This window comes from Rana temporaria, chromosome 12 (genome assembly GCF_905171775.1).
Source record: "Rana temporaria chromosome 12, aRanTem1.1, whole genome shotgun sequence".
Taxonomy (NCBI): Eukaryota; Metazoa; Chordata; class Amphibia; order Anura; family Ranidae; genus Rana; species Rana temporaria.
The window spans coordinates 25,120,349-25,264,527 of record NC_053500.1 but is presented as its reverse complement, the minus strand read 5'-3'; the positions used below and the strand labels follow the sequence as shown (position 1 = coordinate 25,264,527).

At 45.0% G+C, this 144,179-nt stretch overlaps 1 protein-coding gene across 1 annotated transcript; it reads right to left on the bottom strand.

Moving 5' to 3' along the window:
* Positions 1-49,586: 49,586 nt before the first annotated feature.
* Positions 49,587-139,388, bottom strand: LOC120918631 (thyrotropin-releasing hormone receptor-like). The gene is made up of 3 exons (XM_040330317.1): positions 139,214-139,388; positions 135,804-136,693; positions 49,587-52,784 (listed from the first exon to the last, which is right to left on the bottom strand). Exons 2-3 carry the CDS (start codon positions 136,605-136,607, stop codon positions 52,374-52,376), a joined length of 1,215 nt encoding a protein of 404 aa, XP_040186251.1. The 5' UTR covers positions 136,608-136,693; positions 139,214-139,388; the 3' UTR covers positions 49,587-52,373.
* Between the last annotated feature and the right edge of the window lie 4,791 nt (positions 139,389-144,179).

Genomic DNA, 144,179 nt, shown 5'->3' with positions numbered 1-144,179 from the left:
AAAAAAGGACATCAGATACACACTACGCTAGGAGGAAAAGGACTAATATGTTTTAACCACCACTTACAAGCCTTCATAGACCCCTCACATTTTTGTAAATATTTTATTATATCTTTTCATGTGACAACACTAAAGAAATGACACGTTGCTACAATGTAAAGTAGTGAGTGTACAGCTTGTATAGCAGTGTAAATTTGCTGTCCCCTCAAAATAACTCAACACACAGCCATTAATGTCTAAACCACTGGCAACAAAAGTGAGTACACCCCTAAGTGAAAATGAGCAAATTGGGCCCAATTAGTAATTTTCCCTCCCGGTGTCATGTGTTAAATTTAGTGTTATTGCTCTCACACATCAAATTGGTCTGCATGGCTGTCGTCCCAGAAGGAAGCCTCTTCTAAAGATGATACTCAAGAAAGGCCGCTAACAGTTTGCTGAAGACAAGCAAAATAAGGACATGGATTACGTCAAGCGTGTGTGGCGGCAACCAGGTGAGGAGTCCAAAGACAAGTGTGTCTTGCCTACAGTCAAGCATGGTGGTTGGAGTGTCATGGTCTGGGGCTTCATGAGTGCTCCCGGCACTGGGGAGCTACAGATCATTGAGGGAACCATGAATGCCAACATGTACTGTGACATACTGAAGCAGAGCATTATCCCCTACCTTCAGAGACTGGGCCGCAGGATAGTATTCCAACATAACAACCCCAAACACACCTCCAAGACGACCACTGCCTTGCTAAAGAATCTGAGGGTAAAGGTGATGGACTGGCCAATCATGTCTCCAGACCTAAACCCTATTGATCATCTGTGGGGCATCCTCAAACGGAAGGTTTGAGGAGCGCAAGGTCTCTAACATCCACCAGATCTGTGATGTCGTCATGGAGGAGTGGAAGAGGACTCCAGTTGCTACCTGTAAAGCTCTGGTGAACTCCATGCCCAAGAGGGTTAAGGCAGTGCTGGAAAATAATGGTGGCCCACAAAATATTGAAACTTTGGGCCCAATTTGGACATTTTCACTTAGGGGTGTACTCACTTTTGTTGCCAACGGTTTAGACATTAATGGCTGTGTGTTGAGTTATTTTGAGGGGACATCAAATTGACACTGTTACACAAGCTGTACACTCACTACTTTACATTGTAGCAAAGTGTAATTTCTTCGGTGTTGTCACTTGAAAAGATAGAATAAAATACTTAGAAAAATGTACTCACTTTTGTGTAATACTGTATCTGTTAAAAAATGGCTGCTCCCATATACATATATAAATATATTTACAATTTTTTTTTTTATATATATTTATAAACATGGGAAAAATTGTTTGCATTAAAAAAATTAACATAACATTACTGGAAAATAAAAATTCAGTTTCAGTTGCATCCTAATTATTTTAAGTGTTGACACTAGAGGCTAGACATGATTTTATTTTTAATGATCACGATTTAAGCTAAAATGATATCTCCTTTTATCATAATAAAATAAAAATATCTTAAGTAATCGAGGATGAGTACTTTAAACCGCATTTATTCCAGCACTTTCACGTCTTTATAAATTTACAAGAAACTCAGAAAACATCAAGCGAGAAAAAATGAAAAAAAAAAAAAAACAGTCTTTATTTTCTCAATTTATCCTTTCCTTGCATATCATTATCATAAAAGGATGTTTACTTCTTATCAAGAGAGTGAAAAGGTTACAAATCACATTTTTTATTCATCCCTAAGGGCTCTAATCCGCCATCCTAAATATCTCTCTCCTCAGTAACATCAGAATTATCTCCCTCGGGATCAAACTTTCCCCAGTTAAAAATAACAGAACATGAGAAAGGTTTTTTGCTTTTATAGTTCAGCAGGCTGGGCTGGTGGTGGGATCCAGTCCATCTAACGGGTCCTCCTACAGCAGTGATGTCACTACTGGTTGAAAGTGATGATGTCACCACAGTTGTGCTTTGGGAGCTAATGAATACAGTATAAGTATTGCTTGTTAGCATGCTTACAGACATATTGTTTCGTATTAATAGCCATGGTCCTGGTCAATGAAATTTGTCATCTATTAACCACTTAAGACCCGGACCAAAATGCAGCTAAAGGACCCGGACAGTTTTTGCGATTCGGCACTGCGACGCTTTAACTGACAATTGCGCGGTCGTGCGACGTGGCTCCCAAACAAAATTGACGTCCTTTTTTTCCCACAAATAGAGCTTTATTTTGGTGGTGTTTGATCACCTCTGCGGTTTTAATTTTTTGCGCTATAAACAAAAATAGAGCGACAATTTTGAAAAAAAAACAATATTTTTTACTTTTTGCTATAATAAATATCCCCCAAAAATATATAAAACATTATTTTTTTTCCTCAGTTTAGGCCGATACATATTCTTCTACCTATTTTTGGTAAAAAAAATCACAATTAACGTTTATCGGTTGGTTTGCGCAAAATTTATAGCGTTTACAAAAAAGTCGATAGTTTTATTGCATTTTTATTAATTTTTTTTTTTTTGCTACTAATGGCGGCGATCAGTGATTTTTTTCATGACTGCGACATTATGGCGGACACTTCGGACAATTTTGACACATTTTTGGGACCATTGGCATTTTCACAGCAAAAAATGCATTTAAAATGCATTGTTTACTGTGAAAATGACAGTTGCAGTTTGGGAGTTAACCACAGGGGGCGCTGAAAGGGTTATGTATGACCTCATCTGTGTTTCTAACTGTAGGGGGGTGTGGATGTAGGTGTGTTGTCATCGATTGTGTGTCCCTATATTAGGGAACACACGATCGATGACAGCGCCACAGTGAAGAACGGGGAAGCTGTGTTTACACACAGCTCTCCCCGTTCTTCAGCTCCGGGGACCGATCACGGGACTCCAGCGGCGATCGGGTCCCCGAGTCCCGCGGCCGTGGTCACCGAGCTTAGGACCGGGTCGCGGGAGCGCGTGCGACCCCACGGCTGGCCCAGAGCTGGGACAAGGTCATCTAGAGCCCAGGGCGAACATGCCAAATTGCGCCCCCCTGCCCAAGATGTACAAGCATTATGTGTCAGAAAAAATTCCCCCCCCCAAAAAAAAAATTAAAAATAAAAAAAATCCCCCTTCCTAGCACAAATTATCTACCACTCAAATTTTCCCTCCAAGTACAAATCCTCTCCCCCCCAATTCAAATCCCCATCCCAGCGCAAACTTCCCTCACCCTATCCATCATCCTAGCATACATTTCCCCTCCTAGCACAAATAATGCACCCATACATCCCTACTAACACAAATCCCCCTCCCCCCAAGAAATGTCCTCTCCTAGCACAAATCCCCCTCTCCCCTACCATATTAACTTTTATAACACAACTCCCCCAAATCCCTCCTCCTAGCACAAATCCTCTTCCCCCATCCCTCCTCTAAACACAAATCATCACTCCTAGCGCACCTACCCAAATTTTTTCTCCTAGAACAATTCTTACCTCCTGTCACCCCCAAATTCCCATTCTCAACACAAAAACCCTCCCCTACAATCTCCTTGTGTTGCCCCTGTACCTCACATGACACCACAGTGCCCAGGGCAGCTTCTCCTCCTGCCCACCCCTTGTCCCGGCCCTTCATTGGCCAATAGGGACGGCAAAATTATGTTGATTTTAGGGTCTTTTAAGAGCTTTAAATTAGAGGATTTTTTTTTAATTTGTGTTCTAAGTTTTTTTTAGCTTTTTTTATGTTTTTTTTTTATAGACAAAATTAAATAACAAAGTCAAATAGCAAAACATTTTAAGAGATAATGCTCAATTTTGTTGCCCTGGGGTGTATTTTATGGAATTAAGATTTTTTGTTCTAATATATAACATTATATCCTCTTTATTCTTTGAGGTGGAGGAGGTATATAAGAGGGTTGGATTACCATCTTTGTTTTCGTGGATTCAGAGGGGTTATATAAGAGGATAGAGTTTGGTGAATAGTCCAGCCCGAGCGAAAATTGTCCGGAACATTGCTTGTTCGCCCGTTCGGCAAACACAGGAATTTGCAGGGCGTTCGGTGGCTGTGTGCCCCACCAAACGCCCTAAATACACTGCGTGCTGCACAGTGCATTCTGAGCCCTGATTGGCAAAGCTTTGCCCAATCAGGGCACAGTGAGTAGCTGGTTGTTACAGAGCGGGCCAGGAAGCTGGCCACGGGATCCTTAAATCCAATGAGTCATCAGCTGTCAATGGGCCCTTTGAGTTTGGTATGGAATGGGGGGGAGGGGGCCACGCTGTTTTTCTTTACATTTTTCTATCCCCACAATGGTATTGTATTGCTGGCAATTTAAATGTTATTTCATGCATTTTTTTTTCTTTATAAACTTCATTTTTGCTGAAAAAAATGCTACAGATGTGCCACTTTACAGGCAGACTAAGTAGACCCCCAGGCACTATTTTTAATGGAAGTTTTTATTTTTATTGTTGCACTTTAGGCATCATTAAATACCTTTTTTTATGGCCAATTACTTGCATATACGCCTTCAAAATGGGGACTTTCTTTTTTTTTTTTCATGTTTGGGTACCATAGACTTTAATAGGGTTCTCCGTTCGGGTCAGAACATTTTCTCTGTTCAGGAGTTCTGGTGCGAACCGAACAGGGGGGTGTTCGGCCCATTTATAAAGATGGACTGCATTAAAATGAATTGGGCGAAAGGACACAACATTGAGGACACTTTTGGAAGGCTTTCTTGCTTCCTCAGCATAGAGCCTGTAATATCACCCCCTCTCCTACAGTTACCATCATTCAACCCACTTCCCGTGAGCCTAGGCTATCTTGGAAAAACCTTTTGGGCAGCCTAGGCTAACTCTGCTAGGTCACTCAATGGAGCTCCTATGCTATGAGTTGAGTGCAGAAGTAAGGACCCCCTACCACCGCTGCCAAGAGTGGAGAGGAGAAAAAACCTGTCAGATTAATGGAGTTGCCAGAAAACTGCAAGATTAAAGTGTTTGTTAACCCAGTGCTTGTGCTGTATAATTTGGACCCCTGTAACACCTAAAAAACCTGGCTGATCCTGCCAGTCTCTCTCCTACCCTATGCAAACAGACCACAATATTCTTGGCTGCTGAGCCCCTGACATTGTGGTCTAATTGCATGCCTCCATCAGCCGCAGCCTGCTATTCTTGTCTGTCTACTCTGTGCTCCCCCACCCCCTCTCAGCATGACACCTAGTGATAATGCCACCCCATCCCCCTCGTGCTACAGATATAACATACACTTTAGTATCATATCCATTCTGTATGCTGATAGAGTGCCCGGCAGTCTCTGTGTTTTATTTAAAAAAAACTCCTTCACCGTAACTAACGGTGGCTCCCGGCGATCGCGTGACTGGCTGTGTCTTCTCTCTCCTCTCACTTTCTGAATAAAGACAATAAAGCTTCCCCCCTAGAGTGGATGGGAAAGTGTAATACTAATCTTGTCAGGTTTATGGTCAAAGGAAATATGGTGGCCCTCCTGCAGACTGTGTTGGAGAGGCTCCTCCAAACATCTGACTGACAGCAAGTGTAATGTGCATTGTGTATTTGGGGAACTGGTGCCGAACTGTCTGGTGGAACTGGTGGACACTGATCTGAGTCACCTAGGCTTGTCTAGGTGACTAGTTGTTAATTAGCTTACTGTTTAATTAGATTACTGTTTATGTTTATGTTGGCTGTTCCTTAGATGTGCTAATGATATTACTGTTTACAGTTTGAATTGTTTAAGATAATGTGATCAAGCTCTTACCTGATTTTGTGTGGTATATATTCTGTGTGAGTTTACAATAAAGTCAGTTCCAGTTTGCACTCAAGCTAATGTCATCTAGTTCTTGGGTGCAACACTCAGCTATAATACCAGGTTTCTGGTTTCAGAGTGGAGGAAGTTGTATCTTGGCAAAAGCACCCAAGCGGGGTACTAGGCTGTCTGTCACATTCCTGTCAGATGAACAGAACTGCCATAAAACTGCAAGATTAAAGTTTAAACAATTACATTTGTTGATAAATTAGCTGTGGTGGGAGCCCTGGGAGGGTGGGGGTGTTTATTTTTTTTAACATGGAGCTCCTCACTATTTCCTCACATGGTTTCTAGTGTTGCCAACCTTGCCTGTACTGGAATGGGCACAATTTTGCTAGTTTATAGTATATATTTAAAATGTGTAAGTTTAAAATATATTTTTTTAAACAAAATTGTCTCAAGACCATTAAAATTTTCAATGTCGAGGTGGCAGTGTGCGCAATATGATGGATTGAATCGCTTCAACATAAAAAAGTGTGGGTATAACATTCAAAGCTTCCCCGGTTTTCATATACAGAGTTCTGTCCCTGTACTTATCTATCCCTGCCATTACAAATGTTTCCTCCAACCTTATGTGACTGTCAGCTTCCACTGTCACAGCGAGACAAACTATTACTCTCAAGTGGAACGTCAACTAGGGAAGAGGTTATCTCTTCTCCACATGTCCTGGCCCCTGACAGGTAAAGGCTAATCAGAGCTCAGCAGGCCCCCGAGGTGAATCTTTACTCTTCAGGTTAGTGTCTTCTAAGTAAGAGCTTCTCCCCACAGGCCTCAGACACTGGAATGTGGTCTACGGCGGTTCTACGAGCCTTTTGTAACTGTAAATAATTAACTGTCACACGGCTGGCCTCGGGCCCGGCACAAGGAGGCTTGTTATATCCGTAAAGCCAGTGTGAGCTCTCTTAAATCTTGCAATCACCCTAGAACAGATGCATTGTCTATAGGACTCGACTGGCCTGAGATAATGAGAAATGGCTTCAATGTGTTGGAAGGGTCGCGTTTCTTAATTTCACCAGTGGGTTCTATAGATGAGATAAGTTATATGAATATATATATTATATAGATGAGATAAGAGTATGCACTGCCTATGACGCAAACAAAGTTGTTATGGAAAAATTCTCCAGTTATGGCTGGCCTTATACCATCACCTACTCATAGTGGAAATAGCAGTTATAAATAATTTGCAGTGATTTGTTTTCCAGTCTTAAAAAAGACATCTAAACAAAGGGTGTGTGTAGAGATATTAAAGGAGACTTTTGGACTTTATTTTTTTAGCCTGCATAATACTTGTAAAAGGAACTTTCATTTCATGGTAATAGTTTTTTTTAACGTCACTTTTACTGTATTACATCCTGCATGTCCACCACTTCACATGCAGGTTTAAGCCATCCCTCTAGGATGCAACTTAAAGGAATTGTGTATTTTGTTAAAGGTTTCTCTTTAAGCTGCAATAAAATATTTTTAAAAGAAAACATTTGCATTAATATTTGCCACCCATGACAGTGCCCAGCTACCCATGTCTTCTTTTTACCAATAGCTTGGAAAATTGTCTTTGAAAAAAGAGACAGCAAGCCAATTCATTTATTAAAGGGGATCCTTCTAAGCTCCGGTTTTTCTCTTCACATTGGTTTCGCTTGAGTTTTCTGTTCACGTAAAAAAAACTTAAAGCTCTCTTCATTTATTCTTGCCAACGTCTGTTAATACTATTTGGAATTTCATCGAACTCAGCAAAGAGCTTTATCTCAGAGATGTCTATATTGTGAAAAAAGTAAGTTATCTGACGTGATCAGTGGAGCGTGATGGCAACAAATAAGAAAACAGAGCATCGTATAGATTGTAGAGAAACCTATTAGTGTTCCTATAAGGCTTGTCTTGTAAAACAGAGACACAAAATGTAGTCTTCTATCATTCCATTACTGCTCCACCAATAAATGACAGCAATGAGAAAAGTGTTAACGTGCCTTCAGACTACCTAGGCTATGCACGTACATCTGACCATCATCAGGAACCGCTATTATCAGGTGGGACTACAAACCCATAATTCACTTTGGGTGAACATTCCTGTTTACATGAAAAGAGAGGGAATAGGAGAGGAAATTAGTAGTTCTTATCTCATGGGAATATAATGGGAATTGAGTCTTCTAGCTTACCCAATAAACTCTTACTAGCGATGGTGGCCGGCTTTTGGAGCTGGTGACCTCCTGTAAATTTAGGATGGTGCTCTGATCTAAACAGATGAAATGGGTCTGGGTCTGTGCAACTGCAAAGAATGCAGCCACACTGACACTGCATCTTCCAGCATGTATAAATCTTTGTTGTACTTTAAAGCACACGGCCCCACCAGGACCTTACTCCATGACCATGGTCTGTGCAGAAATGTAGAATACAGCAAAACCTTGGTTTGAGAGCGTTTTGCAAGACAAGCAAAATATTGAAATAAATTTTGACTTGATATACAAGCGATGTCTTGATATACGAGAAGCACCATGTCACAACTGAGTATAAAAGAGAAGAGAGGCTACCCTAAGTGTAGCAATATTGTTACATTTAATGAAGGTACAACATATTGCTACACTAAGGCCTCGTACACACGACCGAACATGTCCGCTGAAACTGGTCCGGCAGACCAGTTTCAGCGGACATGTTCGGTCGTGTGTACGGCCGACCGGACAATTTTCCGGCGGATCGGACAGGTTTCCAGTGGACAAATGTTTCTTAGCATGCTAAGAAACATGTCCGCTGGAAGCCTGTCCGTCGGACATGTTCGGTCGTACACCTCGCAGTACACCTCCAGTGAGTGGCAATGTAGACAGACAGATGACTGTGTAGGTAACCGCTGAAGAAGTCCCCGCCCATAGAGGACGTAACGCGTATGGAAGGAGCGTCGTGACGTCACCCGCGACTATCACTTTGCTCAATATACACGCTGTATACATCGGTACCGATCATGGTGCCTTCATTGTGAGTGTTTTTTATCTTTTATTACGATTAAATCGTTTATCCAAATGGAGAGCACTATGTTATGGCATTTGTTTATTACATGACCTGGGATGACCTATCGGTTTCTCTGTGACGTCTCTACTACTGCTGGATTTTCTGATATTCACACATAAAGCGCATTTGACCCTCCATAATCAAAAGGTCCAGGTGGTGAGGTGAGAGGCCATTTCATGTGGTGGTGGATGTGTGTCTAGCACGTGTGAAGTTACCTACACAGTCATCTGTCTGTCTACATTGGCACTCACTGGAGGTGTACTGCGATTTTATGGACTTTCTAATCATCTTTTATTATTTTATTTGAGCGCTGCACCAGCTGTATTTTTTTGTATTAATAATGGTGAATTTTGATTGTTACAATTGTTATTGTCTTCACAAATATTTTCATCTGTCCAACATGTTGCTCTCTATTCATAGTTTACATCAGCTCAATGCTACATTTAGTTCTGTTTTTCCTTTGATTTTCCTGAATAGTAAAACGTACAATGGCATCATTCGACAGAAGACAACAATCACATTATATGCTTGAATTAGTGTTTACAAGGACTTGGCAGGTTCTCATGGTCAAACATTGGGTTTTGTGTTTTGTGTGTGCGGAAAGTGTTTTCTGAAGGCTTTGAGTCTATTTGTATTGGCTCTCTAAAGATACTTAAAACTCATCTATTGTATGGCGGTACGACTGAGCCTGTGGCAGAATATGGAACCATGCCGTGATAAAGGAAGCCTTATTACACTAGGTTTCGTATCGAGCTGACCTGTTTCTTCAAAGGCAGAAAAAAATGCACAAATCGAACAAAGAAAATAATGCGAATTCCTCCTCCACAGGTACCATCTCTGGAAACAAGCTTAATTTAAATCAAACATAGACAAATGTTTTAGAGAAAGACAAAAAAATCTTTGTTTGTTAAAGCTCAAATCCAGACAAAACCATTTTTTTTATGTTTTCGATAGACTGCGCAAAGGTTAGAGCCTCTGTCACCCTAAAGCCTCGTACACACGATCGGACTTTCATCGGACAAATTTTTGTCCGAAGGGGCGTTGGCCATGAACTTGTTCTGCATACAGACGGCAGAACATTTTCAGCCAACATACACCAAACTACGTTGTTTTCAGCTTTTTACCCTTTAGTGAGATGCTTCCAGTAGGTCGGAAATCATTTCTAAAAAGATGCAGACCCAGCATTTTTTCTCAATAGAGCCTTGCATGTGCAGCAGCTGATTAATAATTGTGAAACAGTTCACATTAGACTCACTTTTCACATGGATACAAACAAACACACACACAGGGATTTCTTCAGAATAACATCTGATGCACGCACTTTGACCATGCGGTCTCTAAAAAGAGAGGCGAAGGACTAATGGGGCTGGTTGAGCGGGCTAGATCCTCTCACTCCCTTATAGGGAGTCCCTCTGCCCCGTTGGGCTTCAAAGCAGAGCAGGTAGGGCGGGCTATGTGGGAGGACCCCCTCACACACCCGCCATTGCCACCCGGGGCATGGAGAAAGGTGGCAGATTGCCTCTGGGGGAGTCCTGCCTACTCCCAACTCCTGCAGTCCGGCTCCTCTCTCGAGTACACACACAAAATACACTTAAAAAAAAAAATAACATCAGATAGGAATCTGCAACAAAGTTTGTTAAAATCTTTGCAATATACATAGATCACCCAGAGGGAAATGTTTTTTTTCTCAACAAAAAAATTACTCTTTAAATCGGAGCTCCACCCAAAGGGGGAGCTCTGTTTTTCTGTCCCCTGATATGGAGTTGGTGAAGTTGGTAGAATTGTGGTGTAGGTTTGGCAAAAGTGCTGTATGGATTTGGTGCACTAAATGTCTTGCTCTTAGTGGCTCAGTTTCTGCTGGAAGTGTAAAAGTGGGACATCGGCCCCCTCACTGACTCCCAGGAGGTGGCAAAAGCAAGCATTTTTTCTTATAGACTTGTAGCTCTGAAGCCATTAATGTATGCCATTGTCATTAGGTATTCTCCTCAGGCCTCGTACACACGACGGGACTGTCCGATGAAAATGGTCCGCCGGACCGTTTTCATCGGACATGTCCGCTGGGAGAATTTGGTCTGAAGGCTGTACACACCATCAGACCAAATTACGCGCGGACAGAATACGCGGTGACGACGCGGCGATGTGACGGCGACGATGACGCGGCGACGTGCGCGAACCCGGAAGTTCAATGCTTCCACGCATGAGTCGAATCACTTTGACGCGATGCGCGGGTTCTCGGGCCAGCGGACATGTCCGATGAGTCGTACTGACCATCGGACATGTCCGGCGGACAGGCTTCCAGCGGACATGTTTCTTAGCATGCTAAGAAACATTTGTCCGCTGGAAACCTGTCCGGTCGGCCGGAAAATTGTCCGGTCGGCCCTACACACGACCGAACATGTCTGCTGAAACTGGTCCGACGGACCAGTTTCAGCAGACATGTTCGGTCGTGTGTACGAGGCCTCATAGATTCGTAGCTCTGGATCCATTGATGTATACCATCTTCAATAGGCATTTCTCCTTTAACTTAAACTTAACTCCTTAACTTGTAGCTCCAGAGCCATCGATGTATGCCATTGACGGTAGGTATTTCTCCCTACAGACTTGTGGTTCCAGAGCCATTAATATATGACATTTTCAATAGGTATTTCTCCTTACAGACTTGTAGATCCAGAGCCATTGATGTATGCTATATTCATTAGGTATTTCTCCTTATGACTCCAGAACCATTGATGTATGCTTTTGTCAATAGGAATATCTATTTATTACCTTGTAGCTTCGGAGCCATTGAAGTATGTTATTGTCATTAGGTATTCTCCTCATAGACTTGTAGCTGTAGAGTCATTGACATTTACCATTTCAGTAGGTATTTTTCCTTTGTACTCATTATGTACTTGTATGAGGAGTTTGAGATGCTGAGAGTGGCCTTTTGCACAATTCCAGTCCAAGCAACCCTTAAGGTCAAGACAGTAAGGCCCAGAGCGAGAGAAAATTAAATGAAAGATAGTGCAGGGCCGGCATGACAGTGTGAGAAGGGGAAGGAACTATGGGGTTAAAGATTGTAGGTGGAGAATGGGGGAGAGGTGGATTGGTTGGAGCAACAGGATGAGGAGGGGTTTGAGGTAGTTAGTTAAGGGATAGCTGGGGTCTCCTAGACAGCAGAGAAGGGACAGGTGACAAGCAGGCAGTTTCCCACCCACCCTCCCTGTGTTTTGTTTGTTTGGTTTGCTTTATCTCTTTGCAGGTGCAATATGAGCAAAGGACGTCATGGCAGCTGACCATGTGGCGGTGGTTGGTCCTTTGACTGTGGAAGAAAATGCGGTTGAGATGGAAGTGTGGAGGGCTCATCGGTGGTATGTGCCCCTCCGGGGTATTCCAATTACTAAGGTTAGCTGGAATACGATAATGGTTGTACTGCGGGTGTGGGTTGTCTCCAGGCAGCGATGTTAGCAAAATCTTGGTCAAGCATCCAGGCCAAGTTCGGTAACACAGGTAGAAAGCAGACATAAACAGGCAGGGGTAATCCAGAAGAGGGTCAGATGGAAGCAGGATCAATAACAAGCAGTCATTCAGATTCAGTATCAAGGATAACAGAGGTACAAGCTGAAATAACATCCCGCAATGATGCCATGTAAGACCCAGGTTTAAATTGGCCACTAGACACCAGTATTGCCAGTACCAAAAACATGTGCATGTTTATGAGCATGAGCCTTCAGTTGACACAAACTCTCAGACAACTGATGTGATCTTCCTGACATCCCTATAGACTTGTAGCTCTACATCCATTGATGTATGCCATTTGCAATAGGTATTTCTCCTTATGGACTTGTAGCTTCCATGCCATTGATGTATGCCATTTGCAATAGGTATTTCTCCTTATGGACCTGTAGCTTCCAGGGCATTGATGTATGCCATGTGCAATAGGTATTTCTCCTTAGGGACCTGTAGCTTCAAGGGCATTGATGTATGCCATTTGCAATAGGTATTTCTCCTTATGGACTTGTAGCTCTACATCCATTGATGTATGCCATTTGCAATAGGTATTTCTCCTTATGGACCTGTAGCTTCCAGGCCATTGATGTATGCCATTTGCAATAGGTATTTCTCCTTAGGGACCTGTAGCTTCCAGGGCATTGGTGTATGCCATTTGCAATAGGTATTTCTCCTTATGGACTTGTAGCTCTACAGCCATTGATGTATGCCATTTGCAATAGGTAATTCTCCTTATGGACCTGTAGCTTCCAGGCCATTGATGTATGCCATTTTCAGTAAGTATTTCTTCTTTTAGACTTGTAGCTCTGGAGCCATTGATATATACTATTTTCAATACATGTTAGTATTTTTAAGTGGGGGCCTCTGCTCTATTATATTGAATAAATAACTAAAGTCACGGTGTTATCCGTATTTGTAGTTGCCTTTTTAAAGGGCTCTTGTAGACGGGTGATGTTTTTTGCACTTGAAAGTAGTGCTTTTTAATTGCATGCATTTAAACTCTAAATTCAACAAAAGCTGCATCAGACCTGTAATAAAAACCCATTTCAATTGGATTGGCTGCAAGCAAGGAACACAACACAAAGTGCAGCCTCCAATCTGTCATTCTCACTAGGGAACCTGCAGACTTGCGTTTGGTACATGCTATATGCCTTTATGGTGCTTTTAGTTTACAAACACCACTTTTTTACTAGACTGTTATCTTGCTATATATTTTTCAGATATTTATTATATGAACCTTTCCTACTGTTATGTTGCACTTTCTTAGATTAAACCCATTGCCCTCTTCATGTGATTGCATATCAATAGCATGTGAGTTATTGCTCACTCAGCGAGCTCTTCCTTTAGAGGAAGTCCCTGAGAAAACAATCGATAACTGCTTGAACTGGTAACACAAAGTATTAATAAGCATTTATTGCAGTAGAGCATGAAGATCCATTATTCTGTTACCTAGAAGGCATCGTTCTTCTCTGCTGAGAGGACACATCTAATTTTACACATTGGGGTAAAAGAGTATGTTGTTGAAGCTAGTGCTGCTAATCTATTCTTCTCATCATGGATTTTCTGTCTGGAGCATTTGACAGGCATCATGAGCACACTTCAAGCGTCCCATTGTGACACCAGTGCATTCACGGTGTATAGGCAAGGGTAACAAATGGAGTGTGTACTAGAGTGTATCTGGTCATGACATTATACTGTAGTGCAGCTCTGTATTCATTAATAGAACTTTAAATTATTTTTAAGGCATGTGGTGTAAGTACCTGAATTTGACTTGTGTAGCACCCCTAGGCAGTGTTGGAGAACTCCAGGTAGTTTGATGGAATCGTATATCATCTCAGGATGGAATTCTTGACTCTTTGCAGGGTAGAAAGAATGGGCACTGTTTACTTTGAGAGGTTAGGGCACGCAATACCTGAAAAGCAATCAAAAATGCAGAAGAAGGGTCTTGAAGCCAGAAGCAGCACTTTGCGATCTTCAGACTGCATAGCAGATTTAAGGCACACATATCCCCTTGGATGAGCCACAAGTCTTGCATTGTCCTCTAGAAGCAGCTTCTACCCAGCTCACCAGGGCACTCTTCAGCAGTAAATGTTCACCCTGGTGCTCCAAGCTAGAACTCCCAAGCTTCTCTTTTGTCAAAGGCCCTGCCAGACCGCAGGCCTGGTGGGCAATGACCCCAAACTAACAGCTCTTCTCCTGGCAGCAGCCCCAACTACCCTGGAGACTAGATGACCTTTATTATACGTCTAGCTTTGTCATTCTCCACAATAGGGTGCCCACGTGTCCCGGATTGCCAGGGACTGTCCCGCAATTGACATGTCTGTCCTGGGTCTCGGGCACCTTCATTCTGGGACAATACAGTGTCTCGGAATGAAATAGAGGACACAGTCACCCCCTACTAACTAGTAACTACATTTCCAGAACTGGTTGCTAGGGCCAGCGCCGCCTGGAGTCTTGCAACCAGTGACAATTTACTCTCAGACAGAGAGGCCGGGAGCGAGGCTTTCGCCTAGTGTAGCGCTGCTGTCCCCACCCACCTCGGCACCTCTTCCTTCTCCGGTACCCAGCCGCAAGCAGCAGGGACTGGTGTGACCTTCACTCTGCAGATAGCGACTCCACTCCTTTCCTTCAATGCACAGGGCTCATGCAGAGGGAGTGACAGCAGCACTGCATCTGGCGGTAGGTTATGGGTGGCAAGCGGCGCTGCATCTGATGGCAAGTGGCACATTCAGCTGACAAATAACCCGCCGCCAAATTCCCCATCAACCCTGAGTCTACATTTCTCCCCGCCCCCCCTTATCTTTTTTTGGGGAAGGTGAGGGGGGGCCGGTGTCCCTGAATGGCAGTTTGGAAATGTGGTCACCCTACTCCACTATGGCTGTCCTGGGTTTTCTTTGGAGTGGTGGTCCAAGGCTGAAGATTAGTCTCTTGGATAGTGAGCGAGTTGACAAATTGTCAGCTACCACAGAGGGCTGTACTTGGAATTGTCGGTACAATACACAGATCAGACAACACAAGTTGTAATTTCCAATGACAATAAGCTTGAATGGTACTAACGGCAACACAGCTTACTAGCTCATTTGGTCCTAATGAGAATTATCTTTGGAACAGAAATGTTCCCAGAAACTGAGCGGTGGCCTGAGCAATTACCACATGAAGCAACACGAGTGTGCAAGCTCCAGCTCCAGCTCAAAATGCTGACAAAGTATGCAAAATAGTTGACTTCCTCTTTAAAGTGTTGAGATTACATGGGCAATATTTTCTATCATACCACCCCCACTTCTTTTAGCCGTTGAAGGTGTTGGATTGCAGGATCAAGTTCTATTCTAGCCATGGGAACAGGCCAGGAGAACGTGGCTTTGCTCCAATCTACAAGTGAATTGTCAAATGGCACTCCATGCAATTGCCATCTCTGTAAAAGTCCAAAGGCTTACAGGTTGTGGTATTCCATTCCTCAATGGATAGGTGATGTATGAGACTTCCTTATAGTAGCGGGTGGGTTGATTTTCGAACTGGCAAAATCTCAACATAAAAATTCCCAAGATGAATAAGTAGCTAGTGTCATATTTAAAGTGGGCCTATGTTTAAATGTTAAGATAGAGCTTTGGTAAAGTAGTCCTAAAGCCCAAAGGTTGTTTTACCTTAAAGCATTCTAGCTGACAGGGCAGCTTATGAGCAAGCCCGCATAAGTGCCCCAAAGAAAGCGAAAAGGAGAAGCAGGAATTCCAGCGGGAGTCCCCAGAAGAGGAGAATCAGGACAAAACCATTGCACAGAGCAGGTAAATGTCAGAAACCATGAATTAGACCGAGACAGAAGTACACTTAAATCACACTTGTTTAATAATAATAATAATAATGATAAAAGATAAACAGAGTAAGCGTAGTCAAAACATAGCCAGAGTTCAGGAACCGGATCTTATAGTCAGCCAAGCCAAATGTCAGAGAGCCAGAGATATACATAGAAGTAGAGTTAAATCACACTTGTTTAATAGTAACAATAAAAGATAAACAGAGTAAGCGCAGTCAAAACATAGCCAGAGTTCAGGAACCGGATCGGATAGTCAGCCAAGCCAAATGTCAGAGAGCCAGAGATATACACAGTAGAACAGCAAGCAGGATCAGGAGCCAGAAGGGATGTCAGCCAAGCAAAGTCTTTAACAGTAACGCAGGAGAAAGTCTCTGTGATGTTGACCAAGGCGAAGGCAGAGAGCAAAGGAGCTGGAAGGCTTAAGTAGGCAGGACTGATGAGCCGGATCATCAACAGGTGAGACACTGTGGAGACATAAGAGCTGGCAATTAGCCGACAGCTAGCTGAGCCCAGCCATGACAGTAAGTATGACATGTTTGTTAACCTTTCATTTTTGAATACAATAACATTCCACTTTAATTGCCTTGTTGGGAAAATATATAAAGAGCATCAAAAGAGCTTAAATGGTTACCTTTATACTTTTTTCCCTCCTACTCCTCCTCAGGTCTTCTCCTCTTTCTTCAGGAATTTAACGGTTTCTTAAGTTTTGTCTTCTGTTTCTATTTTCTTGGTCTTCTAATCGATATAATATCATCCTCTGGTTTTGTTGTGTTAATTTAACTTGCTCTTTTAATTTACTTAAATCCTAAACATGTTTTTCCGTTATCTCTTCCGTCACTTCGACCCTAGTCAGGAGGTGTCCCAGGTCGGTTCTAAGGGTGTTAATTTCTGCCTCGATCGCATTTTCCAGCCTCATCAACCTCATCAGGTTACCTTTATACTGTATATTGCTATTTAAATATGGTGCTCCAGGTATCCTTTAGGGCTGGTCACAGTTTTGAAGGCCTAAACACTTGACCATGCAATATCTGCTTAAGGAAAGGATCGCAGATCTGATAAACGGCCCCTTGCCAAAGCAGAATGAATTAAAGCCCAACCTCACTCATGTGATGGACCCTTTGGAAGTCCAATGGGCAAAGCCCACTGACCTAGAAGCAGAAATGGCACTGAAGACTAGACAGCCCCACACTACTAAGCAGAATAAAGAAGACATGGTTACCAGCGTGTCATCTGGCCACCTGGAGGTGAGCTTTAAATAATAAAAGGTTAGTCCATCCAAATCATTTTTTTCCCATGCTGGAGAGTAAAAACCCTCTTGTGAAAAAAAAAGAACGATGTACCCTTTAATAAATGACACGTGCAGTAACATGATCTAGCGGATTCTTTTGCATATAAACTTATACATTTTTAATATAACCAGTTGTTTCTTTTCTCTTACACACTAGTACATATTCTCACCGCCAGGTTGGAGATGAAAACAAAATCTCTGTATTGAGAATTTTGGGCTTCGGGGCAGGATGTTCCCGGAGCTGCAGATGTTGTCAGAGCTCTGTGTTCTGCTCCATTAATTCAAACGCTGTATCTCCCAGCAAAGGATTTATACAGGTCCTGTGCCAGAATACAGGCTTAGCCCTTAACCCTTTCCTGCCAGTGACACATCCTCTTCCTAGCCTACTATATGGGACATCTGAAGCTAGAATCTGTGTGTGTGTGGGGACATGTGTTTGAAATTGTGTTTTAGTTAAAAAAAAAAGAAGAGGAAAAAATATGCTCTGGCAATACCTTTTAGGACCCCCCACAGATAGCTTGTATTTGCCCCATAGGTTGCAATTGTCATCAATAGACCTTGTAAGGGACTCATAGGTTTGCGCATCCTATTGTATTAGGGTGTGCGCCCCAAAGCTCAAACACACACGTGTGTGTGTATGTATATGGCCATGGAACATTGCTCCCCCTGCCGTCACAATGGAAGAGAAGTGTGTAAGCTCTTTTATTATGGCAGAGCTGGTAAAATGGAGATCTTTCCCATCTCCCCGTTACTACACAGAGCGATAATGCTAATGCACACTAGGTGATTAGGGTGTGCCCAGGCACACCCAGCGCACCCTGTGAGCAAGCCTATGAAGGGACTATATACATAATTTTAGTCATGAAAACTGTATCATTAGCAGTAATCAACATGGATTCATGAAGAATCGTTCTTGCCAAACCAATCTATTAACCTTCTATGAGGAGGTGAGTTGCCATCTAGATCAGGAATTCTCAAACTACGGCCCTCCAGCTGTTGTAGAACTACACATCCCATGAGGCATTGTAACACACTGACATTCACAGACATGACTTGGCATAATGGGAATTTTAGTTCCTGAACAACTGGAGGGCCGTAGTTTGAAGACCCGTGATCTAGATAAAGGAAGGTCAGTAGACGTGGTGTATCTGGACTTTGCAAAAGCATTTGACACAGTTCACCATCAGTGTTTACTGTACAAAATAAGGTCCGCCGGCATAGACCATATAGGTGAGTACATGGATTGAAGACTAGCTACAAGGGCGAGTTCAGTGTGGTGATAAATGGGGAGGACTCGGACTGGTCAGGGGTGGGTAGTGGGGTCCCCCCGGGGTTCTGTGCTGGGACCAATCCTGTTTAATTTGTGCATCAATGACCTGGAGGATGGGGTAATAAACAGTTCAATCTCTGTATTTGCAGACAATACTAAGCCAAGCGGGTCAATAACTTCTCCGTAGGATGTGGAAACCTTGCAAAAGAACAGAACAAATTAATGGGGTGGGAAACTTTATGGCAAATGAGGTTTAATGTAGAAAAATGTAAAATAATGCATGACTGCTGAGGCGCAATTAGCCCAGGTACAATTAACGGTAACCTACATGTATAGAAAAAACCTTCCCCCTTGTCCCCTTACCCTATTAAATAAACACACTTACAACCATTAGGTTGAAAAGGGCAAGGCCACAGCTTTATTAAAAAACCAAACATAACACATGAACACTTTTCAACCAGTGCCAGTCACAGTTGTACTGTGAGCACACAATTCCAAAGGCGGGGGGAGGGGCCTGTCCTTACCATAGGTGCTGGACAGGCCGCCTACTTCCGATTCCCATCAAGGACATGGCCCATTACAGCCATTCTACACTGGCAAGGTCAAGAAACCACAGCAAGCTGTGACATACCATCGAAAAAACACGTTTGTCCGCGCAATTGTCAGTTAAAGCGACGCAGTGCCGTATCGCAAAAAATGGCCTGGTCAGGAAAGGGGTAAATCCTTTCCGGGGCTGAAGTGGTTAACAAACTTTGTTGCAGATTCCTACCTATTGCAATTATGAAGAAATCCCTGTTTGGTTGTCTGTGCCCATGAGTGAATGTGAATGGGAGGGACTTTATAATTAGCAATCAGCTGCTGCAGTTGCAGGGTTCTAATGAGAAAAGTGTCAGGGTCTGCTCCCTTTAGATGTGATATCCCTTCTTGTTGCAGGGGATGCCTGAAACCTGACTTGTATCTTAGTGTAGAATTCTGGGAAAATCAGTGAGCCAATCACACAAGCAGGATATGACATTTCTGGGGATGTTCTGTACACCATCTGTGTACCGAATGCCTTCAGATTGCCATATTGCATAAATTTTTACAGAAAATTAGATTACAGATAGGGACTGAAAAGAAAAAGTCATTTTAAGGAACATTCAATTACAATATATGTCGCAATTGTATATGCTATGTTCATTTTTTTTTATGTGCTATTTTTTCTGTGAAAGTGGAGTTACACTTTAAGCCAAAACCATTTTTTACCTTTAGTATCACTTTAAGTTGGACAGTTTGGGGCAGATCCACGTACATCGGCGCATTGCGTATCTAAGATACACTACGCCGCTGTAACTTACATTTTTTTGGTTTGAATCCTCAACAAATTCGCGCCGTAAGTTACGGTGGCGTAGTGTATCTATTGCGGCGTAGGGGCGCGGAATTCAAATGGAAGTGATGGGGGCGTGTTTTATGTAAATACATTGTGACCCGACGTAAACAACGTTTTTTTTAACTGCGCATGCGCCGTCCGTGGGGGTATCCCAGTGCGCATGCTCGAAATTAACCATAGACAAGCCAATGCTTACGACGGTGACGTCATTCTACGCAAATCCCTATTCGTGAACGACTTACGCAAACGACGTAAAAAATTAAAAATTGTACGCAGGAACGACGGCCATACTTAACATTGAGGACGCCTCAGAACAACAGCTTTAACTATACGCCGGAAAAAGCCGAACGCAAACGACGTAAAAAAATGCGCCGGGCCGACGTACGTTCGTGGATCACCGTAACTAGCTAATTTGCATACTCGACGCGGATTTCGACGTGAACGCCACCTAGCGGCCGCCGAAAGATTGCAGCTTAGATCCGATGGCGTACGAAAACGTACGCCTGTCGGATCGATCCCAGATGCCGTCGTATCTTGTTTTGTGGATACAAAACAAAGATACGACACAGGAAATTTAAAATTACGCCGGCGTATCAGTAGATACGCCGGCGTAATCCTTTTGTGGATCTGCTCCTTTGTGTACATAGTAGGAGATATAACAGGTCCCTGGCGGTAAATTAAGTCCAAGTTCTTAATCTTCAGGAGAAGCAGTTCACGCCAAGTTTACTCCTGGCATATAACAGGGAGCACATCACTCGTTCCGCTCGCCATTGATTCCTCGCATTGCAGGATAAAACCAGCTTTGTAAGGTCACAAATGTCCGTTTCCAAGAAGTGCGTGGTGAAGGTTTCCTATGCTGTAAATTCTGCTGAGACGGCTTTCTGGTGCACAATAAAGCGCCAAGCTCTTTCGACTCATCGGATAAAAACATATGATGTCTGACATTTGCACAGAGCGAGGAGGGATCAACAGCGGATAAAACGGAGGAATCGCCTGGGAGGGCGAAGAAAAACAGAACATTACAACTACTGCTCTGTTATCCACTCAAAAGAGGAACGTTTTTCTTTTTCTTTTTTTACCTTTTTGTCAGGTTGTTATTGCTGGCTGCAAAGATTTTCTTTCACTTCCTGTTGATTTACTAATACAGGAAGTCAACTTTTTAAGACCCGGACCATTATGCAGGTTAAGGACCTTGCCCCTTTTTCCGATTCGGCACTGCGCCGCTTTAACTGACAATTGCGCGGTCGTGCGACGTGGCTCCCAAACAAAATTGGCGTCCTTTTTTTCCCCACAAATAGAGATTTATTTTAGTGGTATTTGATCACCTCTGCAGTTTTTATTTTATTTGCGCTATAAGCAAAAATAGAGCGACAATTTTGAAAAAAATGCAATATTTTTTACTTTTTGCTATAATAAATATCCCCAAAAAATATATAATTTTTTTTTCCTCAGTTTAGGCCGATACGTATTCTTCTACATATTTTTGGTAAAAAAAAATCGCAATAAGCGTTTATCGATTGGTTTGCGCAATATTTGTAGCGTTTACAAAATAGGAGATAGTTTTATGGCATTTTTATTAATATTTTTTTTTTTTACTACTAATGGCGGCGATCAGCGATTTTTTTCTTGACTGCGACATTATGGCGGACACTTCGGACAATTTTGACACATTTTTGGGACCATTGTCATTTTCACAGCGAAAATTGCTATAAAAATGCACTGATTACTGTGAAAATTACAATTGCAGTTTAGGAGTTAACTACTAGGGGGCGCTAAGGGGTTAAGTGTGACCTCATATGTGTTTCTAACTCAAGGGGGGCGGGGCTGGACGTGTGACGTCAGTGATCGTCTTTCCCTATATCAGGGAACAGACGATCAGTGACATTGCCACAATGAAGAACAGGGAAGGTGTGTTTACACACACCTCTCCCCGTTCTTCAGCTCCTGTGACCGATCACGGGACACCGGCGGCGATCGAGTCCGCGGGTCCCGCGGGCGCAGTCACGGAGCTTCGGACCGGGTCGTGAGCGCGCCGCCGGCGGTGCGTTCGCGACCCCGCGGCTGGGCTCTTAAAGAGGACATACAGGTACGTGCTTGTGCCCAGCCGTGCCCTTCTGCCGACGTATATCGGCGTTAAGGGGTCCATAAGTGGTTAAGGGGGCGTGGCAGGGGGTGTGTGTCCTATGCCGAAATACTTTTGCTAATAGGTGTCACTCGTTCCCATCTCAAAAAGTGTGTTCAGTTTAAGATTTGACAATATAACCTGGAACCTGATTGGTTACTATGCACAGTTGCACAGATTTTGTGTGCTCCAGTTTTAGTAAATCTCCCTCATAGTCAGGGGCGGACTGGCAACTCATGGGGCCCCCGGGCAATAGAAGATTATGGGGCCCCTGGGCTTACAGATGGCCACCACGCCAGGAGGCAGTGCAGAGGCGGGGCAGCTAAAATCTCGTGATTTTCACATCAAAAGCATGTTGGTTTCGGACATATCAGGGACAGATCTAAAAAAACATAGATTTTTACATACTGTCCCTGGTTTTACTGAGCCTGGTAACCCTGATGGGGCCCCCTAGTGGTATGGGGCCCTCGGGCAGTGCAACTAACACTGCACATCACCCTGAACACATCATCCCCACTGTGAAACATGGTGGTGGCAGCTTCATGTTGTGGGGATGCCTTTCTTCAGCAGGGACAGGGAAGCTGGTCAGAGTTGATGGGAAGATGGATGGAGTAAAATACAGGGAAATCTTAGAAGAAAACCTGTTGGAGTGTGAAAAAGACGAGACCTGGGCGGAGGTTCACCTTCCAGCAGGACAACGACCCTAAACATACAGCCAGAGATACAATGGAATGGTTTAGGTCAAAGCATATTCATGTGTAATGCCTCGTACATACGATCGGTTTTCCCGACGGGAAAACTGCCATGTTTGCTTTTGGTCGGGAAAACCGGCCATGTGTATGCTCCTGTCAGGTCACCTGTGGCCAGGTGACAAATGCACCCGATGGAGACAGGGGTGCACCGCAAGGTAGTGAACCCAATAGCAGACTGCTGCGGATGGACAGGAAACGTGAACCCAAGATTCCCCAGGGCGCAGAGTTTAAGGTCCAGCAGGTGTTCACCAGAGCCTCTAGTGGTGAGGATGGCCTTCGCTGCAACTGAACCCAGGTCGCGGCCCCTGGGTTCCCCCAGGTCACGCTGCGTAGGGAGAGAGGGGAAACAGTCACTGAGGACACAAGGGATGGTGATGGGTAAGCCGAGGTCGGGGCAACAGGCAGACAAGGGTAACAAGGGACAGGCCAAAAGGTCAGGGTCAAAGGCAAACAGGAGTAGTCAGAGACGAGCCAAAATCGGTACACAGAAAGGTAAACGTAGCACACGGCAGACAGGAACAAGCTAACAAACAAAGTTGAACAGCAAAGCAGACCTGCAGTGGCGTGGTTAATATAGAGTTCATGGGATGGCCTGGGGTGGGGCCATGCAGTAAGGAGAGATGATAAAGCCAGCCAGATAAGGGAGTCTGGCCTCTAATGAACACATGGAGGAGAAGGTAAGCTGCCAGACATACTACATATCCATGACAGCTCCATAGCAGTTTTCCCGACAGAAAAACTGCGAGCAAAAAAATTAGAACTTGTTCTCCTTTTCCCACGTTTTTTTGCTCTGCAGTTTTCCTATGGGAAATTACACCTGCCCGGTTTTCCAGACCAAAGCTGTCGGGAAAATCGGCTGTGTGTACACAGAGAAAAGTTAGGGCTTTTCTACTGTCAACCCTAGTTATGCATGGAGCCCGTCGCACATTGAATTATTGAATTGTGGTCCCAGGATATATTTAATAAGGTATTCCCAGTGAATACCTTCACCTTCACCTGAACAAGAGGATGTGACCTGTATGAATACATTAATAATCAGAGGGATCAAAATGTATGCGAGCGTAATGTAAATAATGGGCCCATTCATCAAACCCCTCATTGGGGTATTTAATATGGTAATACAATTCATTTTCTGTTAAGGATCATTGATCGTTTGTGCAAGGAAGTGAAATCTTGATGGAGTGCACCAAGCAGAACTGAGGAGCTATAAAAATAAATGGACATTCATGTGTATTATGTGAATTAGTATACTGGGGGGGTCTGGGGTCTATTGAAAACTCCAGTTTGCAACAAAGTAGAGACCTATACACTGTGGCCCGGATTCAGATACAATTGCATATCTATCGGCGGGCGTAACGTATCTCAGATACGTTACGCTGCCGTAGCTTAGGGCGCAAGTTCCGTATTCAGAAAGAACTTGCACCCTAAGTTAAGGCGGCGTAGCATATGTGGTCCGGCGTAAGCCCACGGAATTCAAATTCTCCATGCAGTGGGCGTGTTGTATGGCAATGAAGGCTGACCCCACGTAAATGACGTTTTTGGCTAACTGCGCATGCGCCGTCTGTGAACGTATCCCAGTGCGCAGTCCAAATTAACCCGCAAAAAGCCAATGCTTTAGACGTGAACGTAAATTACACCCAGCCCTATTCGCAAACGACTTACGCAAACGACGTAATCGACGGAAAATTCGACGCTGGCCCGACGTCCATACTTAACATAGGATACCCCTCATATAGCAGGGGTAACTTTACGCCGGAAAAAGCCTAACGTAAACAACGTAAACAAATGCGCCGGGCGGACGTACGTTTCTGAATCGGCGTATCTACCTAATTTGCATATTTCTTGCGTAAATCTACGGAAGCGCCACCTAGCGGCCAGCGTAAATATGCAGCCTAAGATACGACGGTGTAAGACACTTACGCCGGTCGGATCTTAGGGAAATCTATGCGTAACTGATTCTACGAATCAGGCGCATAGATACAACCCCGCACACTCTGAGTTACGACGGCGTATCCGGAGATACGCCGTCGTAACTCCTATCTGAATCCGGGCCTGTGATTTGGTCTCCACTGACAAATCTATACCTGCACATGCATACCTCCTGCTATGTATTAATTACAACAAATCAATACATTTATTTTGGAAATACAGCTACTATGAGTACCAGAATGTTTTATTATTATTATTATTATTAGTTTCCTGTAGCCTCCCAGTGCAGCAGTGATCAGACTGCAAGAGGGAGGTGCAACACCCTGAGCATGGCTCTATTTCTTTGCACAGTGCTGTCAGTCTATGAACATTTACACAAAAGCAGAGTATGGGAATGACCTTGTAAGCATGCTTCTGCTCCTTTATTATCCAACCAGCAAGCCAGCGGTGGGTGCTTGACTTGTGCTGCAAAATTTAACTGGACAAAGCTGTGCTATCTGGCATGTCTATGGGATCACAATCCTAGCTGAACTGAATATCAAGATGTTTAGCATATAAGATAGTTTGTATACAAATACAGTGTAAAAGAAATTAAATCAGCGCAAAAACTACAAACCCTATTGCAGCAGCTGGACACCAGGGTCACTAATCACAAAATCCCTTAGGTAAAAAAAAAGCAGATGGTGCAGCGCTAAATGATGAAATATATGTATACAAAAAAGTCCATTGAAAATGTGGTACACCTCCAGTGAGTGCTCAAATGATGACAGACAGGGTGAGATCACAAGTGCTTGACACAAATCCACCACCACACGAAATGGCCTCTCACCTAATCAAGTGGACCCTTGGATTATGGAAGGTCACAAGCGCTTTTCTTATGGATGATAACTTTTCCAGGAACATACAGATGCCAAAAGTGCAACGTGCCAGGTAATCTCAGGTCATGAAATATACAAAATACAAGGCATAGTGCTCTCCGTTTGGACCGATGTTTAATGAAAATAAAATAGATTCAAACTCACAAGGCAGGCACCACGATCGGTGCCGATGTAAACAGCGTTATAAGGCATGAAGCATACAGCAAACAGCTTGATGGCCACGGGTGACGTCACGACGCTCCTTCCGTACGCGTTAAGTCTCAGCGGAAGAAGTCCCCGCCTACTTGGGATGTAACGCGTACGGAAGGAGCGTTGTGACGTCACCCGCGGCCATCAAGCTGTTTGCTGTATGCCATCTGCATTTATTTATATAAGTACAGTGCCTTAAGTATTCATACCCCTTGACATTTTCAACATTTTGTCATGTTACAATCAAAAACGTAAATGTATTTTTTTGTGATTTTATGTGTTAGACCAGGGGTCCTCAAACTACGGCCCGCGGGCCACATGCGGCCCGCGGGGGACTTTAAACCGGCCCGCCCGTCCCTGACAGGCAATGCCGACCGGTTACACAGCAATCCCGCTGTGTCACGGAGATCTCCGTGACACAGCGTTAACAGTTCCGGCGCGCTGTGTTAAATGTCCCGCCCTCCTCCTCCTCCTAGAAGACTAGCTTGTGTGATAGAGCCAGCGTGCTGTCTGTCACACAAGCTAGTCTAGGAGGAGGAGGAGGGCGGGACATTTAACACAGCGTGCCAGAACAGTGGGGGAGCATCGTGACAGCCAGACTGACACAGCACAAAACAGTAAGGAGGCTGTGAGGTGCTTACAATGGGGGGGGGGGGGCTGGCTTATTTTTAATGATAATGATGATGATGATGATGGGGGGGGGGGGGTAGGGTGACCACATTTCCAAACTGCCATTCAGGGACACCCCCCCCCCCCCCCAAAAAAAAATACGTTTTTTTACATATTTTTTTGCCAGTTTTGGGGGCAGGGGCGTATCATGAAATCAGCGGGCCCGTGACAGGGGACTGGGTGACAGGGGACTGGGTGACAGAGGGCTGGGTGACAGAGGACTGGGTGACAGAGGACTGGGTGACAGAGGACTGGGTGACAGAGGACTGGGTGACAGGGGACAGGGTGACAGGGGACAGGGTGACAGGGGACAGGGTGACAGGGGACAGGGGAATGGGTGACAGGGGAATGGGTGACAGGGGAATGGGTGACAGGGGACAGGGTGACGGAGGGCTGGGTGACGGAGAGCTGGGTGACGGAGAGCTGGGTGACAGCCAGGGACTGGGTGACAGAGGGACTGGGTGACAGAGGGACTGGGTGACAGAGGGACTGGGTGACAGAGTGACTGGGTGACAGAGGGACAGAGTGACTGGGTGACAGAGTGACTGGGTGACGGAGAGCTGAGTGACAGAGTGACTGGGTGACAGAGTGACTGGGTGACAGAGGAGCTGGGTGACAGAGGGACTGGGTGACAGAGGGACTGGGTGACAGAGGGACTGGGTGACAGAGTGACTGGGTGACAGAGGAGCTGGGTGACAGAGTGACTGGGTGACAGAGTGACTGGGTGACAGAGTGACTGGGTGACAGAGTGACTGGGTGACAGAGTGACTGGGTGACAGAGGAGCTGGGTGACGGAGAGCTGGGTGACGGAGAGCTGGGTGACGGAGAGCTGGGTGACAGAGGGACAGGGTGACAGAGGGACAGGGTGACAGAGGGACTGGGTGACAGAGGGACTGGGTGACAGAGTGACTGGGTGACAGAGTGACTGGGTGACAGAGTGACTGGGTGACAGAGTGACTGGGTGACGGAGTGACTGGGTGACGGAGAGCTGGGTGACGGAGAGCTGGGTGACAGCCAGGGACTGGGTGACAGAGGGACTGGGTGACAGAGTGACTGGGTGACAGTGACTGGGTGACAGAGGGACTGGGTGACAGAGGGACTGGGTGACAGAGGAGCTGGGTGACAGAGGAGCTGGGTGACGGAGAGCTGGGTGACGGAGAGCTGGGTGACGGAGAGCTGGGTGACGGAGAGCTGGGTGACGGAGAGCTGGGTGACGGAGAGCTGGGTGACAGAGTGACTGGGTGACAGAGGACTGGGTGACAGAGGACTGGGTGACAGGGGACTGGGTGACAGGGGACAGGGTGACAGGGGACAGGGTGACAGGGGACAGGGTGACAGGGGACAGGGGAATGGGTGACAGGGGAATGGGTGACAGGGGAATGGGTGACAGGGGAATGGGTGACAGGGGAATGGGTGACGGAGAGCTGGGTGACGGAGAGCTGGGTGACAGCCAGGGACTGGGTGACAGAGGGACTGGGTGACAGAGGGACTGGGTGACAGAGGGACTGGGTGACAGAGGGACAGAGTGACTGGGTGACTGGGTGACAGAGTGACTGGGTGACGGAGAGCTGAGTGACAGAGTGACTGGGTGACAGAGTGACTGGGTGACAGAGGAGCTGGGTGACAGAGGGACTGGGTGACAGAGGGACTGGGTGACAGAGGGACTGGGTGACAGAGGGACTGGGTGACAGAGTGACTGGGTGACAGAGGAGCTGGGTGACAGAGTGACTGGGTGACAGAGGAGCTGGGTGACAGAGTGACTGGGTGACAGAGTGACTGGGTGACAGAGGGACTGGGTGACAGAGGGACTGGGTGACAGAGTGACTGGGTGACAGAGTGACTGGGTGACAGAGGAGCTGGGTGACGGAGAGCTGGGTGACGGAGAGCTGGGTGACAGCCAGGGACTGGGTGACAGAGGGACTGGGTGACAGAGGGACTGGGTGACAGAGGGACTGGGTGACAGAGGGACTGGGTGACAGAGTGACTGGGTGACAGAGGGACTGGGTGACAGAGGGACTGGGTGACAGAGGGACTGGGTGACAGAGTGACTGGGTGACAGAGAGCTGGGTGACAGCCAGGGACTGGGTGACAGAGGGACTGGGTGACAGAGTGACTGGGTGACAGAGTGACTGGGTGACAGAGTGACTGGGTGACAGAGGGACTGGGTGACAGAGGGACTGGGTGACAGAGGAGCTGGGTGACGGAGAGCTGGGTGACGGAGAGCTGGGTGACGGAGAGCTGGGTGACGGAGAGCTGGGTGACAGAGTGACTGGGTGACAGAGTGACTGGGTGACAGAGTGACTGGGTGACAGAGGAGCTGGGTGACGGAGAGCTGGGTGACAGAGGGACAGGGTGACAGAGGGACTGGGTGACAGAGGGACTGGGTGACAGAGGGACTGGGTGACAGAGTGACTGGGTGACAGAGTGACTGGGTGACAGAGAGCTGGGTGACGGAGAGCTGGGTGACAGCCAGGGACTGGGTGACAGAGGGACTGGGTGACAGAGGGACTGGGTGACAGAGTGACTGGGTGACAGAGGGACTGGGTGACAGAGGGACTGGGTGACAGAGTCACTGGGTGACAGAGGGACTGGGTGACAGAGGGACTGGGTGACAGAGTGACTGGGTGACAGAGGGACTGGGTGACAGAGGGACTGGGTGACAGAGGAGCTGGGTGACGGAGAGCTGGGTGACGGAGAGCTGGGTGACGGAGAGCTGGGTGACGGAGAGCTGGGTGACGGAGAGCTGGGTGACGGAGAGCTGGGTGACAGAGTGACTGGGTGACAGAGTGACTGGGTGACAGAGTGACTGGGTGACAGAGGAGCTGGGTGACGGAGAGCTGGGTGACAGAGGGACAGGGTGACAGAGGGACTGGGTGACAGAGGGACTGGGTGACAGAGGGACTGGGTGACAGAGTGACTGGGTGACAGAGTGACTGGGTGACAGAGAGCTGGGTGACGGAGAGCTGGGTGACAGCCAGGGACTGGGTGACAGAGGGACTGGGTGACAGAGGGACTGGGTGACTGGGTGACTGGGTGACAGAGGGACTGGGTGACAGAGGGACTGGGTGACAGAGTCACTGGGTGACAGAGGGACTGGGTGACAGAGGGACTGGGTGACAGAGTGACTGGGTGACAGGGGACAGGGTGACAGGGGACAGGGTGACAGGGGACAGGGGAATGGGTGACAGGGGAATGGGTGACAGGGGAATGGGTGACAGGGGAATGGGGGACAGGGTGACGGAGGGCTGGGTGACGGAGAGCTGGGTGACGGAGAGCTGGGTGACAGCCAGGGACTGGGTGACAGAGGGACTGGGTGACAGAGGGACTGGGTGACAGAGGGACTGGGTGACAGAGGGACAGAGTGACTGGGTGACAGAGGGACAGAGTGACTGGGTGACAGAGTGACTGGGTGACAGAGTGACTGGGTGACTGGGTGACAGAGTGACTGGGTGACAGAGAGCTGGGTGACGGAGAGCTGGGTGACAGCCAGGGACTGGGTGACAGAGGGACTGGGTGACAGAGGGACTGGGTGACAGAGTGACTGGGTGACAGAGGGACTGGGTGACAGAGGGACTGGGTGACAGAGTGACTGGGTGACAGAGGGACTGGGTGACAGAGGGACTGGGTGACAGAGTGACTGGGTGACAGGGGACAGGGTGACAGGGGACAGGGTGACAGGGGACAGGGGAATGGGTGACAGGGGAATGGGTGACAGGGGAATGGGTGACAGGGGAATGGGTGACAGGGGACAGGGTGACGGAGGGCTGGGTGACGGAGAGCTGGGTGACGGAGAGCTGGGTGACAGCCAGGGACTGGGTGACAGAGGGACTGGGTGACAGAGGGACTGGGTGACAGAGGGACTGGGTGACAGAGGGACAGAGTGACTGGGTGACAGAGGGACAGAGTGACTGGGTGACAGAGTGACTGGGTGACAGAGTGACTGGGTGACTGGGTGACAGAGTGACTGGGTGACAGAGGAGCTGGGTGACAGAGGGACTGGGTGACAGAGTGACTGGGTGACAGAGTGACTGGGTGACAGAGTGACTGGGTGACAGAGTGACTGGGTGACAGAGGAGCTGGGTGACAGAGTGACTGGGTGACAGAGGAGCTGGGTGACGGAGAGCTGGGTGACGGAGAGCTGGGTGACGGAGAGCTGGGTGACAGCCAGGGACTGGATGACAGCCAGGGACTGGGTGACAGAGGGACTGGGTGACAGAGGGACTGGGTGACAGAGTGACTGGGTGACAGAGGGACTGGGTGACAGAGGGACTGGGTGACAGAGGGACTGGGTGACAGAGGGACTGGGTGACAGAGTGACTGGGTGACAGAGGGACTGGGTGACAGAGGGACTGGGTGACAGAGGGACTGGGTGACAGAGGGACTGGGTGACAGAGTGACTGGGTGACAGAGTGACTGGGTGACAGAGTGACTGGGTGACAGAGGGACTGGGTGACAGAGGAGCTGGGTGACAGAGGAGCTGGGTGACGGAGAGCTGGGTGACGGAGAGCTGGGTGACGGAGAGCTGGGTGACAGAGTGACTGGGTGACAGAGTGACTGGGTGACAGAGGAGCTGGGTGACGGAGAGCTGGGTGACGGAGAGCTGGGTGACAGAGGGACAGGGTGACAGAGGGACTGGGTGACAGAGGGACTGGGTGACAGAGGGACTGGGTGACAGAGTGACTGGGTGACAGAGTGACTGGGTGACAGAGAGCTGGGTGACGGAGAGCTGGGTGACAGAGGGACTGGGTGACAGAGGGACTGGGTGACAGAGGGACTGGGTGACAGAGGGACTGGGTGACAGAGGGACTGGGTGACAGAGGAGCTGGGTGACAGAGGAGCTGGGTGACGGAGAGCTGGGTGACGGAGAGCTGGGTGACGGAGAGCTGGGTGACAGAGTGACTGGGTGACAGAGTGACTGGGTGACAGAGGAGCTGGGTGACGGAGAGCTGGGTGACGGAGAGCTGGGTGACAGAGGGACTGGGTGACAGAGGGACTGGGTGACAGAGGAGCTGGGTGACAGAGGAGCTGGGTGACGGAGAGCTGGGTGACAGAGTGACTGGGTGACAGAGGGACTGGGTGACAGAGGGACTGGGTGACAGAGGGACTGGGTGACAGAGGAGCTGGGTGACGGAGAGCTGGGTGACGGAGAGCTGGGTGACGGAGAGCTGGGTGACAGAGGGACAGGGTGACAGAGGGACTGGGTGACAGAGGGACTGGGTGACAGAGTGACTGGGTGACAGAGTGACTGGGTGACAGAGTGACTGGGTGACAGAGAGCTGGGTGACGGAGAGCTGGGTGACAGAGGGACTGGGTGACAGAGGGACTGGGTGACAGAGGGACTGGGTGACAGAGGGACTGGGTGACAGAGTGACTGGGTGACAGAGGGACTGGGTGACAGAGGGACTGGGTGACAGAGGGACTGGGTGACAGAGGACTGGGTAGAGAGAGATTATACAGTCCAGATTACAATTTGCAGGGGCAGCAAAGGTGACAGAGAAAGGGGGGTGCACCATGCAACCCCCCCTCCCCCCTCTCTCACTGTCACCTCTGCTGCCCCTGCAAATTGTAATCTGGACTGTATAATATCTCCCCCCATTGCATGGTCAACCCCCCCCTCCCCTGCACCTACCTTTTCTGCCCCTGCTCCAAGGATGGCCGGCGCCGCGGCGCAGCGGAAGTCGGGACTCGCGGGAGGTCGGGACTCAGGACGGGCGGCGGCAACCGAGGCCTGGAGGGGAGGAGGTCTTGGTCTGTGCCGCTAACGGTGAGTGACTCACTGCCTGTTACGCTGCTGCTCTCTCTGCAGCAAGAACCGCGGCTGGCCGCTGGAGGAGGAGGAGGTGGGGGTGGAGTCGGAGCCGCAGAGAGAGCGGGACACTGCGGTGACGTCACTGGTTGCTACAAGCCAAGCGGGGCTTCCCTAGCAACCAGTGATTTAGAATCATTTAATTACAGCTGCAGCAGCGGCAGTGAGTGTGGCAGGCAGTTGATTCCGGGACTCTCCATTGTCCCGGTTTGAAGGCTCCCGGGACACGGGACAAAAGTGTATATTACGGGACGATCCCGGGCAAACCGGGACACGTGGTCACCCTAGGGGGGGGTGACTTGCGATTGTGAGGGGAGCTAAAGTTAATTTTTAATAACGATGATGATGATGATTGGGGGGGAGGGGGGGGGGTGACTTGAGATTGTGAGGGGAGCTAAAGTTTATTTTTAATGATGATGGGGGGGGGGGGGTGGCTATATTGTGAGGGGAGCTAAAGATTATTTTAATAATGATGATGGGGGTGGGGGGGCTGGCTTGCGATGGTGAGGGGAGCTGATGGGTTTTTAATGATGATGAAGGGGGGGGGGGGCCTGGCTTACGATAATGATGGTGGGCGGGGGGGGGGGTTTAAACCAGGGGTCCTCAAACTACGGCCCGCGTGATTTTTTAATGATGATGATGATGGTGGAGCTGATGATTTTGTAATGATGATGATGGCGGAGCTGATGATTTTGTAATGATGATGATGGCGGAGCTGATGATTTTGTAATGATGATTTTGTAATGATGATTTTGTAATGATGATTTTGTAATGATGATGATGGCGGAGCTGATGATTTTGTAATGATGATTTTGTAATAATGATGATGGTGGAGCTGATGATTTTTTAATGATGATGATGATGTAATGATGATTGGGGAGCTTGCATTGTTCTTATTCATTTTAAATATTGTATTTGTTCCCATTTTGTTTTTTTTCACTTCAAAATAACATATGTGCAGTGTGCATAGGAAATTGATCATAGTTTTTTTTATAGTCCGGCCCTCTAACGGTCTGAGGGACAGTGAACCGGCCCCCTGTTTAAAAAGTTTGAGGACCCCTGTGTTAGACCAACTCAAAGTGGCACATAAAGAAAATATATATTTTTTATTTTTACAAATAAATATGTGAAAAGTGTGGGGTGCATTTGTATGGCGCCCCCCTGAGTCAATACTTTGCAGAACCTCCTTTCACTGCAATTACAGCTGTAAGTCTTTTTGGGGATGTCTCTACCAGCATCTAGAGAGGGACATTTTTGCCCATTCTTCTTTGCAAAATAGCTCAAGGCCATTCTAACACATTGGAGAAAAACAAGGTGTGACAAAATTTAAGTGCAGCAGGAGATGCAATAAATAGTATATTTAATTAAAATCAGCCAAATGTCTACTCACACTTTTATAAAGATCAATAGGCATATAACAGTATAATACTGTAGTCACTCAGCGGGTCCCCGGTGGATTGTGGTGTGTAGATGTTACTGTAACACGAGAAAAGAGTATTTGAATTAAATATACCTTTATTTGCTTCTACTGCTGCATATAGTTTTTTGGGGCACCTTGTTTTTCTCCCATTGTTCTTCCAGAGACTGCTTCACTCTCAAGGGAGCTGCCACTAATGTTGTATACGTCTACTTACTGGACGTTATAGACTTTTAGTTGTGTTATCAGTGTGTTTCGGTACTCTCTCACTCACCATTCTGTTTTTGTCTTGTCTCATTCTAACACATGAATATGCTTTGATCTAAACCATTCCATTGTATCTCTGGCTGTATATTTAGGGTCGTTGTCCTGCTGGAAGGTGAACCTCCGACTCAATCTCAAGTTTTTTGCAGATTCTAACCCGGTTTTCTTATAAGATTGCCCTGTATTTGGCTCCATCTATCTTCCCATCAACTCTGACTAGCTTCCATGTCCCTGCTGGAGAAAAGCATCCCCACAACATGGTACTGCCACCACCATGTTTCACGGTTGGGATGGTGTGTTCAGGGTGATGTGCAGTGTTAGTTTTCCCCCACACATGGCGTTTTGTTTTTAGGCCAAAAAGTACAATTTTGGTCTCATCTGACCAGAGCACCTTCTTCCACATGTTTGGTGTGTCCCCCACATGGATTCTTGCAAACTGCAAACGGGACTTAAACAATGGCTTTCTTCTTTCCACTCTTCCAAAAAGGACAGCTTTGTCTCATTGTGTATGCCTTACTGTGCAATTAAATGGTCCACATTGGCAATGTTGGTATTCTGGCACCCACCCTCTGCAGCTCCATATTGGTGAACCGGGTGTGGGGGTGGGAGGGATCTTGCTGTCTGCACTGACCACTCTGTGGGCATTGCACTGTCGGGTTGGATGTGGGTGTGGCTATCCGGGGCTCTTGTTCCACTGTTCCGTGGCGGACCTGTGCGGTGGTGATGTCTTGATTTCTCTTTGGGGGTCACTGCATTTGGGGAGGTCATGGTGCAGTTGTCTGCTTTGTGTGAGGAGTGTCGATCTCTGGTGTGAGTTTTCTGTCTGGAGGGCTGCCCCAGGGATTTCTTTAGAGGTCGGGATGGATGTGTGTGTTTTTTCCTTTCTCTTGGCGGTCGGCTGGTTGGCTGTTGGGTGGGCGGTGCACTCGCTGGTTGGTGGTGGTGGGTGGTTGTTCGCATGTTGGACTTTCATGGCTGTGGTTTGGTTGTACACCCGTGGTTCCGGGGCGTCTGCGGTGCCGAGGTTCACCCTGTTGTGGGGCGTCGGCTCGGGTGTTGTGTGTCTTCCTGTGCCCTGCGGTCCCCTGTCATGGAGAATGTTTCTGTGTCTGTTTTGTGCTGGCTGGTGCTCTTTTTGTGTAGGTGGTGTGGATGTATGGCTCAGCAGGCCATGTTTGATGGTTTATTTGGCTTTTCATACTTTTCAGCTACTAATTGACCTACTTGTGTTGCAAACCTTAACCGCTTAACGACCGCCGCATGTACATATACGTCGGCAAAATGGCACGGGCAGGCAGAACGACGTGCCTGCACGTCGCTGCCTTTCCACGGGTCAGGTGTCCGATCGGGACCCCCCCGGTACATGTGGCGGTTGCTAAGCCTCAGGGAGCGATCCGGGACGAGGGCGCGGCTATTCGTTTCTAGCCGCCCCCTCGCGATCGCTCCCCGGAGCTGAAGAACGGGGAGAGCCGTATGTAAACACGGCTTCCCCGTGCTTCACTGTGGCAGCTGCATCGATCGCGTCATCCCTTTTATAGGGAGACACGATCGATGACGTCAGACCTACAGCCACACCTCCCTACAGTTGTAAACACACACTAGGTGAACCCTAACTCCTTCAGGGCCCCCTGTGGTTAACTCCCAAACTGCAACTGTCATTTTCACAATAAACAATGCAATTTAAATGCATTTTTTGCTGTGAAAATTACAATGGTCCCAAAAATGTGTCAAAATTGTCCGAAGTGTCCGCCATAATGTCGCAGTCACGAAAAAAATCGCTGATCGCCGCCATTAGTAGTAAAAAATAAATAAATAATAAAACTATCCCCTATTTTGTAAACGCTATAAATTTTGCGCAAACCAATCGATAAACGCTTATTGCGATTTTTTTTTACCAAAAATAGGTAGAAGAATACGTATCAGCCTAAACTGAGGAAAAAAAAATGTATATATGTTTTTGGGGGATATTTATTATAGCAAAAAGTAAAAAATATTGAATTTTTTTCAAAATTGACGCTCTAATTTTGTTTATAGCGCAAAAAATAAAAACCGCAGAGGTGATCAAATACCACCAAAAGAAAGCTCTATTTGTGGGAAAAAAGGACGTCAATTTTGTTTGGGAGCCACGTCGCACGACCGCGCAATTGTCTGTTAAAGCGACGCAGTGCCGAATCGCAAAACCTGGCCTGGGCATTTAGCTGCCTAAAGGTCCGGGGCTTAAGTGGTTAAAGCAAATTATTTATGGTTTGCAAAAATGGTTAACACCTAGAATAGATTTCAATATTCCTTTTTTTTACCAAGGCAGTCTTCATTTTGAAAACAAAGAAACATTTTTTTTCCTTTTAAAGTTTTTTTCTGAAATTAGCATTACTTTCTGGAGACGGTTGTGTGCTGAGAATAGGACGGCCTCTTACTTCAATTGCAAGTAATTTCCAGCAATTTTGCCATCTGTAGAAGATTGGATTGAATTTAATCTTGGTAAAATTAGCGGGCAGGTGGTTGTCATGTGGCAGTTATCGGCTTCCTTTTATGATTCAAAGCATCTTCAATAGCAAAGGGGGAACACCGCTCGCAAATGGAGATGAATCTGTGGGGTGCTTTTTTTGCGTGCTTTTTTATGACTTTTTTTTCTATAGTTTTTGATTTATGTTTTACTTTTATGTTTACTGCTTTGATTATTTTTTTCCGGTAATTACAGGAACAGTAAGAAGTATTTTAAGAACACCCATGCATACAAAATTGTAGGATGCTAATTAAAGATTCCATTCAAGTTTTTTTTTTTTTTTGTTCATTAGCTCATAAATGTAGAGATGAAAAAGAAAATTAAAGGGAAACTCTAGGCATGGAACAGTGAACACAGCTTGGCTGACTCTAGTAGCGTCCAGTGCTGAGCCTGCAGTCAACTCTTAAGACTTTTGACCGGCCAAAATCATATCGTCCATACAGTGTACTTGGTGTTGAGTTATTCACTTTACGGTCAACACTGAGGACAAGGGGGCACTCTTTACGTCTAGAGGAAAAGAGATTTCCCCTCCAAATACAGAAAGGTTTTTTCACAGTAAGAGCTGTGAAAATGTGGAACAGACTCCCTCCAGAGGTGGTTCTGGCCAGCTCAGTAGATTGCTTTAAGAAAGGCCTGGATTCTTTTCCTAAATGTACATAATATAACTATAACTACTAAGATTTGTAGGTAAAGTTGATCCAGGGTAAATCCGATTGCCTCTCGGGGGATCAGGAGGGAATTTTTTCCCCTGCTGTAGCAAATTGGATCATGCTCTGCTGGGGTTTTTTGCCTTCCTCTGGATCAACTGTGGGTATGGAGTTGGGTGTATGGGATTGTATTGTGTTTTTTTATTTTGTTTGTTTATTTTTTTGTGGTTGAACTGGATGGACTTGTGTCTTTTTTCAACCTGACTAACTATGTAACTATGTAACTAAGTAATTCCGACAGAATTCCTCAGAATTTCCGATGGAAAAAATCCGATGGGGCATTTTTGCTTACAAAATAAAGGAAGCTTGCAGGGAAAATGTCATTTGTTTTGGCTTTAGAAATGCAATTATTGCTGCAGCAGCTTCTATACACAGTACAGATGTGCCACTTTACTGGTAGACTAAGGGGACTGCCCAGGCACTGAAAGACATTTTTCATTTCTATGCTTTCACTTTAAGAACGAATAAATCACTGCTCATTTTTTACAAACTTTATTTCATTGATACATGTCTCCCAGGGCAGTACCCGTCCCCATAACCATTGTATGCCCAATTACTTGCATATAAGCCTTTTTCCAGTTCTGGTCCCATAGGCTTCAATTGGGTTCATTATTTGGTTCCGAACTTTTGCGAAGATTATATAATCCGGATGCGAACTGAATAGGGGGTTGTTCGGCCCATCCCTACTTCTGTACTCTATTACCATTGGTGTAGTGCGCTTGCTACGTTATACAAATCTCAATTTTTTCTTGAGACCTTCTTTTATGTTTGAGGTTGCTTTTGTCACAGGGCATAGCCTCACGGAACCCATTCAGCTTTCTAAATAAGACACTCACAATTTCGGACATTAATTATTAATTAATTATATTTTCTAGAGCTGCACGATTCTGGATAAAACGAGAATCCAAATGTTTTGCTTAGAATAAAGATCACGGTTCTCGGTGTAACATCATCTTTCACATTATACAAAAATTGGGCTAACTTACTGTTTAGTCTTTTTACATTAATTGAAGTGTATTTCTTTCCAAAAAAAATTGCTTTGAAAGACAGCTGTGCAAATACAGTGTGACATAAAATATTGCAATGACCGCCATTTTTTTCTCTAGGGTCTCTGCTAAAAAAATATATATAATGTTTGGGGGTTCTAAGTAATTTTCGAGCAAAAAATACAGATTTTAACTTGTAAGCAGAAAAGTGTCAGAAAAAGGCTTGATCTTTAACCACTTAACCCCGGACCATATCGCTGCCCAAAGACCAGAGCACTTTTTACAATTCGGCACTGCGTCGCTTTAACTGACAATTGCGCGGTCGTGCGACGTGGCTCCCAAACAAAATTGGCGTCCTTTTTTCCCCACAAATAGAGCTTTCTTTTGGTGGTATTTGATCACCTCTGCAGCTTTTAGTTTTTGCGCTATAAACAAAAATAGAGCGACAGTTTTGGAAAAAAAAATTATTTTTTACTTTTTGCTGTAATAAATATCCCCCAAAAATATATAAAAAAACGTTTTTTTTCCCTCAGTTTAGGTCGATACGTATTCTTCTACATATTTTTCGTAAAAAAAAGAATCACAATAAGCGTTTATTGATTGGTTTGCGCAAAAGTTATAGCGTTTACAAAATAGGGGGTATTTTATGGCATTTTTATTAATATTTTTTTTTTACTAGTAATGGTGGAGATCAGTGTTTTTTTTCGGTACTGCGACATTATGGCGGACACTTCGGACACTTTTGACACATTTTTGGGACCATTGGCATTTTTATAGCGATAAGAGCTATAAAAATGCATTGGATTACTATAAAAATGCCACTGGCGGTGAAGGGGTTAACACTAGGGGGCGGGGAAGGGGTTAAGTATGTTCCCTGGGTGTGTTCTAACTGTAGGGGGGGTGGCCTCACTAGGGGAAATTACTGATCTTCTGTTCATACATTGTATGAACAGAGGATCAGCATTTCTCCCCCTGACAGGACCGGGAGCTGTGTGTTTACACACACAGCTCCCCGGTCTGTAACAAGCGATCGCGCGTGCCCGGCGGCGATCGCGCCCGCTGGGCACGCGCCCAGGAGTCGGGGGCGAGCGGGGGGGGGGCCCTAGTGGCCTGCGCGAGAGCCGACGTTATACTATGGGCTCTCGCGCAGGGGAGCCGACTTTCCGCTGTAAAAGGACGGTGGGCGGTCGGCAAGCAGTTAAGTGGTTAAACAGACCTCATTTACAGACCAAGAAGTTCATCCCCTTGATCTAAAAGAACCAAGTGATACAGTGTTTCTTTTTATCTCAGCGCTGAGCAATGTTGTTTATAACTTTGCCGGCTACTTTTTTTTTTTTTTTTACAGCTCTGAGCAGAGATAGGCTCTGCACTTGTTACATGAATCGTGGAAATGCCAGATTAAGATCGTGAGGGGGGTTGACTCGAGAGTGCGATTTTTTTACGATTAATATTGTAGCTCTAATATTTTCCTATGTCTCCTGCTAGGAGAGATTTCCCTTTATGTTCTGTCCTAACAGTATGTGAAGGTAAATCTCCCTGGTAAGAAAACAAATGTATAACACAGGCATATGGTTGTGGCATAACACATTGGCAATAAAGTATTAGTATAGATACTAATCTCACATACAGTGACCAGAACATTTTTATCATCTCACTTTATTTACAAAGTTACACCATCATGTAGCAGCAAATTCCAGCATTAATAAAACGGCTTGCAAAGAAAACCGACATTATCTCTTTCATTTAGAAAAGAGTCTGAAAACATTGTTGGTGTTGTGTAAGTATATATCGAGATTATTTATTTAATTTGAAAACATTGAGTTGTACTAGACAGAATTAATACAATCACATGGTATAGTCAGATTTGGTTTCCACTTTGACATTTTTGTTTTCAGTTTTGAGAATTGTCTTTGTGTTCCAGTATTTTTCATGCAGCCAACTGGGGGAGTGATTTTATATGGGACTGCATTCTCTTGTCATATGACTCTAGGCAGCTTCATGCTCCATGGTGCACCATGGCTTCCTCTCCAGGTCATTCAGAATATAAGGATATTGGCAAGTATGGTGATTGTAACCACACAGGATACATGTCTGGGTATAGCCAGTAGCTCAGCTGTATTCCGAATTTAGTTCAATTCAAAATGTTAGACAAGAGAGTACTTTAATTTTCTGCAAATTTAAATCCTGACATGGAGGTCTATAATCATGAAGAACAGGAAAGTGTCTGCCTAAAATAACCCGGTAAACTGTTGTACTTCTTTTATTCATTTCCTTTGCCTCAAATTGGTTTCCGAAAGGTGGAAGGAAACCAGGAAAAAATCTTCATATTTTACATTTTTTTTTAAGTGAACCCACCAGGTAGGCTAAATAGGCAATCCAACAATACTCTTGGGTATCTGTATACTCAGGAAAAAATAAGTCTCTGGAACCACAGACTTTGCCATGCCTAATTGTATACCATCTTGGAACTTTGCCATGTCCACCACTACTCTCCATCAATCCAAGGCAGCTGCCTCTTCATTGGCTGGTGAAGTGCCCCATAAATGTTGTGGGGGGGGGGTGGTCAAGCTCCAGATCAGAGCTGAAGATGAGGGTGAAGTAGAGGGCACAGCCTCTTCATTGGCTGGTGAAGTGCCCCACAAATGTTGTGGGGGGGGGGGGTGGTCAAGCTCTAGGTCAGAGCTGAAGATGAGGGTGAAGTAGAGGGTACATTCGAGATAGTAAGGGCCCCTGGGAGATACAACAACTAGCTAAACTCTGGGAAAATAACAAAATATCTTTGCAATGGCCCCCACCACCGTCACTGCAAGGGTTACATTCTTGAGAAGTCTGGGGGGTAGAGGAAAAGGTTGTAATGCCTTATTCTTCACTCTTGTGGCTGTGGGTTTTAGATGGGCCTTGTCCTTGCCGTCCTTATGTACAATGCAAGACTTTTGGTCCTGCATTGTACCTGCCGCAACCACCAGCCGAAGCTTCTTAAAGAAAAGGCTTCGGGGGACCAGTCACACTGAGGGAGGGAAGAAGAATATGGTAATTATTACTGCTTTATTATTCTATTAAGAGGGGGAGATAGTGCGGGACTTTAAATGAGACACCCTAGATAGTGTCGCCATCCCTAATCAATTTTTTTCCCCCATTTTGAGAATCTTAAATACATTTTACTGGCCCTCAGGAAATGTTTTTCAGATTACATGTATTGCTCCTGATGAGGCGATATAGTGGCCGAAACGCGTCGAGCCAACGTGCCATTCAAACCTACAGGCCATCCTAGATACATTACGTTATCATATATGATGTGATTTAGCTATTTTTAATATTTGATGTTAAAGCGGGGGTTCTCCCTAAAATTTAATTTTTTTTTTCTAGCATGTCATTCAGCATAGTAGCGCGAGCTACAGTATGCCTTTATATTTTTTTTGGCGCCGTACTCACTGTTTAATCTCGTAGTAAAGTTTCAGACTCCCCTTGGGGAATGGGCGTTCCTATGCAGAGGGCTCGTGATTGACGGCCGGCTATGGCGCATCACGCTTGATGAAAATAGCCGAAATAGGAGTTTGCTCTTCACGGCGCCTGCACAGTCAGCTCCGATGTCTGTGCGCAGGTGCCGTATAGCGCCGTGAAGAGCCGAGACCTACTCCGGCTATTTTCGTGAAGCGTGATGCGCCATAGCCGGCCGTCAATCACGAGCCCTCTGCATAGGAACGCCCATTCCCCGCGGGGAGTCTGAAACTTTACTGCGCGATTAAACACTGAGTACGGCGCCAAAAAAATATATAAAGGCATACTGTAGCTCGCGCTACTATGCTGAATGACATGCTAGAAAGTTGTTTTTTAGGGTGAAACACCGCTTTAACTTATATCTTTATATGGAGCCTGCTGGCCTAGATATTTGTATAACTTGTGTTCATTTTATTAACTTGCTTTTTTCAAACTGATCCACTGCTCCACTTATGTGCCTCATTCAAAGTCCCGAACCTCCTCCTTCTTGCTTTATTATTCTACACATAGACCAAGATTTTTTTTTTCTGTTTAGAGTGGGGCTTAAAAATGTTTGCAAAGCCAAAAAGTATTTTTTTAAGGCATGTTGGATGAATAGAGAAGAGTTGGAACTCCTGCCAGATTTATAATTGCTGTCTATGCATCCACTAGGGCAGGCATGTCCAAATTCCGGCCCGGGGGCCAATTGCGGCCCCTCTGGTGATTTAAAATGGCCCCCCTGGGGATTTGGATATATATAGACATTGCAGCCTCACATGTGCCCTGGGGGCCACAAAAGATATATACCGTATTTATCGGCGCTGCCTCGGAGGGGACAGGACGTGCGCCGTCAGATTACATAAAGAGAATCTCCTGTTTACTCAGTGGCGTCTGTAATAGGAAGTCCCGTTTCCTGGGATGCCATTGGATGACTGTTCTGTTTATCATAGGAGGCGGGACTTTGTATTAAAGAGGCCACAAGTAAACAAGAAATTCTCCTGTTTGTAATCTGACGGCACTTGTCCCTCCCCCTCCCTGTCCCCTCCGAGGCTGCAGATGGGCATTGATCAGACTGCACTGATTGCAATGGTAAGGCTGCATTCATGGCACATGTGAGGCTGCATTGATTGCAATGGTAAGGCTGCGTTCATGGCAATGATGAGGCTGCATTCATGGCAATGGTGAGGCTGCATTCATGACAATGGTAAGGCTGTGCGTGTTATATGCTGATAAATACGGTATATCCAAATAACACGCCCAAGCTCAACCTTAGTCCTGAGCAGCGCTCTGGGATTTGTTGGGGCCACAAAAGACATATATACAGTATATCCAAATACCACGCCTAAGCTCATCTCTTCACAACACACAGCCACAAAGGCAAGAGAATTCTTGTTGGGCCGTGTATTAGTGCTTGGGCAAACACACGTAGATCAAATTTTAATGGTTCAAAGAATGTCAGGCAAAATGGTCGGCCCTCGAGCATGTTCACTTCATCAAATGTGGCCCTCTTTGAAAAAAGTTTGGACACCCCTGCACTAGGGAGATTCACTCTCTATTCATACTTGTCTTTATTGTGTTTCTATTTGTCAATGGAACTAATACTGAGAAAAAGTCGAAAACTTTGAGTTGACACCAGAACAGGAGTAGGGGGGCGGGGGGAAATCCAATGGGGGGTGGGGGGGCATGTTCTGCTGACAACTGTCTAAAAAGGAGTTTCATTTTTTAGAGACCGAAAAGAAGGAAGCCCCCAAAGGGGCACAAACCGCAAAAAAACAAAAAAAAATTCCATCGAAAAAAAAAATTGTATGTTTAAGATATTCTTTGCAGTTGAAGGTACTTGAAGGCACCATATGGAATATTGGAATATTGTTAGTCTGCCAGCTTTAGGGTACAGGACAGGTTCACTTTGAATTCTATGTACAAGTCATCTCTCACAAATTATTTACAAAGAAATCAGAGCATGTGAACCAAGATGTGAATATGTTTCATTAGAAATCCAGGAAGGCATCTTTCTACAGTATGGTGATGATCTGTGCATGATTGAAGGTAACGATCAGAAGCAAGCTTACATTTTTCACCAAGGGACTTCACAAAGCAAAATATCTGTGAGTGAAGCCCCAGACGGAAGCTTTCATTCTTTGAGTCCCATGCAGTTTACTACAAGCTGATCCTATCTGGCTTCATTGTGACACATTTCTCCAGATCCAAAGCACGGGGTAATGCCGGGTACACACGAGAGGATTTATCCGCGGAAACGGTCCTCCGGACCGTATCCGCGGATAAATCCTCTGGCGGATTTTGATCTCCTGGTTGTACTAACCAGGAGATCAAAATCCCAGCGGAATTCCATCCGCGGTGACGTGTCGCGCCGTCGCCGCGATGATGACGCGGCGACGTGCGCGACGCTGTCATATAAGGCTATCCATGCATGCGTCGATGCATGCGAGGGATGTGTTCGGACGGATCGATCCGGTGAGTCTGTACAGACCACCGGATCGATCCACTGGAGCCGATTCCAGCGGATAGATTTCTTAGCATGCTAAGAAATTTTTATCCGCTGGAAATCGGTCGGCCTGAAAAAAATCTGCAGAAAAATATCCGCTGGGTTGTACACACCAGCGGATCTATCCGCTGGAACTGATCCGCAGATCAATTCCAGCGGATAGATCCTCTCGTGTGGGGGTCTGCGGGCAGGGTGCTTATCGGAATCTGGAAGCCCCCTTTAACAAGGTAACCCCCAGATCCTGCTCTTTAATAACTAAGGGGCGGTGGTCACCTGGTGAACTCGCCCCCTTGTGACATCATTGACTGAGGGCATGCTGGGTCATTGACGTCACAAGGGGTGGTGTCACCAATATTCATTGGTTGTTAGGCCTCGTACACACGGACGGACAGTCCGCTGAAAACGGTCTGCCGGACCGTTTTCAGCGGACATGTCCGCCCGGAGATTTCTGTCTGATGGTTGTGCACACCATCAGACAGAAATCCGCGCGTAAACAATACGCGGGGACGTGAGCGCGCCATGGCGGCGACATGCGCGGCCCTGGAAGTTCAAAGCTTCCACGCATGCGTCGAATCAGTACGACGCATGCGAAGGATGGCGAGGGATGGCGGCCGATCGGACATGTCCGGTGAGTCTGTACAGACGACCGAACATGTCCGACGGACAGGCTTCCAGTGGACATGTTTCTTAGCATGCTAAGAAACATTTGTCCGCCGGAAAACGGTCGGCTGGACAAATGTCCGCTGGAAACCTGTCCGGTCGGCCGTACACACGACCATGTCTGCTGAAACTGGTACGCGGATAGCCTGTGGACTTTGCAAGAGAGCATCAAACATGGGACATTCAAAGGTGGAAGAAAGTTTTATTCTCTGATGAGAAAAAATGTAACCTTGATGGTCCTGATGGTTTCCAACGTTACTGGCATGACAAGCAGATCCCACCTGAGATGTTTATTACGCGCCACAGTGGAGGGGGCGCCATAATGGTCTGGGGTGTCAAACGGCCGCTGGCTATGTCCAGATGTTGCAGAGAGCATTCCTCATGACTGAGGGCCCTTGTCTCTGTGGTAACGACTGGGTTTTTCAACAGGACAACGCTACAGTGCACAATGCCCGCAGGACAAGGGACTTCTTCCAGGAGAATAACATAACTCTTTTGGCCCATCCTCCGCGTTCCCCTGATCTAAATCCAATTGAGAACCTTTGGGGATGGATGCCAAGGGAAGTTTACAAAAATGGACAACAGTTCCAGACAGTAGATGGCCTTTGTGCGGCTGTCTTCACCACTTGGAGAAATGTTCCCACTCACCTCATGGAAACGCGAGGCATCAAGCATGCCGAAACAAATTTTTGAAGTGATCAACAATAACGGCGGAGCTACTCATTACTGAGTTCATGTTTGGAAGTTGGATTTCTGTTTTGGGGGGGTTTCGTTTTTTTTTTTGGAGGTGTGGTCCTAAACTTTTGATCAGCTGAAAAACAGACTGTTTTAGTTTATTCGTTGTTTTCATTCAATTGAATGCTCAAAAAATTTTTTGTCTCATGCCGCGTACACACGATCATTTTTCGGCATGAAAAAAAACGTTGTTTTTCAGCATGTCCAAAAAACGAAGTTGTTCAAACTTCATCATTAAAAACGATGTTGCCCACACATCATCGTTTAAAAAAAAATTATGAACAAAGCGTGGTGACGTACAACACGTACGACGGCACTCTAAAGGGTTAGTTCTATTCGCCTTTGGGCTGCTTTAGCTGATTCCGTGTTAGTAAAAGACAATTTGCGCTTTTCTGTCTGTTAAAGCGTGATGAATGTGCTTACTCCATTATGAACGGTAGTTTTACCAGAACGAGCGCTCCCGTCTCATAACTTGCTTCTGAGCAACCCGAAAAACGACTTTGGGCCAGATCCACAAAGAAGTTACGTCGGCGTATCTATTGACTGAGTGGGGGCTAGATTCGACTGACGTACGTCTTAGTACGCCGTCGGATCTTAGGTGCATATTTATGCTGGCCGCTAGGTGGCGCTTCCGTTGATTTCCGCGTAGAGTATGCATATTAGCTAGGTACGTTTTCAGACCCCCACAACCACCGGCCAGGGTTGTGGGAAAGAGGCTCTTGTCCTTGAATTATTTTTCCCATTATGGGCGTGAGTGGGGGCCCCATGTCAAGTTTTGCCTAAGGCCTCACAAAGCCTAGAGCCGCCCCTGGTTAGGTATAATAACTGGGGAATGCGAAAATACACACAGTATCTCAACAAGTGAGTACACCCCTTACATTTTTGTAAATATTTTATTCTACCTTTTCATGTGAAGAAAAGAAATGACACTTTGCTACAATGTAAAGTAGTGAGTGTACAGCTTGTATAACAGTGTACATTTGCTGTGCCCTCAAAATAACTCAACACACAGCCAACTGCTGGAAACAAAAGTGAGTACACCCCTAAGTGAAAATGTCCAAATTGGGCCCAAAGTGTCAATATTTTGTGTGGCCACCATTATTTTCCAGCACTGCCTTAACCCTCTTGGGCATGGAGTTCACCAGATCTTCACAGATAGCCCCTGGAGTCCTCTTCCATTCCTCCATGAAGACATCACAGAGCTGGTGGATGTTAGAGACCTTGTGCTCCTCCACCTTCCATTTGAGGATGTCCCATGAATGCTAGGCTTTAGGTGTGAAGACATGCTTGGCCAGTCCATTACCTTTACCCTCAGCTTCTTTAGCAAGGCAGATGTTGTCTTGGAGGTGTGTTTTGGGTCGTTCTAATGTTGGAATACTGCCCTGCAGCCCAGTTTCAGAAGGAAGGGGATCATGCTCTGCTTCAGTATGTCACAGTACATGTTGGCATTTATGGTTCCCTCAATGATCTGTAGCTCCCTAGTGCCGGCAGCACTCATGCAGCCCCAGACCATGACACTCCCACCACCATGCTTGACTGTAGGCAAGACACACTTGTTTTGTACTCCTCACCTGGTTGCCGCCACATATGCTTGATACCAACTGAACCAAATACGTTTATCTTGGCCTCATCAGACCACAGGACATGGTTCCAGTTCTTGTGCATCATCATCTTTAGAAGAGGCTTCCTTCTGGAACAACAGCCATGCACACCAATTTGATGCAGTGTGCGGCATATGGTCTGAGCACTGACAGGCTGAACCCCCCACCCCTTCAACCTCTGCAGCAATGCTGGCAGCACTCCTACATTTATTTCCCAAAGACAACCTTTGGATATGATTCTGAGCACGTGCACTCAACCTCTTTGGTTAACCATTGTGAGGCCTGTTCTGAGTGGAACCTGTCAACTGCTGTATGGTCTTGGCCACCGTGTTGCAACTATGTTTTAGGGTCTTGGCAATCTTCTCATAACCTAGGCCATCTTTATGTAGAGCAACAATTCTTTTTTTCAGATCCTCAGAGAGGATCCACGAGGTGCCATGTTGCACTTCCAGTGACCAGTATGAGAGTGAGAGCGACAACACCAAATTTAACACACCTGCTCCCCATTCACACCTAAGATCTTGTAACACTAATTGGGCCCAATTTGGACATTTTCACTTAGGGGTGTACTCACTTTTGTTACCAGCGGTTTAGACATTATTGGATGTGTGTTGCGTTATTTTGAGGGGACAGAAAATGTACACTGTTATACAAGCTGTACACTCACTACTTTACATTGTAGCAAAGTGTCATTTCTTCAGTGTTGTCACATGAAAAGATAGAAAAAAATATTTACAAAAATGTGAGGGGTGTACTCACTTTTGTGAGATGCTGTAAATGCATTTTGGTAATAGAACCATCTTTATTAACCCAATTCTTCCTGCTACTGATATTGGCAACCTTTCCCCCATTGTTAGCTTTTTCTTAATATATTCTATTAAAGGGTTCACGTTGACTACAATATATTTCTTTGGTTGGAGGGTAATTTGTATTCCTAGATACGTCAGTTAATCTACCACTTTAAGAGGCAAATGGGACCCGTCCTCTTCTAGATCTTAATTTAGAGGCATCAATACGGACTTCTGCCAATTAATTCTGAGGCCCGAGTAGTCCCTAAAATTATCTATTATTCTCATTGCTTCTCCTAATGTATTCTTTGTATCTTCCATATAAAAAATTGCGCACCCCTCAGTTCTGTACTCTGCAGTGCACCCCTCAACCCTGCACATAGCGCACCCCTCTAACCTGAACTCTGTACATAGCGCACCCCTGCACTCTGTACTTAGCGTATACCTGAACCCTGCACTCTGTACATAGCGCATCCCTCAATCCTGCACTCTGTATGTAACGCACCTTTCAACTATGCACTCTTTATGTAGTGCGCCCCTCAACCCTGCACTATCTACATAGGGCACCCTTCAATGTTTGTGCAGTTTGACCACACCCACAATTTGATGCAGAGGTAATGATGTACAGTAACCTCTAGCACCAATCAGTGAGTAATAATGATTAGCAGTCATCTCTAGAAACTAATCAATGAGCAGTAATGATGTGCAGTAGCCCCTAGCAACCAATTAGCAAGCAGAATTTATGTGCTGTAACCTATAGCAACTAATCAGTGAGCAGTAATGATGTGCTGTAGCCTCTAGCAACCAATTGCAATCGCTGCCAGGTCTTCTGCAGTAAACTTATTAATTATGAGTCGATCTGCTAATTACTGTATGTCTCAGAGTAGGGGGGGGGATCCAAGAAAGGGTTTTCACAGGGTCCAATCAACATTAAAGATGCCCCTGAATCTAATAGGGGCCGAATAGTTGATTTACCAGAAGACTTGAACTTGGGGATCCATATAGTATCGTTATCCATTTCCTAACGACCTTTCCAAATTTCCTCAAGGCGATCTGCAAAAATGGCCACTCTACTGAGTCAAATGCCCTTGCCGTATCCAGTGATGCCAGGGCACTCCAGTGATTTTCCTGGCATGAAGCCTCTCTGGTCATTATGTATAATGGTTAATATTATTGTCTTCATTCTTTCAGCTATGTTTTTTTCCAAAATTTTGTAGTCATTATTTAGAAGTGAGATCTATATCAGGGATCCTCAAACTACGGCCCTCCAGTTGTCATAGAATTACACATCCCATGAGGCCTTGTAACACACTGACATTCACAGACATGACTAGGCATGATGGGAATTGTAGTTCCTGAACAACTGGAGGGCCGTAGTTTGAAGACCCATGGTCTATATCAGGGGTGCCCAACCTTTTGAAGAGCGAGGGCCACTTAAGCAACTTGGTAACCAGTCGCGGGCCACAATGAGCAGAGCGGGCGGATGACAGGTCACAGCTACTCTATTGGTCCTCCGATCCACCCAGATGGAAGGGGACAAATTCCCTTCTGTTTTTCGGATTGGAGGTAGGCGGGCGTTATTAGTGGCTCTTTCACATAAAGTAATTTTTGCATATTTAGATGTACTGGAATAATGGCATTCAGGAAAACTTTTATTATAGTGTATTTGGTCTCCCTGCATCCTGCATTTTTTTTAGAGCGTACCATTACAGACTGCACAGCACCACTTAGGGTTAAAATTTGTAATATGACCAGGAAGCTAATTTTTACCAGTTGGTGCTCAGTCTGCCCTATATTGCAAACAACACAAGGAAGGGAGGTAAAATGTTGTTGTTGGGTGGGGTTGCGGGAGGGGAAAACACCACTACTGTATAGGTGGATATATAAATGTGCCTTTACCAGCCCACAGCTTACAAATCCAATTCAAATGTGTGCCTAAAAATGGCAGTTATGGTGTAAATGTTTGAACCTGATGGTCAGTTATATTACAATAAAGTCAGCATTGGCAATTTAATACATGAGACCAAATGTTACCAATCATACAGAAGAATCACATTTTTGTATAAGAAGGTCCCTGCTTCTAGGTCCAGTATGTGAGTAGGGTGAAAACTATGATCTCTTATTGACTCCCTTTTTCCTGGGCAGCCAGTCATGGCCTCTGCCTGCTCACAAACTGCACCCTGGGTCAGAGCTCAGACCTGGAAGCAATAATCAGTTGGGTAGCTGAAGCAGGATTAATCTCCTGGAGGTAGCTGTTGATGTATCTAGACTCTGGATCCACTTTTAAACATACGCTAGCCAATTATACTTCACATCTGGAGTAAAGATCACAATTCTGGGCATTAAAGGATCACTAAAGGAAAAATTTGTATTTGTTAAAATGCCCTGTGGTATCCTATAAAGTCATAATAGTTTAGTGTTTTTTCAAAAAAAATAGTGAAAAGCGATTAAATTTCATGGTATCTCTTACCTGCATCTATCTGGTTTAATTTCTGCTTTTTTCTTCCTGATTCTCGGCGCTTGTTCGTGAGAGCGACGTCGCCGTCATGCTGGGAACTACATTTCCCAGTATCCTTTGCGCATCGCGCATGCGCAGTTAAAAAACAGGGACGCGCGCTCTGTGCATAGATTTGAATAGCCTGCCCACTATACTGCCCAACGATGGATCACACACACTGGCTGAAGTGTGGGCGGGCACAGTGAGAGAGGGGGCTGGAGGAGGCAGAACGCACCCACCCCCTTCCATTCGGCTGTAATAATGAAAGAGGGGAGGTTCAGTAAATTACACATCCTTGCAGTCTGGAGAGTACAGAGCGTCCAGACGCAGACATGTAGTATGCAGAGGAGGGGGCGAGCACGTTTGTCCACACACCAGGAATCCTCGCTCTGCCATGCTTTTCTTTCACAGACAACCAGGAAGTGGGGAGAACAGAAAAGCCATACATCAACATCTGAGCTAAAAACGAACAATGAGGACATGAAAACAGCACTGCACTAAGGTAAAGGAAGCTATTTAGCTAATAACATTTTTTCCTTTACTGACCCTTTAAGAACCTTAGAAAACTGTAAAATGCAAGCTTGTCTGTGAAGTTCATCCTACATTATAGACTGGGTTACCCAAGACTGATATTGTGAGCTTTGGGTGGGCAATGGTGGTTTGAAGCAACTACCGGCATCTTATATGTATGACCCGGCTGACCAAACCTCCTTGTGGGACATTGACTCTCCACCTACTATCTGCTTCTCCCAAATGTTTGTTGCTCTACATTACTGCAACAACATCAGGAATCCATCTTACTAATGCTTGGTTTATAATTGCTGCAGCAATTGCATCAAACTGGGCATTCAAGTGGTGGAACATCATCACTGGGGCCCATGAGAACACGACTCACCTTGCCCATGCAAAACAAAATATCAATTGTGGTTAGAGCTGAACTTTAAATACATATAAGCACTTGAAGTGATACCCTGTCAATAAAAAACACATTAAAGAACAGGCAGAACAGGTAGAAATTTGGCACCACCGAATAGTTACAAGCTCATCTGTTTATATTTACAATTCTTATCACTTAAAGTGGACTTGTCGCCTAGGCAGCCATTTTTAATTTATGTTATCATTTGGCATGCAGCTTATCAGTTCTCTGTGAGCTGTTTACATTGTTGGGGCTCATAATAAATTATTGTTCATATCATTGAATAGGATTGCATTTTCTATTCTGTGTCCAAAGGTGGGTAGATCAAACAATACGTTTTTTCCACTCGCTGTGATTAAATTAGGCCCAAAAGTTCATAAAGTGAAACTACGGCCATTTTATTTCCGTTGGATCTAGGGGGAAGATTTAGATCAGCCTTTCTCAACCTTTTTACCGCTGGGGAACCCTAAAAATAATTTCCAGGTCTCAGGGGAACCCCTGATAAAACCTATTTAATGGGGGTCAGTGGGAACAATGCCCCTTACTTTAGTGGTAAGAATGCCCCCCTTACAGAGAACTATGAAGATCATTGGTGTAATACCACTGGCTTCTCCAAGTGGAATTGGCTCAGAACTATGTAGGCACCATCAAACAGGAGGTAAATCAACCACAGCTCAAGGAACCCCTAGCCACCTCTGGAGGAACCCTAGGGTTCCACTGAACCCTGGTTGAGAATGGCTGATTTAGATAAAAAAAATCCGTCTATTTTGCAATCTATTCAGAACATCCCATTTGTACTTCCCAGAAGATTAAATTCTTTCCTTGGAATTCTAAAGGGTAGGAGGAGTTCCCAATACATGAAAAACAGATTCAAATTTGTTGAAGTTAGGAAAATGACAGCTGCCACCTTGAAAGACAGGTCCACTTTAACTTTACAACACTGCTTTCAAAATATGGTGATGAAAATACTCATAATCATATACAGTTACAGACAGTATTATGCCACACTGTAGGAGTTGGTGGTATCTATGCACTTCTCTGTAAAGTTAACTTTTTTAGTCGGAAAGCCATTGAGGTCCTCCTGGATGGTGAGGTCATGGTCAGGACTGTCGTGCGAACAGTCTTTCATGACACTGTAATAGACAGGAACATTGTATTTGGCGGCCTTTTCTGTCCTTTTCGGGTCACATTTGCAGAGGTTCTTGAAGGCTGCTCTAAACTTCTGAGACATGAGGTTGTAAATGATGGGGTTGATGGCACTGTTTAGGTAGATGCACAATCGGCAGAAGAGCAAGAACCAGACGTTGAGATAGGCCGGATCCATGAAGGAGTTCACCACCACCAAGGTACGGTAGGGCATCCAAAGGAGAGCAAACAAGATGACCACAACTGCCAGCATCTTGGTGACCTGCCAGACAAATAAACAGACAAGCTTAGTAAAAAGGCATCATTGACAATAATGACTCCAATAAATATATCTAAATCATTGAACATACAAGCTTTGAGAGTATTCCCTATTTCAAGAGTTCAATAAAAGACCAATGCGGCCCGCTCTTTCTTTTCATCATATAAAAATGATTACCATTGTCAATCCTCTGGGAGAAATATCTAAAGACCTGATTAGATAACGGCTCAGCAGACTTACAACCCATTGTAATTAATTCAGACAGATTCAGGCTACATAAAGACAGGCATATGGGGAATTCACACTCTCCATCAATAGTCTTTAAAACAAGAAACTAATTTGTAGATTTTGAGTTACTATAGCAGGATTACCCTTAAGCCTCGTACACACGATCAGTCCATCCGATGAGAACGGTCTGATGGACCGTTGTCGTCGGTTAACCGATGAAGCTGACTGATGGTCCGTCGCGCCTACACAAAAAACGATCGTATCAGAACGCGGTGACGTAAAACACAACGACGTGCTGAAAAAAACGAAGTTCAATGCTTCCAAGCATACGTCGACTTGATTCTGAGCATGCGTGGATTTTTAACCAATGGTTGTGCCTACTAACGATCGTTTTTTTCCCATCGGTTAGGAATCCATCGGTTAAATTTAAAGCAAGTTGGCTTTTTTTTAACCGATGGTTAAATAACCTATGGGGCCCACACACGATCGGTTTTGACCCATGAAAACAGTCCACCAGACCGTTGTCCTCTGGTTAACCTATCGTGTGTATGAGGCCTTAAAGCGTTCTCAGGTTAAAGTCTTCGTTTTTTTCTTTCAAAAGCAAAACCTGTTTATGTCCACTCATCCCACCAAGTATTCTGGGCCAGAGCTATGGCATGAATAATCTTCCCATTCCATTTCCAGGAATGCTGGATTCTGGGGTCCATTTTAGTTCCTTCCTGACCCATCCATCACTACCATGTCCTATATAGTAATGTAAAGGCTAATGGGATGAACCAGAACGTGCAGCGGGTGATAGGAATTCAATGCACCCAGAAGTGTGTCACAATAAACAGAGAGGGAATATCAGAGATAAAGGTGGTAGGAAAAACGAGTATAAGCATTCTTCTTCTGCTGGTCCTGCTTTTTAAACATTTTATTTTTTTTAGTTATGTTGATGAAACTTTCACTTGTGCCTATATAAATGAGCAAGCAGAGCCTACCAATGTAATGAGCATATATATATATATATATATATATATATATATATATATATATATATATATATATATATATATATATATATATATATAAAAAGAAAAAGTATAAAATTAAAATGAATGCTATTTATAAAGCACTAAAAAAACATAAGTTTTCAATGCAATGTAAAATACACAAATAAAACACAAGATGAAGGCTTCAGTTACTGGTAGTTTTGGGGAAATTACTGTTTTTGAATATCTATAAAAAAAAATGTTTCTTTTAAATTGACATTTCTATGATGTCTATTCTGCTCTTTTTTAAGTGACATAAAACATTCCATACAACTTTAATCCTGGCTGGTAGCGAAGCTATTAGAATTTCTTTGCAAAATCCAGCAATCCTTATCTTTGGTAATTTCACAAGTTTAATATTGTGCTGTGTTAAATTACGGTATTTTCTTGTGTAGTATCTCTTCACTTTGAACATGCGCCATGAGGACTCAGAAATAATTAGCTGGTGCGTGATTTAAATACAGCTGTGCTTCTGTACTGGAACATCAAAAAACGAAGTTAATCAATGAACATTTACCATAGCAGTATAGAAACCCAGTGCTTCCTCCCTTATAATTTTGTACAAGATGCCATTTTCCTGAATTTCTAAAGGAAAGACAGTCATACCACATGATATTAATGGTGCCTAGAGGCATTGGCTAATGTTTGCTTGATCTTGGTGATTGCAGTCAGATTGGCAAAAGTTGGCGTGTTTGTAGGACTCCCAAGACCCTATAAAATTAGTACGTTTGTAGGACCACCATAAACCAGGAAAGTTTGTACATTTGTTGGTCTTCCATGACCCTGAAAAGTTTGTATGGTTGTAGGACCAACATGACCCTGAAAAGTTTTCTAGTGGTGAGGATGGCCTTAGCTGCAACTGAATCCAGGTTGCGGCCCCCAGAGTCCCCCAGATCACGCTCTGTAGGGCATAGAGGAGAGAGGGGAAGCATTTTGATTTTGCCTCCATGCATGATCCATTTTCAGGGCGGCAATACACATTATAAGGCCTATTGATGACGCCGGCAGTGCAAGAAATTGAGTATTACCCCTTTACATTGACTGGAGCTAATAGGCGGGGCTTCTGAACCTTGCTACATTGTGATTGGCTGCACAGTGCTGACATCATTGGTGACAGGTCTTTCAATTGGTCCTGAGGGCACTAATGGAGCACACCCCAGAATAAGACACCAATACATATATGTGTCACCTGCGTATTAAGGCCCACCTGCTCTGCCACCGCATATATGCCTACGCTGTTATAAACCTAAAATTCCTGAGAACAAACGCAGAAAGATTATGCTGAAGACAGTGGGCCAGATTCAGAAAGAGATACAACGGCGTATATCCTGATACACCGTCGTATCTCTGAGTGCGCTCGGTCGTATCTATGCGCCTGATTAATAGAATCAGTTACGCATAGATATCCCTAAGATCCGACAGGTGTAAGTGGCTTACACCGTCGTATCTTAGGCTGCAATTTCACGCTGGCCGTTAGGTGGTGCTTCTGTTTGTTTATGCGAGGAATATGCAAATTACTATTTACGTCGATTCAGAATGAACGACCGCCCTGCGTTTTTTTTTACGTCGTTTGCGTTCGGCTTTTTCCGGCCAAAAGTTACCCCTGCTATATGAGGGGTATGTGCGGCGTATCCTATGTTAAGTATGGCCGTCGTTTCCGCGCCGAGTTTTGAAATTTTTAAGTCGTTCGCGAATACGGCTGGACGTAATTTACGTTAACGTCGAAAGCAATGACGTTTTGCGGCGGATTTTCGAGCATGCGCACTGGGATGTTTTCACGAACGGCGCATGCGCCGTTAAAAAAAACGTCAAATACGCGGGGTCAAGCCAAATTTAAATAAAACACGCCCCCTACATCCCCATTTGAATTACGCGGCCTTACGCCGCAACACATACGTTACGCCGCCGTAACTAAGGGCGCAAGTTCTTTCTGAATAAAGAACTTGCGCCCAAAGTTAGAGCGGCGTAACGTATCGGAGATACGTTACGCCGGCCGGACAGATACGCTCAGGTATCTGAATCCGGCCCAGGGTCTGCTCACAATCAAGAGAGGAGTACTAAAGGATTCTTTTTTCTGAATGTTGGACAAATGTGTTAAAAAAAGAAAAAAAAAGGAGACTACAACAAAGACAAAAATGCAGACGAATATCAGCAGGGGCCTCAAAGTGGAAGTAGACATCGAAATCTATATAATGATTCTTTTTCATTAAAGTAGATTCCTTTGTCTGAGCCCCTCATTGTCACCAAGGGAATGTTTCCCCCCTGCCCAGTGTCCCGTTGTCCCGTTTTTCTTTCCTACGCAGCATCTACAAAGTCTCTGACTACTCCTCATTTTTGTCACACACCAATACCGTGTCCCCCCTGTGATCTGCAGACAGTTTCCGGCAGTCAGTAATCAGCTCGGCTTACCTTTCCGATTTCACTAATATGTTTTCACGTTGTTTTTCTAAGTGAAGATATAAGCCGGCGCTGTCATTTTCTGCTGGGTGCGGATGCAGGTGGATACAGCTGAAGATGAATCATTCTCCAATGTGTTTAAACAATACAATGTGTTCACAGGTATGAGAGATTCTTTGGTTAATGTATGGAATCCGGTAATTAGACCGCTGCACAGGAACATCAGGCACGGAGCGCCAGAAAAACATTCCTCAAGTTCCATGTGGATTGAACAGTTGCCATAGGTGTCTTTTTATGTATCTACCAGAAAATGTAGCGTAGCATTTTAAAAGACTTGGCTTTCCTTTTAAAGAATTTTATCATTAGTATGTTTATTTTTTTATCTTTTACTTTGCTTTTTCAATTGTTTTTTAATGGTTGTGTTATGGTGGGTAGATTTCCCTTCACTTCCTGTTCCAGCAACATAGCAGAAATCTCTCCCAAGTGAGGGGGCGCCCTCTCTTAGACAGCTGTCACCGGAACCGATGTCCCCACTGGAACTGATGTCACCTCTGTTCTTGTAAAATGTTGGACTTCCCATTACTTTCTATTAGGGCTGTTACTGATTAAAATTTTCGTGTTCGATTATTTTTTTTTTAAATTGATTAATCGACTAATTTTAAATTAATAACGCACATACATTATTCGGATCACCACCATATATAGTCCCCACTGTAAAATCCACAGACATCTCCCCCACTTTAATATCCACAGACATCTCCCCCACCGTAATATCCACAGACATCTCCCCCCCACTGTAATATCCACAGACATCTCCCCACTGTAATATCCACAGACATCTCCCCCACTGTAATATCCACAGACATCTCCCCCCCACTGTAATGTCCACAGACATCTCCCCCACTGTAATCCACAGACATCTCCCCCACTGTAATCCACAGACATCTCCCCACTGTAATATCCACAGACATCTCCCCACTGTAATATCCACAGACATCTCCCCACTGTAATGTCCACAGACATCTCCCCACTGTAATATCCACAGACATCTCCCCTACTGTAATATCCACAGACATCTCCCCACTGTAATATCCACAGACATCTCCCCACTGTAATATCCACAGACATCTCCCCTACTGTAATATCCACAGACATCTCCTCTACTGTAATATCCACAGACATCTCCCCACTGTAATATCCACAGACATCTCCCCACTGTAATATTCACAGACATCTCCCCCCCACTGTAATGTCCACAGACATCTCCCCCACTGTAATCCACAGACATCTCCCCCACTGTAATATCCACAGACATCTCCCCCACTGTAATATCCACAGACATCTACCCCACTGTAATATTCACAGACATCTCCCCACTGTAATATCCACAGACATCCCCCCCACTGTAATCCACAGACATCTCCCCCACTGTAATATCCACAGACATCTCCCCCACTGTAATATCCACAGACATCTCCCCCACTGTAATCCACAGACATCTCCCCCACTGTAATCCACAGACATCTCCCCCACTGTAATATCCACAGACATCTCCCCCACTGTAATATCCACAGACATCTCCCCCACTGTAATATCCACAGACATCTCCCCCACTGTAATATCCGCAGACATCTCCCCCACTGTAATATCCACAGACATCTCCCCCACTGTAATATCCACAGACATCTCCCCCACTGTAATATCCACAGACATCCCCCCACTGTAATATCCACAGACATCTCCCCCACTGTAATATCCACAGACATCTCACCCACTGTAATATCCACAGACATCTACCCCACTGTAATATTCACAGACATCTCCCCACTGTAATATCCACAGACATCTCCCCCACTGTAATATCCACAGACATCTCCCCCACTGTAATATCCACAGACATCTCCCCACTGTAATATCCACAGACATCTCCCCACTGTAATATCCACAGACATCTCCCCCACTGTAATATCCACAGACATCCCCCCCACTGTAATATCCACTGAAATATTCCAAAATGTCTTGGTATGCTGCTACCTTTAAGCCCTGTACACACGATCGGTTTGTCTGATGAAAACAGACCGATGGACTGTTTTCATCGGACAAACCGATCCTGTGTGGGCCCCATTGGTTTGTTTTCCATCGGTGAAAAAAAAAATAGAACATGTTTTAAATTTTTCCTATGGATAAAACACCGATAGAAAAAAAAAACACGATTGTATGTGTGGAAGTCCATCGGTCAAAAATCCACGCATGCTCAGAATCAAGTCGACGCATGCTCGAAAGCATTGAACTTCATTTTTTTCAGCACATCGTAGTGTTTTACGTCACCGCGTTTTGGCACGGTCGGATTTTTGACTGATGGTGTGTAGGCAAGATTGATGAAAGTCAGCTTCAGCGGATATTCGACGAAAAAATCCATCGGATTATATTCCATGAGATATCCGATCGTGTGTACAGGGCTTAAGAGTTTCCTTCACTGGAACTAAGGGGCCAAACCCAACCCCTGAAAAACAACCCCACACCATAATCCCTGCCATCAAATGATTTGGACCAGTGCACATGGCAAGGTCCATAAAGACCTGGATGAGCGAGTTTGGGGTGGAGGAACTCAACCCGATAGAACACCTTGAATTAGAGCCCAGCAAGGCCTTCTTGTCCAACATTAGTGCCTGACCTCACAAATTCACTTCTGGAAGAATGGTCAAACGTTCCCATAGACACACTCCTAAACCTTGTGGACAGCCTTCCCAGAAGAGTTGAAGCTGGTATAGCTGCAAAGGGTGGGCCCTACGGTCCCTATTGAACCCTATGGACTAATAGCTGGATTCACAAAGAGTTACGCCGGCGTATCAGTAGATACGCCGTCGTAACTCGGAATCTAAGCCGTCGTATGTTTAAGTGTATGCTCAAACTGAGATACACTTAAACCTAGCTAAGATACGACGGCCTGCGCCGTCGTATCTTAGGGTGCAATATTTCCGCTGGCCGCTAGGTGGCGCCTCCGTTGAGTTCGGCGTAGAATATGCAAATGACTAGATATGCCGATTCACGAACGTACGCTTGCCCGTCTCAATAAAGATACGGCGTTTCCGTAAGGCCGGGTACACACGAACAAACATGTATGGTGAAAGCGGTCCGTCGGACCGTTTTCACCATACATGTCTGCCAGAGGGCTTCTGTACGATGGTTGTACACACCATCGTACAGAAGTCCGCGCGTAAACAATACGCGGGGCGTGTCCGCGATGTCGCCGCGTCGATGACGCGGTGTCGCCGCGACAATGACGCAGCGACGTGGGCGGCCCGCCTTTAAAATGCTTCCACGCATGCGTCGAAGTCATTCGACGCATGCGAGGGACGGCGGGCGCCTGGACATGTACGGTAGGTCTGTACTGACGACCGTACATGTCCGAGCGGGCAGGATTCCAGCGGACTGTTTTAAAACAAGTCCAGGAATATTTGTCTGCTGGGAAAAGGCCCGGCGGGCAAATGTTTGCTGGAATTCGGCCCGCTCGCGCCCACACACGACCGAACATGTCTGCTGAAACTGGCCCGCGGACCAGTTTCAGCAGACATGTTTGGTCGTGAGTATGGGGCCTTAGAGGTACGCCGGCGTAAAGATAAAGCTGCCCCCTAGGTGGCCTAGCCAATGTTAAGTATGAAATTTCTAAATTTTACGTCGTTTGCGTAAGTCGTCCGTGAATGGGGCTGGACCGTTGTCTTCTGGCTAGCCTATCGTGTGTACAAGGCCAAACATGGATTGTTTTTTCTATGAATGCAAAGCAGTGTAAAGCTAGGTGCACACTGTCTGAAAATCGGCTGGTACAGCAGTCTGTCTGACAGAAGCTGGTATAACAACTGCCTTTTGTCAAAAGGGACCTGCTAGAAAACCAGCATCCACCAATTGCTACAAGCGCTGATCAGTGTATTCTGGAAAGGGACTAAGTCCCCCCAGAAGAATACAATAGCACAACAGAGCAGATCACCACACTAACATCGCTTGTGTTGGTACGGTGATCAGTTTGTTATTTTTTTTCCATTCAGCCCAGCGGGTTGCAGTTTGCACTGGGCTTAAAGCTTTGAATTTGACTTGGTATCTGCCTTGTGCCCTTCCTTGGACAGCCAAGCTCACACTGGGGGAGAGAGAAGCAGCGCAAGGAGCCAATCTGAGGTGTTGCAATATAAGAAACATGCTACAATACAATAAACATTCTTTTTCCAACGATCCCTGAATGTGTCCTGACAAAGCTAGACAGCGAAACGCGTTGACGCACAGGGGCTCATTTTCTATCATATATTTTATATATATGATTTTTTAAATTCTTCCAAATGTTCTTTATGTACCATGTGCTTTTTTTCAATAAATATTGTAATATTTTTTGTACATCCTCCACTGTTCATTGTGCAACCTGGTGGTTACCATTTTGGTACCCCTTTCCTTTTTCTCTTCATACCATGCTAATCGGAAGAGAGAGCAGAGTGACAAAAAGGTGAGATCCTTAGTATGCCAAAAGACGGCAGGAATTGAATTGTAATGTCATTCTTGCCTAAGTGAGAATGATGGTGGGGGTGGATCCAGTAGGGAAAAAAGAAAAAAGTAATTAAAAAAATTATAATGAATGCTTAGCTTTTGCTTAAAGGGCTGGGGGGGATTGATTTGAACGTGAAATTCTGATTTACCAATGTGACTAAAAAATAACTACTTATTGAAAAAATAATATTGTTTCTCTATGACCATTCATCTCTTTCCATTTAAGTGAAAATCAAATCACTATTTAAGCAGAAGACATCAATGTATTTGATTAACACAATAACAGGAGATGCATTATTGACATTTTAATTGGTTTAGGGTGACCTCTGACATTGAGCGAATATAATGAGCTTCTAAAGTAAGACAAACAATTAGACCAGCTCTGGACTTTTATATAGGATAATCTCATGGTATGGAACAGCCAATCAATGGTGATTCCTCTGGTGATGGAGGCAAGCTCAACATGGCATGCAATGCCAGCATTCATTTTTGGTAAAAACATTGGGCCAGATTCACAGAGAGCGGCGTATCTTTGAGCGGGCGTAGCGCAGCTCAAATGCGCTACAACGACGTAACATAGAGAGGCAAGTACAGTATTCACAAAGCACTTGGGGCCAGATTCAGAAAAGAATACGTTACGCTGCGGCAGCGTAATGTATCCCATTTACGTTACACCGCCGCAGGTTTACAGCGTAAGTGCCTGATTCTCAAAGCTCTTACCTGTAAACTTGCGGTGGTGTAACGTAATTCTGCTTGGCGCAAGCCCGCTAAATTCAAATTGGGCGGGCACCATTTAAATTAGGCGCGTTCCCACGCCAAACGTTCTGCGCATGCTCCGGTAGGAAATTTCCCGACGTGCATTGCACGAAATTACGGCACCCCGACGTTTCTTTTTAAATGCGACGTGCGTTACGACGTTTCGTATTCCCGGACGTCTTACGCAAAAAAAAAACGACGGCCATACTTTAACATCTAAAGATAAGCCATGTTAAAGCAGGTGTAACTTTGCGACGGGTAAAAATGACTAGCGACGACGTATGGGATTGCGACGAACGCGCGGATCTTCGTGGATCGCCGCAACTAGTCATTTGCATATTCTACGCCGACCGCAATGGCCTCGCCACCTAGCGGCCGGCCTAGAATTGCATCCTTAAGATCCGACAGTGTAATTCAATTACACCTGTCGGATCTTAGGGCTAGCTATGCGGAACTGATTCTATGAATCAGTCGCATAGTTAGGACGGCCGCAACACAGAGATACGACGGCGTATCAGGAGATACGCCGTCGTATCTTTTCTGTGAATCTGGCCCTAGCTCCCTAAGTTACGGCGGCGTAGCGTAAATGGGCCGGCGTAAGCCCGCCTAATTTAAAGTAGGCTGGTATTGGAGCGTGTTGTATTAAAATGAATCGTGACCCCATGTAAATGAAGCGCCGAACGAACAGGGCATGCGCACGCATGCTCAGAATCACGTCGAATTTACGCCCTAAGATACGACGGCTCAATGGCAACGACGTGAACGTAACCTACGCCCAGCCCCATTCACGTACGACTTACGTAAACGACGTAAAATCCGACGGCTGTTCAGTCGTCCATACCTTTGCATTGGCTGTGCAACCTGTAGAGGTGTTTTATCTTTACGCCGGACGTACGCCTTACGTAAACGGCGTAGCTTACTGCGACGGGCGCAAGTACGTTCGTGAATCGGCGTATCTAGCTCATTTACATAATTTGACGCGTAAATCAATGGAAGCGCCCCTAGCGGCCAGAGTAAATATGCACCCAAGATACGACGGCGTAGGAGACTTACGTCGGTCGTTGGAAGCCAGAATTCAGGCGTATCTTATTACAAGAATAAGGCGTATAGATACGACGGCGCATCCATGGACTTATGTGGCGTATATAAAGATACGTCGGCGTAAGTCTCTGTGAATCTGGCCCATTGTATACACCAAAACCCCTAAATGCAGCACTAGCTTATACAGAGCTCTCTGGGTTTTCAATAAGACAGAAGCTGTTGACAAGCGAGCAAACTGTCATTAAAGTAGTTGTTTTAAACAATATTTTGCACAGTCAACAAACATTAAAAATAAAAATTAGTATGTAAACTTGTAAATTTGAATAAATAAATAAAGTTAACCAAAAAAAAATGTGGGTTCCCAAGGCAAGGCAAGTATCAGTGATGTAAAAAGTACCATTAGTTATGTGCCATCTGAACAATTAAAGCATACCTAAAGCCAAAACATAGGGCCCAATCCTCAAAAACCTGGCGCAACGTAACTTTTTCCATTTAAGTTACACCGCTGCAAAATCTCTAACTAAGTGCCCGATCCACAAAGCACTTACCTAGAAATTTTGAGCGGTGTAACTTAAATCCGGCCGGCGCAAGGCGTTCCTCTTCTCCAGGGGGCGATTACCATTTAAATGAGGCGCGCTCCCGCGCCGGCCGTACTGCGCATGCTCGTGACATCATTTTCCCGACGTGAATAGCGCGAAATTACGTTACGTCGGGCTTTGTGGATTGCGACGGGACAATAAAGTTGCGTCGGGTAAAAAAAAAGATACGGCGCCAAAAAAAAAAAATTAAATTTAAAAAAAATCGCGTCGCGAGCAAGAAAGGTCTGTTTTTACAAGGTGTAAACAGTTTACACCTTGTAAAAGCAGCCCTAATTTTGCGTTTGCAAAATAAAACTTACGGAGAAAAAACGAAGCTGAAAAGCTTTGTGGATCTCCGTAAGTCCTAATTTGCATACCCGAGGCGGCATTTCAACGCGAAATGCCCCCAGCGGCGGATGCGGTACTGCATCCTAAGATCCGACAGTGTAATTCAATTACACATGTCGGATCTTCGTCCTAACTATGGGAAACTGATTCTGTGGATCAGTTCTATAGTTAGGACCAGGGATACGACGGAGTAACACCAGTTACTCCGTCGTATCTCTTTTGAGGATTTGGCCCATATTTCTTTTGTTTTTTGGATGGAATGTGGAAATGTCAAGTTTGTATTGCTGTCTATATCCCCATTGGGGAGATTCCCCCATCTATTTGTTCTGGTGACTATCTGGGACAGGTAGGGATACGATATGCAACATTTTAATTTGAGGAAATCTCCCACTGGGGGCATCTGCTCCAGTGACTATTGTCTATGAAAGTATTTTCCTTTACCTACTTCCACCGTGTGTGCCTACATATGGTTTGGTTATGATATGAGAACTCTTGGGGGGTTAGGTTTTGAACCCAACCTAAGCGCCCACAGCCTCCAAAGAAGTATGCATACAGTATATGAGGGGTTTCTGCATATATGTGTGTGTATATATATATATATATATATATATATATATATATATATATCTTTACTTAAAGGGGTTGTGAAGGTAAAAAAATGTTTTCCTAAATAGCTTCCTTTACCTTAGTGCAGTCCTCCTTCACTTACCTCATCCTTCCATTTTGCTGATACCGCCTTTAAAAAATGCCTCAAAACCTTCTTGGTTTGTAATAGACATTGGCCCGGATTCAGGTAGATTTGCCCCTTATTTGCGGAGGCGCAGGGCAGAGTTTTTGCCCTGCGCCCCCGCAAATTTACTGCGCTACCCGCGATTCACGGAGCAGTAGCTCCGTAAATTGCGTGTGCGCTGTGTAAACTTGCCCTGCGTAAGGGCGCCTAATGTAAATGATCCCGTAGGGGGCGGGAATCATTTAAATTAGGCGCGCTCCCGCACCGAGCGTAGAGCGCATGCTCCGTCGGGAAACTTTCCCGACGTGCATTGCGGCAAATGACGTCGCAAGGACGTCATTTGCTTCTAAATTCAAATTTCACGGCGCGGGAAGGCCGGCTATACTTTAGCATTGGCTGCCCCTACTATTAGAAGGGGCAGCCTTGCGCTAAAAGTAGCCGAATGGAAACTCCGTACCTGGCTTGCGCGGGGCCCGCGCAAGCTTGTGAATCAGTGGTAGTATGCAATTTGCATACTACACGCTGATACACAATGGGAGCGCCCCCTAGCGGCCCCCCCAAGAATGCAGCCTAAAATCTGCGAGGCATAAGAGCCTTATGCCGCTCAGATTTTAGCCTGCAGTCGGTGTAACGAGGTTCCTGAATCAGGAGCACTCGTTACACTGGAGCAAGTAAGCACTTGCGCTGCGTAACCTTGGTTGCGCGGGCGCAAGTGCTTCTTGAATCTGGGCCACTGTAAATACCAGGTGCTGCCAGTAATACACACTTTCCCTGCATGACACTCCCCTGCTGTGCCGTGGACCATCAGTCTGCCCACTCTGCCAGTGGGTAAGTGGCATGCAGGGAGACAGTCAGTGAGAGGATGATTCCTGCATGCAGCACTGTGATAGGATAAGGGCTCTAATTGGCCCGTAATATGGTTCAGCAAAAAGGCAGGAGCACTGTTAGGAATAGATGGGGGGGGGGTTCGTGTCACTGTTAGTGGGGGATAGTGAAAGGAGTGATGCCAGGCTGCCTGGGGCTCATATCAGTCAAATACATATGCATGTTAAAGTATTTATCAGTTTAGCAGTGTATGTATATATATATATATATATATATATATATATATATATATATATATATATATATATATATATATATATATATATATATATATAGTGGGCATAAATAATTTAACAAAGGGTGAGGAACACTGGTCTGTCAACTATGCCTTCCAATTTGCTGCAAAATGACAGGTGCCCTTTAACACCAACAGCCATGTGCATGAGCCTCAGCACCTCTTCCCTTTACCGTTTTTTTTTTTCTTCCACAAAAACAGACATTGACAAAAGCCAGGGCTCATTGAAAGCAGAACAAAAGTGCTTCCAAACAACTACAGAGCATGCTCTTTTCTCTTGTAAGGAGATTATCAATTCCACTCTTCAAGTCTTTCAACAAGCAAAGCGCACAAAGGATCGCATTTATCATATTAATGATCCTGCCTGGGTCAGTTACTGTGTTTGCTCTGATAATTCTCTTACTGCTTTATCTATTTTTCCATGGACATAAAGCCTAACTCCATGTGCCGGCGGAGGAAAGACGTGCCGTGGAGCGCAGTTATTGTACAGCGCTAATTAAGCTCTTCCTTATAGCGGGATGAACAATGCAGGCGATACGCACAGGTCAGAGGCTCATAAAACTCCCACTGGGTTGGTCTGCTCTCCTGACAGTCAATTAGTAAAGCAACCTGTCCTTGTTAAAATGTTCTGTTAAGTAGCACCTTGACTGTAGTACAGGCACCATCAGTTGACTCTAAAGCAGACCTTTACCGTGTTCACCCACTGTCCATCATTTTACTCCTTCCCCCATTCTCTCTCAGTTTCACTTTTTTTTAAACCTTTATCGGGGAACCTTTCCGGCACTTCCAGGATTCACCCCTCCTTCACCGCTGAAGAAGTCCCCGCCCACAGAGGACGTAACGCGTACGGAAGGAGCGTTGTGACGTCACCCGCAGCTATCACTTTGCTCAATATACACGCTGTATACATCGGCACCGATCGTGGTGCCTTCATTCGCATTTGACCCTCCATAATCAAAGGGTCCAGGTGGGGAGGTGAGAGGCCATTTCATGTGGTGGTTAATGTGTGTCTAGCACGTGTGAAGTTACCTACACAGTCATCTGTCTGTCTACATTGGCACTCACTGGAGGTGTACTGCGATTTTATGGACTTTCTAATCATCTTTTATTATTTTATTTGAGCGCTGCACCATCTGTATTTGTTTCTCTACAGGGATTTTGTGATTATTGACCCTGGTGTTCAGCTGCTTTACAGGAGTTCATTTGTCATTTTTGAGCTAAAATTTTTTCTTTTAAGGCCCCGTACTCACGACCAAACATGTCTGCTGAAACTGGTCCGCAGGCCAGTTTCAGCAGACATGTTTGGTCGTGTGTGGGCGCGAGCGGGCCGAATTCCAGCAAACATTTGCCCGCCGGGCCTTTTCCCAGCGGACAAATATTCCTGGACTTGTTTTAAAACAGTCCGCTGGAATCCTGCCCGCTCGGACATGTACGGTCGTCAGTACAGACCTACCGTACATGTCCAGGCGCCCGCCGTCCCTCGCATGCGTCGAATGACTTCGACGCATGCGTGGAAGCATTTTAAAGGCGGGCCGCCCACGTCGCTGCGTCATTGTCGCGGCGACACCGCGTCATCGACGCGGCGACACCGCGGACACGCCCCGCGTATTGTTTACGCGCGGACTTCTGTACGATGGTGTGTACAACCATCGTACAGAAGCCCTCTGGCAGACATGTATGGTGAAAACGGTCCGACGGACCGCTTTCACCATACATGTTTGGTCGTGAGTACCCGGCCTTATTCTTCCTGGATTCTTGCTTAGGCTAGAATCACGTTTTCAGTTGCCTGCAGCCTCATGGGATACTTATGTCACACATCTCAGGAGGCCTCAGTGTACTGTACAGTGCATGCGCTGTGGCCGATCATCAGGGAGCCAACGGTCTCATGCAGAATTTTGCAGCTTGACCTCGAATTAAATGTTGTTTCACATGCACGTCATCAGGGGATTGACTGTCTCTGCTGGGTTCCTCATATCTCCCAACTCTCTGAGATGGGAATGAGGGACACCTATCAGCAAAAGTATGCAGGCATAGGACACACCCCTTGCCACGCCCCCTTTAAAGGAGACTTGTACAAAAAAAAAACAAGATTGGTTAAACCCACAAGTGCTTTTTTTTACCACTACTATACCTTTTCATTGGCTTTTGGAATTTACAAATGCAGCAATTTAAAAATCAGATGAAAGGTTTAGCACTGGGAAACACTTTCTGATAGATAAAAAGTGCATTTTATATATATAACGGGAGTGCCCTTTGGGCAAAGGATGACTGAGAACTGATATCTCGGATTACATGAGATGGGACATTAATGATAATTCATGTATTGCAGGAGATCTTGACATATTACAGGTGGTTTATTCTGACCCTCAACAGGTCAATAAGAATGTCTCATTCAATGTGTAACATAGACTGTTGAAATGCTAATTAAGTCTGTTACTGTGGTGATGTGAATTGGAGCTTGGTAGCCAGTCTGGCTGCCTATTATGGGATGTTTAAGTGTCTTGCTGTGATTGCATTTCATTGTCCATTGTGCTAATTACGTCTGCTCCTAAGATCTTTCATTGTGTATGCTAATGACACTGTTTTGTGTCAAGATACTATTGATAATAGCTGTGGAATGTGACTTGTCAGCTATAGTAATTAACTCCTCTAGATGCGGTGCCAGAATGTCTGTCTGGGATGTGGATTGAGGGGGGAACTCGTTAAGTACCCATTGTGTGATGTTTTGGGTGGAGAGTTTCATTGTCCCTGAAGCATGCTTTGTAACTGTATAAAAACCTGAGAGCTAACCATTAAAGCATTCATTCGTTTGGAACCAGAGAGAACAGAGCTTGTCTCGTTGATTCTGGGGAATGGAATGGATCCTGTCTGCTGGATTGTCGGATGAGCTGTCGTGGGTTGGTGGAATGGAAGATCGTAAACGGTGTTAACCCCTGACCGTTACAATATACATCTATATAGCTCAGACCAAAATGAGGGACAAATGAGGAGGAAAGAGGGACAGAGGGACATTGCTCCAAATCAGGGACAGTCCCTCCAAATCAGGGACAGTTGGGAGCTATGGTTCCTGCAGCTGGCCCCCTGGTGATATGCCGTGGTACATGCACATCATCAGGGGGTCAGCTGCAATAACCCTGAAGGGACAGCTGGCTCTTGATGACGTCAGAAGATGGGGGCACAGGGCTGGGTTTGCAATAGTAGATTCCTACAGAACACTACTGGATTTGCTAGGCATATGAGTAGGTTTGTTGTACATAACCCAACAAAAAGAGGTAGGTAGGGGTATGAAAGTTCATCTTTAAGTACCTTGCATTAACTTCTTGGGCAGTCAGGAGAACAGCCGGTAACGGCACATCTAACTAAAGCAACGGAACCATGTGCCGTTGCTTCAGTGCCATGTGCCGATCAATTCGGCACATGCAGACACAGGGGGATTTCTAAAACCGTACAGGTTTAGGAGATATCCTGGGTAGCTACAGGTAAGCCTTAATATAGGCTTACCCAGGGCTGCCATCAGGGGGGTACAGGCAGTACACCTGTAAGGGGCCCGGATGGCAACCTCCCCCCCTTTTTTTTGTAAGGGACCCGGAGGTCCCCAGGGCCCCAGATGGCAACCCCCCCCTTTTTTTATCAAATTTAATTTTTTACGTTTTATTTTTTGTAAGGCCCTGAAGGTCCCCAAGGCCCCGGATGGCAGCCCCTCCTTTTTTTTTACTTTACTTTGTAAGGGGCCCAGAGGCCCCCATGGCCCTGGAGGTCCCCAGGGATGTCAACCCCCCCTTTTTTTTATAAAAACATATTGTTTATATTTTTTGTTATTTTTTGTAAGGGGCCCAGAGGTCCCCAGGGATCTCTTCCGCTTCACCTCCACGGAACCCCCCACTTCTCAATTAGCGGCGGCACCCCCGCTTCTAAATTCGCGGCAAATTCTCTGCTTCAGGGGGGGCCATGCCTGAAGCTGTGTAAGGGCCCCCAAAATTCCTGATGGCGGCCGTGCCGCTTACCTGTAGCATAAAGTTGTTATAATGGGTTTACAACCACTTTAAAATGTACAAATGCAGCAATTTAGAAATTGGATGAAAGGTTTAGCACTGGAAAACACTTTAAAAAATAAATAAAAAAGTGCATTTTATATACAACTATATAGATCCGACCACAAGTGGCCTATTGTTGCTGGGGCAGAGCTATTGTTGCTGGTGGGGAATTTATTGTTGCTAGGAGTGCATTTTGTTCCTGGGGGGAGAGTCTATTGTTGCAGGGAGGATCTTATGATCCTGGGGTCGGGGTCCATACCTCCCAACATTTTGAGATGGGAATGAGGAACACCTACTAGCAAACGTATGTAGGCATAGGACATGCTTCCTGCAACACCCCACAGGAGGGGGAAAGAGGGACATTATTCCAAATCAGGGACAGTCCCTTGAAATCAGGGACAGTTGGGAGCTATGGGGGGTCTAATATCATTAACCAATCCCCTACAAATAACCAAAACCACAAAACAACACTTGCCACTGAGCGGTACTACTAGGCGGATAGGGGACGGAGACAAGGGATAGTGCTCAGAGGTAGGTCAGGGGCAAAGAGATTATCTGCACCTATTCTCAGAGAAAAAAAGTCCTGGGCCTTACACAAACATTAGCACATAGTTAGGTACTTATTCTAGTTATTTTATTTATTACAGGTACAGTATGTAGATGGCACCAACAATTTAAGTAATGCTTTACATATTGCACAATCACATAAGTCCCTGCCCCCAAGGAGCTTACACGCTAAGGTTCCTGCCTTACACGCACACACACATACACGGGCCAATTATTCTACCAGCATTGCATGTACAAAAATATAATAAACTAGTTGAAATGTATACACCAAGACACTAATGTTTTCCTTTTCTATCTGCCTGGCATCCAGATTTGAAATGTATAATTTGATGACAGCGGCAGCCCATCTGTGCTCTGACGGCAGAGTTGCCTGCACGTTGTATCCTCTGTATTATGTATATTGTAGAAAACAAGATTGCACGTATCCCACAATGGGGGAGGGGGGGATGAATCTCTGCGCAATCTCTGAGCTTCTATTATAAAGCAGGCACTTGTCAATGCGTTCAGTCCTACATCAGATATCGCCACACTTGTTTGGACACATTCCAATCACATCCGCATCCCGCAAATCGACATTGCGAGATTTCACAAAGCTCATTTGCAAGAGGAACGGCTGTTTGTAGACGTAGCCAGGAACAAACACACAGACAAAGGCTTAACAACAACCTGTTCAAAGTATATGGAGCGTAATACTAGAGCAGAATCTTAATGGAGTGTGCCGCAATGTTCCATCATCGTGGAGTTGTTCTACAGAGTGAGGAAACCAAACTCTTATGCCCTGTACACACGATCGGTTCGCCTGATGAAAACGGACCGATGGACCGTTTTCATCGGACGAACCGATCGTGTGTGGGCGCATCAGTTTTTTCCCCATCGGTGAAAAAAAATAGAACCTGTTTTAAATTTTTCTTATGGTTAAAAAAACGATGGAAAAAAACAATCGCCTGTGGGGAAATCCATCGGTCAAAAATCCACGCATGCTCAGAATCAATTCGACGCATGCTCGGAAGCATTGAACTTCATTTTTCTCAGCACGTCGTTGTGTTTTACGTCACCGCGTTGGACACGATCGGATTTTTAACCGATAGTGTGTAGGCAAGACTGATGAAAGTCAGCTTCATCGGATATCCGATGAAAAAATCCATCGGTTCATTTTCATCAGACGAACCGATAGGGCATAAACCTATATAATCTACAGCCACTCTGCCATCATCAAGGAGAGTGACAGGTGGACATGCTGACCATTTTATTCAACTGAAAACACGAGTAAAAAATAAGAAATTACAAAAAACATAGTCTAGAGTAGTCCTTAATGACCTTATTCACATGGAGGAACCCTTGAAATAACCTTCAGGTCTCAGAGAACCACTGCTATTAATTTTGATATCTATAGCTCAAGGTACGTTAACATGAACAGTAAAGCTAGGTATAAAAATAAGTAAAGAACAAGAAATTTGGCATACTTGATGTATTTGACATCCAGGGCTGCTCTATACAACACAATTATTTTCAGTTATAATGAAATGGAACAAATAATTAATAAGGGGCAGAAAAAAAAAGGCATGTGTAGTGTTCCTTCACATTGGTGCTCTGTGGAGAAGAGCCTCTTTGCATCGATGGTCAGTGTAGTGTCCCCTTACATTTGTGGTCAGTATAGCATATTCTTATATTGGTGGTCAGTGTAGTGTCCCCATACATTTGTAGTCAGTATAGTATCCCCTTAAATTGGTGGTTAGTGTAGTTCTCCCTTTATTTGTGGTTAGTATAGTGTCCCCTTACAATGGTGGTCAGCATAATGTAGTATACCCTTACATTGGTGGTTAGTGTAGTGCTCCTTTAGATTGGTAGTCCATGTAGTCCTCTATTATATTGGTGATCAGTGTAGTACTCCCTTATATTGGTGGTCAGTGTGATGTCCTATTAAATTGATGGTCAGTGTATTGCCCCTTACAATGATGAGAAGAGCTCCCATAGATTTGTGGTCAACAGGGGAAGGAATGAAGAAAAGATGATCCGCACTCCGGTCGTTGCTCTTTAACCACTTTGTTACCGGGCCTATTTTGGCACTTTTCTCCTTTATGTAAAAATCAAAAAATTTTTGCTAGAAAATTAATCAGAACCCCCAAACATTATATATATTTTTTTTAGCAGACACCCTAGGGAATAAAATGGCGGTCATTGCAACTTTTTTTCTCGCATGGTATTTGCGCAATAATTTTTCAAACGCCTTTTTTTAGGGAAAAAAACAGTTTCATGAATTAAAAAATAACAAAACAGTAAAGTTATCCCAATTTTTTTGTATAATGTGAAAGACGATGTTACGCCGAGTAAATAGATACCTAACATGTCACGCTTTAAAATTGCGCACACTCATGGAATGGCGCCAAACTTCGGTACTTAAAAACCTCCATAGGCAACGCTTTAAATTTTTTTACAGGTTACTATTTTTGAGTTACAGAGTAGGTCTAGTGCTAGAATTGTTGCACACGCGATGATACCTCACATGTGGGGTTTGAACGGTGTTTACATATGTGGGCAGGACTTGCATGCGCGTTCGCTTCTGCACGCGAGCGACCGGGACAGGGGCGTTTCAATTTTTTTTTTTTATTATTTTATTTTTTTACTTCATTTTTTTATTTTTACACTTTTTTTTTTTGATCACTTTTATTCCTATTACAAGGAATGTAAACATCCCTTGTAATAGGAATCAGTGTGACAGGTCCTCTTTATGGAGAGATGTGGGGTCAATAAGACCCCACATCTCTCCTACAGGCTTACAAGCATGAAATCGGTGAAAGAAATGTCACCGATTACATGCCGACAGCCGCGATAGCGGCTTTGTTTACTTCCGGGTACCGGGCGTGACGTCATAACGTCGCGCCCGGCCCTCCGACGGTCATAGAGATGACTGTGACCGTCTGGTCACCAGTCATCTCTATGGTTCACCAACGAGCGCCGGCCATTTCGCTCTCCGGGCCCCCGATGGCACGGGAGAGCCCGGAGAAGCACCGGATGGCGGCGGGAGGGGGGGACGTCCCCTCCCGCTGCCTAGAAGAACGATCGAGCGGCGGAACCGCCGCTTTGATCGTTCTTCTGGTGCACAGAATCGCCAGCTGAAGACGGCGATATCTGAATGATGCCTGCAGCTGCAGGCATCATTCAGATATCACCGCTCAAAGTGGAGGACGTCCCCGGACGTCCTACGGATCTGAAGTGGTTAAAAAATCTTTGTTTTTGTTGACAAGCCACTGTGAACAAACGCAAATAAGAACAGTTGATGCGTTTCAGCCTACAAGGCCTTAGTCATAACAGGAGAATGACCCTCTTATATTAGTGACCATTAGGTCGAAGGACCTCTTACACTTGTGGTCAATAGGAAATATTCTCCTTACATTGGTAGTCAATGGAATAAATGTTCCCTACTTTGGTATTCAATGGAATAAATTCTCCTTACATTGGTAGTTAATAGAATAAATGCTCCTTACGTTGGTAGTCAATGAAATAAATGTTCCTTATATTGGTATTCAATGGAATAAATGCTCTTTACATTGGTAGTCAATGGAATAAATGCTCCTTACATTTTAGTGTCAGGTCACCTGTGGCCAGGTGACAAGTGCACCCCGTTGGGGTCAGGGATGCACCACAGGGTAGTGAACCCTATAGCCGACTGCTGCAATCAGAGAGGAAACGTGAACCCAAGATTCCCCAGGGCGTGGAGTCTAAGACCCAGCTTTGTGTTCACCAAAGCCTCTAGTGGTGAGGATGGCCTTCGCCGCAGCTGGATCCAGGGCATGAGGAGACCAGCAGGAGCTGGTTGTAATCAATATAACTGACATAATTGATATAACTGACATAATTGGTTCTGCACACCTTCACCAAGCAGAAGTTTTTGAACAAAATAGATTTTTCCGATATCACTCAGACTAGTTACATCTTAACTGGTAATATTAGTGATCACCACACCATCCCAAAATCATTGGTTAAAAGATGGCCCCCCCACCCTATACATCCACTTACTTTGTTGTGTGATCATAAAGTTTACTCAATTTTATTACTTGCTTGTTTCTTTTTACACGATAAGATTTTGTTGTGTGCTCACAAAGATTACTAGGCCTCCATTTTATTACCGATTTGTCTCTTTCAACCCGATAAGATTGCAAATGTAATCAGTCTGGGTAATTGTATAATGCTGTGTAAATGAGGGAGCCCTGCTCACGTATACATTTTAAAGCAAATTACTTTCAAAGTGGGCTACCGTCTCTTCCATTGAGAGGCTAAATAGGCAAAGCTTAATCTTAATCATCTCCCCCTTTAATTGGATCCAGATTGTGCTCTTGCTTTGTAGTCAATTAAACAGCTTTCTTTAGAAAGTGAGCTCTTTAAAATGCATGGCTCTATCCTAATTAGGATTATACCAATTGGAATAAAATTGATGCCACTTAAATGTGGACTGTCAACCAAATCAGATCTTGTACTGCTGGAGTAATCTTAGGAATTGCTTCTGACTTTTCATAAAATTTAACAAAGGCTGACATCCTTAATGGCTAATGGTACTTATTTTCACTAAGGAATGTGTTTTGCTTTGTCTTTTGGGTTACTTTACCACCTGCCTGTATCCATTAACGATAATCCAAAAGAACATTGATAGGGAGGAGAGGAAATATACTGATATTTCCCAGAGGAGTATTGCTGTTTATCTAGGAAGGTTTGATGCTATAGAGCCTCACTTTCCACTCTGGATGAGAAGTGTCAACTAACTAGTCAGAGTCCCAGCCAGTTTCTTGAAGCTTATCTGTCAATGCAAATATAATCTCCAACTGTCTTAGATAAACAGCAATGCTCCTCTGGAAAACATTAATATATTTCATCTCCTCCCTGTTGATATTCTTTTAGAGGATCAGAAATGGATACAGGCAGATGGCAAAGTAACCCAAAAGGCAATGCAAAACAATTGGGGGCTCGTCCGGGATTTACGCTAAAGTTCAGCTGAAACAGACCTGTTTTCTGTTGCTTGTGCTAGGAAAGATGTTGCATGAACTGTTTAGGAAAAATACAAAGCAAAACAGTAAGTCATTAAATTGGACTTTTAGGGAACTTTACCAGCCTGGATGAATACATTTTCTTTGACATTAAACATTCTTTTGTGTGTGTTTTTGTACTACTGATTGAAAATCTTTGCTTTACATTTGGACATGGTGCACCTATGACACAGGATTCTAAAGGGAGCACACCAGAGGGGCTCTTTTTTCTGACTCTCTAGACCAGGGGTCTCCAAACTGCGGCCCTTTGCTAGCCTTCATCCGGCCCTTGGGGCACTATTGCTCCCAATGACATAGGGCAATATTCCTCCCACTGACACCAACAATGGGGCACTATTTCTTCCACTAATACCAATGATGGGGCACTACTTCCCCTCTTAATGACCACCAAAACTGAGAAACTGAGGCCATGTTTATTCTCACTGATGCTAGGCCCAGGGCATTTTCTACCCACACTGGCCAGAGTCCGGCCCCCCTAAAGTCTAAAGGACAGTAAACTGGCCCTTTGTTTGAAAAGTTTGGAGACCTCTGCTGTAGACTAAGGAATCACATTAACAGATGGAAGGAGGGGAAGAGTCACTGCGTTGACTCATTCTATGTGTAAATATAAGCTTCAGCTATTGGGCTCTGTGCACAACAGGCTTTTTTTAGGCCCAGCAGATAGGGATAGCTAAGTTAACAAATAAAAACATGTGCCTTCAGCTCCCCCTGCTGGCTGAGGTGTTAAAAAATGCAATATTTAGAATATATATCTTGGTATACCATACATTTTTCTTTAAAATGGGCACATGCATCAATATTATCCCTAATAAACCAGGAAAGACTACACCTAAACTTTGACAATCCACGCATCTTTCAGGTAACTGAAACAGAGCTTAAGGCTTACTAAAGAGAAAATCCAGCACCAGCCACCAACTTTCTGGCTGTCTTTGGGTAACTGAACCTCCAGACTGAACTGTAGGACTAAAGAGGGGGATATGTCCTTCCTTTGATCATTCAGCTACACATGTAACTTGGGCTCCTGCCATTGAGGTCTGTTCAAAACACCGGCTATATGCAACTTAGCAGTAAAACCAGTCTAGGAAAAGTAGATTAGGGCTTCATCAGATGGCTGAAAGTGGTAAATATAAAATTGTCATATATAATATATTTAATATCTATACATCAAAAAATTATGTTTATTATTAAATATTATTTTCTAGCTCTGTATATAGTAAATGGAAATAGTAAATAGCAGGGACTCCCCCTTTCCAACTCACCCCTTGTCTCTGCCCCCTACTCAATTCTGAGCACCCGTCCTTGGTTCTGCTTCCTACCTACCTCCCAGGGCCACTCCTTTTAGAGAATACAGAAGCATGTAACATTTATGGTACTAAGCAATTTGTATGGACATTTTTAATAATAAGAATAACAATAATAATAACAGCAGTAAAATAGATCCCCTGCAGCCAACAATAGATCCCTCCAGCAACAATGGACCGCCCGCAACAAAATATATCCCCGGCAACAATAGACCCACTGCAGCAACAACAGATCTCTTCGCAGCCAACATTAATAGACCTTCCCCAGCAACAATAGATCCACCCAGCAACAAGGGACCACCTACAACAAAAAACCTTCCCCAGAAACAATAGATCCCCTGCAGCAACAACACATCTCCCCACAGCCAACAATAATAGACCCCTCCTTCAACAGTAAATCCCTCCCAGCAACAACTAACGCCCAAGAACATAAGACCCACCCCCAGCAACACTGGATTCCCCCCCACCAGCAACAGCAGACCTTCCCAGCAACAACAGAACCCCCTTGTCAGGATCAGCAGCTAAGACCAACAGACACGTAGCTACACTGAGACCAAACAAAGTATTTATCATTAAAGTGATATTTATTTACAGTGAACACACACCAATAAACATACACAGCAACCAGCGAAAGCATAAACCACTCCAGCAAACAAGAACAAGAACAACTAATGAACCTAACTACTATCTATATACAATATCTACAACACAAGGGACAAAGGCAACAGGGATGCAAGGAAGGGGACACAACTGTGTATAAGGACATGGAACAAGGCAGAGGGGTGCAGGACAGATCAGGACACTGGAAGGTTCAGGAAAGTTCTCAGGCACAAGCTGGTAGCAAGGAGGCAAGCAGACAGGATAGTGACATGCTGGGGGAAGGGATGAGGAGCCTTAAATATCCACCTGGCAGCTGGAGCCAGGTGTGGCTGATCAGAACCTGCTGGCTTCTGGGAGACACCTGCTGGTGGACACTGGAACTGCAGCCACCTGCAAAGTGAACCCCAGTGCCACCAGCAGGTGAACTCAACCCTCCTGCAAAAATAGATCCCCTCCAGCAACTGCAGATCCCCCAGCAGCTAGCATCAGCCTGCGTAGTACACCCCAACACCCCTTGCCATTACATACATTCAGTGCTGGAGTTCCCTGCGTTCCCGCTGAAAATAAATATGGCTCTACATGGCTGGAAACTTATTACTGGAGAGAAAAATCTTCTCCGCCTATCTGTCAGGTGTGTATGAAAATTAATATATATATATATATTTTTAAGAATCCATAGCTGGATTAAATTGTGTTTTTACACTGCTTTGGTTAGACCTGTGACAGAAACTGTCATTGATTGAAGAATGGTTAGACATAGAGCCGGTCATGGATTAATAAATACAACGATCCTGATATTTATATTTACAAAATAAGACACTTGTGTGAATGTCTCAAGCGGCCACAAATAATCCCTATAATTTGCCTAATACATTTATGATCACCAGCTCCATCTAGTGGCCAGAATGCAGCCTTTTAATGAAACACATTAATCATGGAAAATACCACAATATGGCCACTGGATGGAGCTGATCATGAAAAATAAACATATTAGACAGATTATTTGTAAATGCAGATGCTCTTTGTCGGTGTGTTGAACAATGATCTGCAGGATCCAGGCAAAGTGTCATGAGCTACAAACGAATGTGCAGGCTATTAGCATTAAAGCTTAATGTGCTCTAAAATACTGATTTTACACTGATTGCTTAGCCTGAGCCTCAGCCTGAAAGGTGAAAGATTCCTGCAGTGTGCTCCACCGTCCTGGCGGTACCTCACTTATGTACTATGTGTTTGGTTGGAGTCAGTTCCTGGTGAATTTATAGATCTTGGCACACATAGGCTGTCTATCAAGCGGTTTTCCTGAGCGGATTTAGTAATAGGAGTTCGGCATCTGTCACAATTCTTCTCTTCTTCCTTTCAGTCTTTTCTGTGCATCTGTCTTCTGTACTCCATTATGTGGATTGAATACATGAAGCCCTCCACTGAGCACTCAGCTTTATTTCCTTGTCTATTGATTGACGGGCATGTTCTTGTTTTACTCTTAGGAACCCATAAGGTGTCTCTTGACTTTCCCTTCTTGTACTATCACTTCCATTAACATAGTAAGGTTAAACTGCCAGAAAACAGCCGAATACTCGGTTGAAATATATATAAGGGATCTGCTAAAGGGTTTGTGAGCTTGTCCAAACCAGTTCTGAAATGTATAGGTGACCTCACGATTCCTCTACCGCAGTTCAGTATTAGATCTGGGGCTCTGGTTAACCCAGCAGGATCCGATTGGGATGCGATTTCTAACATGATGGGATGAGATTTTCTAGACGTCGCTGGCCCTATAAAAAAGTATTCTTCCAAAAAAGACTGTGTCCTCAAAAGGGGAATTATATTTAAGCACTTCAGCACCGGGCACTTTCACCCCCTTCCTTCACAGGCCAATTTTCAGCTTTCAGCGCTCTAGCATTTTCAATGACAATTGCGCGGTCATGCAACGCTGTACCCAAATGACATTTTAAGCATTTTGTTCACACATATAGAGCTTTCTTTTGGTGGCATTTATTCACAACTCTGGGGCAAATCCACAAAAACGTAGCCTAACTTCACTTTTACCATTTAAGTTACACTGGCGGAAAATTTCTACCTAAGTGCCCGATCCACAAAGCACTTACCTAGAAATTTTCGGCCGTGTAACTTAAATGTGTCCGGCGCAAGGCGGTCCTCTTCTGCAGGGGGCGATGACAATTTAAATGAGGCGCGCTCCCGCGCCGGCCGTACTGCGCATGCTCGTGACGTCATTTTCCCGACGGGCAGCGCGCGAAATTACGTTACACCGGGCTTTGTGGATTGCGATGGGACAATAAAGTTGCGTCGGGTAAAAAAAGAGTTACGCGCCGAAAAATAAAATTCAAAATTTTAAAAAAATAGCAGCGATCGAAAAAAAGGTCTGTTTTTACAAGGTGTAACTAGTTTACACTTTGTAAAAGCATCCCTAATTTTACGTATGCAAACGTAAACTTACGCAGAAAAAACAAAGCTGAAAAGCTTTGTTGATCTCCGTAAGTCCTCATTTGCATACGCAAAGCGGCATTTCAACGCGAAATGCCCCCAGCGGCGGATGCGATACTGCATCCTAAGATCTGACAGTGTAAGTGTCTTACAGATGTCAGATCTTCTGCCTATCTTTGGAAAACTGCTTCTGAGGATCAGTTCCAAAGATAGGCACAGGCTGAACAGCAGTTCCGCCTGCGTATCCCTTTTGAGGATTTGGCCCTCTGTTTTTATCTTATGCGATATAAGCAGAAAAAAATGCAGAAATTGGGAAAAAAAATATATTTCTTCTTTCCATTTTAAAAGAAATCCAATAAAATCTAATTTTGTCATAAATTTAAGCCAAAATGTATTCTGCTACATGTCTTTGGTAAAAAAAAAAATCCTGTTAGGCCCGTACACACGACCGGATCTGTCCGCTGATATTTGCATTCTAAGAAATCTGTCCGCTGGAAACCTGTCCGTCGGACGTGTTCGGTCGTCTGTACAGACTCACCGGACACGTCCGACCGACCGCCATTCCCTCGCATGCGTCGTACTGATTCAACGCATGCGTGGAAGCTTTGAACTTCCAGGGCCGCCCACGTCGCGGCGTCATCGTCGCGGCGACGGCGCGGCCACGCCCCGCGTATTGTTTACGAGCGGATTTCTGTCTGATGGTGTGTACAACCATCAGACAGAAATCTCCGGGCGGACATGTCCGCTGAAAACGGTCCGGCGGACCGTTTTCAGCGGATTGTCCGTCCGTGTGTACGGGGCCTAAAGTGTATAATAATGGTTTGTGTGATCAGATGATCATGTTCAGATGTGCGCAGGTGATCACGGACATATGTGTGCAGATGATCATTGGGACATATGATTTTACTGTTACATTACACAATGTGGGGACATGTGTGTGGGGACAGTGTTTTGGGGACACTATTTTGGGGACTTTGCGTGTTTACACTGTGTGGGGACATGTGTGGGGATACTGGGCCGGAGATCAATGTGTAAAAAGCTGTAAAAAACGGCTCATACATGTGATGATCGATTATGGATTAGTGATTATAGCTCTTATGTTATTGTTTTTATATGATTGTTACGAGAATCTGGACTTGCCCTTGGAGGTAGAAATAAAGGCCCAGATTCACAAAGCACTTACGCCGACGTATAACAAGTTACGCCGACGTAAGTGCAAATGTGCGCCGTCGTATCTGTGCGCCAGACCCACAAACAGATATGTGCCTAAAACCAGGCTACACCCCGCCGACGTAGCTTGCTTACGCCGGCGTAGGGTGGGCACACATTTAGGCTGGGTGCATGGTGCCGCTCCCATTGAGTAGCCATTGAAACACGCAAATGAGGGTAATACGGCGATTCGCAAACGTACGTGCGCCCGACGTAGGCCACGCGAGGTGCGCGTAAGTTGTACGTCCGGCATAAAGCTATTCCCCCTAAAGGAGGCGCAACCCAGCAGCAGACATGCAAAGGTCTGCACCAGGGAACACAAGCCGGCGTATTTTACGTTGGACGTGTGTCTGGCTGGGCGTAGGTTACGTTCACGCCGTACGCAGTGATCCGGCGTAGTTTAGGCAGTTGTTCCAACGTGGTTGTGAGCAGGGGGATGCGTCCACGTCACGGCGCATGCGCAGTTCGTTAAACGTATCTGTCTGGCGCTCGGCCCATCATTTGCATGGGGTCACGCCTCATTTGCATGGGTCACGCCCATTTCCACCTACGCCGGCGTACGACTTTGAAACCCACGCCACGCTGGAGCAGTGTTGGGAGCACTGGCTTACTGAATTCCATGCTTGCCTCTCAGTGCGCTGCGTTGGCGTAGCGTACAGTGGTTATTCTATGGCGGCGTAATGTGCGCCCACACTCTGTGAATCTAGGCCATAGTATTTGAAAAAAAAAAAAAACGTCTCATACTCACTGTTCACTGGCCGGCTACAGCGATCAGCTCTCCTCTCCTCACTGAAAACGTCCATGTGAGGAGAGGAGAGCCAATCGCCTAGCAACCGGCTCTCTATTTACATCACATGACGGCTGTGATTGGACACGGCCATCATGTGATCAGGAGGGCCAATCACAGAGCTGTGCGGGAATCCCCTCCTTCTGAGGGACGTTCCTAAAGGAGGACGCGCCCATCCGGCCGTATATGTACAGTAGCCAGGTGGGAGGTGGTTAATGGAGCAGTGATGTCACACAGTAGAAAAGGATGTCACACAGCGGATGTCCCTGTGTATGAATTGTATAAATTGAAAGTCACTCATGCAACATTCCTGTAACATTTCCCTTTAAAAAAAAGCTGCTGCATTGGCAAATCTTCCATTGTTTTGCTTGGCAGGTAAAGCGTTCTGTAAATCAGGAGGAAGGAGCACAGCCCTGACTATCACTATATTTATTTTGTTCTGTGGAGCTGTATGTGTTGCTCAAAGCCATTTATAACTGTGAGAAGCCCATTCATTTTTATAGGCATAGATCCAGTACGAAGGGATCAGCCATAAATCCCCCGTCCCTTGTCTTTATGTGCTCCCTCCTACTACACAAGTGAAACACAATCCCCCATCGGAAAGAAAACTTTCTCTATAGAATTTCGATTTTCATCGTCTGATTTATATGCTGAACTGAACCTATCTCACCGGTGGGGTGACGTCTTTGTATAGGAACAGGGAGTGACATAAAAAGCAGCCACTGATTTATGAAGGAGCACCCTCAGGCTTTTTTAAAGCTGAATTCCAGGCAAACAGATCAATATAAAGCTGAAGTACATATACGGTGGGGGGATATAATTATTTGACCCCCTGCAGATTTTGAAAATGTTCCCACTTACAAAGAAATGAAGGGTCTATAATTTTTATCATAGGTGTATTTTAAATGATAGAGACAAAATATCAACCAAAAATATAGAAAAAACACATGATACAAATGTTATAAATCGAGTTGCAGTTTAGTGAGTAAAATAAGTATTTGATCCCCTACCAACCAACAGTAATTCTGGCTCCCATAGACTGGCTACAGTAGGTGCTCATGTGGTACACAGATTAGTCCTGTCAATGTAAGAAGTCGCTCCTAATGACAACTCATAGGCCCGGTTTCACAAAGCACCTGCGCCGACGTATCTCCAGATACGCCGCGTAAGTGCAAATATGCGCCGTCGTATCTGTACGCCGGACCCACAAACTGAGATGAGCCTAAAAACAGGCTTCATCCCGTCGACGTAACTTGCCTACGCCGGCGTAGGGTGGGCACACATTTAGGCTGGGCGCATATTTATACTCACATTGATCAGCCATTGAAATACGCAAATGAGGAAAATACGCCGATTCACGATCGTACGTGCGCCCGAAGCAGTGCGCGTAAGTTATACGTTTGGCGTAAAGTTATGCATAAAGGAGGTGTAACTCAGCAGCATCCATGCAAAGGGCTGCACCAGGGAACCCAAGCCGGTGTAATTTACGTTGGACGTGTGTGACTGGGCGTAGATTACGTTCAGGGTGTACGCAGTGATCCGGCGTATCTTAGGCAGTTGTTCCGACGTGGTTGTGAGCATGCGCACGGGGATGCGTTCACGTCCCGGCTCATGCGCAGTTCGTTATACGTATCTGTCTGGCGCTCGGCCCATCATTTGCATGGGGTCACGGCTCATTTGCATAGCTCACGCCCACTTCCACCTACGTCGGCTCACGCCTTAGAAACCCAGCACAGTTTTGGGAGCACTGGTTTTGTGAATTCCCTGCTTGCCTCTCTGCGCTGCGTCGACGTAGCGTATATTATTTGTGCTACGGCGGCATAAATGTGCGCCGCTGTCTGTGAATCCGGGCCATTATATGTATAAAAGACATCTGTCCACAGAATCTCTTTCTTCCATTCCATTGGGTAAGACCAAAGACCTGTCAAAGGACATCAGGGACAAGATTGTAGACTGGAATGGGCTACAAGACCATCAGCAAGAAGCTTGGTGATAAGGAGACAACTGTTGGAGCGATTATTTGCAAATGGAAGAAATACAAAATAGACATCAATCGCCTTCAGTCTGGAGCTCCATGCAAGATTTTGCCTCATGGGGTGAGGATGATCATGAGAAAAGTGAGGGATCCGCCCAGAACTACACTGGAGGAGCTTGTGAATGATCTTAAGGCAGTTGGGACCACAGTCACCAAACAAACCATCGGTAACACAATGCGCCGCCATGGATTGAAATCCTGCATCTCCCGCAAGGTCACCCTTCTCAAGAAGGCACATGTACAGGCCCGTCTGAAGGTTACCAATGAACACCTAAATGATTCAGAGAAGGTTTGGGAGAAAGTGCTGTGGTAAGCCTTACGCAAACCGCGTATATTATGCGCCAGGCGCAACTACGTTCGTGAATCGACGTATCTCCCTCATTTGCATATTTGCAATGAGGCGGCCAGCGTAAATATGCGCCCACGATAAGCCGGCGTAGGAAAGTTACGTGGGTCGGAGGAACCCTATTTTCAGGCGTATCTAGTTCTGTGGGCACAGCGCATAGATACGACGGCGCATATTTACACTTACGTGGCGTATCTCGAGATACGTTGGCGTAAGTGCTTTGTGAATCCGGGCCATTGTATCTACCAGAGGGCTTTTAAGTCTATTCAGCCAGTCCTGCCAAACAGCAGAGCCAACCTATTGACCTGATTTTTCTCTACTGCAGTAAAGCACTACAGCTTGGTCACCGGCCTGCCCTCAGCTTGCAACTGGGCAGCAGTAGACTGATGAGGTCATCCCTCTACTCCTAGTGTAGTAGGTCAAATAGAGCGCCAAATTAAAAATGCTTAGGAGACCAAAGTCTTTATTGTTCAGCTAAATGCAGCCAACACGTTTTGGGGAACACACGAAAAAATGGAGCTGTCCTTCTGGAGAGAAAATCAGATGAAAGCGTCATCAGGGGGGCTATTGTGATCTCTGTGAGAGGTAATAAATGCCTGCATGTGCTTGCACATTACTTAGCATGCATATACTTAGAAAAAATAAATAGATTTGTTAGGTCCAATTTATGCAGTACTCTATATGTGACAAAGCTAATGATGACTGGCGGCTCCCCTTCCCACCGGTGACATTGCCCCCACCTGTTAATGACAAATGCTTGACATCAGGCCGAATCGATAAAAACAGACCAGAGCCAAGAGTCAGCAGCTGCATTTATCTTTATTCTGTATTTGTCCTCTATATATTTAAATGACAGGGGTCCAATTGAAGCGGGGCTCCCTCATTTTCCTCCAATACCTTATGAAGCCTCCAAATAATAATAGATCCTGTCCATTTCCTCCCTTCACTGCGAGAAAAATATTCCAGCACTGGCTAAGAGATTAGCAGTCCACAGAGACACACCGATGTCTGAAATGAATTAAAAATGTGTAGACAATAACCCCCCTGACAATGACCATTTTGTTAGAACATCGCAAAAAGCGGAATTCTATAAAAGATACAACTAAGCACGTGAGAATGAAAATGTTATCATATTGGGCTTATTCCAGAAAATGTACACCGAGGTGGAAATTTGCTTTAAAGAGAACCTGTAATGAACTCCTTAAAGGTAAAGTAAAGTTACAGTTGGGCTTTAAGTCTTGTAGTGGTTTTCTATATTCTTTATAATAAATTATACTGCAATAAATGATTTACTATCACTGCATTAGCTCTGTAAATGTCTAAATAAATTAGGTGCAGTGAAGGGTGCCCTCCCTCACCACAGCCTGACGTATGGGGCTTTAACATTCATGAATTAGTAAATGTCTATATGTGCAAATCATGTCTGTGAGAGATGGGACGCATAACCTTGAACAGTCCCCGGACTATCATTGATTGGACAGGATGGAGGGAGACATGCACACATATACCTACCTGCTGTCCTCCATGTCTCTGAGAAATGGCACGCCTAACCTTGAACATTCCTCAGACTATTATTGATTGGACAGGATGGAGGGAGACATGCACACATATACCTACCTGCTGTCCTCCATGTCTCTGAGAAATGGCACGCCTAACCTTGAACATTCCTCAGACTATTATTGATTGGACAGGATGGAGGGAGACATGCACACATATACCTACCTGCTGTCCTCCATGTCTCTGAGAAATGGCACGCCTAACCTTGAACATTCCTCAGACTATTATTGATTGGACAGGATGGAGGGAGACATGCACCCATATACCTACCTGCTGTCCTCCATGTCTCTGAGAGATGGTACGCCTAACCTTGAACAGTCCCCGGACTATCATTGATTGGACAGGATGGAGGGAGACATGCACACATATACCTACCTGCTGTCCTCCATGTCTCTGAGAGATGGTACGCCTAACCTTGAACAATCCCCGGACTATCATTGATTGGACAGGATGGAGGGAGACATGCACACATATACCTACCTGCTGTCCTCCATGTCTCTGAGAGATGGTACGCCTAACCATGAACAGTCCTCGGACTATCATTGATTGGATAGGATAGAGGGAGACATGCACACATATACCTACCTGCTGTTCTTCATGTCTCTGAGAGATGGTACGCCTAACCATGAACAGTCCTCGGACTATCATTGATTGGACAGGATAGAGGGAGACATGCACACACATACCTACCTGCTGTGCTTCATGTCTCTGAGAGATGGTACGCCTAACCTTGAACAGTCCTCGGACTATCATTGATTGGATAGGATAGAGGGAGACATGCACACATATACCTACCTGCTGTTCTTCATGTCTCTGAGAGATGGTACGCCTAACCTTGAACAGTCCCCGGACTATCATTGATTGGACAGGATGGAGGGAGACATGCACACATATACCTACCTGCTGTCCTCCATGTCTCTGAGAGATGGTACGCCTAACCTTGAACAGTCCTCGGACTATCATTGATTGGACAGGATAGAGGGAGACATGCACACACATACCTACCTGCTGTTCTTCATGTCTCTGAGAGATGGTACGCCTAACCTTGAACAGTCCCCGGACTATCATTGATTGGACAGGATAGAGGGAGACATGCACACACATACCTACCTGCTGTTCTTCATGTCTCTGAGAGATGGTACGCCTAACCTTGAACAGTCCCCGGACTATCATTGATTGGACAGGATGGAGGGAGACATGCACACATATACCTACCTGCTGTTCTTCATGTCTCTGAGAGATGGTACGCCTAACCTTGAACAGTCCCCGGACTATCATTGATTGGACAGGATGGAGGGAGACATGCACACATATACCTACCTGCTGTCCTCCATGTCTCTGAGAGATGGTACGCCTAACCTTGAACAGTCCTCGGACTATCATTGATTGGACAGGATAGAGGGAGACATGCACACACATACCTACCTGCTGTGCTTCATGTCTCTATCTCTGAGAAACGGCACTCCTAAACTTGAACAGTCCTGAGCTATCAATAATTAGACAGGGTGGAGGGAGAGAAGTACATACATGCCTACCTACTGTCCTTCATCTGGAACCAGATCCCTCTATTCCTCTTTCTTCCTCAGTAGTCCCACTTTTTTGGCCTGATGTAAAGATCTCTATCAGAATTGTTATACTACACTAAACCACATATGTTACCGTTAAATCATTCTATTTGATATCTTAAAAAGTCCAAATAAAAAAAAGGGGGTTAAACCAATTATTTTTTGTGCAACGATCATCAATGGTCCAGGTATGGCAGGGACATGTTCTTTGCTTATATACTTTGTGTTATATTGTGTATATATGCTTCATGTTATAATGTGTACCTCTTTCTCATCTCACAAAGTTGGGAGGCATGCAATATAGAAAGCCAGAGAGAGATCCATAGGTAGATACACTATATTACCAAAAGTATTGGGTCTCCTTCCTTTTCACACACACATGAACTTTATTGGCATCCCAGTCTTAGTCCGTAGTGTTCAGTATTGATTTAGCCCACCCTTTGCAGCTATAACAGCTTCAACATATCTGGGAAGGCTGTCCACAAGGTTTAGGAGTGTGTCCATGGGAATGTTTGACCACTCTTCCAGAAGCGAATTCGACATCACTCCGCGTATGTGCACGGGAGCCCTCAGCTTTGGAACAGAGCAGTATGCCAGACCTTCAGAGCGCATGCGCAGATGAAGTCACCGGCTGCATCCAGTGTGAATATCTCCTAAACCAGGGATATGCAATTAGTGGACCTCCAGCTGTTGCCAAACTACAAGTCCCATGAGGCATAGCTAAACTCTGACAGCATCAAACATGAAACCCAGAGGCCTGATGGGACTTTTAGTTTGGCAACAGCTGGAGGTCTGCTAATTGCATATCCCTGTCCTAAACGGTACATATTTAAAATTCATAATACCAGTAGGTAAAAATTACAAAGCGGACTTTACTACCACTTTAAGTACCCAGCGGTAATGCTATTTCAAAGAAAGCAAACACCAAATCACTTCATAAAAACAGTAACAGGCAGGCAGCGGTAAGGGGGTAAAATGAATAATAATGGAATTAATAATCTTAGAATTCAGGAGAATTATCAATAAGGACAAAGCATAATAAGACACTTGCCATCCAGATCAGCAAATACAATAATAAGGCCACCTGCAGTGCAGTAGAGATCAATAATAAGCCACAGGAACTATACTGTCAGAATGCACTAATGGTGGCCATGCTAGGACTAAGACCATCTGGTAAGCACTGTCACCACTCAAGGGATGAGGAATAAGTGAGCAGTTGTGGTATGGGATTAGTGGCCAGGTTATATAATTTATTGAGATGTTTCTTCTGCTGGCTATCATTGGGGCCCTTTGAGAATCATTGGTGCGCTTAATAACAGTACTGACGAACCTTCATGCAGTTAATGTATCCTGTAGGGGTAGTATAGTCTTTGCACTGTTACAGGGTAGATAAAGGCTTGGAACAGTGATAATTTAGTTTCTTGTCCCAGGGTGCACAGCAGCGGGTGTGTCCTCCTGCCGCCTATTGGCCCGAGTAGCATCCGCCAGATAGGAGGGGGGGAGGAATCCGAAACAAAATAGAGTAGGCTGACAAACAGTCACACACAAGCCACAGCTCTCATCTACCAAGCCACTCTAACACAGTGAGTGGGGGGGGGGGGGCTATCACATGAGGCTGCTGACACTCTGCTACAGATAGAGAGATCCTGTAAATTGATACTGTAGATAGATGGATAGATCAATAGCTACTGTAGATAGATTGGGAGAGATAGATAGATACTATAGAAAGCAATAGATTAAAATATACTATAGACAGATAGAAACTGTATATTAATCATTCTCAACCAGGGATCTTCCGGAGGTTTCTAGGGGTTCCTTGAGCTGATTAATTGACCTCTCATTTGAAGGTTATGAATTTCCCATTTGATGGGTTTACATAGTTTTGACGCTACTTGGCAAAATCAGCTGTAGGCACGGGCGTAGGAACCGGGGGGGACGGGGGGGACGCATCCCCCCCAGGAAATAATGCGGGGGGGACATGTATGGTAAAATCCCCCCCAGATGTGACTGCGCTCACTATACTGTGTGCCCGCTGGCGCCGACTCACTGGCTGCCGCGTGCGCTCCTGGCTGGCTCCCTTTCCTCCGGTGCATCTCCTCGCCCCCCCCCCCATGGAGGATGATTTGGTTCATTCCATTTCCACCGCCGTGCGCCGCGTGACGTCACGCCGGCGGCCGGAGGTGAGAGAGGGAGGAGGGAGGAGGGAGCGAGAGTGACTGTCGGCGCCAGTCAGAGTACAAGCTGTGACTCACGGTCACGAGGAGCCTGCTGCTGCGCCTGGGCCTGGCCTGCCGTACTAATTCTGATTACAGTAAAAACTGTCTGCAAGAAGACAGAACCTTCATTAAAAGTAAGAAAGTATTGGGGAGGGAGGGAGGGGGGTGTTGGACTGAGCTGAGGACCTCAATGTTTTTTTTTTTTCTTTAGTCAGAGAAGGCAAGCTCAAAATAACAAACATTTTTTTAAACTGCTATATTTAAAAAATTATGGTCACCTTAGCCTGAGGTGACCATAATTTTTTAAATAAAAAATAGCAGTTTAAAAAAATGTTTGTTATTTTGAGCTTGCCTTCTCTGACTAAAGAAAAAAAAAAAACATTAATTGCAGCCTCACTGTGCCACCAAACGCAGTCACTGTGCCATCACATGCAGCCACTGTGCCCATCAAACGTAGCCACTGTGCCCATCAATTGTCGCCACTGTGCCATCACATGCAGCCACTGTGCCCATCAATTGTCGCCACTGTGCTCATCACACGCAGCCACTGTGCCATCACACGCAGCCACTGTGCCATCACACGCAGCCACTGTGCCATCACATGCAGCCACTGTGCCTGTCAATTGTCGCCACTGTGCTCATCACACGCAGCCACTGTGCCATCACATGCAGCCACTGTGCCCATCAAACGTAGCCACTGTGCCCATCAATTGTCGCCACTGTGCTCATCACACGCAGCCACTGTGCCCATCAAACGTAGCCACTGTGCCCATCAAACGTAGCCACTGTGCCCATCACACGCAGCCACTGTGCCATCACATGCAGCCACTGTGCCCATCAAATGTAGCCACTGTGCCCATCAATTGTCGCCACTGTGCTCATCACACGCAGCCACTGTGCCATTACATGCAGCCACTGTGCCCATCAAACGTAGCCACTGTGCCCATCAATTGTCGCCAATGTGCTCATCACACACAGCCACTGTGCCCATCAATTGTCGCCACTGTGCCCATCAATTGTCGCCACTGTGCCCATCACACGCAGCCACTGTGCCCATCAAACGTAGCCACTGTGCCCATCAATTGTCGCCACTGTGCCCATCAATTGTCGCCACTGTGCCCATCAAACGCAGCCACTGTGCCCATCAATTGTCACCACTGTGCTCATCACACGCAGCCACTGTGCCCATCAAACGTAGCCACTGTGCCCATCAATTGTCGCCACTGTGCTCATCACACGCAGCCACTGTGCCATCACATGCAGCCACTGTGCCCATCAAACGTAGCCACTGTGCCCATCAATTGTCGCCACTGTGCCCATCACATGCAGCCACTGTGCCACCATTTTTACTGATGCCATGTGGGTTAATTTTTTAAATAAAAAATAGCAGTTTAAAAAAATGTTTGTTATTTTGAGCTTGCCTTCTCTAAAGAAAAAAAAAACATTAATTGCAGCCTCACTGTGCCACCAAACGCAGTCACTGTGCCATCACATGCAGCCACTGTGCCCATCAAAAGCAGCCACTGTGCCCATCAATTGTCGCCACTGTGCCCAAACGCATCCACTGTGCCAATCACACACAGCCACTGTGCCCATCAAACGCAGCCACTGTGCCCATCAATTGTCGCCACTGTGCCACTGTGCCACCATTTTTACTTATGCCATGTGGGTTGATTTTTAGTAATGCCATGTGGGTTAATTTTTACTGATGCCATGTGGGTTGATTTTTAGTAATGCCACGTGGGTTAATTTTTACTGATGCCATGTGGGTTGATTTTTACTGATGCCATGTGGGTTGGTTTTTACTTATGCCATGTGGGTTGATTTTTAGTAATGCCATGTGGGTTGATTTTTGCTAATGCCATGTGGGTTAATTTTTACTGATGCCATGTGGGTTAATTTTTACTAATGCCATGTGGGTTGATTTTTAGTAATGCCATGTGGGTTAATTTTTACTGATGCCATGTGGGTTGGTTTTTACTGATGCCATGTGGGTTAATTTTTACTGATGCCATGTGGGTTAATTTTTACTGATGCCATGTGGGTTGATTTTTACTGATGCCATGTGGGTTGATTTTTACTAATGCCATGTGGGTTGATTTTTACTAATGCTATACCGGTTGATTTTTACTGATGCCATGTGTTTTACTAATGCTATGATGGTTTATTTTTTTATTGCTGCATATTGCTCTTCGCATTACCCTCTCTGGATTGCTTAAGGGCTCTTTCACGCGTCCATTCCGTTCGTCCGTTTTTTGGACGTCCGTTAACGGACCGCAATGCTTCCCTATGGGCTAGCGTCCGTTAGCGGATGAGCATCCGCTAACGTCCGTTAGCATCCGTCTGCGTTCAGTTCCGTTTTTTTGGACGGAAGAAAACCCTATTTTTCTTCCGTCTAATAAACGGAACGGACGAAAAACGGACGTTAACGGATGATCCGTTTATCATCCGTTCCGCTAACATCCGTTTTTCTATGTAAAAAGCCGCAAAAAAAAATGGATGGAAAAACTGATGCAAAAACTGATGAAAAACTGATGGAAAAACGGATCAACTGATGAAAAAAAAACTGATCTGAAAAACTGAACAGACGTGTGAGGCTGGGTTCACACTACGGTTTTCCCGTCCGTCAGCCGCATACGATTTATATGAAAAACCGTATGCGGCTGAAACGGACGGGAACGTATGGAACCGCACATATGTACGTTTTCCATTGACATTAATGTTAAAGGAAAACGTATGCGGTTGCCATACTGTTTTAAAAACGACCGCAAAACCGTGGTTGAACACGGTTTTGCGTACGTTTAAAAAACGTTTTGCCAGCAAATCGTACGCACCCGGATGCATCTGAGTGCATACGATTTGCAATGCATTGTCTATCTATACGTTTTCCCGTCCGGGCCCGTACGTTTTCAATACTGAAATCGTATGCGGCTGACGGACGGGAAAACCGTAGTGTGAACCCAGCCTGAAAGAGCCCTTAATAGTTTGATCTATTGGCTTGAGATACGAATATACCTGGCGAGTAAAAATGCTGTCCCCCCCAGATTTGTAAGGGTTCCTACACCCATGGCTGTAGGACACCAATGATCTTTCCAGCTGTCTGTAAAGCTCACCATACACAAGTAGGTTTGTAAATTTCCCAAACAAAAAACACATTCACTGTTGGAAATTTGTTCGAGAAAAAAAATCCACATGGCTGTTCAGATACCTCAGAACAGCCATTGTGTAATCCTAGGTATAGGACAAAGACATGATCATTGGTGTAGGACAATGACATCATCTTGGGTATAATGCAGCGACATCATCAAGGGTGTATTAGAATGACATCATGTTTGCAGTTTGATGGGATGACTATGATGTGCTTACAATGCAATCATCTCTTATGAGTGTGGTGGCTAATGCCGCGTACACACGGTCGGAATTTCCGACAAGAAAAGTTCGATGTGAGCTTTCGGTCGGAAATTCCAACCGTGTGTAGGTCCCTCTGACTTTTTCTGTCGGAATTTGCGACAAAAATTTGAGGGCTGGTTCTCAAATTTTCCGACGGGAAAAGTTCTTGTTGGAAAATCAGATTGGGCCAGATTCTTGTACATTCTGCGGCAGGGTAGCGTAAGCCATTTACACTAGGCCGCCGCAACTTACTGGAGCAAGTGCCATATTCTTCAAGCACTTGCTTCGTAGTTTGCGGCGGCGTAGTGTAAATGGCCCGGCGTATCCCCGTGTAATTCAAAGGGGGCGGCTTGTATTTAAATGAAGCGCGCCCCCGCGTCGATCGAACGGCGCATGCGCCGGCCGGGAAAAAGCCCAGTGCGCATGCTCCAGCTCACGACGGAAAACGTCAATGACGCCGACGTGAGCGTCATTGACGTAAAGTCGTATTCGTGAACGACTTATGAAAACGACGTAACCAACGGAAAAAAGCCGACGCGGACCCGACACCATACTTAACATGGCATACGGCGGACTGGCGTAAGGTTACCCCTCATATAGCAGGGGTAACCTTACGCCTACGAAAATGACGTAAACGACGACTACGCAACGCAAATTCGTTCAGGAATCGGCGTATCAGGCTCATTTGCATAGTCAAATGAGACCTGAACGTAAACGCCACCTAGCGGTCAGCGTTGTATTGCATTTAGGATCCGACGGTGTAAGTGACTTACACCTGTTGGATCTACGGCGTATCTATGCGAAAATGATTCTAGAAATCACTCGCATAGATACCCGGGTCAAAAAACAGAGATACGACGGTGTTTCCTGAGATACACCGTCGTAACTCTTCTGAGAATCTGGCCCCTTGTCTGTATGCAATTCCGATGCCCAAAAAAACACGCATTCTCAGAATTATTGAACTTAATTTTTCTCGGCTCGTTGTAGTGTTGTACGTCACCGCGTATGCAACACAAGTTTGAGCCAAAATTCCGTCGGAAAAAAAATCCACAGTTTTCTTGTCGGAATTTGCGATTTTGTGTACGCGGCATAAGTATTTATTCTTGTTCCCTTTTAGAGCATATTCCTGAGGTAAAGTTTAAGTAGGAACACTATCTGCGTGGAGTTTGTATGTACTCCCTATGTAGGTGTAGACCAGGCGTGCTCAACCTGTGATCCTCCAGCTGTTGCGAAACTACAAGTCCCATGATGCAAGGCTGACAGTTGCAAGCATGACTTCCAATGGCAGAGGCATGATGGGGCTTGTAGTTACACAACAGCTAGAGGGCCACAGGTTGAGTACCCATGGTGTACTGTAGACCTTCTGTGGACAATAACCCAACTAGCTCATTGACATTTGAGCACACTATCCCTAGAGTATGTGTGTTGTATTGGAGTAGGATCTGGTAGGAGTGGGTCTCGGTAGTGTTGGTACTATATGAATTAATAAAGTTACCATACATTTCGTATTGCTCAGTCTGTCTCTTCCTATCTCACTCACTAACATTTGGGCAGATTGCATTTCTAGATAGTTTAATCCACATGATAAAAAGGAGCGCTGTGTTTTCTGAGCCCATATGGAGAAGGATTATTGGGCCCAGGCAGCATCTTTCACATCTCAGAAGTACTTAGTGTGTTCTTGTGCGTGGTGGCTTGTTGGCGGCCGACCAGCTCGTATAATCCAGCTCCATGTGCTTCTTGTAACAGAACAGCGTGACAGGCTCCTAGACAACAAAGCGTGGAGTATCCTTCTATTAAGACATTTCTTCTTAGCCAAGCCTAATGATCGCAGCGGGCAGACCCTCGCCGCGTACCACAACAAATGTCCGCTTAGGGATTTAAACAGAAGGGAGTCCAACGGCAAAGTTTCAGACTGCCGAAACATAAATTATACTATTTACTAGATAAACAGCAACCGCCAGGCAGATAGACCGTGTGTGCGCACAGTGCGCCAGCCACAATAAATTGTTACCTCTAAGGAAAAAGAGTCGTAAACATAAACCACATCCTTCATCGTTCAATTATAATTAAAAACTTGGCATGACAAACAATAGTTAGAGAAATTATAGACTACAGACAGGCTCCCAACCATTCATACAAGGAACTACAAAGAGTAATGCCGCGTACACACGATCATTTTTCGGCATGAAAAAAAATGACATTTTTAAAAAATGTCATTTAAAATGATCGTGTGTGGGGCTTCACATCGTTTTTCCGCTTCTGAAAAAATGTTGTTTTTCGTGTTGTTAAAAATGATCGTGTGTGGGCAAAAACGACGTTTTAAACCCGCGCATGCCCAGAAGCAAGTTATGAGACGGGAGCGCTCGTTCAGGTAAAACTACCATTCATAATGAAGTAAGCACATTCATCACGCTGTAACAGACAAAAAAGCGCGAATCGTATCATTACTAACAAGGAATCAGCTAAAAGCAGCCCAGAGGCGAATATAACTTCCCCTTTAGAGTGCTGTTGTACGTGGTGTATGTCACCGCGCTTTGTTCATCATTTTTCAAAAACGATGGTGTGTGGGCAACATCGTTTTTAATGATGAAGTTGGAAAAACTTAGTTTTTTTCACGATGAAAAATTTCATTTTCTTTCATGCCGAAAAACGACCGTGTGTACGTGGCATCAAAGCTTGTGTTTCCCCAAATAAATTACCCAGTAAATGCCCTGCTGCTGACTGTCTCCAAATATCTCTATCCCTCTGACCCTCTCTCTTCCATAGCAACTAATTTCTCTTCCATAGCCCTCTCTCCCATAGCTGTCCTCTCCTCCATAGCTGTCCTCTTCTCCATAGCTGTCATCCTCTCTCCCATAGATGTCCTCTCTCCCATAGCTGTCCACTCTCCCATAGCTGTCCTCTCTCCCATAGCTGTCCTCTCCTCCATAGCTGTCCTCTCCTCCATAGCTGTCCTCTCTCCCATAGCTGTCCTCTCTCCCATAGCTGTCCTCTCCTCCATAGCTGTCCTCTCTCCCATAGCTGTCCTCTCCTCCATAGCTGTCCTCTCTCCCATAGCTGTCCTCTCTCCCATAGCTGTCCTCTCCTCCATAGCTGTCCTCTCTCCCATAGCTGTCCTCTCCTCCATAGCTGTCCTCTCTCCCATAGCTGTCCTCTCTCCCATAGCTGTCCTCTCTCCCATAGCTGTCCTCTCTCCCATAGCTATTCTCTCTCCCATAGCTGTCCTCTCCTCCATAGCTGTCCTCTCTCCCATAGCTGTCCTCTCCTCATTCCCCTCTCTTCCATCACTGTTCCCCTCTCCTAAAAACCATTCCCCTCTCTTCCATTACTGTTCCCCTCTCTTCCATCACTGTTCCCCTCTCCTAAAAAACATTCCCCTCTTTCATCACGGTTCCCCTCACTTCCAAAGCTGTTCCCTGCTCTTTGATAGCTGTTCCTATCTCTTCTATAATATTCTCTTCCATAACTGTCCCTCTCTCTTCCATAGCCATTCCCCTCTCTTCCATAGTTGTTCACTTCTTTTCCATAGCTGTTACCCTCTCTTCCATAGCTGTTACCCTCTCTTCCATAGCTGTTATCCTCTCTTCCATAGCTGGTACCCTCTCTTCCATAGCTGTTACCCTCTCTTCCATAGCTGTTATCCTCTCTCCCATAGCTGTTATCCTCTCTCCCATAGCTGGTACCCTCTCTTCCATAGCTGTTATCCTCTCTTCCATAGCTGGTACCCTCTCTTCCATAGCTGTTACCCTCTCTTCCATAGCTGTTATCCTCTCTCCCATAGCTGGTACCCTCTCTTCCATAGCTGTTATCCTCTCTCCCATAGCTGGTACCCTCTCTTCCATAGCTGTTATCCTCTCTTCCATAGCTGTTAGCCTCTCTTCCATAGCTGTTCCCCTCTCCTACAAACTGTTCTTCTCTCTTCCTCTCTCTTCCATAGCTGTTCCCCTCTCCTACAAACTGTTCCTCTCTCTTCCATAGCTTTCCCGCTCTCCTACAAACTGTTCCTCTCTATTCCATCACTATTTCTCTCCTTTCCCTAGCTGTTCCCCTCTCCTATCGTTGTTCCCCTCTCCTACAAACTGTCCCTTTCTCTTCCATAGCTGTTCCTTTCCATAGCTGTTCCCCTCTTTGCATTGTTGTTCCCCTTTCCTACAAACTTTTCCCCTCTCTTTCATATCTGTTCCTCTCTCTTCTATAACTTACCCTTCCATAAATGTTTCCCTCCCTTCCATAGCTGTTCCATCCCAAATATTGATTCTGACCTGTTCCCTTTATTCTTTTGGTCCGAAAGCCAATGAGCTTACTAGAATGTTTTTGAATTGTGGGTGAACCCTGGTGCACCTAGACAGAAAAAATAGTGTCTCTGGGTAGTGAACACAGGATTCCAAATCTACAAGGCAACATCACTAGCCATTGGGCCACTCACTGCATTTGTTTGCAGAATCCAATCAGATTCCAGGTGTCCTTTTTCCAGTACAGATTGGAAAATGGGGTGGCTTTATCCAACGTGATATCTTTCTTTTTCAAAATTTTCATAAATCTGTTATGTTACTGGAAGTTGGTGGGAAGTTTCTCTATATATGTTGATTGGTATACCCTGCAACTAAACTGAGCTGTTTAATATTCATCAGTTTATTACATGGATAATTAATGAATCTTGGCAAGCGCTGGGATACAATGTCCATGCTGATACTGCCTACTGGATACATCTGTCATCCTAGCAGGAGAAAGCTAATGATTGCTGCTGCATGTTTTCTACATGTGGCAGGAGGCAGAAGACCAGCCAACAGGTAGAGACAGAGCTGCAGAGGAGTAATCAGAAAAATGTATAACATGGGTCACAAATGATTTGCATGCCATAACAGCTAGGCATGTCTGTGTATTCCCCTGAGATATGAGCTTTGCTAGATGTAACGTGTGGGGGCAGGAATATACATGCTACAAAGAATCATGTGGTAGTTAGAGTTTTCTGAGATAATATAGATAGAGACTATGGCCCGGATTCACAAAGCACTTGAGATACGCCGCGTAAGTGCAAATATGCGCCGTCGTATCTTCCATCACTGTTCCCCTCTCCTAAAAAACATTCCCCTCTTTCATCACGGTTCCCCTCACTTCCAAACCTGTTCCCTGCTCTTTGATAGCTATTCCTATCTCTTCTATAATATTCTCTTCCATAACTGTCCCTCTCTCTTCCATAGCCATTCCCCTCTCTTCCATAGTTGTTCACTTCTTTTCCATAGCTGTTACCCTCTCTTCCATAGCTGTTACCCTCTCTTCCATAGCTGTTATCCTCTCTCCCATAGCTGGTACCCTCTCTTCCATAGCTGTTATCCTCTCTTCCATAGCTGGTACCCTCTCTTCCATAGCTGTTACCCTCTCTTCCATAGCTGTTATCCTCTCTCCCATAGCTGGTACCCTCTCTTCCATAGCTGTTATCCTCTCTTCCATAGCTGGTACCCTCTCTTCCATAGCTGGTACCCTCTCTTCCATAGCTGTTACCCTCTCTTCCATAGCTGTTACCCTCTGTTTTCTACATTCGACGCATGCGAGGGATGGCGGGCGCTCGGACTTGTACGGTAGGTCTGTACAGACAACCGAACATGTCCGAGCGGGCAGGATTCCAGCGGACTGTTTTAAAAAAAGTCCAGGAATATTTGCCCGCTGGGAAAAGGCCTGGCGGGCTAATGTTTGCTGAAATCCTGCACGCTCGGGCCTACACACGACCGAACATGTATGCTGAAACTGGCCCGCGGACCAGTTTCAGCAGACATGTTTGGTCGTGTGTACGGGGCCAAAGAGTTAAACACAAAAGGAACAAGGGTCTTTTCACATGGGCAGATCCCGTGATGATCCGCCCCATAAACATCCGCTTGCTCAGCGGGGATCGCTACATTGGTCCCTGCTGAGCCAACGGATGACAGGGCGTTCTGTCGGATCGCCGCTCTCCCCTATGGGGGGGATCGGGTGAACACGGACCATCAGATGGGCATACACACGGTCGGAATTTCCGACGGAAAAATGTCAGTCAGACTTGGAAATTTCGATGGTGTGTACGAGGCATAACACTCACAATGCACTTATACCCAAAAGCCATGTGATCGTTGCCTAGGTTCAGGTAACAGTCGAGCTCCAGAGTTCTTTTTTTTTTTTTTTTTTCATTTGTGTCTAGTAAGTTTCTTTTATACCCAAAGTAATAACTAGATTTGGTAAAGATGTCCTTTTAATTCCTGTGATTCTTTTATCTTCATATTAGATCGACTTCATATAAACCATTGTCAAGTTCAATTTAATTGTGGTGCTCATTCCGTAGCCTCATTTAATAATGCATGAAATAGCTAATCTCCCCGTGCTTGTAGTCTCGCCTGTCTTGTTTGAGGAAAGCCTGTTAGTTATCAAGCGGCTCGCGGGAGACGCGGCCTGTGGTGAAGCCCTATTCGCCGATGACAGAAGGGCGCAGTGCTGTTAAGTTGTCTCGACGCATCCCGTCAAATAAAACATAAATTAGCTCTGTAGTCTACTGACTATATTTGTACAGACTTAAGGAATAAGAAATTACCGGAAGAAATACGATCATATGTGATAGAAGGCAAGGACGATGGCTACTGCCACCTAGATTGAATTAGCATAGTTGGACCACAGCAGATGCTTCATATTAATGGTATATATAATCTCAGCGCCAGTCCCTATTAACAAGCGATCAGATAATTGGCCCTTCAGCATGGCGTGACCAAAAATCTAATTCATCCATTAAAATAGTTTATCACTGTTAACATCTCACAGATCTCCTTGGGTAACTTTAAAACGTATCTAAAAACCCAAGAACAAAAAATGTAATACATTGGCCCGGATTCACAGACATCGGCGCATATTTATGCCGCCGTAGCATATCTTTTTTACGCTACGCCGACGCAGCGCAGAGAGGCAAGCACCGAATTCACAAAGCACTTGCTCTCAAATCTGCGCTGGGTTTCCAAGGCGTAAGTCGGCGTAAGTGGAAGTAGGAGTTAGCCATGCAAATGAGGCGTGACCCCATGCAAATGAAGGGCCGAGTGCCAGACAGATACGTATAACGAACGGCGCATGCGCCATCCCGTGGACGCATCCCAGTGCGCATGCTTACAATCACGTCGGAACAACTGCCTAAGATACGCCGGATCACTGCCTACGGCGTGAACGTAACCTACGCCTAGTCATATTCACGTCCAACGTAAACTACGTAAAATACGATGGCTTGTGTTTCCTGGTGCAGATCTTTCCATGTAAGCTGCTGAGTTACACCTCCTTTATGGGGCTTAACTTTACGCCGTACGTACAACTTATGCGCACCAGTCGTAGCCTGCGTCGGGCGCAAATATGCACTCACTCTACGCCGGCGTAGGCAAGTTACGTCGGTGGAATGAAGCCTGTTCTTAGGCGTATCTTAGTTTGTAGGCACGGCGCACAGATGCGCCGGCGCATATTTGCACTTACGCAGCCTATCTCGAGATACGCCGGCGCAAGTGCTTTGTGAATCCGGGCCATTGTGCCAAGAAAGGCAGATTTTGCAACTGAAGTGAAAAAAATTCAAACTTATACGTCTATATCACAACAAATAACACAATAAACACCCAATAAATAAACAGTTCCAATATTAAGTCCAACATGATAGTGATTTACTCCATTGTTGAAATTATGTAGAAGCTTCTACCTTTCCAGCGTGCACAGAAGTGCTTATTAAAAGCTTACCAGAATACCATGACCCTCTGTATACGAGTCTCCAAGCTGCTCTGCTCCTCAGCAGTACCCGAGGCAGCCGGGAGAATCCACTCCCAGGTAAGTATTACAGGTGTGCATGTTTAACCACTTCAATACCAGACACTTAGGGGGTAATCCACAAAGATCCTGCGTAACTTAATTTTTTCCATTTAAGTTACACTGCCTTAAAATTTCTGCCCGATCCACAAAGCACTTACCTAAAAATTTTGGGCTGTGTAACTTAAATTCCGCCGGCGCAAGGCGTTCCTATTTTCATGGGGGCGATTTCCATTTAAATTAGGCGCGCTCCCGCGCCGGCCATACTGCGCATGCTCGTGACGTCATTTTCCCGACGTGCATAGCGCGAAATTACGTTACGCCGAGCTTTGTGGATTGCGACGGGTCAATAAAGTTGCGTCGGGAAAAAAAAAAGATACGGCGCGAAAAAAAAAATTAAAAATTAAAAAAACGCGTCGCTGTATAGAAAGGTCTGTTTTTACAAGGTGTAAACAGTTTACACCTTGTAAAAGCAGCCCTAATTTTGCGTTTGCAAACTAAAACTTACGGAGAAAAAACAAAGCTGAAAAGCTTTGTGGATCTCCGTAAGTGCTAATTTGCATACCCGAGGCGGCATTTCGACACAAAATGCCCCCAGCGGCGGATGCGGTACTGTATCCTAAGATCCGGCAGTGTAAGTCCCTTACACATGCCGGATCTTCTGCCTAACTATGGAAAACTGATTCTGTGGATCAGTTCCATAGTTAGGAACAGGGATACGACGGCGTAACAGCAGTTACGTATTACACCTTCCTGCCCAGGCCAATTTTCAGCTTTCAATTTTCAGCGCTGTCGCAATTCGAATGACAATTGCACAATCATGCTACACTGAACCCAAACAAATGTTTTATAATTTTGTTCCCACAAATAGAGTTTTCTTTTGGAGGTATTTGATAACCTCTGCGATTTGCGCCGGGCGCAACTTCGTTTTTGAATCGGCGTATCTGCCTCATTTGCATATGTGCATATGGCGTATCTAGTTTTGTGGGCACGGCGCACAGATACGACGATGCATAGTTACACTTACGCGGCGTATCTCGAGATACGTCGGCGTAAGTGCTTTGTGAATCCGGGCCATAATATCTATATGCATTTATTTCAGTTGTAGTGTTTATATAGTACAAGAATGTGTATAGAACTTCACCGTGCATAGAGCCATTCAGATCTCATTCTACATTTATTTAAAATGAAGATATTATTTCCGTAGGATGACCCCCCCCCCCCCCTCAACTTAGAACTGTACACGTGTCTTCGGCTATAGTGTAGGCCATTGAGTTAATGAAGGTATAGCGTGCAGTACCTGAATGTATAAACATTGCGTCCTTTTACTGCTTCCGTACAAATCATTTACCAGCCCGTTATAAGAATGGGCTGTCGTCTGTTGTCTGCGGGGGTGTTCAGCTATTTTGGCCTCCGAGCAATTAACGTGATTACACTGCCAATGAAGAATTATGTCAAACTAAAATTGAATTTGCCGGAGTCACGCATGAAATTACGTACGACTCCCTCTTCAAATGAAAACAATATGCTACGCTGATGGATTGCAATTCTTTACAAAGGTGTTTTCTAGAATCAGTAGGGTCATTGCGAGGTCTACCGCAAGAATGGACTTCCTGTTCTCAAATACGACAACCTTTCTTGGCTTAATGCATACGTATATTGTGTATCTAGCCAATATGTTTGTTTTTAGTCTTATGTCTTGTACACACGGCAGGACTTTCCGAGAAAAAAAGTCAGACTGGATTTTTTTTCTCTGAAAGTCCGACTGTGTGTAACCTCCATCAGACTTTTTTTGTTGGAAGTCCGACGGACCTTAGATAGAGAACCTGTTCTTTTTCTTTCTGTCGGACTTCTGACAGACTCACGGCGGATATTTGCACGGGCAAAAGTCCAAATGTGTGTACGAGGCATTAGATGTATGAAGTATGGAAGGGTGGGAACCCTGGGGTGTTTTTTTTTTGGGGGGGGGGGTACCTGTGTGCCCTCGAGAAATAAAAAAAAACTCATATGTATCCCAATTATATATGTTATTACTAGACAAAACTTTTATCATTAGCCTTGGCATCCCTGTTTTTTTTTTTTTTTTTTTGAGGGTAGGAGTAGGACTGTGTCCAATTGGGAAGGTTTTTCTTCCTTCCTTCAATTCCTATGTTGGAGACACAAAAGTAAGTAAGAGGAAATTTGCCCTTGATCAGTGGTTACCGGAATAGGCGTCCCCTGCTTCTGTTCTGTTCTTGTGAGACTTATACAATTTTGGATATTTCATTAATTTTTTTCCCCTTGTGATGGATACAGCAATACAAAAACCAATGTGTTCTAATTATCCCATACTCTTTCACTAGTCAAAACATTTTTGTTGCTTTTGATACATTTTTATGGTGTACCTAAAGTTTTTTCAGGTTTGGATAGAGTAGGGAAGGGACTAGAACCCGCATCAGGCTTTATTGCTGTCTGTTTTGCCATTGGGAAGATTCACCCCTCTTTTTGTCCTGGTAAAAACCTGGTTGCTGAAAGCAAAGAACAATCCAAACTTTTGAGTTGTCAATAGAACTGGAATAGAGTGAAAAATGTCCAGGGGTTACAACTATCTAAGAGGGGATTTTCCTTATTTTTGGAGAGATTTGTTCTTACTTCCTGTTATGTCTATGGGACAGGAAATTAAAGGGGTTGTAAACTGTAACGGAATAGCCTGTGACACCCAGAGACTTTAAAAGGATGGGGGTACTCCTGTGCCAGCGTCACTAATGACTCTTGGGTCTAGGGTCACCCTGTGCCCCTTTTGGGCATAGGGTGACTGAGAAATATCAATTATAAATTACATGATATGGGACATTACTGATAATTCATGTATTGCAGGAGATCTGGACATATTACAGGTGATTTCATTCTGACCCCCAACCAGTCAATAAGAGTGTCTCCTTCAATGCCAATTCTGTTTTGTGTGAAAAGTCTATTAATGATAGAGGTGTTGTGAGTTAGCAGTCTAAAGGTCAGATGTCTCCTTTCAGGGGTAGGGAATTAGCATGTCAATTATGTTTAGTAAAGGAATGTGTATTATGCAGGTGAATCACTTATTGTCGGAGACGGAACGTCTGGGGGATATTCGGCTCCTCTGAATGTCATTGTCTAGAGGAATGTGATTAAAGCCCCATTGTGTGATGTGTGGGTGGAGAGTTTATTTGTTCCTTTGATTACTGTAAACATGCCTGTACTGTATATAAGAAAGCTAAGATACCATTAAAAGCATTCATACATTTTGAAATCAGAGAACAGAGCTGTGCGTGTCTCGTTCATTCTGGAAAATGGGATGGATCGTGTCTGCTGGCTTGACGGACTGTCGGATAAGCAGTCGTGGTTGATGGAATGGTAATATCGTAAACGGTGGTGACCGTTACATAAACCTTTGTGTTTTTTCATCTTAATGCATCCTTTGCATTAAGGTGAAAAAACACCTTGTGGTGTCCGACCCCCCAGCCCCCCCGTTTTACTTACCTGAGCCCCAAAATTTCCCTGGGCGCGACCCCGCGTCGCTCTCTCGACGGCTTCTCGGCTCTACATTGGATAGATTGATAGAAGCCCAGCCATTGGCTCCCGCTTCTGTCAATCAAGTCCAATGACGCGACCGCCGGGGGGGGGGGGCGTAGCCGAGTCATATGCTTGGCAGCTATTGACGCAGAGTTTATGACACGGGAGCGTGCCCACAAAGTAACCCCCCTATGGGAGAGAGCTTCCCAGAGGGGGTTATCCATTGCGGGGTGGAGCCGCCAGAGCCGCCGTGGGACCCCAGAAGAGGATGATCAGGACCACTCTGTGCAAAACAAGCTGCACAGTGGAGGTATGTATGATATGTTTGTTATTTAAAAAAAATAAAAAAGGAACCACTTTAAGGTAATTCTCTCCAATAGAACACAGATTAAAAAAAAATCTGGAGATCATTTTCTCTTTAGAAATGTTTAATTCACAAGCACAAATGCTTCAATGGAGAGACGGTATGGCATGAAATGGGCATTTAGCTGTTGAAAGCCTTTGTTTCTCATGAATAATTTTTAATATTTAATCGTCTTCCCTCTCATATTATGTCACCTATTTAATGCCAGCTGTAGTCTTAGGAGTTATAATCCTGTGATAATCTTGGTGACATTTGGTGTGGAGGAACCACATAGAGCCCTGACCTCAAGCCTACCGAACACTTTGGAAACACTGATTGGAATCCGGGTCTTCTCATCCAACACCAATGTTCCTTTGGCTCAGTGGGCAAAATCATCTGTATATATTGTGATCCACACTCCAAAATCTTAAGGAAAGTCTTGACAGAAGACTGTTCTAGCTGCATAGTGGATGCCCACTCCATATTACCACCCATGGTTTTGGTACTTGATGCCCTACAAGTTTATATTGGTGTGTTGGTCAGTTGTCCACAACATGTTGTTCACATAATGTGGGGAATCTTTGACAACATAAAAAAGGATTAGCGAGCATAAAGGCTTGATGACACAATGGCATGGCAACCATAATGCCTTTGGTTTACCAAAAGTACTCTTGTGCCAGTCAGTTTGTATTTCCGATCACTGGAACAATTCCAGACCAGGCCAGGTACAAGTCTGATTCTAATGTAATACAGGCATACCCCGCTTTAAGTACACTCACTTTACATACACTCGCGAGTAAGGACATACCCACGAGTGCATGTAAAGTGTATTACAAGTACTGTACAGACATTTTGCAGCCACAGTAGAAGGAGCTAAAGCTCCGAGAGCATAGCCCGTCTTGTTCCAGTGTGCCCCTGACACCCCCAATACAGACCCTGACACCTAAACTACAGCTCCTGACACCCCCACTATAGCCCCTGACCCCCTACTACACCTTAGAAGTGAAAAAATATATTGTTTCACTTTAAGTACATTTTCGTTTTACATACATGCTCTGGTCCCATTGTGTACTTAAAAGTGGGGTATGCCTGTATTGTACTCTACAGAGAGACCTTGCAGCATGGGCGAGTCCTCGATAGGCACCAATAATGGCTTAAGCACAGCTGGCTCCTAACTGACACAATTTATTCATGAAATTCCATGCTACCCCGAGATCAAATGATGTTATCTTTGCCGGCTGCTTCTTAACTGTAGTTACATAATAGTGTGCGAATCACGAGCGCAATCTTTTCCAGCTGTGTGATCACAAAACAAACTCTGCACTGCGAGCCGGGAGGATTACACAGGAGAAAAGATCGGGATTGAGGGACACGGCTGGGTGGAGGCTTACAGTTTAAAGAGCACCTGTCACTGTTGACCTATGCTCTTCAGATTGGCACTTCTGCAGCTTATAGTTTAAAGAGAACGTGTCATTGCTGGCGTACCCTCTTCAGACTGGCACTGCTGCAGCTTACAGTTTAAAGAGAACGTGTCACTGCTGGCATACCCTTTTCAGACTGGCACTGCTGCAGCTTACAGTTTAAAGAGAACGTGTCACTGCTGGCGTATCCTTTTCAGACTGGCACTGCTGCAGCTTACAGTTTATAGAGATCGTGTCACTGCTGGCGTACCCTCTTCAGACTGGCACTGCTGCAGTTTAAAGAGAACCTGTCACTGCTGGCGTACCCTCTTCAGACTGGCACTTCTGCAGCTTACAGTTTAAAGAGAACGTGTCACTGCTGGCGTACCCTCTTCAGACTGGCACTTCTGCAGCTTACAGTTTAAAGAGAACGTGTCATTGCTGGCATACCGTCTTCAGACTGGCACTGCTGCAGATTACACTTTAAAGAGAACGTGTCGCTGCTGGCATACCCTCTTCAGACTGGCACTGCTGCAGCTTACAGTTTAAAGAGAACGTGTCACTGCTGGCGTACCCTCTTCAGACTGGCACTTCTGCAGCTTACAGTTTAAAGAGAACGTGTCGCTGCTGGCATACCCTCTTCAGACTGGCACTGCTGCAGCTTACAGTTTAAACAGACAGTACCTGTCACCTTTGACTTAAATTATTGATCAGACAGTTTAATGTAGGTTGTAAAATTGTCCAATTGTACTCTTCAGTCTCCAAATTTCCGTGGCAACTCAAAGATAACAGGAAACATGTACAGAGAGAATTAAGTAGGCACTCGATGCTGACTAGCCCTTTCCATTCGTTTTTTAGAGACATTTTAGTAGTCAAAAGTCCGGGTCCCCATTGACTTCAATGGGGTTCGTGTTCGTGGTCAAGTTCGGGTCCCGAACCCGGACTTTTTTCCAAAGTTCGGCCGAACCCGTCAAACCCGTACATCCAGGTGTCCGCTTAACTCTACTTATATGTCTTGGACACAGTGACATATTTTGTACTTAGTTCCTGACCCTAGAGAGATTTAGGTGTCCTACACAAGGCATTTTAATGAAATGGGTGGGCATCCCTATATCTTAAAATTACCACCAGACCCCTCCCCCCCCCACCCCCTCAAAGTTTCCAGATTTCTGAGTGCATAGTTTGGTATGCTTTGCATAAGTCCCACTCCACATTGCTATAATTGTTGTAATGGGACTCCTTTTATGACTATGTTGGAGGAGATTGAGAGGGAGAGTCCCGCTGCACTATTTTCAGGATGGGACTGTTGGTCTAGTGTTGGGCCCAGGGCAACTAACCTATGTTTTATGGTTCAGGTGCCTTTGGTTTCCACCTACCTATGTGCATTCTAGATCCCCCCTATTACACTCCATAATATAAAATAAAAAAAAAATTCAACTCCCCATAATGAGCATAGCAAATATGTAGACCTGAGTTTCCAAGAAGCTCTCAGGTTGTTTAATACCACAGCTTCCACTAAAAATGTAAATGTCTGTGTTTGGTGGACTGACCCTTTAAGTCTACATCACCTGACATCATGCATTTTTATGGACTATTTGTATTCCTACTATCCTCCCTGAAAAATGTCTAGAAACATACATTAGTGAAAAATGTTTTCCGGTAGGGACAGGTGCCCTCTGGATGTCACTTTTCAAATGTCACTTGATCTTTTGCTCCTGTAATAGATACCCACAAACATTGGGTTCTCCGTTTTTCCTGCAGTGCTGGCATTTGTAGCCATCAGAAAAAATCATCACGTAGCGCATGCAGTTTATCCAGAATGTATTACCGAGAAGTAGATGCCATTTATGGAAAGAGAGGAGGGAGGGAGGACTGCTACATGGAAAGGCACAATATGCTTTTAAAATCAGAAGCTACTGAAATCACTGCATGCAGCTAAATACAGGTGTCCATACATACACTATATTGTCGAAAGTATTGGGACGCCTGACTTTACACGCACATGAACTTTAATGGGATCCCAGTCTTAGTCTGTAGGGTTCAATATTGAGTTGCTTACCCTTTGCAGCTACAACCGCTTCAACTCTTCTGGGAAGACTGTCCACAAGGTTTAGGAGTGTCTATGGGAATGTTTGACCTTTCTTCCAGAAGCACATTTGTGAGGTCATGCACTGATGTTGGTGCCTGGTGCCAAGACTGTCCATAATTTAAAAGGGTGCCTTGACTGAAAAAAGGTTGAGAGACACTGCTATAAAGAGAAGTGTCCTCAGCTTAAATTGGCACTCAAGCATTTTGAAGTATACCACTCCCCATTGTTCTCCTTCTGTTCAATTTCTACAGCATTATAATCTCAAAAAGACACCCCCTAGACTGTTTTCTGCAGCAGAGTGAGTGAACTGCTTGCTGAGTGCCTGGCTGTCTCCACACTAAATAGGAAAGAACTTGGGCAAATCCAGGTGAAAACATCTGAACTGCACATTAACGGAGCTCCACCGCCCCTGACCCTTGTTAATTATCTATATTACCTTCTCCATGATGTCATAAAGACTGATAACACAGCTCAAGTAACAGTAGAAAAGTGAAAGCTTCCAAAGCCTTATGAGAGTCAACGTTGTCATGATTAAAATGACTCTGTGCTTTAAGCGGCTTCACTTTGTTCCATGATGTACTCCAAGAAAAGGATTTGACAGCAGAAATTTACATAATGCCACAGGTCGACGTCATTTGTGATGAAACGGCGTAGGGAGGAGCGGCATGCTGACGTCACCACGAATAACGCAAGGTCCCGGAAGGGCTGTAATCGAGAGCCGGCAGGCTCGGATGTTTTTATGACACGCTAACATATCTACTACATTTTGTAAGTGTCATTTTGCTTTTATTTATTAAATAATTTTAATTGAATTACGCTATGGGAGCTTTCTTTCATTACTACATGGGGAACTATTAACTGTGGAATGTACCGAGGACGCCTCTAGCAGAGAAGCTGGGATACCTTGCTGACAAGCACAGAGACCCGGGCTGGGGTACAAGCCATAGGCAATTTTGATCTCCTTAAAAAGGGATCAATATAGCTGGTAAGCGGCAGTAGTTTCTCAGGTGGATGATCCTTTTTTTCTATCTCATCTGATCACTATTCCTTGGGTGTTTTTTTTGTTTGAAGTCACCAAGTACAACGTGAGCTGAGGATTTCTTTTCATGAATTGACATCTGGAGTACTGCGGGATTGTGGAATTATTTAGTCTTGATGTGGACTTTCGTTGGTCATATGGTTTAAATGATAAGGTGACATTCTGTATGAACATGAGAGTTTAGTACAGGACTCGCATGCCATTCGAGAAAAATAATTCAGTACATTTTTTCATCTTCTTTGGTTGATTGGGAGTATGAGAAACTCCTATCAATGTTGATGCATAAGCTTTATCATCATATTTATCTGTTGATGTATGGTACATGTCCATATATGTCACCACACTCACTTATTATTTTGCGCAGCTTACCTTTTTGATCACTTTAACAAAAACCCACCAGCAGTAATACTCACCTTGCCTTTGCTCCATGTAACATGGACCTTTTACAGGGCTGAGGTCCCTCTACCTGCCTCATGTGATCTCTTAATCACCAAGCACCGCCGATGGAAACCCCCTGCGTTTCTCTCATTAGAAGTCTCTTTAAAAGTGTCTCTGTCACTATCAAAAGCTTTGCCTGTGAAGAAGGCAATGTATACTCTCCTCTCCTGCTGCCTGCGCTGCTGCACGCCACTAAAGAGTGATTGCTGCCTAGGGCCTCATGCACATGTAGCACCCTGGTGTTTAGCTAGGGTGGCGTGGCTATTAAATGTATCTGCCAAGTAATAGTTGCATCAGGCTAATTGTGAGGAAGTCAATTGATTTCACCCTAACTCTGAAATTGCTGCACTTCTCTCATCTGTCGTTAGGTGGCCAGGTACCTTGTGACAATGGACAAGACAAGGGCATTGGAAGGACAGACTAGGAATGAGTGGTCAGTTCTCTAGCTGTGCCGGGAGCCCAGCCTGCCCTCCTCCAATGATCAGATCTGTCCTGACACGCCCCCCATTGGGAAGCTCAGTGTGCTGCTGCATCTCCTCCCCCAGCTCTTATACAGCCGAGAACAGAGGGAATGGGAAGGGGAAAAAAATTATTTATAATGTTTTTTATATTTATACACAAATGTTTTGCTTTTCATTTCTAATTTAGGCTGAATAGGTTGCTTTACAAGGGGATCGATTACAATCACTTTAAGTTTCACAGCAGAGCCCCTTTAAATGGTAGTAAAGAGATCACATGTAGAAATAATTGTAACCTCAGAAAAGGTAGTCTCACCCTTAGAATCAAGATAGAATCAGGGTCCTGATGCACTCTATAAAAAAAATGCCGCCCTTTATACCTGCTGAGAGGGTGCAATTACTCTTGAATCCATTCCATCAAAGTGATTATCACACTGATCAAATACAGTTTGTCTATTGTTGTCCGTGTATTTAATCCTGTAATTATTCTCTCATCAATAAATAATTAGAGAAGAGAAAAAGAATGAAATCTATAACATAGACAGAACATAACTAAGACCTGTAGAAATGTCCGTATTTTCCTGCAGAATAACACAGTGAGTTTTTCTCCCGGTAATAAAGATGGTGAATCCTCGCACTGCACGGCATCCAATCAATACGCCTCTGCTCTGTATCACTATCATCAAGTTGTCAAGCAGCAGCCAGAGGACAATTATTAGGTGAGCCAAGATAGCGAACACACTCAGGGAATGGATACCATGAACAGGGCCGCCATCAGGGGGGTACAGGCAGTACACCTGTAAGGGGCCCAGAGGTCCCCAGGGGCCCGGATGGCAACCCCCTTTAAAAAAAAAATATATATATTTTTTTTGTAGGGGTCCAGAGGTTCCCAGAGGCCCGGAGGCCCACAGGGCCCCCGATGGCAACCCCCCTTTTTTTTATTTTATTTTTATATATTTTTTTATATATATATATATATATATTATTATTATTATTATTATTATTAAAGGGACCAGAGGTCCCCGGATGGCAACCCCCCTTTTTTTTATATATATATTTTTTATATATATATATATATATATATATATAAAATATTTTTTTTTATTAAAGGGCTTTTTCTTTTTATTAAAGGGTCCAGAGGTCCCCAGGGCCCCGGATGGCTACCCCCTTTTTTTATATATATTATTCTCTCTTTTTTTTGTAAGCCCCCCCGCTTCTTAATTTCAGGCGGCAGGACCCCCCCGCCGGTTCTCTGCTCCAGGAGGGCCCATGCCTGAAGCTGTGTAAGGGGCCCTATAATTCCTGATGGCGGCCCTGCCCATGAATACTAGCCCTCAGGGGTGAGGCTAAATTCTTTCATATATACCATATACCGTATGTCAGAAAGAGCGGAGTTCACCTTGGATGAAAACAGCATGCCCACCTTCATTCTGGGACAATACAATGTCCCGGAATAAAATAAAGGACACAGCCACCCCCTACTAACTAATAACTACATTTCTGGAACTGGTTGCTAGGGCCGGCGCTGCCTGGTATCTTGCAACCAGTGACAATTTACTCTCAGACAGTGAGGCTGGGAGCGAGGCCTGTGCCTAGTGCTGCACTGCTGTCCCCACCGACCTCGACACTTCCTCCTTCTCCAGCACCCAGCGGCAAGCAGCAGGGACTGGTGTGATCTTCACTCTCCAGATAGTGATGCCTCTCCTTTCCTTCTACACACGTGGCTCATGCAGAGGGAGTGACAGCAGCACTGCATCTGGTGGCAAGTGGCACATTCACCTGACAAATAACCTGCCGCCAAATTCCCCATCAACCCCGAGACTACATTTCCCCCCGCCCCCCTCATCTTTTTTAGGGGGGGGGAGGTGATTTCCAAAATAGCAGTTTGGAAATGTGGTCATCCTAATGCCAACATGGTCACCAGATCCAGAGAGACAGGGAGCTAAAGTTATATACAAACTATATACAAACTAGACTTTTCTTCTAAAAGCTTGGCCCTACCCCTCCTGTCTGTGGAGTCTTACTGTTGGTCACAGAGGCTGTCCATCACATTGGATAACCAATTGAAAGGTTTGGCTAGAGGAAAGGTGCAGGGCAAGGATCAATAATTACAGGGGTATTTTTTTTTATAACTAGTAATGGCGGGAGGGGAAAGAATTATCTCTCCAGGTGGGTATGTGGAAATGAAACTCTCCTTGGGATTGAAGCAGCAGGTGCAGGCTAAGCATATAGCAATTAAGTAAGGGAAAGTTCTGGATAGCCACTGTAGAGTACAGGACAGAAAAGTTGACGCGTTTCACACTTTCAACAGTGCTTAATCATAGCTATGATTAAGCACTGTTGAAAGTGTGAAATGCGTCAGTTTCTGTCCTGTACTCTGCTGTGGCTTGTACTTTTAAAATCTTTTTATAATAAAGGCATTTTTTTGAGTGTGGCTGTTCAGTACTTTCCCTTACTTAGTTAATGGCGGCAATCAACGACTTATAGCGGGACTGCAATATTGCGCCGGACAAATCGGACGCTAAGTGATACTTTTGGCACTTTGTGAGACATAGCATACCTTCCAACTTTTTGAGATGGGAATGAGGGGCACCTATTAGCAAACATATGTAGGCATAGGAGAAGAATAATTATACAAAACCCTGTGCTTTATTTTTTTAACAACTGCTATTCCATACTGGCTTTTGATATTTACAAATGCAGAAATTGAGAAACTGGATGAAAGGTTTAGCACTGGATAACACGTTCTGAAAGATAAATCGTGCATTTTATATGCACCTATATAGATCAGACAAAAACGAGGAATAGATGAGATGGAAAGAGGGACAGAGAGAGATTGTTCCAAATCAGGGACAGTTTGGAGCTATGGGAACCAGTGACCCTAATACAGTGATCAGTGCTAAAAAATATGCACTGTCACTGTACTAATGACACTGGCTGGGAAGGGGTTAAGATCTAGGGGCAATCAGAGGGTTAAATGTGTGGATCTAACAAATGTTTTCTAAATGTAGGGGGGTACTTTTACTAAGGGAAGGCATAGATCCCTGTCTCTGCTTTGCAGGAACACAGGATCAATGTCTTCTATACTGACAGAACGGCGATCTGCCTTGTTTACATAGGCAGACTGCCTTTCTGCCTGAGTACAGAACGATCGGCAGGTACCAGCGGACATTAAGTACGTCGGACCAGCTGATTGGCTCCTATGCTCAGAAATGCAGGATCATGTATATATATTCTGACAGGAAGTCAGGTAAATCTGGGGGTGTTGTCACAGATGGGAGATACATTTCTGCCTTGTTTAGAAAATTCACCAATTACTATCGGGTGTCGGCTGCAGAAGTAGCCAGAAAAGTTTAAGGACGTTGGATAGCTTCAGCTGTTCAGAATGAGGAAATTAACGCCTCTATAAATTGGCCAGAGGATTACTACTCAATGCTGCATCCTGAGGCTTGTTGAGTTAAGGAGAGCAGTGAGCTGAGGAAGACTTCTGAAGGTGAAGTGGTTGTTGATATCTTTGCTGTGTGATAAGAAAATCAAAAAGACTATTGTTTTCTGCTGGAAGACCAGCAGTGTCTGCCCAGCAGTAGGCTGTGCCAGACTCCATAGGTAGGTTCCTGTGTTGTGAAGGTAGACGGCCCAAGTGGCCAGGGTTTATTTTATGTTTTATTTTGTTTATGCTGTTTTGATGCAATATGGAAGAATAAACCATAACCCTTGTTTTTCAACCACCCACGGCTGCCTCTCTGTATAATTCAGTGTGTAGTGAACCCACTCAGGAGGTCACACACCCCGCTACCGAGCTAACCCTTTACAATATATATATATACATGATCCTGCACAACACGTCTGCTCTGTAGCAGTATATCTGCTATGGGGCAGTCGGTGACTGGTTAAGTTCATCAGAATTATGATAACACATAGGCAGCAGGCACTCTATCATGGCTCTGGCTGTTCTGCCACATAACATGGCTGTCGGGTGCAGATTTTGTTTCTGTCACCGCCGCCACCCACCACACAGCCTCTCAAGTCTCACACTCCGGGCTCCGGCTACTACTTGGTGGGGAGCAGAGCTGAGCGGAGGAAGATCACTCCGCCGGGGAAGGCAAGGCTGCTGGCCCGGACTTGAGCCAAGGCAAAAGAACATGGGAGCGGGAGCGGAATGGGCATGCAGAAATAGTCCCTCCGCTCCGACGAGCACATGTTCATCAGAAAGGGGCACAGATAATGGAAAAAATACAACCCTCCTAAGCTAGTAGGAGCAGCGAAACAGAGGTGTGTAATTCAGATTTTTTTTTTCATTCTTTGAAATTGCCCCAGCCCCTGTTCAAATCCAATTTGGGGACAAAAACGGGGACAGACTTGGTCCAGGGATAGTGTCCTCTGTCCAGGGCTATGCCCAGGAACGTCTGGTCACCCTACCCTAAACAGATGGAACAATGGCTACGTCGGTGCCATGCAGTAGAATCCTGGAGCATTGCAGTGATTGAGGCATTGGGCAATTGTCTGAGATTATTCGCTACTAGCAAGCGATTGAAATCACCCATGCCTTTCGTTAATTGAAAATTTTAAAATTAAATTGTGAATGCAGTGAATGGGAATACGACTTAAAATTTTTAACGATTGGACAAGTTTGGTCTTTTTCTATATACCGGTTAGACCTAAAACACCTTGACCCGGATTCAAAGAGATCGGCGCATCTTTAGATAGGCGTAGCGCATCTCATATGCGCTACATCAACGTAACATTGAGAGGCAAGCTGAGTATCACAAAGCACTTGCTCCCATATTTACGCCGGCGAAACGTAAATGGGCCGGCGTAAGCCCGCGTAATTCAAAGTAGTAAGCAGTGGGCGTGTTGTATTATAATGAAGCGCGACCCCATGTAAATGCATGGCCGAACGAACGGCGCATGCGCGTGCATGCTCAGAATCACTTCAAATTTACTCCCTAAGATACGCCTGGTCTATTCATGCGACGTGAACGTAACCTACGCCCAGCCCCATTCACGTACGACTTACGTAAACAACGTAAAATACGACGCTGTTCCCGCGCCCATACCTTAACATGACTTACAACTGCTTTATGAGGGGTAAGCTTACGCCGGACGTACGCCTTACGTAAACGGCGTAGCTTACTGTGACAGGCGCAAGTACGTTTGTGAATCGGCGTATCTAGCTCATTTACATATTCGACGCGTAAATCAACGGAAGCGCCCCCTAGCGGCCAGCGTAAATATGCACCCAAGATACGACGGCGTAGGAGACTTTGGTTGGTCGTATCTTGCCAAAATTCAGGCGTATCTGCTTTCCTGAATAAGCGTATAGATACAACGGCGCACATTTTGACTTACGACGGCGTATCTGGAGATACGTCGTCGTAAGTCCTTTCTGAATCCGGGCCCTTGTTCTGAAAACCAATTCCATAGCCAATAAAGTGTTTTTTTTTTTTCATATACAGGTTAGATTAAGCGCAGCTTATTTTGAAAAGCATTTCTCCAGCTGGTGAAGCAGCTAAGTGTTTTCTTATCTACAGATAAACTCTGCGCCTCTAGTGTATGAAGAGACATCCAGGAATTTGCTTGTAATGTGGCTACTTGTGAACCATATCAAATAAGTTTCTGGTCTGGCTGTACGCCCAGGAATGAACACTGCTTCATTCAGCCTGGCCGACGCAGAGAAGTTCGAGTCTCTCTTTTTATCTCTTATGGTCCGTCACTAACAGGCTCCAGGGAACATTTTTAAAACTCACACATGCTGAAAACGAGACAGTTCTCTGCTTTATTTATAATGTTCACGCTTTCGCTATTTCATAAAATAATAAAAATCGTTATATGTCACAACAAGAAACAATTTAGAAAATACAATATATAGTTTGGAAGAAAAACTGCCCTTATGGGGTTTGTCAATAGGGGTGGAAAATTTGTTTTTTTTGTTCCTAGCGAGCAAAGACACAATGCCATTCAGATGAAGACTGGCATTACGGATGAGTGAACTAGGCAAAAATTGGCGGTGGCTTGCTTCAAACACAAGTCAGCCTGGCAAGTCTTTGCCTAGTGCAGACTGGTCTGCTCAGAAAACGAGTAAAGTGGTCCAAAGGAGAAACCTTCTGGGTTTTACTTCCTCTTTGTTTCCCTGCAAAGGTAAAGCATAATAGGCTATTATGCATCACACAGTAGCCCATTATGTGTCACTTACCTGAAACCAAAGCCTACGATGTCACCGCTGTCCCCTCTTCCACGAAGCGTCCATCTTCCTTCCGGGTATCGTGGCTCCAGCGATGTGATGGCACGCTCGCCGTTTCTCAAGATTTCTAAAGTGCACCTGCGCCACTGTCTACGGTACATGAGCCGTAGACATCGGCGCCCGTCTCATTTGTAAATATCTCCTAAACCGTGGAGGTTTGGGAGATATTTCGAGCACCTACAAGTAAGCCTTAATCTAGGCTTACCTGTAGGTAAAAGTGGTTGTAACTGGTTGATAAGAATTGATAACCCCTGTCACAACCTCAGGGCATAACCCATTCTGCCTCTGACCCAAATTATGAAAACATGCAGAGAGCGAGGGACAGTCTGCTTGCTTCTGTGTCCAACCGTCAAAAGAGGCCGAACCCTTTTATTATCACAGCTTTATAGACAAAATGACATCATTCATATGAGCACAACTGACTGGTCAGTCCATATAGGGGTTTCCTTCTTGTGACGTTTATTCTTGCCACGAGGCACACTCAGACGCACGGGGTCCTCCACTCAGACTCACAGGGGCTTAATTCGATGGAGGGGGTCAAAAGGAGTTTTTCTTCAGGCTGAGATGTACTGTATATACTCTATAACTCTGTCATAACTTCATTTAAAGCGGTGGTTCCCCCTTAAAAACAACTTTTTTTTATTCCACTGGCCCCCCACATTACAATCGAATTAAGGCTATTATTTTTTTTTGTCTGCTGTACATACCTTGATACAGCATCTTCACCCGTGCATCCGGGTTGCGAGTCCCGCGGGAGTGGGCGTTCCTCACATGTGTTTGATTGACGTTTTTCGGAAAAACGAGCTCCCCCCTGTCGCGTAAGCCGCGTCACGATTGGCGAAAGGAGCCGAACAGCGATGCGCATGCGCAGTATAGCGCCGACTCGCCGTTCGGCTTCTTTCGCCAACCGTGTTGCGGCTTACGCGACAGGGGGGAGCTCGTTTTTCCGAAAAACGTCAATCAAACACATGTGAGGAACGCCCACTCCCGCGGGACTCGCAACCCGGATGCACGGGTGAAGATGCTGTATCAAGGTATGTACAGCAGACAAAAAAAAATAATAGCCTTAATTCGATTGTAATGTGGGGGGCCAGTGGAATAAAAAAAAGTTGTTTTTAAGGGGGAACCACCGCTTTAAGGAAAGTAATATTGTAGTATATACCCACACACATATATATTTATCAATAAATAAAACAATATAAGAAAGAAAAGCAACATTTGAGTGGTTTAGGAAAAGATAACAAACACAAAAATAATCATTTTATTTACCTCCACCACAGGGTTTACAACCACTTTAACTAAACAAAATTTCTAGTCTAATTGCAGTTTGAAGTGTTTGAACTGTAGCGTTACCCCTGCAGATGCCGCTAGTTTCAACTGGTTCTTCCCCAAACAATACAGAGGCCACCATCCAACTAAGCAACAGTCCATTCTCTCCAGCTCCAATAAACAGTCTAGGGGTTTGTCTTTTTGTAACTTATTGCTTGTAGAACTTGTAACAGGAGAAGGATTGGGGCACAGATTACTTAAAGATGACAATCTCTCTAGGGCTTCAGTTTATTTATCAGCTTTGCTCAGCCAACATCTTGGTGTACCTCCCCCGAATTGGCCAGGCACTGATCAATATTCAGGCTGATATTTGAATTCAGGCTGGTTATTTGAATTTTCCTTCCGCAAGTTCTAGAATCTTCTTCTAGAGCAGTGGTTCTCAACCTTACTAGTTCCGTGACCCCTTGATAAAATTTCCTAAGTTGTGGGGACACCTAACTGTAAGATTTTCGTATAGTGGTTTGTGAGCACCCAAGACAAGACAAGTAATTTGTGCCCCTAACCCACGGACATTTAGCGCTCCCTGAGTGCCTTCCACTCGTACATTATTAAAACCCCTTTATGGTACATTTTAGGATGTACCACTCTCTCTTTGTTCTCCTTTCTTCCCCTTTTTATCTCTCTCAATCTTAATTTCTTGTTTTTTTTCCCCCATCCCTCTCTTTAGCCGTCTTTCTTGTTCTTTCTCTTATTCTTTATCTCCCTTTTACTTTGTTCCTCCCCCTCTTTTCCTCTCCCTTCCATGTATTCTCAATTTTTTCCCTTCTCTTACTCCTTTGTTGGGGGGGGGTCTCCTCCAGCCCCTTTTACTTCACATTCCTCACCAGTCAGTTGATCTCTAGTCTCTGCCAGCAATGCCGTGTACTAAAAGGGTGGCTGCGAAGAGGCTCCATGAACAGCCCAGCTGGGCGGCCACAGGTTGCAGGGACAGCCCAGCTGGGCGGCCACAAAAAGTCTTGGAGAGCGGTGCAGGCTTCAAGAACAGCCCAGGATTTGGTGACCCCTGGCAAATCATTATTCGACCCCCGAGGGGGTCCCGACCCCCAGGTTGAGAACCACTGTTCTAGAGGCAAGTGGGACCAATCAAACTGCTAGCCTGTAAAACTCTGAACAGACCAGACCAAGCAATCACTGCTCCCTTGATTACAGAAGGTGCCAAAAATGAAATATTTCTATGAACCTAACTAGGAGGATACTAAAGAACCTTAGTCAGTTTACCCCAATCTCAGTTCTGTATAGTTCCCTTCATCCAAAAAGCAGACATTAGACATGTGCACACTGGAATATTTATTTTCGGAATTTCGGTTTCGCCCGAAAAATTAATTTATTTAGTTACTCCCGAAATTCGTTTTTATTTATTTAGTTTCGTTAAAAAATGCATTCGTCCCAAAATCCAAATTAAGGTTGAATCTGTCAACTGAAGGCTTATGGTGTCTGTCGAATGTTCTAAGAAGATTCGACGAAGCAGCTAAACTGTATGACGACACAATCGTACATTTCCGGTCAAATGCTCCGCTCACAAGCTTTAGTAGAATTCTAATGTTATATGACTAGTAATAATTATATTTATGAATTATTATTACTTGTCAACCAACATTAGAATTCTCCTATAGTCTATGGGAGGAGCATTTGACCATAAATGTCCCCACACGGGGATCGTATGTTTTTAGCTGCTTTGTCGAATCTTCATGTATCTATAATGTCAAATCTTTTCTCTCTATGTTGAATAATCTTGGACTAATAGAATAAGGTTAGGCACATTCAACCGCAGGTTCGATAGACACAGATCGCTATTGTCACCGACATGTCGAATCTTCTATCTATATCGAACTGTCACGAAAAAATGAAAATTAAGCATTTTTTATGTCGGATCTTTTTGATTCCGGATTCTGCGCGTTCGTTATCGTTTGTTAAAACAAACCCGAAAATCCCAGAAATTTGAACGAAAATGCATTCGGACGAAAACAGGGCGGTTCATGAAAGATGAACTTGGGTTTTAACTTGATTGATTTCACTTGTCATCTGAAATTACTCTTTAACCACTTCCCCCAAGGTACGTACAGTGGGTATCGAAAGTTATCGTCTTTTAGAGCCGGCCATTCTCTGCACCATAAGAACGATCATAGAAGCTATTCCACAGCTTGATCAGTCTTACGGGCAGCGAGAGTGGACGCCCCCCCTCCCGCCACCTCCGGTGCGTCTACCGACTCACCGCTGCGATTAGTGAGTCGGAGAAGGGATCCACCGGCCCAGGATGCTTACCATAGCGATGTTATGACGTCACCCCCGACCTCTGCATTAAAAAAATGGCGCCGCCTCGTCTGGGAAGCTGAGATCGTTCTTTTTTATTATTATTATTATTATTTCAGGCTTCCCAGACTAGGGATGAGATGTGGGGTCTTATTGACCCCATATTTCACTGTAAAGAGGACCTGTCATGCGCATTTCTATTACAAGGGATGTTTACATTCCTTGTAATCAGAATAAAAGTGATCAATTTATTTTTATTTTTTTAAAGTTTCAAAGTAAAAAGTTAAAAGTAGAATTAACAATAATTTTTTTTTTTTAAAGTGCCCCTAGACCCGTGTACTCACACGCAGAATTGATCGCATACGTAAGTCCCGCTCACATCTCACATATAAAAATGGTATTCAGACCACACATGTGAGTTATTACTGCGAACGTTAGAGCGAGAGCAATAATTCTAGCACTAGACCTCCTCTGTAACTCAAAACATGTAATAATGTTTGGGGGTTCTATGTAATTTTCTAGCAAAAAAATTATGATTTTTACATGTAGGAGTGAAGTGCCTGAATTGGCCCGGATGGGAAGTGGGCAGCTATGAATGATAAGGGCTTGATTGTGGCAACCCTTTTCAACAAATTTTGGCTATACAAGATGTTAATCTCGCCTATCTAACAGTGCTGGACTGTGGGCAATATAGACAGCCCTCCCTTTACAATTCACTAGAAATAAATTCCATATACGCAACCCAATACGTGTATGACAGATGACCTTGAAAATTATTTTCATTGCCCGTCTAATTACATTTGTCACACCCTTTCCCTACAACTTGTCAAACAGTAATCCACATACAGACTTGTCTCTCCAATTCATACAAGAGCGGACCTAGCCTTATGGAGGCAATCGGCTCTCTAAGATCCTCTTCTGTAAGTTCACACTTAAAAGCCCACTAATGGACGGGGACTTTGGGATCAGTCAATTATGCTCACGTGTAAATCCCTGGCTGCAGAGGGTGCCTAATGACTACTTAGAGAACCGGCACATGCTGTTTGAATATTTAGTACAAGTATGTGCCTCGGGGGCTCTACATTTTTGGCAGCTCCATTGCTCAGGCATACATCGACTGCGATCAGCCAAGAGCTGTAGGGGAATTCAGTGTGACAGTACTGGGAGCATTGGATATGTATGGGGTGCAGTTACTCACAGCAACCAAACGATTGAAATTTGACTGGCGTTTGTAAGTAACTGAACTTTGTATATCATTGTGGTTCATTGTATAAGCTCAAATAACAATATGTGTTGGGATACACAGAGGTCCCAACAACCTATAATTTGATTTCAGTCCCAGGGCTCAAGTTCTGCGGGAACGCGTGGGAACGGAGTTCCTGCACTTCTCTCACAGCAGGAACGCAGTTCCCTTTGCAGGACTAGAGCAGCGGAGCCGCCCGAGCCAATCCTTCACTAAGCGGTGATGCCCAGCTCGAGTCACTGTCAGGGGCAGGCGAACCTTAGTAATCCTTTATATTACTGGCTGCTTCCTGTATATGGATTCATCAGGTAGTGTGCGGGTATTCCGTCACTTCCTTGATGCCGCAATGTCTCCTGGGAGCTTTTGTCATTGTTCCCAGGAGACATTGCGGAGGTCTGCCGCAAGTTATCGCGGGATTTAGAAAGAACTTGCTTAAAGGTCTTTCCAAATCCCGCGATAACTCACGGCAGACCTCCGATGGCGCAGCGCCATGTACGCCGTCGTAAGTCCTAATCCGAGCCGTCGTATCTATGCACCTGATTCTTAGAATCAGTTACGCATAGATATCCATTAGATCCGACAGGCGTAAGTCTCTTACGCCGTCTGATCTTAACTGCATATTTCCGCTGACCGCTAGGTGGCGCTTCCGTCGAATTCCGCGTTGAGTATGCAAATTAGCTAGATACGCGAATTCACGAACGTACGCGTGGCCGACGCAGTAAAGTTACGGCGTTTACGTTAGGCTTTTCCCGGCGTATAGTTGCCCCTGCTATATGAGGCATAAGTGCGGCGTACCAATGTTAAGTATGGCCGTCGTTCCCGCGTCGAAATTTGAAAAAGTTACATCGTTAGGCGTAAGTCCTCCGTGAATGGGGCTGGACGTCATTTCCGTTCACGTCGAAACCAATGACGTCCTTGCGGCGTACTTTGGAGCAATGCACACTGGGAAATTCCACGGACTGCGCATGCGCCGTTCGGCAAAAACGTCAATCACGTCGGGTCACAGTAGATTTACATAAAACACGCCCCCTGATCCAAATTTGAATTAGGCGGGCTTACGCCGTCCGATTTACGCTACGCCGCCGCAACTTACGGACCAATAGCTAGATTCAGGTAGAGTTAGGCCGGCGCATCAGTAGATATGCCGACCTAACTCAGAATGCCGACCTATGTTTAAGTGTATTCTCAAACAGAGATACGCTTAAACATATCTAAGAAACGACGGCTTGCGCCGTCCTATCTTAGGTTGCAATATTGAGGCTGGCCGCTAGGTGGCGTTTCCATTGCGGTCGGCGTAGAATATGTAAATTTGTAGATCCGCCGATTCACGAACGTACGCCCGGCCGACGCAGTACATTTACGCCGTTTACGTAAGAGATAGGCCACCTAAAGATAAAGCTACCCCCTAGGTGGCGTATCCAATATTAAAGTATGGCCGCCGTTCCCGCTTCGAAATTCGAAAATTTTACGTTGTTTGCGTAAGTCGTCCGTGAATAGAAATTTACGTAGTTTACGTTCACGTCGAAATCAATAGGCCCGTGCGGCGGACTTAGCCGCAATGCACACTGGGAAATGTAGGCGCCCGGCGCATGCGCAGTTAAGAAAAAATGTCAATTACGTCGGGTCAAGCCTCATTACCATAAAACACGCCCCCTCAGACGAATTTGAATTAGGCGCCCTTACGCCCGCCCGCTTTAGGCTACGCCGCCGTAACTTAGCAGGCAAGTACTTTGATAATCAAGTCCTTGCCTCGCTAACTCACGGCGGCGTAGCCTAAACACGCTAAGCTACGCCGCCGCAAAGTTGCGGCAATCTCTCTGAATCTACCTAAATGTGCTTTGAGCATACAGCACTTGCCGTCTAAGTTGCGGAGGCGTAACGTAAAGCGGATACGTTACGCCCGCACAAAATTACGCCGCTAACTGTGAATCTGGCCCATGATCTTCATGCCTGACACTTTTTGTCCAACCTGGAGCTCCCAATCACATGGAGTGTTGTATCCTACCAGGCTGCTTGGGGGATTTTTTTTAGCCCAAGCTTTATTTCAGTGTTGAACTGTGCCGATAGCTCTAATGCTGGCCTTTGGTTGGTAATTGTGTTGGCAGTACAACTCTTCTATTAACTTTCAACCACACCAATCTGCCACCCACTGACTCAAGTGACCAAATGATCGAATTATCAGAGGAAATTCAAATCCTACAAAATTGAAGTACAACCTGAAGTGAATTGTGATCGATGTCCAATTTTAGCCATTTGGTGACCCAAAACTGGGAAACAATTGAGGACGTGGGTGGTGAGTTGATTACTCTGTGTGTGCCGGCTGATAGAAGCCAAACTACCAGTATAGAGCAAAGCTGACATGATAACATGCTCGGAGATGATTGGTGTGGTTGAAAGTTAATAGAAAACTCTACAACTGCCAACACAATTACCAACCAAAGGCTGCATTAGAGCCATCAGCACAGTTGAAGACTAAAGCCCCATACACACTATGGCCCCGTACACACGACAGAGGAACTCGACGTGCTTGGCACGTCGAGTTCCTCGTCGAGTTTTGGGATGAAGCCGCAGAGGAGCTCGGCGGGCCGGCTTCTCCCATAGAAGAACGAGGACAACGAGAAAATAGAGAACATGTTCTCTATTTTCTCGTCGAGTTCCTCGGCGGCTCCATCGAGCCAAAACTGTACAGACGACAGAGATTCTCGGCAGAATCCGGGTTTTGACCGAGTTTCTCGGCGAATTCTGCCGAGAATCTCTGTCGTGTGTACGAGGCCTATCAGTTTTCCTGCTGGTTTTCTCTTCAGGTTTACCAAAACCATGTAGTACAAGGACCTGCCTGATTGCATTCAAATTGAAACGCTTAAGGTTTGACCTCATATTAGATGGTTTTGGTAAACCTGAAGAGAAAACCATCAGGAAAACTGATAGTGTGTATGGGGCTTAAGATAAAGCCGGGGCTAAAAAAAATCTCTCAATGCTAACATCCTAGGAGCCAGAATAAAGGAAATCAGAGATGTCAGATAACAGGGGGAGGTATAATGTCATATTTATGGGCAAATCTCAATGGGTCCCAACACAAAAGGAGATCAGACATCATGTGCAATCTATATTGTCTCCTGTCCTGGTAACACCAGGGTGTAATGAGCTGTCAAATGGGCAGGAACCAAAGGAAAAGTCCTGACAGAGGGCCAGATTCTCAAAAAATCGGCGTTGGCGTAGTGTAAGCCATTTACACCACGCCACCGCAACTTACTGGAGCAAGTGCTGTATTCTCCAAGCACTTGCTCCGTAATTTGCGGCGGCGTAGTGTAAATGGCCCGGCGTATGACCGCGTAATTCAAAGGGGGCGGCTTGTATTCAAATTAAGCGCGCCCCCGCGCCGATCGAACTGCGCATGCTCCGGGCGGAAAAAGAGCCCAGTGCGTATGCTCCAGCTCACGACGGAAAACGTCAATGACGCCGACGTGAGATTGACGTAAAGTCGTATTCGCGGACGACTTAGTAAAACGACGTAACCGACGGAAAAAGACGACGCTGACCCGACGCCATACTTAACATGGCATACGGCGGACTGGCGTAAGGTTACCCCTCATATAGCAGGGGTAACCTTATGCTTACGGAAACAACGTAAACGACGACTACGCGGCGCAAATTTGTTCGGGAATCGGCGTATCAGGCTCATTTGCATAGTCAAATGAGAACTGAGCGTAAACGCCACCTAGCGGCCAGCGTCGAATTACATCTAAGATCCGACGGTGTAAGTGACTTACACCTGTCGGATCTTGGCCGTATCTATGCGAAAATTATTCTAAGAATCACTCGCATAGATACCCGGGGCCAAAAACAGAGATACGACGATGTTTCCTGAGATACACCGTCGTAACTCTTTTGAGAATCTGGCCCAGAGACATTAAAGTTATTGTAAAGGATTTTTTTTTACAATAAAAAAAACATGTTATACTTACCAGCTCTGTCCAATGGTTTTAGAAAGAGCAGCCTGGATCCTCCACTTCTCAGGTCCCGCGCCGGTGCTCCTGGCCCCTCCTTTTTGCCGAGTGCCCCCACAGCATGCAGCCTTCTATGGGGACACCCGGCTCAGCCCCGCCCTCTCTCTATCCTTATTGGTTTACTGATGGAACTTTGGGCCCCTCCTCCTTGCCAAGTGCCCCATAACAAGCTGCTTGCTGTGGGGGCACTTGTGTATGCTTACTCCATAAGACACAGGGAGCTGCTCCCGCCTCACTGCTGCATCTCAGCCAATGAGGAGGGAGAGATCCGGGAAAGACCCTCGGCTCTCATTCACAACCCTGGATCGAGATCCGGCTTAGGTAAGTATTATGGTTGCTGAGGGGGAAGCTGCACACTGAAGGTTTTTTACTTTCATGCATTTAGCCTTTACAACCATTTTACCCTTTCAAAAGTAAAAAAAAAAAAAAAAAGCCAGTTGGACTCGATAAACTCTCACTAGTATTGGACAGGTTAGCTTTTCAGGCTCTCTTTACATGCTCATTGCGATGGGGGAAATGTGTATTCACATATATTGAGCCACATCTCTCACTATTATGCCGCGTACACGCGACCGTTTTTCATGACGAGAAAAATTCAGTTTTTAAAATGGTCATTAAAAAACGATTGTGTGTGGGCTCCAGAGCATTTTTCTCGACGTGAAAAATGGGCATTAAAAATTTAGAATATGCTCTAAATTTTCACGTCGTAAATAATGGTCGTGTGTGGGCTTTAACGATGTGAAAAAAACGTGCATGCTCAGGAGCAAGTTATGAGACGGGAGCGCTCATTCTGGTAAAACTACCGTTCATAATGGAGTAGTAAGCACATTCATCACGCTGTAACAGACTAAAAAGCGCGAATCGTATTTTACTAACACAAAATCAGAAAAAGCAGCCCAAAGGGTGGCGCCATCCGCATGGAACTTCCCCTTTATAGTGCCGTCGTACGTGTTGTACGTCACCGCGCTTTGCTAGAGCATTTTTTGAATGGACAAATACAAATACAAATCCGTTGGTAGTAAAAATGCCCTCTGATATGTTTATCAATTCTGTTTTCAGACATTTGTCCAGAGTTTGGCCATAAGCCCAAAAATAAGGGAGAACATCCAAGGTTGTATTGATTGTATAATCTATGCTCAGTATCCTAAATGTATTTTAGCCTTGCCACTTAATGATTATAAAGGAGTCATTTATGCTTGATCAGCAAATGCAGCTCAGTGACAGGCTGAGTGTTGAGCCACATGGGATCCCTGGCCGCCTGTGATGATCCGTGCGCAGTCATTCATTGCACATGTATGATCACAGGTGGCAGGCAGCTTTGTCCTGTATAGTACATAGACTGGTACTGAATGGTGAAGTCACATTCAGGTCACATTCAGGTGGCAAAAGTATTGGGACACCTGCCTTTACACATGAACTTTAATGGCATCCCAGTCTAAAGCCTCGTACACACGGTTCGATTGTTGGAAGGGGATTGTCTGTTGACAGACTGTTGTCCTAAAATCTTACCGTTAGTACGCTCCTTTAGGCCTTGTACACACGACCGAACATGTCTGCTGAAACTGGTCCGTCGGACCACTTTCCGTGGACATGTTCGGTCATGTGTAGGGCCGACCGGACAATTTTCCGGCGGATCGGACAGGTTTCCAGTGGACAAATGTTTCTTAGCATGCTAAGAAACATGTCCGCTGGAAGCCTGTCCGTCGGACATGTTCGGTCGTCTGTACGATTCACCGGACATGTCTGCTCGGCCGAAAGCCCTCGCATGCGTCGAAGTGATTCGACGCATGCGTGGAAGCATTGACATTCCAGGGTCGCGCACGTCGCCGCGTCAACGGCGCGGCCACGTCACCGCGTTCGCTGTCCGCGGGAAATTTGTTCTGATGGTGTGTACAGCCATCAGACCAAAATCCGGCAGCGGACATGTCCGATGAAAACGGTCCGTGGACCATTTTCATCGGACATGTCCCGTCGTGTGTACGAGGCCTAAGACAACTGTTGTCCAATTTTCGGTCAACAAATGTTGGATGACAGGCTAGTAAATTTTCGGGGTGACAACGGCTCCACGTCTGATTTTCATATGGTCAGTACACAAATCCGTCACACGAAAGTTGAAAGTCCGCAAGCTCGGAATCAATGCTCACCAAACACAAAATTTGCAGAAGGGGCACAAAGGGTGGTGCTCAAGAGCTAAAATTCCTCGTAGTACGTCACTACGTTCGTGTTTGTGGCACGACAATTGTGTGTAACATTAGTATGCAAGACAAGATCCTGGCACATGTTCCTTTGACAAAAATCAGATGCTTGGTTGGCCAATAATCGTACCCTTTGTATGAGGCTTTAGTCCGTAGGGTTCAATATTGAGTTGGCCCACCCTTTGCAGCTATAACAGCTTCAACTCTTCTGGGAAATGTTCTTCGGGAAGAATGGTCAAACATTCCCATAGACACACTCCTGAACCTTGTGGATAGTCTTCTCAGAAGAGTTGAAGCTGTTATAGCTGCAAAGGGTGGGCCAACTCAAAATTGAACCCTACGGACTAATAGCTGGATTCAGGTAGGGTTACGCCGGAAACCAGATACGCTTAAATTAGGCTAAGATACGTGCGGCGTAAGTCTCCTACGCCGTCGTATCTTAGGGTGCAATTTTTCCGCTGGCCGCTAGGTGGCGCTTCAGTTGAGTTCAGTGTAGAATATGTAAATGACTAGATACGCCGATTCACGAACGTACGTGCACCCGTTGCAGTAAAGATACGCCGTTTCTGTAAGAGGTACGCCGGCGTAAAGATAAAGCTGCCCCCTAGGTGGCGTAGCCAATGTTAAGTATGGCCGTCGTTCCCGCGTCGAAATTCGAAAATTTTACGTTGTTTGCGTAAGTCGTCCGTGAATAGGGCTGGACGTAATTTACGTTCACGTCGAAAACCAATACGTCCTTGCGGCGTACTTTGGAGCAATGCACACTGGGATATGTACACGGACGGCGCATGCGCCGTTCGTAAAAACCGTCAATCACGTCAAGTCACACCACATTAACATAAAACACGCCCCCTCGTCCTAATTTGAATTAGGCGCGCTTACGTCGGCCCTATTTACGCTACGCCGCCGTAAGTTAGGAGGCAAGTACTTTGTGAATACAGTACTTGCCTCTCTGACTTAAAGCGGCGTAGCGTAAATACGATACGCTGCGCCGCCTTAAAGTTGCGGCGGCGTCTGTGAATCTAGCTACATGTTTGTGTAAAGGCAGGTGTCCCAATACTTTTGGCAATATAGTGTATCTAGTGAACAGAATGGTACAGGACTATTTTTACTCTTTTCCTGTCGTGCAAATGGCCTTCAATCACTAGGTAATATAGGCAAAAAATAAATAAATGATAAATCCATTCAGGTGCAAAATAACCTTCAACTTCAACCCTTCCCTGTACATAATATTAAGTACAACGGAGGGTTTGTTAAGCCAATTCTTGTGGAATGTAATAGTGAAGAATAAGGTCTGTCTATTAAGGTCAGAGTTTATCTCTCCACTCCAGTGTCAGTTGATCTGAATGAGAATCAATGATTCCATCAATCAGTCTGTCATTAGGCCAGTCACTCAGTCATCTGCCGCGGTATCATACATAAACCTGTCATAGGATAGACCTGGTAGAAGGCGATGGATTCCCAATCTCAGGGGAGGCTAAAATGATACATTTCTGCACTCACACAAGCTACGGATCTAATAAAATGTAGAAGCTTGTGGAAAGGGTCTGATTTCATTTTTCTTATTAGGGCTGGTTATCAGTGTCCTGATGATCAGTGCAGTCCCAATAATGCCCACCAGTGCTGCTAATCAGTGTTTATCAGTTCTGCCAATCAGTGCTCATCAGTACTACCAATCAGTGCCTCCTCATCAGTGTCACCTATCAGTGCTGCCTTTCAGTGCCATCTATCAGTGTCACCTACTGTATCAGTGCACTTCAGTGCTGCTTATCAGTGCCGCCTATCAGTGCAGCCTCATCAGTGCCTCCTCAACAGTGCCGCCTCATCAGTGCCCATCAGTGTTACCTATTAGTGCCCTTAAGTGCCACCTATCAGAGCCCATCAGTGCTGCCTCATCAGTGCCTCCTCATCAGTGCCAGCCAGTGTCACATCATCAGTGCCACCTATCATTGCCGCCTCCTCAGTGCCAGTCAGTGCAGCCTATCAGTGCCCATCATATAAATACAATCCACCCTCCCTAAATGTGTTTGTGCCTATACACTACTCCTGTTGCTGCTATTTGTTACACAGTCAAATATTACACCACAAACCACAGTGAAAATAGTACCAAATTACTAAAGTGCAAATTACTAGAGTGCAAATACACCATAAACTTTGAATATCAGAAACAAACAAATCATAAGATCATAAAAAAGTCCAATGAGAACTGAAAAGCAAGTAGCTAGTGAAAGTCCATATTGGGACTTCAGAACAGTTCCAAACACAATTTCCTTCCAAAAGCAAAAATATTCTAAAGTGCTCCAAAAATATCACACGTGATCTGTGCTCCATACACCCCCTTGTGCTTTAACTCACCAGATGGTATGGACCCCTTATCAGTACTGCATGTGGGCCTATCAGGGTTAGGCTGGTGAGTGGAGAGATGTCACTTCCTCTATATTTTCCAGGTACAATATTATTTTATTGTTTTCATAGAATATTACAGGGGTTTTTACCCTATACACATCAGATATAGTTATGTGAGGACTAACTACATATACTAGTAGGATACTTTACATCTTCTTAAATACATATTTTCATACACTCATATACAAAAGACATAAAAAAGGGAAAGAGAGAAAGAAGAGAAGGTAAGGAAAAGAAAGGAGAGAAAAAAAAAAGGGAAAAAAAAAGAAACCACCTAAGAAAAAAGAAAGGGAAAACAAAATCTAATCGCTCCATTATGGCTAAGCAATGGTAGGGTTCCCTTTAACCCAGGTTTTCCTATGTAATTGCCACTCGTGCATGAAGGAGAGAGAATCCATATAGTATAGTGTGTTCTTGTTTATTGTAATAGAATATATATATATATATATATATATATATATGTCAGTCGGCTCGCTAAAAAGAACTGGCATGGTTCTCACAACCTTGCATGTGTTCCACCGCTCACTGGAGGTGACGTCACTGAGGAATCTACGTCAACGCGTTTCACCCCTCCCACAGGGCGTTATCAAAGGCAAAGATCCCCGGCTTCTCAGCTAGTTAAATAGCTAAGCACAGACCTAGTCTGCTCACATGATGTTGGTGTCAGTGCCCAACAGTGCAACCTCACCAGCGCATGTCAGTGAAGGATCAAAATGACCTGTTTGCAAATTTTTATAACAAACTGAAAAATTATTATTTTTTGTTTCAACATTTTTGGTCTTTTTTCGTTTGTTTAGCAAAACATAAAATTAAATAACACCAAAGAAAGCTCTATTTGTGTGATTTTTTTTATTTATTTTTTATAAACATGTTATATGGGTACAGCAGTGATGGACTGGCCATTGGGACTACAGGGAGTTTCCCAGTGGGCCGATGGCTCAGTGGGCCGGCTTCAGTGACAGCAGACAGCCGCCCCCCTCCGCTCCTCTGTCTCTCCCTTCCTGCAGCGTTCACCTCCTCTCCCTCCCTGCAGCGCTCACCTGGGGGGAACAGAGAAGCAGGGGGAGGACCAGAGGAGCAGGGGGGACGACAGAGGAGCATGGGGGAGGGGACAGACAGCTGACTCAACAGCTATGGCCTGGGAGTTTATCACTTCTGCCTAATCTTGTCCCAACTGATTCTTTTCCCTGGGTGAAATACTGTCTAGCTTCCCCACTTGTACTGCCTATAAAAGTACCAGTACTAATAAAGTAGAACGGCTAGTGGCTAGTGAAGGGGGAGAGTGGGCTTGGGTTCCCAGGGGGGGAGGGGGTGTGTGGGAGTTGTCCGGCCGCCATGGGAATGACCTGTCAAAGTGGGCCAGTCTGGATGAAGTCCAGGGCCAAATTTTTGTCCCAGTCCAGCCCTGGGGTACAGTGTTGCATGATCACCCCATTGTCATTCAAAAAAGATGAAAATTGTCCTGGGCAGGAAGGGGGTGAAAGTACCCGGTAAGCAAGTGGTTAAGCACCAAAGGTAGTGGATAGGGGTGCACACATGCAACAACTGAAATACTTTGGACTTGGAGAAGCAAAAATTATCCCCCCCACCATTGTTCTTGGCAGGTAGTGCCACCCACTGAATGTGGCAATTGTACAGTAGCAGCGTGGTGGTGCAGTTATAGGGTGGTGAGGAGGCACTCCTTATCGCCTGCCAAATTCCCTCTCCAAAGCAATCCGCCACGGACTACTCTCCAAAGGGGGAAACTAATGTAAACAAGCTCATAGACTGCTCTATGCAGTTTCTCCAGTAGCCAGCAATTAGAGAAGTAGAGAGCAGGCACAAGAAGGAGGGATCTATTAAGGATCACCAGAAATAAAAGGCAGAGGTACTTTGTTACAGAAATCAGATGACATATGTTTCTTCTGTAATATAAATAAGCCGTATTATAAAGGATAATTTTAGGACTCAAGTAGGGCTTGAAGAGAAAATCAACACAATTTGAGATGATTACATGAGCGCGATGGAGCCAGCTGTTCCCTCACGATGAATAAATATCATTGTTATTCGGCTATGATGGGAAATAATCACACCTGAAAAGTATTGGGTTCCATTTGTTTATAGGCAGTGTTGTGCTGTTAGTATTGTTGGAAAGCACCGGTACAGACTTGCTTCATTATGGATACACTGTGTGAGATGTAACGTCATCCTCCTCTCCTTGAAACTACCCACTGGAAATAGAGGGGATGTAATACACTATGCCGTGTACAGCAACACGCTGTCTCCCGGGGGCTCGCTTTGTCTATTACTGATTCATATTACCGCTCCATGGGCAATATAGGCCAGGTGGACTATACAACACCTCGCGGGCCCTTAGGAGCTTAATTTGTGTTTTCCTTCATTTGACTCTGGATCTTCTAATATCCATTCACGTATATCCATTGCCTACGTGAGATGCACTCCTGCCTCTGTTGAGCAACACTTCATCCTAGTTTCTAAACTAGCTGTGCGTTGTTTATCCTTTACAGTTGGCCGCAAGACTTCTTTATTTTGGTAATTTTCCAATCTTGGATTTTTACTTAGCGACATTAAACGCCATTTATGATGAGAACTAGCTGTGTGCTGCCTATCTGTATACAGTTTTTTGGAAGCCTTCCATATTTTATATACCGTATTTATCGGCATATACCGTGTGCCGGCGTATAGCGCGCACTCCAAGCTGAGAAGGGAAGTTTAGGGAAAAAACTTACATTTTGGATGTCTTGCCTGGCGTCCATCGGCGGCCTTGTCCGACGTCCGTCTGCGGCCTTGTGCGGGGTCCGTCCAGCCTTGTCGGTGTCCATCGGCGGCCTTGTCCGGCGTCCATCGGCGGCCTTGTCCGGCGTCCATCTGCGGCCTTGCGCGGTGTCCGTGGAGCCTTGTGGGTGTCCGTCTGCGGCGGGGTCTGTCGAGCCTTGTGGGTGTCCATCTGCGGCGGGGTCCGTCGAGCCTTGTGGGTGTCCGTCTGCGGGGTTGCAGCGTCGTGTGTTTGAATTTGGCGCGCTGTGCAGAGCCGGATTTCCTGCGCACTCGGCTTCACTCTGCTTCTCTCGGCTCCTCTCGCATGGCTGCAGGCGGATCCGAGAGTGGCTAAGCCTAGCCGAGTGCACAGTACACTCGGCCCGGCTCGGACAATGTCGGAGACAGCGGGGATCGGCGTATATCGCGCACCCACGATTTCCCCCTGATATTAAGGGGAAGAAAGTGCGCGGTATACACCGATAAATACGGTACCTTCCAACTTTTGGAAATGCGCACTGAAACTCAGTCCATTCCAAGACAGTGAGACTCGTTCCTTTTTTGCTTATTGTGTCTTTGAATCTTGATCGTGTCCTGAAGAAGCCTAGTGGTGAAACGCGCAGACGCCCAAGGCCTCACTGCACATACCGTATCATTGTAGATGATTTTTTTACTTTTGAACACTGTCATTATACTATGTACTTTTTCCATAAAATTTTGCTTAGTTTGCTACTTCTCCATTGTTTCCATGCCTTTAAAGTCCAACCCATGGCTACTATCTAGTACCATTTATGTGTTTCCTCTCCTATTTACGGATGTGGCAATGTGAGTGCCTTCTCTCTTCAATCTTCATGTAATACACTATGGGCCAAATCCTCAAAAGGGATACGCAGGCGTAACTGCTGTTCAGCCTGCGTATCCCTGTGCCTATCTTTGGAACTGATCCTCAGAATCAGTTTTCCAAAGATAGTCAGAAGATCCGACATCTGTAAGACACTTACACTGTCGGATCTTAGGATGCAGTACCGCATCCGCCGCTGGGGGCATTTCGAGTCGAAATGCCGCTTTGCGTATGCAAATGAGGACTTACGGAGATCCACAAAGCTTTTCAGCTTTGTGTTTTCTGCGTAAGTTTACGTTTGCATACGTAAAATTAGTTCTGCTTTTACAAAGTGTAAACTAGTAACACCTTGTAAAAACAGATCTTTTTTTTGATCGCCGCGTTTTTTTTTAAATTTTGAATTTTTTTCCCGGCGCGTAACTTTTTTTTTACCCGACGCAACTTTATTGTCCCGTCGCAATCCACAAAGCCCGACATAACGTAATTTCGCGCGCTGCCCGTCGGGAAAATGACGGCACGAGCATGCGCAGTACGGCCGGCGCGGGAGCGCGCCTCATTTAAATTGTCATCGCTCCCTGCAGAAGAGGACCGCCTTGCGCCGGAGACATTTAAGTTACACGGCCTGAAATTTCTAGGTAAGTGCTTTGTGGATCGGGCACTTAGGTACAAATTTTAAGTCAGTGTAACTTAAATGGGAAAAGTTAAGTTAGGCAGGAAATTTGAGGATTTGGCCCTATATACTGCCTGAATCAATTTAGATGGTCAGTCGTCCATCCCAAACTTATATTGCAGTGTTGGGTAGATGTTGGATGGGTAAACCCCCTAAAAACTTATGTCTCTTGGGGGACTCTGTTGGTGAGACCTCCATGCTGAGTTCCTGGGGCTGTGCCCATACTTAGAAGTTTCCACCATCCCTTCTTGACTTGTCTATGCTTTATATTATGGAGAATGTAATAGGAGGAGCTAGAACACACAAGGGTGAGCAGGGACATCCAAAACTCCTATGTGGTCAGAAGTAGGATGTGTTCAGGCGTCCTCCAAAACGCATCTATAATCCAAACTCCTGCATTTTTATATTACAGTGAGCTACAAACCGGGTCAGTCCCTACCTCACAGCTTATGGAAGAATGATCCAGCCTGCAGCCTATTGGAGTACGAAACAGAGTTTGGAGTTCAGATTTGAGTTCAGAGGATGCTCATCCCTAGTCAGAAGCCAGGAATTATGGCAGGGGATCTCACTATTGGAGTGTCCAAGGCCTATAAAAATGTCAAGGTCAACCCAACTCCACTTATTACTAAATTACCACTTTCAGGTGCACTGACCCTCTAAAAGTATGAAAATGACTCGAGACTTCGAAGGCTCATCTAACCTGTGGACTATTGATGAGCAAAATCAATAGTCAACATCTGTCTAGTTACTTGTCTAGATTCTCAGAATGATATGAAGAGTAGGTTAGCATAGTTTCCAATCCAAGTAAAATGTGTCATATAAAGACATCATACAGTACAGTGAGTGAGTTTATTCTAAATACCACCCCAATGGACACCTGTGTTACAATCCACTTTTGCAAAAAATGCAACAGGTTTTAAATATTTATGCAATAAAGAAAAAAATCTGTCTGTGTCCTTGTTGGAGTTTTCCCTTGCTTCCTCTGATAACACTGTGGTCACTGTGGGGGAGAATTACTAACTGTAACGGTAGTCCCTTTTGGGCATAGAATGACTAAGAAATGATAATTCATGTATTGCAGGATATCGTGAGATATTACAAGTTGTTTGTTTATTCTGACCCCAACAGGTCAATAGAGTGACTCATTCAATGTGTAACATGGACTGTTGAGGTGCTAATTAAGTCTACCTGGCTATAGTGATGGGGCTTGCTGTGATTGCATTCTATTGTCTATTGTGTTAATTAAGCCTGGCTCCTAAGATATTTCATTGTGTATGCTAATGACACTGTTTTGTGTGAAAATACTATTGATAATAGATGTGGAATGTGACTTGTCAGCTGTAGTAATTAACTGACACGATCCATAAGAATTCCCCCCCAGAAAGACGAGACACAAGCTCTGTTCTCTCTGGTTCAAACGAATGAATGCTTTAATGGTAACTCAGCCTTGTTATATACAGTTTAGAACCCAAGTGAACAATGAATCAACTCCACCCACCACATTTACACAAGGAACTTCAAAACACATTCTTTTAGATATTCCCTAATTTCCGACAGAAAAAAGTCCAATGGAGCATACACATGGTTGGAATTCCCGACAGCAAAAGTCCGATGGGAGCTTTTGGTCGGGAATTCCAACCATGTGTATGCTCCATTGGACTTTTTCTGTCGGAAATTCCGACAGAAATAGATTGAGAGCAGGTTCTCAATTTTCCCGTTGGAAATTCCGATCGTGTGTACGGGGCTTTACTTCGGCTTGATCAATTAAGCTTTGACAAAAGAAAATGGAAGCTGATTGGTTTTTATGCAGAACTGCACCAGATTTTGCATCCTCCAGTTTTAGTGAATCAACCCCAAGGTGTTCTGTGACTGGCGGCGGTGCTAAGCGGGTGATCCCCTATGTTCTCTGTGCAGAGGGGAAGTTGTTTGCACAGAACCGGAGCAGGACCCATAAGATCATGGCTATCACTCTATCACTGTAGTAGCACACAATGATTGTCAGCTTCCCGGCAGCTCATCAGGCATAAGATAGCCATACTTACATTATGCCAAGCTGGACCGATGTAACTATACAATACAGATCATTCCTGGAGTTTAGATTTAACATCTGGATTGATGGAGCTAGGGGTTAATAATGAAAAAGTACTCACTTGTTTTCTGGAACTGACGGTATTTTTGTTGCCTTTGCAAGAAAGTTTAATGGAGTTATAGGGCTTCCCATGATGTTTGGAGCTCATCCTGCTAAGATCCTGAGGGTTAGAAGGCAATGGGTTCATGAACAATATCCGCGCTATCAAGCCATACAAAACCGTAGCAAGGACCAATGGGATGACATAGAAGATGGTGAAGTCTAAAAAGTAGATGGGTGTGTACAAGTTCCTGGGCACCCGGTAGCCGCAGCTGACTTGGATCCCATCAGCAAACTTGACTTCCTTGGTGTCGACCAAAAAGAACCACATGACACAGTACACGGAGGTGAACATCCACACAAAGGCAATGATCTTCTTGGCTCTGGACACCGTGCAGATAAACTGGGCTTTTATGGAGTGGCAGATGGCTATATAACGCTCCACGGTAAACGCTGTGATGGAACAAGCTGAGATGTTGATGCCAAGGTATTGTAGATAAGTGATGCACAGGCAGCCAACGTAGCCATAGACCCAAGAGGCCACCACTTCTGAGATGTTGGGAAGCCCCGCAGCCAACAAGACTATCAGGTCAGCAATGGCCAAGCTGACCAGGTAGCAGTTGGTTGGGGTCATCATGTGTTTGGTTCTCAAGACCACTAGAACCACCATTATGTTGCCAGCAATCCCAACTCCACAGATCAAAAGGACTAAGAAGATGGTGACAACCTGGACCTCTAAAGCATTCTGAGGCATATTGTCCAAAGTCTGGTTGATCTCTGTCCCATTTGCCATAAGTACACCTAGAGGCGCTGTAAAGTTATCCATGCCGGAAACTTACGGGGATTTGGCAGCAGTGGTTAACCAATGGAGTCACGACTGTTGGAGATGCGCCTTGCTCAAATCCAGCTTCCCTGTTCACAAACAAAATCTTTTATTAGAAAGCATTATTTTCACGTCCCTGTTACCACTAGTGTGTAGAGAATGACAATAAGGACTCCAGGTATTCCACACAATGAAAAAAGAGTCATGTACCAAGAAAAATAGGCTTCCTTTACTAACAGAAAATGACACTTGCCTGGCTATCAAACAACAGGAGATCGCCCCGGGACTTTAAATGAGGTGAATGTGGTTAGCCAACATGCAGTCTCAAAATGTATTAAAATTGTCATGCAAACATAAACATGAATCATAGCCAAGCCACTGAAATGATACGTACAGTAAAACTTGACATTACACATATGGTATAAAATGTAAATTGCAAAGTACACAGGCATTAAAAGTATACCAACGTGTTTTGCAAGACCATGCTCGCTTCATCAGGGGTAGATGCATGTGTAGTACATCAAAGGCTGGATCAGACTACCCATTGCTGGATGCACAGAGGCGGCAGTAATGAGCGTTCTGCTCGGGAACTGAGGAGGCAGAGGAACAAACAAACCCAACAGAGGCACAAACCGGGGGGCAGACATGGTCCGGGTTGGGGGAATGTGTCACTAAAGATCTCCCAGTATCCATTAGTAATGTCTTGACTGCAGTGAAACTGCTGCATGTGAGTGAAACAGGAAACAGGAAATGAAAAGATGATGACATGAGCGATTACACTTCCTGTTTCCTGTTTCCTGTTTCACTCACATGCAGCAGTTTCACTTCATTCAAGTTGATATTACTAATGGATACTGGGAGATCTTTGGTGACACATTCCCCAAACCTGACTATGTCTGCCCCCCCCCCCCCCTGTTTGTGCCTCTGTTGGGTTTGTTTGTTCCTTTGCCTCCTCAGTTCCCGAGCCGGACTCTCATTACTGCCGCCTCAGGGCATCCAGCAATGGGTAGTCTGATCCAGCCTTTAATGTACTACATACGCATCTACCCCTGATGAAGCGAGCATGGCCTTGCGAAATGCGTTTTTTTTTTTTTTTATACTTTTAATGCCTGTGTACTTTGCAATTTACATTTTATACCATGATACGTGTTATGACATTTTTTTACTGTATGTATCATTTCAGTGGCTTGGCTATGATTTATGTTTATGTTTGCATGACAATTTTAATACATTTTGAGACTGCATTTACTCTGTCAATTGTTGGCTAACCGCATTCACCTCAGTCCCGGGGCGATCTCCTGTTTTTTGTTGCATATATTGGGATGGAGGTGGTTTGCGGGTGACACCAGACCTTTTCCTTCTTGCCTGGCTATCATACATATCCTGCAGCTTCAGTATTTTCTGAATCACTGACTTTCTGGATGGCTGGCTCTGCCTCAGTGCTTCTAAAAACTCTGAACCTAAAGGCAGCCAGGAAATAAGTTTTTTCCCAATGAGGTCAGTGGTGTGTTTTACAGGTTTCCTTTAAAACAATTGTTGAAGGGACTTTATTAAATACAAGTATTGGGCATCATTTTGTTTTTTTTATATTACTTGACATGATTATGGAAGGGTGGACAGCAGACGAACAGTTGTATGAAATGAACGCAGCGGTCAGCGATTAGACTGGTGACACCGGGACCCTAAACCGGTCACTGCAGATTCCCCCACCACCCTACTGATGGGGAATCAATGTACAGTAAAACCTTGGTTTGAGAGTAACTTGGTTTGAGAGCGTTTTGCAAGAAAGGAAAATGTTTTAATACATTTTGACTTGATATACAAGCGATGTCTTGTTATAAGAGTAGCGTCATGTCACAACTGAGTATAAAAGAGAAGAGAGGAGCCTCTAAGTGTAGCAATACGGTTACATTTAATGAAGGTACAACATTTAGCAACTTATTGCTACACTTAGAGGCGCCTCTCTTCTCTTTTATACCCTGTAAAAAAAATGCTTTGATATACAAGTGCTTTGGATTACAAGCATGTTTCTGGAACAAATTATGCACGCAATCCAAGGTTTTACTGTATATTACTGAAAAAGCGGTCTGCTAATATGATACCTCCTAAATGTGCAAAGCTTTCACATCACACATTCCATCCGGCACTAATTCACCAAATGACTTCATCGTATACTGAGAAAAAAAAAAAAAAAAGTCAGTCCTACCTTCTGTATCTTATATAGAATCGGTGCACCCAAACTGGTAGTCTATTCTGAGTGGGCACCCAAAAATCTCATTGAGACTCTAGCAGTGCCCTCACAATGCTGCAGAGTCTCATTCCCCTTGCAGAAGTCTCAGAGTCTCATTCCCAGTGCAGAAGTCTCAGAGTCTCATTCCCAGTGCAGAAGTCTCAGAGTCTCATTCCCTGTGCAGAGGAGTCTCAGACATAAAAGCTTTCAGTTTCTCACATATATATCACATATCAGTTATTGGGGGGGGGGGGGGGGGGGGAGTTGGCAAAGGGCTACTTCACTGTCTACCTAAAGCAACAGTAATACTATTAGAATGTGTTGGGGAAAAAAACTGACAATAAAAGCCATTGCAATAGAAGAGAAGAGTTTTCCTTACCATTGTAGGTGGTGCAGATATCCAGGGGGGTTGGTGGTGAGTAAAGCTATGTGTGGTGCAGGTACAGGACTGGTAGCAGATCCAGTAGAAGCAGCTTGTCCTTGTCCAGATTCAGCACCATAGACAGCTCACAAGGCAGGCAGCAGTCTGCTCTCCTCCACTCCTTCCTCTGAATGGGGAGTCATTCAGCACATGCTACACTCCCCTCCTATACAGCTGTACACTCAGCATTATGGAGTCCCCATCTATTCTCTATGACAGCTGCCTGCATCCTCCACCACTTGTCCCCTGGACTCACACACTGCTGGAACTTGTAGTGCCACAACTGACACTACATATTAGAATTTCTTCATGTATATACTGGAACATAGTAGTGCAAGAGGCTGCCTGATTGGATACAAATTGATCAGATAATTTAGGTTTCTTAAGCACCACTTAATCAGCGGTAAAGCACTGCTAAAACGAGCTACGCTTTACCGCTAACAGCCGGTAAATCAGTGTGAAAGCAACCTAAACTGTAACACGTGCCTTAGGTTGTCCCTTATAATTATATAATAATAATAACCTCACAGATTTGGTACAAATGAAATGAAATGTTTGATACTATTATTTTGTTTTGGCAAGTCTGTGCAGAGACTGTACAATCAGATTCATAGAATACCTGCCAATTTACCAGTGGTGGCTGAAGCTCAATATTTTGGGATGGGGGGGCGGCAAACTGCAGGAGACAGGTGAGGCGCCCCTGTGCCCTGTATGGACAGGCTGCCACTGCATAATGCCCTTGTTTAATATAAAAGTGGCGCTAGCTAACCGAGCCACCCCATAGGTGACCTACCCGAGCCAATGTCTGGCAGGTATGTTGGGGGTTCTAGCAAGTAAGCTGGTGGAAAGACACAACTTAGTATACTGTATTAGTATTTATTGACACTGTACATTTTTACTATGTGTTGACCTGCAGTTGGTTTGGGATCTATAAGACCACACTGTAAGGGGCTCTAATATCATCAGCATGGGGCTCGTCACTAGCCCTGAGATTCTTCACTAGCACCTGGATTCTTAACTAGCTTCAGGATTCTTCACTATCATCAGGATTCTTCACTTGCATCGGGATTCTTCACTAACATTGGGATTCTTCACTTGCATCAGGATTATTCACTAGCATTTAGATTCTTCATTAGCACTGGGATTCTTCACTAGCATCAGGTTTCTTCACTAGCATCAGGATTCTTCACTAACATTGGGTTCTTCACTAGCATCAGGTTTCTTCACTAGCATCAGGATTCTATACTAACATTGGGTTCTTCACTAGCATCAGGATTCTATACTAACATTGGGTTCTTCACTAGCATCAGGATTCTATACTAACATTGGGTTCTTCACTAGCATCAGGATTCTTCACTTGCACTGGGATTATTCACCAGCATCAGATTTCTTCACTAGTATCTGGATTCTTCACTTGCGCTGGGATTCTTCACCAGCATCAGGATTATTTACTAGCATTAAGATTCTTCATTAGCACTGGGATTCTTCACTAGCATCAGGTTTCTTCACTTGCACTGGGATTATTCACCAGCATCAGATTTCTTCACTAGTATCTGGATTCTTCACTTGCGCTGGGATTCTTCACCAGCATCAGGATTATTTACTAGCATTAAGATTCTTCATTAGCACTGGGATTCTTCACTAGCATCAGGTTTCTTCACTTGCACTGGCATTCTTCACTAGCATATTTCTTCACTAGCATTAGGATTGTTCACTAGTGCTGGGATTCTTGACAAGCGTCTGGATTCTTCACTACCACCGGAATTCTCTACTAGCACTGGGATTCTTCACTAGCACTGGGATTCTTCACTAGCATCAGGTTTCTTCACTAGCATCAGGATTCTATACTAACATTGGGTTCTTCACTAGCATCAGGATTCTTCACTAACATTGGGTTATTCACTAGCATCAGGATTCTTCACTTGCACTGGGATTCTTCACCAGCATCAGATTTCTTCACTAGTATCTGGATTCTTCACTTGCGCTGGGATTCTTCACCAGCATCAGGATTATTTACTAGCATTAAGGTTCTTCATTAGCACTGGGATTCTTCACTAGCATCAGGTTTCTTCACTTGCACTGGGATTCTTCACTAGCATATTTCTTCACTAGCATTAGGATTGTTCACTAGTGCTGGGATTCTTGACAAGTGTCTGGATTCTTCACTACCACCTGAATTCTCTACTAGCACTGGGATTCTTCACTAGCACTGGGAATCTTCACTAGCACTGGGATTCTTCACTAGCACTGGGAATCTTCACTAGCATCAGGTTTCTTCACTAGCATCAGGATTCTTCACTAACATTGGGTTCTTCACTAGCATCAGGATTCTTCACTAACATTGGGTTGTTCACTAGCATCAGGATTCTTCACTTGCACTGGGATTCTTCACCAGCATCAGATTTCCTCACTAGTATCTGGATTCTTCACTTGCGCTGGGATTCTTCACCAGCATCAGGATTATTCACTAGCATTGAGATTCTTCATTAGCACTGGGATTCTTCACTAGCATCAGGTTTCTTCACTTGCACTGGCATTCTTCACTAGCATATTTCTTCACTAGCATTAGGATTGTTCACTAGTGCTGGGATTCTTGACAAGCGTCTGGATTCTTCACTACCCCTGGGATTCTCTACTAGCACTGGTATTTTTCACTAGCACTGGGATTCTTCAGTAGCATCAGGTTTCTTCACTAGAATTGGGATTCTTCACTAGCATCAGGATTCTTTGCTAGCACTGGGATTCTTCACTAGCATCGGGATTCTTTACTAGCACCGGGGTTCTTTGCTAGCACCGGGATTCTTCACTATCACTAGCACTACATGTGAATGAGAAGACACAATAGCTGAGCCAAGAATGAAATTTATAGTCAGTTTTACGTACAACGCAAAACTGTTCTCAGACACTGTGGATGATTGGAGGTAATCATATGTATTTATATTTTTAAAGCATACTGTATCTAGTTATTTGTTTTAGAGTAGGTGAAGGTTTGAACCTCTTTTGGGTTTTTATTTCTGTCTGTGCCCCAAGTGGGGAGATTAACCTTCTTTTTAGCCCTGGTGACTTAGGGCTTAGTGTCACTCAGGGCTCATTCATATATGTGGCAGCCCTTGCCACCCCAATCTGCAATGGATTGCTTTTCAGAGATGTTTAACAGGTGGCGAGGAGACCTGAAAATGCCAACCCATTGCTCTGCACCTGTGTGCATTGAAGGGGATGCCGGGAAGATGTAGTGCAGAGCTATTCACTTAAAAGGGTGCCACCCAGCGAATAATTTTTCCCACAGCGGAATCGCCCCGTATTTTAAACAGACAAGTGCTGTTCCGTATCAAACTGATACGGAACGCACTTTGTTCCGTATTCCGCGGTACCTTATTGGTGTTCGTCACTTTCATCATGTAGTGACTGTCTGTGCGTCGGCATCCCCTCCCCCTTCTGACCAATTCCGCAATGCCGTGCCGATGACGTTGTGACGTCACAACGTAACCCCTCCCTGCATTCCCCGCCCGGCGCCCGTGGTACCAAGAAGAAGAAGAGAAGAAGAAGAGAAGAAGAAGAAGAAGAAGAAGAAGAAGAAGAAGAAGAAGAAGAAGAAGAAGAAGAAGAAGAAGAAAGAAAACGAAGAAGAAAGAAAACTAGCTGCTGCTGCAAGAAAGCGAGCAGAGCACAAGAGAAAAAAAGGTAAGCAGAAGAGAGAAAAGGGGAGAAGAGCAGAGGAAAGGGGAAGGTTGAGCAAAGAAAAGGGATATTAGGCAAAGCAGCAGATAAGAGGAAGGAGAGCATCAGGAGAGCAAATAAAATGGGAAGAAGAGACAAAAAAATGGGACGGAGAGCAGAAAAAAGGGAAAGAGGGGCAGAGGGAGGAGAGCAAAGGGAAGGAGAGCAGAGAAAAAGGAAGGAGATTTAAAAAAGGGGAAGAGGAGCAGAGAAAAGGGATAAGAGAGCAAAGAAAATGGAAGGACAGCAGAAGGAGCAAAGAAAAGGGGAAGGAGAGCAAAGAAAAGGGGAAGGAGAGCAAAAAAAGGGGAATGAGAGCAAAGAAAATGGAAGGACAGCAGAAGGAGAGCAATGAAAAGGGGAAGGAGAGCAAAGAAAAGGGGAAGGAGAGCAAAGAGAAAAGGGGAAGGAGAGCAAAGAAAAGGCAAATGAGAGCAGAGAAAAGAGAAGGAGAGCAAAAAATGGGGAAGAGGAGCAGAGAAAAGGGATAAGAGAGCAAAGAAAATGGAAGGACAGCAGAAGGAGCAAAGAAAAGGGGAAGGAGAGCAAAAAAAGGGGAAGGAGAGCAAAAAAAGGGGAATGAGAGCAAAGAAAATGGAAGGACAGCAGAAGGAGAGCAATGAAAAGGGGAAGGAGAGCAAAAAAAGGGGAAGGAGAGCAAAGAGAAAAGGGGAAGGAGAGCAAAGAAAATGCAAATGAGAGCAGAGAAAAGAGAAGGAGAGCAAAAAATGGGGAAGAGGAGCAGAGAAAAGGGATAGGAGAGCAAATAAAAGGGGAATAAGAGCAGAGAAAAGGGAAGGATAGCAATAAAAAGGGGAAGGAGAGCAATAAAAAGGGGAAGGAGAGCAAAGAGAAAAGGGGAAGGAGAGCAAAGAAAAGGCAAATGAGAGCAGAGAAAAGAGAAGGAGAGCAAAAAATGGGGAAGAGGAGCAGAGAAAAGGGATAAGAGAGCAAAGAAAATGGAAGGACAGCAGAAGGAGCAAATAAAAGGGGAAGGAGAGCAAAAAAAGGGGAAGGAGAGCAAAAAAAGGGGAATGAGAGCAAAGAAAATGGAAGGACAGCAGAAGGAGAGCAATGAAAAGGGGAAGGAGAGCAAAGAAAAGGGGAAGGAGAGCAAAAAAAGGGGAAGGAGAGCAAAGAGAAAAGGGGAAGGAGAGCAAAGAAAAGGCAAATGAGAGCAGAGAAAAGAGAAGGAGAGCAAAAAATG

Excerpts from the sequence above, each read along its gene's own strand:
- LOC120918631 (XM_040330317.1), bottom strand. The coding sequence starts at position 136,607 with ATGGATAACTTTACAGCGCCTCTAGGTGTACTTATGGCAAATGGGACA. Across the intron at positions 52,785-135,803 it reads CCGTCAGTTCCAGAAAACAA|GTCACCAAGATGCTGGCAGT; the intron begins GTGAGTACTTTT and ends TTTGTCTGGCAG.